At 46.2% G+C, this 144,179-nt stretch overlaps 1 protein-coding gene across 1 annotated transcript; it reads right to left on the reverse strand.

The window, feature by feature from the left end:
- Window positions 1-21,438: 21,438 nt before the first annotated feature.
- Window positions 21,439-73,139, reverse strand: LOC126523525 (pancreatic triacylglycerol lipase-like). Its single transcript, XM_055066894.2, has 11 exons — window positions 72,460-73,139; window positions 58,224-58,413; window positions 50,698-50,914; window positions 49,634-49,862; window positions 48,327-48,551; window positions 46,271-46,507; window positions 44,098-44,212; window positions 39,210-39,386; window positions 32,784-33,122; window positions 29,595-29,713; window positions 21,439-23,915 (listed from the first exon to the last, which is right to left on the reverse strand). The coding sequence occupies exons 1-9, from the start codon at window positions 72,821-72,823 to the stop codon at window positions 32,849-32,851; spliced, it is 2,028 nt and encodes a 675-aa protein (XP_054922869.2). The 5' UTR covers window positions 72,824-73,139; the 3' UTR covers window positions 21,439-23,915; window positions 29,595-29,713; window positions 32,784-32,848.
- Window positions 73,140-144,179: the final 71,040 nt, after the last annotated feature.

The raw sequence follows: 144,179 nt of genomic DNA on the forward strand, positions 1-144,179 counted from the left end.
GAGTGCCTCGTTGGCTTCTTTCAACGTCCTCATCGCCTCGTCTTCCCTCGTCTTGCTGCTGTTGTTGCCATCGACGGTCTTGCTGGGGCTAATGGTCTTGGTCGTTGCGGTGGTCGTTGCGGTATTGGAGGTGGTGGTGGTGGTGGCACCCCCCTGTGCTTTCTTGGCACCGTGCCTTGCTGCATCGGCCCAGCTCACGTGGTCACGTGATTGCGATCGCTTACGCCTAAGGCTACGCTGTCTACTCTCGCTGGCCCTGCGCTTCGAGACGGAATGTGACGTTCGGTAACCAGCTGGGCCGGCAGGTGTTGTGGTTGCTAACATCAGCGATGGAAATTCCTCAGCTCTCAGATATGGTCGTTGTTGCGGCTGCGCTTGTTGTTCGCCCATCTTGCGCTCCCATTGTCTCCTTGTAACTGGTGCAGGTCGAGGCATCTCTCCTTTGTGCCTCTCTCACTTTCTGTCTCCTTGTAACTACGTATGGGACCTTGAATCTATTCTTGCAAACCTTGGCACCGGTCACATGTGGCCCTCCGCACAATCTGCAAGTGGGGGTACATCTATGGTCTTCCTTGGGGTCAACGGCCCCGCAAGCAAAGCAAGCCCTCACGTGAGGGTTTGACACAAACGTCGCGGCGGTGGCCCACCTTTCCGCACTGCTTACACACATCGAATTGTTTTCGATATAGGCTGCACTTGGTGAGAACGGGACCATAGCACACGTAATTCGGGACCTTCAGGCCCTTGAAAGCCACGATGACTGTTGTCGAGCTACCAATTCTGTTCGCGCCAAGTGTCAAGGGATTTCTCAAGTTAACAATGTTCCAGTAAATTGCGGCCGTGGAGTCCTCTATTGGGATACCTCTAATAATGTCTTTAACGGCGCCATATGACGCGGTTTGATATGCGCCAACCACGTGTTCCTTGCCACCAATGCAGATCGATTTTATCTCGGCGTAACGTGAAGCACGTATATCGTCGGGGGTACTCACCACCATGATGTTTTGTTGCAAGTTGGGGCAGGTGTCCGCTGCTCCGTCCTCCCTTGATACGTTCGCCGCCGTCATGATGGCTGATGTCACGGTGGTGGTCTGAGTCCTCGCGATGTTAAGGCCTCCCCGAGACCGCACTATCACCTTGGTCTCCTCCCTCGGTAGGTCGTCCGGCATCCTTGCTGCCCTCGTCACCGAAGCTTTCACGTTCCTGGCAAAGTTCTTCGTCGAAGGTCTTCTCTGGCGAGCGGCTGTCCCCTGGCCGGCCAAGGTCTTTATACGCCGGCCTACGTGCCACCAGTCTGCATCGTCGTTGAATTCCTCGGAAGAAATTTCTTTCCCTTCAATTTCAACACACATCTGGCTAACGCCGGAATTCACCGGGTCCCGAACAATGGACGTCTCCATCTCGGTCGACATGTTTGTATAGCCGCCGCCCAAAGACGACGGCCTTTCCTCGCAGAGGTTGGGCCTGGCTATGGGCAGATCCAAGCTGTTCGATTAGGCTTAGTGGAACGGCGCCGACCTCCAGGGAAAGTCCCAGGAAATTGGCGAAAAATCGTACCTTTTGGTAGCAACCGGTACCGGTTGATGACCCGCACTCTCACAGACACAGTGGTAATAGATATACCGCGGTAAAAAATAATTAGCACTGCAAAATTGGTCATAAAATCCGGAGCCGATGTGAGCACGTCAGCTCATACCATGGCTCATACCCGCTACCTGAATACCGTAGAAGAATTTCTAATTCCCACAGGACACAGATGCTCGCCTACCAAGTCGGAGCTGCCCGTACGCAGATCCACGCCGCAGGCCATACTCGTCACACTTCCATTATAATCAAGAAATCACCGTACGAACCAATTCGGGACACGCCATACCGTGCGTCGACAAAATCAGTCCTGGGTATGATCGTAGAGACTAAAGACGTCAATGCCTCTACGGTTCAGAAGCTTATCACCACGACCAACAACGCTATCGGGCTCATCAGAAGAATTGCTAGTAGACACAGGGGCCTCAAAGAACATAATCTTATAAAACTCATACACGCGTTCGTCACCTGTCACTTCGCATACGTTGCGGCAATGCTCATTTTGTCAGGATCCGAAAGAGACAGACTTAATGCCCAAATCAGAAAGGTCACCAAGCAAGCCCTCGGCATTCCGACCAACACCAGCAACGAGAAGCTGGAGCACCTGGGCATGCACAACACCCTGGAAGAAATTGCCGAAGCCCAGCAGCGCGCCCAGCTTGCGAGGCTTTCGATGACGCTTCCGGAGCGCATGATCCTAGGGAAGCTAGGCTCTGCTCAAGGAGACATAGAAAAAGACTTTGCAGACCTCCTCATGGGACATCCGTGCCAAGATCACGGTACGACCTGTGCCCAGAAATGTACACCCCGAAAACAACAAGGGCAGACGACAAGCGAGAGGACGATTCCTCCTTAACCAAGCCTCGGCGAACCGCGAACGCTCAGCTTTTGTGGACGCGGCTGCATACGCGGGAAACAAAGCTTTCGCAGTGGCGGTTGTGGACGGTCGCGGATCCACAAGACATGCAGCCACGGTAATCGCAAGGAAGCCTGAAGAGGCCGAACAGGTTGCGATCGCTGTTGCGCTCACCGACGACAATCTTTGTCATATCTACAGCGACTCCATAGGCGCTATCAGAGCTTTCCAAAAGGGCACGGTCTGCGCACAGGCTCTCAGAATTGTTACAAAAAAATAGATTAAGAAACACGTCATATACTGGTTCCCGGCACACTTAGGACCAAAGATCGGCGACGTCCCCAACCTTAACGAGGCGGCCCACGAGGCTGCGCGCGCGCTTACAGACCGCGCTGCTTCACCCGACCACTCGGAGAACAAGGACGCCCCACTACATACAATGAAATCACTAAACGCTACTACCTACAACGTAGAGAGTATAGCACGCCATAACGCACTCTCACTCGGGCTCAAGCGGTTACACTCAGAATGCTACAAACAAACACACAGCCCACGCAGAACAGACTACAACATTACATGCCTGAGCTCTACGACAAGTCTTATAGCACCAATTGCAATAGATGCCTTAACGTATATCATTTTCTCTGACCGTGCTCGCAAGCTCACATAAACTACGAACAGGACAAGCGCAAGTTTGAAGAAGCAATGCGGAGCGAAGAACTCGCTCCCCAACTGTGGGCCGTCCAGCAGGTCCACGACACCGCCAGGAAACTCAACCTCCCGGTTCCGTCGTGGGAGACTCCCACTTCAAGGCAGCCCAAAGCTCTTTTGGCCTGCAGGACCTCGAATAAAGTTGATTTCCTTCCTTCCTTACTATACTTTTTCAATAAATTTTACAGTTGGCTGCGCCCTGCACGGCTTCCCTCTAACTTTTGTCTATGAGTGCTGTTGCCGATATATCCTGCTTTGATTGTGGCTTGAGTGTCAGTTTTGCTCGCATAAACAGTGGAAGGGGTTTTAAGGGAAGAAAAGAAAAAAAGGAAGGGAAGGGAAGAAGTAAGAAGGTACTATCCGTGCGAATGCGTGCGAATGTCCATAACCTTACGCCTATAGTCGGTCACGGAGGCCAGTTGCTTTCATAAAACGTAGCAGTACCCGCGTCGCTATGTAAGCCTGCGACGCGTGGGGCCATGCTCCAAGAATGTTAGTCTCTGAAAATGGCCTGTTATCTGATCGGTTTAACAGCTTCCGAAGAACGTCGCGATCATTGTCATAAAAATCACAAAAACACAATACGTATTCAACCGTACTTCACTGTTACCTGAGTCACAGATCGGTGCGTCAGACATTTTAATTAGGAATGAGTAGGCCTTCATAAAAGCCACCCCTAACCAGAGGCGGCACAGTAAAGTTACATCACGACGGGAGAAGTTTGATGAAATCTGCAGCTTCAATGTAGGATCGAACCGGTGAAGACGGCGGATGGAGAAACTCGCTGTGTTCCACAAATCTTCAGTCTTGGTTTGAGCAAGTAAACAAAGACCCCTCGCAGCATCTGTCCTTCATGAGGGTATAGGAAGTTTCAGGGTTTCTTTATGGGCTGACTGGTCGGCATCATCAGCTAGGTCATTTCCGACGATGCCACAGTGCACCGGAAGCAATCGGAAGATGATTTCATGTCCGTTTACGAGGGATTGATAGAGAACCTCTCTGGTCTCAAATATTACTTGTTGATGGGTCTTGCCTCGTAAGGCCGACTGCAGACTCTCAAGGGCTGCCTTGTAGTCACAATACACGACCCACTTTCGAGGTTTCACTTGCGTTCTGTAATTAACAGCGGCACGTCATGCGGCAAGTTCTGTTCCTGCAGATGTTGTTATATGGCACACTTTGAAAGTAATTGTAACTTGTAAGGCCGGAATGATAACAGCGCCTGTGGGATCTGCCTCAGCTGGTGGCTGAGACAGATCCATCGGTGTAAAATGTGCGTTTTTTGTTCATATGCCTCATGATTACGAAAGACTACTTGTTTGCAACGTATATAACGATTGACAGCCTTAGAGCACACATTCCACATCTGTGTCACGTACCCAATCACTGTACTGCTGCTTTGGTAGCACAAGGACACCAAGCCACATTTTCCAAACTTTTGGCGACACATCAAGCCTACCTTCGGTCGGGCTTTACACAAACATCAAGACCACTGTTATTCCTATGATTCCTACGACTACCACAAGTACGCCGGATGATTCCGGGAATAGCGAAGAAGACCCGTCATTCAACAGTACCTCGTACGTCAGTTCACACTGTCATTACTGAGCTTAAGCAGACGACAAAAGTTCATATGGGCATGTCGACTGCGGTTGGCGACACAGCAGCGAAGGGAGCGAGCCAAATATGGTGGCGGGCACCGAGTAATGACAGTCTCCATCTCTACAATAAGATTCTCAAATGCCCCTTCCCGCTTCGAGAAGGAAACGTTGTTATGACGTCAGTCGCCTTGGCTCTATATCTTACTCTGTTGACAAGAATATAAATCTTTATTATTGTTAACGCACCGACAGATGTGGCTGCGATCAGCAATGAGCGCGCTTGCTTTGAGCATTTATGTGTGAGTAAAAAAAAATACAGATTCCCAGCTCCATGGGAATCGACGTCATGCAAAGCATTGTGCGGGGCGCCTACCAAGTAAAAGCGACTGGCAACCGATATTTAAGTACCTCGTTTTTTTAAGGCACAACGCAAAGATGACCCTCGATAATGTTCACATCTTGAGCGGTACTTGCAAAAACGCGTGAATATTTAGTAAGCGGAGTTTTCTGATTTGAGCACTCTCTAAAAAAGTAAGAGTCCCTCCTCCAGCACCCCTGAGAAGTCAGAGCGATGTCGATAGCCTGCCTCGCAGATTGTGAAAACTACCCATCGTTATCCTTTCAAATGGGTGAGTTTAACTTTGCTTAACCACCTACATTTCAAATTTTTCAACCACTTTGGAAAGAAAGAGCTGGTGGAATAAGTTTGAGTTCTTGTACAGATATTTTTTTATATTTGTACCGCATTTTTCCTCAAGCACATATCATGGCTCGCGGGCTCCCGCCGTCGTTCTTCTGTCGATAGACGAGCAGAGTCAACTCATTGAAAAGGACGGCGAACACAGCGAAACTTTTGTGCTCGCTACAAAAGAAGGCTCATCTGCGCATTGTAAGTCGGGAAAAACCTATAATAATAAAAAATACACTGCCTTTAAATACTCACGTAAAAGATCACGTGGTAATTGTAAGGAAGAGAACGAACATGCGCAGAGTCAGCAGCATCGGCAGCATCAAGTGCGCAGCAGAGGCTCGAGCTCGGGAACTGCTCGGTGCATCCTAGAACCGGCGGTCGCTACGAACCCCAATAAATCTCCTTTACAAGTGGTGGAGGTGCGGGCTAACGTTCCGTTCTGCCATCCTGGAACTCCGTTCTCGTATGCTACCCTCCGCCATGGCGCACGCCGACCAGCAGACTCTTCCATCGCCACCCGTCCCTTGCGCTGGCACCGTTCGCCAGCGGGAGCCTCCTATCTTCAGCGTAACCGACTACAACGACGTTGAAGAGTGGCTGTCGTCCTGCGAAGGGGTGAGCGTTCACAACAAATGGAATGACTCGGACACACTGGCTTACGTATCATTCTGCCTCGCGGGCGTGGCCAGTCTCTGGTTCAGAAATTATGAGCGGGATATCCGAACGTGGTCGGCATTCAAGGCGTCGATTACAGAAGTATTTGACCGACCCGCCGTCAGGAAACTCCAAGCCGAGCAGCGTTTGTGTTCACGCGCACAGGACACGGGTGAGACATTCACCAGCTATATAGAAGACGTTCTAGATTTGTGCAGGCGCTTGAACACTGCCATGACGGAAGCGGAAAAGATCAAGCACGTCAAGGGAATCGATGATGACGCATTCCAGATGCTTCTGGCCAAGGACCCGCGCACTGTTGGCGGCGTCATCAGCTTGTGCCAGAGCTATGATGAATTACGCAAGCAGCGAGCTCTGACAAGGCGACATCCCAAACCAAATGCAGTGTCATTCTGCAGCCTGACCACCGGCCCAGAACAAGCCTCCCTGATTACGCAAATCAAGGATTTCTTGCGCGAGGAAGTCGCACGACGGCTTTCTCTAGTGTCCGTCGCTCAGGAGTCTACCAGCACTTTGCCGTCTCATCTCCGTTACGTGATCCATGAAGAGGTCGCGGAAGCGCTGCCGGCTGTTCACCAGCAGGATGTCGTGACTACACCAGTCACTTATGCTACGGTTGCTGCAACGCACCTGCTACGTTCGAAAGAATGATGGATTATGTTCTGCGTGGCCTCAAATGGAAAATCTGTCTTTGCTATCTTGACGACATTGTGGTGTTCGCCCCTGATTTGGCAACGCACCTGCTCCGCCTCTAGCACTTACTCACTTGCTTGACCAAGGCCGGGTTGCAACTTAACCTGAAGAAGTGTCGATTTGCAGTTCGTCAGCTCACAATTTTAGGCCATGTCGTGTCAAAGGAGGGCATTCGCCCGGACCCCGAGAAGCTACGTGCCGTTACTGCGTTCCCAAGACCTACCACTATGAAAGAGCTACGCAGTTTTATGGGCCTCTGCTCTTACTTCCGGCGATTCGTTCGAAACTTTACGTCAATTATATCGCCTCTCACGCAGCTCCTTGGTGGCGCTAGAGATCTCTCATCATGGTTTCCAGCGTGTGACGACACATTCACAACCTTGCGCCGTCTTCTCACGATGCGACCCATTCTTCGCCATTTCGACCCTCAAGCGCCAACCGAAATTCATACCGATGCAAGCGGTATAGGCCTTGGCGCTATGTTGGCACAGCGTCAAGTTAGCCACACAGAATACGTCGTCGCATACGCGAGTCGCACGTTAACCAATGCGGAGACCAATTACAGCGTTACAGAAAAGGAGTGTTTGGCCATTGTGTGGGCGCTTCGCAATTTTCGCCCATATTTATACGGCCGATCGTTTGACGTAGTGACCGACCACCACGCACTATGTTGGCTGTCGACGCTCAAAGATCCAAAGCCTTGCCAGCTGGGCATTGCGAATCCAAGATTATGACATCCGCGTGGTTTACCGTTCCGGGCGAAAGCAATCCGACGCTGACGCGCTATCCCGATCGCCACTTCCCCCGAAAGCCAGTCACGACTCCTCCTGCGAGTGCACATTATGCTCTCTGGATGTTGGCACTATCGCTGCTGCACAGCGTAAAGATCCCTGGACTGCATCTCTGCTCGACCTTCTCTCGGATACGTCGAAAGTTCCGGTGTCACGTACGCTTCTGCCCCAAGTTCCTCATTTTGCGATTCGAGACCAGCTTCTATATTGACGCAACTATGCCCCAGAGGGACGCACCTGGTTACTCGTCATTCCGAGAATCTCGCGGTCAGAGCTCTGCTCCTCGTACCGCGTCGATCCTCAGTGTGGCCAAGCGGGAGTCTTCAAGACCTACGAAAGACTTCGACACCGCTATTACTGGCGGGGAATGTACAATTTCGTTCGAAAGTTCGTCCGCTCTTGTCATGAGTGCCAACGCCGCAAAGCGCCACCGCACAACTCCGCCGGTGAACTCCAGCCTTTACAATGCCCATCCCGACCCTTTGATCGCGTGGGCATAGATCTTTACGGGGCGCTTCCGTTGACTCCTACCGGCAACAGGTGGATAATCGCTGTGGTAGACCACTTAACCCGTTATGCGGAGACTGCTGCTCTACCAAATGCTACAGCGCAGGAGGTCGCCAATTTCATACTTCGTCGTTTTCTCCTTCGTCATGGAGGTCCACGTGAACTTTCAAGCGACAGAGGCCGCGCCTTCTTATCTAAAGTCATCGAACAGCTGCTTGCGGAATGCGCTATTTTTCATCGTAACTGCACTGCTTATAACCCGCAGACTAACGGTACCACAGAACGCTTTATTCGAATTCTTGGTGACATGCTCGCCATGTATGTCTCACCTGATCACTCTAATTGGGACCTAGCTCTTCCGTTTGTCACCTACGCCTACAACACCGCGACTAGGCCACTACCGGATTCTCACTCTTTTACCTTCTTCACGGCCGTCATCCTTCGCACACAATGGACACCATTCTGCCCTTCCGGCCGGACCGATCCGAATGCCTGCCGATCGTGGAAGCCGCCAGACACGCCGAGGAATTTCGACAGCTGGCCCGCCGATTCACCTCGGATGACCAGAATCGTCAAAAAGCCGTGCACAATGCGCAGAACTCGACTCCCACTTTTCTCCCGGGCGCTCTCATCTGGTTGTTAGTGCCACACCGCACGCCTGGGCTCGCTTCGAAACTCCTTCCGAAGTACGACGGGCCAAAGCGCGTTCTAGAGAACATCACCCGTTAATTACCTGGATGAGCCGCTAAAGCCGCCGTCCGGCATGCGACGTCATAACCACGAAGTCGTTCACGTTCAGCGTCTCAAGCCGTATCACCATTCTACAGTCCTTCCAGAAAACTAAGTCGCCAGGATGGCTCGTTTATTCCTGCGGGGCTATTGTAAGGAAGAGAACGAACGTGCCCACAGAGTCGGCAGCATCAGCAGCATCAAGCGCGCAGCAGAGGCTCGAGCTCAGGAACTGCTCGCTGCATCCTAGAACCGGCGGTCGCTACGAACCCCAATCAATCTCCTTTATAATATTTTTGCCGCGTGGGACGCCGAAGGTCATATTGCCCGACTTTTAGTGATGAATCAAAAATATAAATCCGAGTTTATTGAGAAAAACATGACTCGTTTTAGCCACTACGATACGGGATCATTCCATCAGCGGGGTTATCTCGATTCATGTTGTGAGAGCTGGTCTGTCATTTTAACGAAAACGCCATGAGAGTTTCTTGAGTAGGCGGCTGTTTCATTATCTGCATGACATGCATGTCATCACCCATCATTTACGTTCGTGATACACTCTTTTCACACTATGCCAATATTGGTACATATCAACTTAACGAAATGACGATGGGAGCCCCAATAGGTAGGCCGCTGTTTCATGACGTACATGACACACATGTCATAATATTCATGTCATGACCTATCATTCATTTCGTCATACACTTTTCTTATACTAGGCCAATTTTTCTACTTACCAAGTTAACGAAAGGACCATAGAGCATCAAGACTTAGGCGGCTGTTTCATGACCTACATGACGTACGTCTCATATTCATCTCATTACCGATCATTTATTTTCGTCATACACACTTCTCATACTATGCCATTTTTGGTACATACGAAGTTAACGAAACGACCATGACAGCGCAAAGACGTAGGCGACCAGATAGATATTGTCAAAGTGGCAAATGTTCGCCTAGAAATGCCTCATATTGTTAACAAAACATACGGTTTACAAGAAGGAGTGGCAACATCCAAGACAGTTTGAATACAGTAGGCGCGTGTCACGCGGAGCGAAAACAAGATAACATATAGACTACTGTAAAAAAGGCCCATAGTTAATACAATGTGGGCGCTACTAAATGTCATTAAAATAAAAATTAAATTCGAAGGGTTTTACGTGCAAAGCCTCCTTGTGAATAGAAATCAATGTGGCTGCGGATAATTTTGGCCACCTGGGTTTTTTTAATTGCGCCCAATGCAATTCACGCAAGCGTTTTCGCATTCCGCTTCCAATAGAATGCCGCCGCCTCGGCCGGGCTCGAACCTGCGATGTTGAGCTAGCGTTGTGAGATATCCGTACAGCCAAAGGGGACAATGTTTCTGTTGCCCCGACCACCTCCTGGATGCAGAGGCACCAATGCCTAATAGCTGCCAAGTCGTGCATTGTAGAATTGGTTTCATTACTTGCTGTTCACCGTTTGTTTAGTTTGACAGTGCGTGGTAAGAAGTTGATGCTTTCATTTAAGGTTTTAGAACAGACGAGCAAGCTTACATTGGGCATACCGCAAAACGTATTGAGGCACAAAACAAAAGAGCATCGAAACGTGAGAGGAGCAGTGTTCAACAATACGGTTATTTTTCAAGAAATATGAGAATCCTAGCCATCACAGTGGCAAAGAGGACATTTCAACAACACCAACCCTTACCGCCCCCGGTACCTGCAGCACACCTTTACCAGTCATGATTATTTCTTCATGTTGAGGTAACTCTCGTCCTTCGTTGAGAAGCAAGGCCAGCACAAGGTCCTGTCAGATGAGGTTAGGTAGGTGTACTTTTCAGCTGTAGCATGCACAAAGGCGTCTTATGATTTTTCAAAGTGGTTCGAGTGAAATAAGGTCGGTTTGCTGGCCCCATTTGGGTACGTTATCCACGCCTCAACAGCGCACTGTTGTGTGTTGCTTACGTAGCGCATGGGCTCGCCTGTGAATTCCGCAAGTAATTCCTGGAGTTTCCTTGTTTTCGTTGCAGCACGAACGCATCGTGGTCGAAAGCGGCATACGGTCGTTATAAGCCGCGTGGCACCAAGCGCGGTAAATGCGACCGGCGTCGATATTTTTTAACTCCCATCAATTGTGCTTGCTGGGACTATGTACATGGAATATCACTCGGAAAGAATTCCTCAGATAGATGTAGACACCACAGTTTTGCTACGGCATGTGGAAGCGGTTCTGCTTTATTTTTTCTGGCCTTCGCACGGCATTACACCTTGCACGATGAATACCTAGAAACAAGTCTCCGAACAGCTCAGCGAACAACCTCTCATAACTTGAAGACTTTTGAGTAGTGCCCCTCTTTGATGTAGCGCGTGCGTACAGCCAAAGAAGGAGAGGCGTCGTAGACAAAACACTTTCTGTATGTATTTGCATTCACCATTTTAACAGGGTCAGGTAAGGGGGATAATCGTGGAATGGATGCCGCCAAACATATTTGTCAGCAATTACAGACCGCGAGGGAACATGCAACAACATCTCCGTGGCGCGAGCATCAAAATACCAAATCACGCATATAGCATCAAACGAAATTTTTGCACAAGATCACGCCTCTATGTGCGCAGCACGCAGGTGTAGTAAAAAATCTGGAGGACATTTGAGCCTCGACTTTGAGAGTGGAACGCGTTAGCATTCAAAGAGCCCTGACGGCTTCTCGCGCTTCCTGGCAACTGCAGCTTTGGAACCGTAATGTTAACCGGGAAACACTGGCCGCGAACGCTATGCACGAAGGCGAGCTTTCTGGTAGAAACTCGGTCTCTTGTGTGGGCCGATCACGGAGGCAGTATAGAGCCATGCCAAAAATGGCTTGTATACAACCCGATCACAGAGGCAGTACAGAGCCATGCCAAAAACAAATTAAATCGTTTTCTGGTTTCTGTTATCGGTTGGCCCTTTCAATACCTCAGTCTAAGAAAATTTAACATGAAAGGCATACGCTTTCAGTGTTTTGTTTCATGACATTTGTGGGTTGTCATTCTCAAGATTCCGAGAAATAACTTAGTCAAGAATGAATACGACAACGAATGAGCAACTTTAGGGATAGAATTGTGTGCCGATACAACCCGCATACCCCGCATGTCATATAGCAAGGCGTGGCATGCACATACATATTCTCAAATATATAGGGAAATTTTCGCTCACGAGGACGCCGGCGCCAGACGCCGACGCCAACACCGGATTTTCTACGACACGGGGCGCTTAACACTGTCGCAATAATATGTGCCTACCACACTCGAGACAAAGCCGATGACCGGCAGCAACGGCATTCCGATTCACACTCACAATGGCAGCGTCTCGAATCACACTCAGCGTCCACCAGCCATTGTTACCATTTAGCATGCATTAACCAAATGCGACAGACGCGCTTGAGACCAGTCCTGCCTATGCATGATATACCGCATATACTTACTTCACTGTGTCGAGACTTGCAACGAGCAGTCACAGATTATATGCTACTTTCATGTTTATTATGCTTTTGAATTATTAGGTCCCGTGACCTGTTTATGCTTTTATGTGCTGCCTAACTTGGTTTAGTAAATACTTCTTGTGCGGCGTAGAGCGTTTTCTAATCCAAAAATCCAATTATACCTTCTGGTAGAACTTTAAAACAGGCTGAAAGTAAAAGGCGTATATTCCATGCATGACTATGGAAAAAATTGAAGGCCTTTCCGCCCTGCGAACGTGAATTACCAGTGGAGCTGCACACATCGAGGTGCGAAAACACGTGGTAGAGTGTTCATTATATCGCTCATTGTCACTTAGCAACGAGGGTCACTTTCAATTTGGCGACGCTTAGGTTTTCACTTATCGACATACTCGCAACTGCACACACATTCTTTGATAATGTTAGATATATGCACGTACGCCGTGGGTTGTCGGTTGGGCCAGATCGGTGTGGCATCACAAGCGATATGTCAACAACATGAAACGCGTAAACCACTACCTCTTCGGTCTCTACACATCCACATTGATATCACCGACAATGACAACAGGGGTAGTGTCCGCAATTAAGCCACGCGAAATAAGTAGCCATGAACCTTACGGGTCTATGAGCCATTGCATTGCATGCTTGCTTACGAGGGTATGCGCCACTGACGACAGTTTTCGACTTGCTGTTCTTTATGTTTCATGCCTGATTAGAAAGAATGTAAGCACAGTTCGTTTCGCCTTGCTGAGTGCTTGTAGCCTCTGCCTTACGTTGGCCATTGCATATTTTGTTTGCTTGTTTAAGGAGGTATGAGTGGTTGGGGCGTGTGAGCCGTTGATGATGATATCTTTTGCGCACGGACACGAAAATTTTATGGTGCCCTTGCCGTATACAGCTCCGCTGTACAAGGAATAAGCCAGTGGACAACAGCATTCAATCTTAATGGAAGAAACTGCGATTGCATAAAATTGCATAAACTGCGATTGCACCGACACGCCATCACACCACGGCATACAATCAGTGGACACAACCCAAGACGAGCCCCAGGAGGAGAAGACCACTGATCCAACCCCCAAGAAATGAGCACGCACCGAACCAACACCCACCGCTGTCCCCGAGCAGAACTCCGACACGCTATCGCACCAAGTCACAGACTCAAAGGACAAAACCCAAGATGCGCCCCAGGAGGAGAAGATCACTGACCCAACCACCAAGAAACGAACACGCACTTCATCACGACATAACAAGGACCTGACCCAATTGGAAACTCAGCTCGAAGCCAAAATTGAAGCGCTCGCCAACACCTACGCCAGCACGGCTGCCGTGACCGACCAACGACTGGCACGGCTGGAGGAACTGATCACCACGTCCTTCCGCACCATACAAGAGCGTTTCGCATTCATTGAACACACCCTCAAGCCCATAGTCCGCAGCCCCATCTTTTCAGCGGAATTCGCCAAACACCCATACCTCCAAGAACAGACGCAAGCCCCACCCTCGCCACAACTATGTCCCAAAACCAATCCACAATAGCATCGCTACCGGGCCTTACGGTCCGGCAGTGGAACTGCCACAGTTACAACAACAAGAAAGCAGTGCTGCAACAACATATTACCACAGTAAACAAGAAACCCGACATTATCCTGCTGCAAGAAACGGCGACGGTGACCCCCACCCTCCGTGGGTATCGCGCTCACGTTAGCCAGGTGGAGGGACGGGGCGTCTGCACGTTCGTCCGCAAAGGGCTCGCGTTCATCGAGCACCAACTCAAACACGGCCGCAGCAGGGTGGAATACGCCTTCACCGAAATCATCCCAAGCAAACAACGGAAAGGCAGCCTGTTCATCGCCAACATCTACAGTAACCCCAAGCACCAAACACAGAAATTCAAGACCCTACTACACACAGCCAGCACCCAAGCCAGAGACAACACGTTGCTGATCGGAGGGGACTTCAACGCCGCCCATCGAGCGTGGGGTTATGTGAAGGACACGGCCAAGGGACGGCACTTATTACAGGATACCCTGGACCACAAATGTGTCCTAATCACGGACCCCGCGCATCCTACCCGCATCGGCAACTCCGTAGCACGAGACACCACACCAGACCTTACGTTCATAAAAAATGACCACACGGGCAAAGTAACATGGCACAACACGGGCGTCGACCTGGGCAGTGACCACTACATCCTCGAAATTACGATACCCAACCAATCACGGAGAAATACCATTATACATAAGTGGACGGACTGGGACGAATTCCGTAAGGGGCGCCTCACCGCAGCACAAGACATCACAGAGATCGAAACCTGTACGGCGGAACTCCGCGATGCAGTGCGCTCAGCCACAAAGACCATAGAAACAGACGAGGACGTCATCATCATGGACAGCCGCCTGGCCCATCTGATAGAGGCCAAACGTTCGATACAGGCGCGTTGGAAGCAGCACCGGCTGAATCGCAAATTGAGGAAGAAGGTGGCTGACTTAAATAGGGCCATTGAACAACATTGCAGGCTCCTGTGCCGTCAACAGTGGAACGAGATCTGCAACCGAGCTGACAGGGAATTGCATCGCAGTTGTTCATGGAATCTATTTCGGCACCTCCTAGACGAAACAAAGGCCAAGTCAAACCAGCGCGACCGCCTGGCCCGCCTCATGCACACCATCACACAACAACAAGGAAAAGACGCTGTTATCAGGAGCCTGGAGGCCAAGTATCTGCCAGACACGCCAACGGAAACCCACCCGCCGTACGGGGGGCTGCCCAACGCGTGGCTCGACCGAGACATTACCACATCAGAGGTACGGGCAGCGCTGCACGAGCTCAACACCCGCTCAGCAGCCGGCCCAGATCACGTTACAAACAAGATGCTACGCAACCTGGACGACGCTTCGATAGAGGCCCTAACCGATTACTTCAATGAATGCTGGCATTCGGGCAAGCTCCCCCGACAGTGGAAAACGGCAAGAACGATCCTGATCCCGAAACCGGGCAAACCACTGGACATCGGCAACCTGCGTCCCATCTCGCTGACGTCCTGCGTGGGCAAGGTGCTGGAGCACGTGGTTGCCAACCGGTGGCAGGAATACCTAGAGAAGGAAGGCCTCTATCCTGACACGATGATCGGCTTCCGGCGCAGACTCAGCACACAAGATGCCATGTTACAACTCAAACAAGAAATCGTCGACAACAAGACACAAGACAGCAAAGTAATTCTGGGTCTCGATTTACAAAGTGCATTCGACAAAGTCAAACACTCAGCCATAGTAGGACAAGTATCAAGACTCAACATGGGGGTAACGAGCTACAATTATATTCAAGACTTCTTGACCAACCGCACGGTAGAACTGCACGCCGGAGACCTCAAGCTCCCCGAACACAAGCTCGGCAGTACGGGTACTCCACAGGGTTCGGTCATATCGCCGTTGCTCTTTAACCTCGTCATGATCGGGGTAGCGAGGGCAGTAACGGCGACCGGCGTCCGGCATACGATCTACGCCGACGACATTACCCTGTGGGCGGCCGGCGGCACCGACGCCAGTATCGAGCAACAGCTGCAAGCGGCGGTTACCGCCATCGAGCAGCACCTTGATGGCACAGGCCTAATGTGCTCGCCCGCCAAATAAAACACATCTTTGCCTGTGCAGAAATTCTGGACCACAACAGATGAAGCTACAACATAACCTGCCTGTTCGCAAGCGTGACTGCAATATTGGCATCCACTCACGTCTCCACCATAAATATCGAAAGTATTGTGAATTACTGCTCATTCGAATATGTCATAACACTATTGCGCCATGCGGCTATCTTCATTTTGCTATATTTGGATATCTTGCTCCCTGCATCTGAAGACCACAGGACACAGAATAGAGAGAGAGAAACAGAAAGGCTCAGCGAAAAACTGGGCGCTGAACCGCGCTCTTCCTTTTCAGTAATGTCCATCAACGAGGGAAGGATACTGAAAGCTGAAAAGGAAAAGAAAAGCCCACACTTCGCCCGGACACACACTCGATGAGGCGTTCAGTTCATCCCAAGCAGCCATACAGATTGGCCCATCTAAAGAGACCGAGCAGTGCTTCTGTGCCTTCGCCCATCACAGATGCACGAGGCCACGCTCTCAGAATGTTCACTTCTGCGAAAGGCCTCTCATTTAATTTCCCTTAAACTGTCCGAAGTACAAGCCTCCGATCGTCGCACCATGGACATTCACACAGGAGTCGTTTAATGTCTTCTCCTGGGCCAAATGGGCTGTAATTCGCACTCTCCGTCTTTCCTAATAGGAAGAAGGTACTATGCCCTCTGCAAATATATATATTTTTTTTCTACTCACAGCCCATCATCAGCATCATCATCAGCCTGGTTACGCCTACGGCAGGGCAAAGGCCTCTCCCATACTTCTCCAACTACCCCGGTCATGTGCTAATTGTGGCCATGTTGTCCCTGCAAGCTCCTTAATCTCTTCCACCCACCTAACTTTCTGCCGCCCCCTGCTACGCTTCCCTTCTCTTGGAGTCCAGTCCGTAACCCTTAATGACCATCCGTTATCTTCCCTCCTCATTACATATCCTGCCAATGCCCGTTTCTTTTTCTTGATTTCAACTAAGATGTCATTAACTCGCGTTTGTTCCCTCACCCAATCTGCTCTCTTCTGATCCCTTAACGTTACACCCATCCTTTTTTCCATAGCTCGTTGCGTTGTCCTGAATTTAATAGAACCCTTAATAGAAGCCACCAGGTTTCTGCCCCGTAATTACTGCTAAGACACAGCTGTTATACACTTTTCTTTTAAGGGATAATGGCAACCTGCTCTACATGATCTGAGAATGCCTGCTGAACGCACCCCAGCCCACAATGATTTAAAAGGAGCAAAGAGGGCCACTCAGCCTCACGTGCTTCTTGTGCGTCTCACTGCACGCGGTACGAGACACGCGAGTGATAATGGAAGATGATGACTTCTTGCAAAATTTGCTAAGTGTCATCCGCTGTTCTTGCCCAAGGCAAGAACAGCGGATGAAGGACACGCTGGACAGGCTGGATGAAGGACATGCTATCTTTCTGTCACGCGTGGAAGGACAGAAAGATTGCACCAACGTTTCCGAAAACTTGGGCCGAGCCAAAGAACTAAGCCAGCAACGCAATTTTCAAAAAAGTATTTGGTCTCCTTTTTTTCTGAATACCGCGTTGTTTAGCTTTATTAGGGCACACTGTATACAGAAATTTATGTGAAATCTCAGACGGATGGATTGTAGCGCATCGCTTACAGTTGCTTAGTATGGTTTTGAAATCAAACAACAAAGGAAGAGGCGCATCTGAAACGAACGTTTCCTGTCTTTTTGTACCTTCTGTGTAGAAATATTCTGCGCAAGTGTCGCTTTATTTTCGAATGAAAACGACATTTCGTGAAGCCGTTACCGTATGCGGTTTGGGTGCATTGACTTCAGCATAGATTTTGTCCGTGGAAGCTTTTATAGGATCATATCATTCTGCTTTTTCGCCAGTTATTTTACGCCCACCAGCACCAGCTGTGTCATAAATGTCGCAGGAATAGATGGAGTTGAGTGCACTCACGTAAATTATCACGATAGTAGGCGCGCCATAGTTATTACCCTGAAGTTAGACGAAAGTTTAATTTCAGGGTGATATTTTAGGGAAGCCAATGACCACCACCTCGACTACGTCTACAAAGCGCGTTGCCTAATCTTGTCATGTGTATTTCATGCAGAAGATTGCTCTCATTTCAATACGAGCTACAGATGTGTTCACGTTAACACTGCGGAACTTAAAGTCCGTTTTGGATGCACGTTCGCCGCAGTTTTCCGCACAATGGAATGGAAAATCGATCTGTTTCCGCCATGCAAGCCTGCCAGCGGGATCAGCACGCTGAGTGTTTTTTCACTAGTTCGCATTGCTGTACAGGGCTAATTTGTCGCATTGGACTTGTGCTTATAGTCTCTTTAAGTAAACGATTGTACTGTTAAGAGAAAGGCAACTTCGTGCGTTTATGTGTTGTTCGAAATAGAGAGATTATCCTGCCGCACGTATGGTGGCCCGATTCGCTTATGAAATTAGAAGAAATGTCATACAACTGAAAAGTAGCTTATCTAAGTCGGAGCTGAACTGGGTAGCTGTAGAGAAAATTGGTTACATGTATTCTGCGAGACAGCAGCTTCGTGGGATGGCGTTGGCACATGCGTCGTCCTTCAAGCACCTACAGTAGTTTGGTTTCGCGAGGCCGATAACTTGGAAGTTGGAACATAAAACATTTAAGAAAATCAAACGCCATTGCATTTAAAAGGCTGTCTGTTTCATTAATCAATGCGTACAGACTGAATGATGATCCTTGGAACGACAAGCGTCTGCACAAAACTAATAATTCGCACGCATCCCACCGTCGGTCACCATCATCTGAAAGTAGGCGCTGACTTTAGTAAGAAAAAGGTTGTAAGCGAGAAATTGCATTAATGGCTCGGCACCTCACAATATATGCACAGTGGCGAACCAGGGGCACGACATTGTAGCGGTACGACTATCGCCTCCAAAGCAGGCAAAGAGGATGGGCTCACGTAGCGCGATAATCGAACATGTTAGCACGCTGTACCTCAGCGGCCGCGGAGGTGGCCGCTTCCGAGATTTCGCTGCACCATTTACAAATTTACAAACGTAGCAGAAGTCTTTGGATCAGTAGAGCTATAGTACAGACGAAACGGCAAATAAAACGCCTGAGCAAAGAACACAAAAGTTCTACCTCACAGCTCATTGAATTAAAGCGTGATTTAATGAAATAAGTTAAACACTCAAGAAACAATCTCTTCCCCATGACTTTGGCGCAATTTATTACGTCTGACCACCCAAAATATTGGCACCACATGAGTGAAACTAATGAAGAGATACAAAATGTAAATGACCGATCTATGTATGAACCAAGGGAAATCGCAGAAATTGTTAATCGGTATTTTCAGACTGTATTTTTGGAGCTAGACGAATACGATTATCAAGGATCTCTGGCGATAATCGAGAAAACACCAGTAATTACTCGTGAAGGTGTCACTGCTATGCTTCCTAATTTGAATATAAAAAAAGTTGGCAGGCTCTGACGTCATTGCAAACTCATTTCTTAGACCCTACGCTGAGCAGATTTCTGGATTTCTGACCATCATGTTTAACCTGTCTGTAGCTACAAGTGTCATCCCAAGTGATTGGTGCATTGCCCGTGTGACACCCATCAGCAATAAAGGTTACCGGCTTTCTGTAAATAATTACTGCCCTGTCTCGGTCATAAGTACTTGTTGCAAGTAGTTGGAACATGGTGTTGCGTGTTACGTTCAAGAGTTTCTTGCCGAGCGTAAAGTGCTGTCATCACATCAGCATGGCTTGAGAAAAGTGATGTGCACAGTCGCTCAGCTGGTTTCAACTGTGCATGAGCGCTTGGTTGTACTTGATATCGCTGGACAGATCGATATTCTTTTCCTAGAGTTTTCGAAGGCCTTCGACGAAGTGCCACATGGTAAGATATTGCATAAGTTAGAATGCCTCGGCCTTCCTTCCTTCATTGTCCGATGGATAAGTGCATATCTTTCCAATAGAAGACAATCTGTAGAAATAAAAGATACACATATTCTGTGCTCACTGTTATCTCGGGAGTACCACAAGGAAGTGTTTTAGGCCCGTTGTTGCTTTTTTTTTTTACGCGGAAGCTGTACTGGCCGTGAACTTGCGATTTCGCCGTGGCCATGCTCCGAGCAGGCACATGACGTCACACCGCGTTCCTACATCGCGTTCCTCGTCACACGATGTTTCTCGTCGTTGCGCTCACCTCCGCTCGTTTCGCCAGCTGCGTCGCATGCCTGGTAATATTTCGGAAGATATAAAAGGAGAGCTCGCATGCACCGCCACCATAGTTGAGGCGGCAGTATGGACGTCGACAATTCTGATAAGCGGGAGGAGGCCTGGAATCGACACCGAAACGAGATGAAGAGGAAACGAATCGCCCAAGAAACAGACGAACAGCGCGCCCAACGACTCGCTAAACGCCGTAACATAGCAAGACAACCAGACTAACCTGGACTTGCAATTAAGATTAGCCAAGGCTAACCATACTATGCCTTAGCTTTCACTACGTATATCTTGGTATAGCCGAGCTAAACCACTGTCAATTTTTTATGTAAATTATTTAGTTGAGGTAGTTCCCTGTACAGTATCTATGCGGTTGTTTGCCGATTATTGGGTCGTATTCAACAATATATCCTCTCCTAATGATGCCATCTTAAGACATCTAATGCCATCCTAATTATGCCAAAACACTAGCTGGAGGCCCACAGGCAAAAAGCTGTCTGCGATTTTTGCCTGGGGGCCCCCAATTAGTGTGTTGGAAATAAAGTGGATTCTGATTCTGATTCTGATCTTTCTACAAAAGAGTATCTGTGCAATTGGAGATTGGTGCAATCGTTGTGGAATGACTTTAAAGACAGAAAGAGCAGTGCTACTCCGTGTTACAAGAAAAAAGCTAGTTGGCGCATTTACATATTCAATTCTTAACAATCCCATTTGAGAAGTTGACATGTTTAAGTATATTGGCGTTACGCCAATATACAAACAAGTTCGCGTGGTAAGAACATACATCGGATATCTGTGTAGCCGGCCTCAGAAAAGTATGTTTCCTCAAAAGAAAACTTAAAAATGCACGAATTAGTGCTAAACTTCTAGCTTACAATGCTTGCATAAGGTCATAACTGGAGTATGCTTCCGTCGTATTGGATCCGCATTAGAAAAATATAATACGGAAATTGAAAAAAATCGAAGGAAATCAATTAGATTTATTTTTGGAAGGTACAAACGCCTAGATTCTCCTTCAGATTTGCCCGTTTGCCTTCTCCTATTGGTCGTTTCTTCAAGCACTGGTGTCACCATCCCCCTTTTCACAACAGGCAAACAGCTGAGAATAACAGCGAACTGGGCGAGTTGACACCGGTTCAACTGATGAGAGTCGCGTAAGACGAAGGAGAAGGCGAAGAAAGCGACAGGCATAAGTGTCCTTCCATCCTTTCTGGGATTGTTTGCCGTGCTATGTGCCTTTTCTAAAATAAAAAATACGATCAGATAACAGTGATGCATTAGCTCAAAAGTAACACAAGGAAGACTGGTCAAGCTTTTTTCATTGTTTATTTTTTTTTCTCGATAATTTCTCTTAAGATACACGTGCGCACAGTTGCAACACTATACTATAAATAAAACTACCTGCTATTCTTCCACAAGCAGCTCAGGAACACGAAGGCCGGTCTGGGTAACTCGCTCCGAATGATATTTCACCGGATTTTCGGTGCACTGTACACATATTATTTACAAAGCCGCCAGCAGCTTCAACGACGTCGCGTAAATCTTACAACTTTTACCGAACACAAGATCGCGATCAAACAAAAATTGTTGTTCCTCAACACTGAGTTCACGGACGGCACACAAATGGAAACAGAAAAATAATTCATGAACAAGGAGAGCCTATACAGCTAACGAACGTATCAACAACGCACTTTTCTTCATATTCGGAACTTCCAGTTGAAGGCTCCCTTTTTCCACCCACTGTTCTTCAGATCATGTCATCATCTTCCAGTGAATTCGTCTGACTTTCATAAGCGTAAGCTGGAATTTAAAATAAAAGAATGGAGATTTTTCCCTCTAACCAGTAATCCTGGTTATGCACCGTGATGCGCACTTATTATCGATAACATATCGGCGGCTGCGCCTTTCATACCACTGCCTCGATGATTACACGAGGGGCGCTATACCGTAGCGCTATTCTAATTTGTTTCTATTCAATTTATACCACAAGCCCTCCCCGACCAGTGCAAAATATTCGAGTAAAGCCCATTTTGCTTGTCTGTCACGAGACGTCACAGAACCGCGAAAACTTGCCATGTCATAATGGCTTGTGCGCACTAAATATTGTGCTAAACAAAACTGAACGCTCTGCAGAATACCCGGAGGCTGGCCTGTTACAAAAAGAATAAAAGATGATTGCCCGCGGACCGCTCTGGCACTGGCTACTGGGAGCTGCAAGCATAAGTACATTTCTTAGCGAATAACAGACAGGTTTAGCTTGTCCGGTATTCGGGTAAACGCAGGCGGGGCGTTGGGGTGGAGGCGTAAACGAGAGTGCCCTGCATGGTGCCGCCACCTCGTTAAAAGAGACAACCATCTCGCTCAAAGGGACAAAAACAGCTAATATCACCTTAACCAAGTGCATTCGATTTCGCTGCTGGTGTAAATTTCCGCACTTGCGTAATCGTGTTGCTGCGAAAACTTTACACGCGCAGCAAAGTAAAATGCACTTGGTTACTGCAATATTAGCTGTTTTGGTGTGTTTGATCTCGGCGCCACCAGGTGGCTGCACCATTCACGCTGCTCCTGTTTACACTTCCGCCCCAACGCCCCAACCACCCCGTCCGCCTGCGTTTAGCGGAATACCGGAAAGCTAAACCTCTCTAAAAAATAATTTTACGTGGCAGTGTAGCGTTGTCGAGCCGCTATCGTCCGCGCGTACGACATTGCTCTGCAAACACTTCTTCGCTGAGGGCCCGTTTTACCGCCATGTTTAGCTTCCCGTTGCACGCCACCGCGAATGCTAAGCTAAGCAAGGGCAAGTGCAACAAACGCAGATGCCGACACCCTCTCCACTTTTTGCGCACTCCTCCCCTCTTCTCAGCCAATCCGAGCAGAAAAATATGTGAAAGTAGACACTGCTGCTGACTTTCAAAGCAAAGTGACCTCCCATAATCGAGGACAGCGTTTGGTTGGGCTATTCAAGCAACGCTGCGGGTCACCTGGTGCTTGCATCCGCGGTTACGTAAACTTGACGTCAGGCTTGTGGAATAAAATCACACTGATATAGTTTTATGTTACATGACAGTCGTAGGTGCTTCGAGATCTTGATGCTGTAACGGCCTTATTTTTGTCTCAGCGAACGATGAAGTCGAGTGCATAGCAGGAGATTTAGACGACTTCCATTGGCTCGAGCAACTATTCCTCGAGCCAATGGCACGACAAACGTGTACGAGCTCTTCAAAACAAGGTCGTCATACCTTTAACTCCACTGACGGTTCACCACCAGTGTGGCACCCTTGGCTACCAATATCCTTCCTGTGACCACATGCTAAAGGATGTGCATCAGTGCATGTGCGTTTGGTAGGCGATGACAAATTCAAAAAAATTTTTTGCTTCTTTGTTGAGAGGAGAGGGTGAATCAAGATAACACCGAACATGAACTATCCGCACTCACATTAATAGCGAAGTACATCATTGTCCAATGTACAGTGTCAATACAATAAAACAACGTACTGAAACCTACAGTGCTCAATGCTAGTCAGAAATTGAAAAGGAACATGAGTCATGGTAAAGAGCCTAGAAACAAATTGACATGCAAAGAATGGCTTTCGCCGAGACATTCTCTGCGATATTGTAGACAGTGACTGTGAAATAAATATTCAGTTCTTCAAGAATTCGTTACCCTGTTTGCAATAAAATATTAAGTGCGTTGAAACTACGCCTACAGTAATTCTGCTTGTGACGTTCATCTCCGGAATGGTTTTCAAAGCGGAGTCAGCAGTCAGGAGCTCCCAAATGTCAGCTGCAAGAAAAAAAAAACATTTTTTTTTTGTTAAGCCCAAATATAGTAAGCTTATCACAAAACATTTACAGTTCAGTACGCGCTCGGCTACAAAGAATTATCTCACTAGAAATGTTGCAATACATTGACCATGATTAACATTAAACAAACTCGCACCGGGTACATTCCAGGTGGAACGGGGAGAACAAAATGCCAGCCATGCTGATATGGTTCAGTGCTGTGCAATTCAGTGCTGTACGGCGCAGCGCTGTGCAGAACTGTGATCGCAGTGTTTCACGAGTTGACCAATAGTCAGTAGCACATCATTCGAAAACACATTTGGTTAACTCGACGCCAAACGGACCAGCCAAAAGCTTCAATTCCTCCATTTTTTTAGTATTTTGGGCGTTTCATAATTTCAACAGAAATTTCTTCCCAAAATATCATTTTTTTCAGAGAACTTGAATTGTGCCTTTCAAAGCAAAACGTGATAATAATGAAAAAAATTGCGTGTTCATCAAAGAAAGCACAAATCTCGTCTTATTTGCTTAGAAACATTGTGCTTTACTATGAACTCTCCTTTTTAGCCCTCAGCTTTAATTTTGACGGACTCATCATGCGGGGAAAACCCTAATTTGATGCATTTCTGCAATTTTTGAACAAGCTTAATGTTATAACAGCTGTGTTGTTGACTAAACTATTAAAGCTTATTAATTTCCATATTTTGCCATGCAACATCCGCAATATATTGGTAGAAAAATGATGAAAAAGTTGTAGAGATTGATGTTTTTCACATTTTTCAGCTGTAAATCCTTCATAGAGCTCGTCTACCTGAAAATGTGAATGGTTGCGCATTTGATAGAATGACTTCTATAAATTTCTTCCATATATCGTAAGTCATTTTTTTTTTCTTAGACGAGAAAAAAGAGAAATTTGGTCCGAACTCCTTACAGCTTCTCCGATTAGCAAGCAATATTCGCTGCAGTGCATGCCTTGGCGTGGCGGAAGCATTATGTACTGAAAATGTTTTTTTCGCGGGAGAGCGTTGCAGAAGAGCTTGAGACTGCTGTGCCCCCGTTTATTTAGCTACTTTAAACTCCTCTATCGATTAACAGAAAGTCATTCATGTTTTGAAAGTTTATCATCTTACGACCAAACAAGCAAAATAACCTCGGGTGTCTGACGTTATTGTTATGAAAGGCGAGGCCACAGTCTATTTGGATTTTGAATAAAATTATCACTTTGTTGTTCAGGATGCTCCCTATTTTGTTCATTAGAATAAACGAAACGGCCACCGTCCATACAAGAGTTACTCACTTCTGTCGGGATGAACGCAGTGGTGACATCCACGTTAAATCATTTGTCATGACTAAAGACTGTCTAGAACATGTCACACTATGCGTCTCACCGTTCCGAGCTGAAATTCTCAATATTTGCAAGCAACATTTTCCCGGAATCGGAAAACTACGCTACTTTGTTGATGGAAATTAGTTCCCAAAAAACACCATACGAGGCATTTCTGATACCTTTGTTACGATGAATATGACTACAGTATCACTGTAGAATTGTACTCTTTTTGTCACTTTGCACAGTGAGAGTACTTGCTGTAGTATTGGCGGCACTCACAAGAGTTTTGTGGCCAGGGCAAGCTTCTCACTAGACATTCTGACCAACTGTCTAGGTGAAATAATAAAGTTCGATCGATGACGAGCTAGTGCGCCATGAAACAATGCTGAAGAAAAAGATCGAACTAGTGCCACTCTTCCAAAGACCTGTATCAGACACAGGCACATAACTCCACTCCTTTCGTCCACCGTCACTACCGGTCGTTTTGGAAGGATTTGAAAGCGTCCTTAGTTTTCAGACCCTATTTGCAGCACAGAATAGAAAGTAGGACACAACCTTCAGAAATTTTTCAGGCTCAGAACCGATGCACTGTGACCGCAGTATTATCCGACAACGAAGATAGCAATGTTGTTCTTGCTAGCCTGATTTTTCTTCAAATAATTGCGCTAGCCAACTAGCGGAAAGTATTGGTTTTGGAATTGCTCGTTTAGGATGTGGTAGAAGGGGGGGGGGGGGGGAGACGTCAGAAGTTTTTCGCTCGCTTGGTGCGCTTGCATTGTGCAGCAATGTATGTTTTCGAATTGGCAATAGGCAAAACCAGTTTATCTCTCTCAGAAACCCGATATCTCAGTAGACTGAACTTGTCAAATTTATAGCTTAATGGAACTTGGTGATCACAGCTGTTTGGCCGAAAGCTTATGCTAATTTTACTGCGACGGCAATTAGGTGTTCGAAATTTGGTTTGCCTTGTCCGTCCAATCCGTCGCGCTCACGACACACAACAACAATTATTGTTGTCGTTAGGCCACCTCGTCGTCCCCAGCTTCGTCACTGCCACAGCGTGAAGAAAAAGAAAACTAACTTCGTTTTTTTTATTTGAACTCATCCCAGTGAATCAATGTTCCCTTGGATGCCGAGTGCGCTAACAACTAAGCTTTCGGAATTTTTTTGCAGTTCTTGCAGTTTTTTTTTTAACTAGCAGTTCTGAGTAGCTAGTGCAAGACTTTGGTTTCCAAAAAACTGTGGGAGTAGTGGTGTCTGTGCAAGTATTTCGTAGACGAGAACGATCGATACTTTAACGGAACGCGATTACATTGTGTGGGCATCGCTGGTACATAACTATCGAACGTATTCGTGGAGCAATTTGCCCTAGAGAAACCGTATGGCGCTTTCGGCGTCGTGCCTCACGTTGCCTCAGCGAAAGCGCGCGAATACTAAACCATTACCGCTTTTGCCCCGCTTTTGTTCAATAAGCTTTCGGAAAAGCAAATGGCTGTTCGCCGGCGCACTGCGCTCTCTTCATGCTGCAAAATGTGGAACGGTAGATGTAAGACGTGTCCGGTAGTTGCCTGCAAAAGGAATGGAATGATATCTGTGGGACCGATTCCATTGACCACTACTACACAGGAACTGTCTGTGTTCCCCGAGGCTTCCTCCGAGCATTAAAAAAAATGCACACATTCGCCAGACTTCCATCGCTAATTAAAAAAAAAAAATTCGATCCCGTAGTGTCGGCAAGAGTGAGTACTACTCAATAAATAGTGACAAAGCGAGTAGCGCCGCGTCCTGGCATAGTAAGTTTCCCGCACGTTATCTGCACACATCCATCCCAACACACACGCCAAAGACAGGCCCCCTAGAATCAGTACGCGTATCATGTATAACTGTGCCGAAGCATAGGTGGCGGTGACTTCACTGATAACACACGAACGTTCCAAGCTGCACGTTTCGTGATGGTCAACAGAGTAAGCGAGTGTCTAGCGATAATTCGCGTTTGCTACAATCAATCACAAAGCATAGTACGTCTACCTTCCAAGCCTTGTGCGCAGCAAGAGCAACTCTACCGGAACTGAGACCGCCCGTGAGCGATTCAGCTGAAAATAAACTATCAACTAGGGACCGTACTAAGATGGAACGTTACTGAGTCGAAAACGTGACAAGGCGCTGTTTCAAAGTGTTTGCGAAATAACCAACGGAAAGCAAGAAACACTGATCCGTATATAATTCACAAGCGGAGAGTTTGGACAGTTTGTAATACATTTCTAGCTGCGATTTTAGAACAGTCACCATATACTCAGCTCACGCCATTTAGACAAGCCGTAGTGAGCTCTGGGAACGCTTCTATGTCTTCTGAAGCTTCTGAAGCTTCGTGTCGTTCACGCAATCAGCGTCTACGATATTCGCTGAAACAGAGGTATGCTGAGGCGCACCGGCCATCGTGACATTCATTGTAATCACGGAAGCAGCAGAGGCAAGCGATGGACGCGCCAACACGTGATCATTTATGGCGGCGCCCTAGGGATGGCTGTGAAAAAGGTCTATAATATTTTATTGCGTTCACTCGATACGGGAAATTAGACAGGGACCCGTGCACGGTAACCGGGAGCGGTTACAGGGTGGTTTCAAGTGTTTCGTGCTGTCGTGTAAAAAAATGTATCAACAAAATGTAAGAATTAAAAAGAGACATAGTGGACAATAATTACATTACACGCATCGCATTGACATTGTTTTTAACAATATAGCAGTGTCTTTTCGTGTAGTTATTCGTTGTCATGCGCGTGAAACCTACGTCGGCGGCACAAAGGAGGCGTACATGACAACGATGACAATAAACCTCGAACATGGCACGTATGCAAAACGAAGGATGCGCCGAGAATAAAGGCTGCTCGTGAAAAATAACGTCGAAAGCGTCGACAAACCCACGTGACTTACAAAGTAGCTAACAGTATTTATAGCCGCCAAGTGCTCTGCATAGCAGCACTGCAGATGTACTACATAGGAAATGCTTCTACGTGCGCAAAATGCTACGGGGAAATAATTGGAGAAATTAGCGACTCGTGGGGGAACTTAAGCCCGCGGCAAATGGTGCGCTCTCGGTTTTATAAACAATTTGTAGAATTGTGAAGTGACGCACGCAGAAGACAAACAAAACCTTCACTATATTGTTAGAGCGCTCCGTTCCTGCGTCTGTGGCCGAATGGGAACATATGATTCCGTTTTATCAAGCGAATTATTGCTATGCAAAATGGCGCACGCTCAAATAGTCTCAAGGACACAGTCGATGCTATCACAAATAAAGTACGTTTGTTTCTGTGACCATATCAGTAGAGAATTGCAATGTAGTACTGGGCGAACCTATGGTTCAGACACGCCTGAAGGATCAGTAATCAGACACGCCTAAAGGATCGGTAGTCAGACACGCTTGAAGAGTCAATAAATGCGTGTCGTACTCGGTCTTGGGTTCGTAATTTCCCTTGAACCATAAGCGCGACTTTCACCATTGTCAGATTTCCCGTGGGCACTTACAGAGGGTAAAACAAAAGGCGGCTTCAAGCACCATCGTTTTACCGTAAGCTCGTGCTCCCTGGCTCCTCTGATTTCGTGTGCTTTGGACAGAATTTTTTCGGAACTATTTTACTGATAAACGATAATGGCATTGCATTTGAAAGAAATTCAAGAGTTGTGATCTATCGGCATTGTGACAATATCAACTCAAAAATTTGTAGTGACATCGTAATACCATATCGATGCTGCTGCTTGGGCATGAAATTGAAGACAGGAATCTTTGTCCTTCCTTCTCAGAGTTAGTCAACCAACCCTTCTATGTCAAATAAATACAAGTGAAATCTTTGCAACACGAAAATAAGCGCTTATTTTTGCGCGCCAACGTTCATTTATACGTGTTAAAAAACGTTGAACACGTTAAATGCGATGTCGGTCACCGTGCTCAGCATCACAAAGACCAAACATATAAAGAGACGCACATTTTGTACTACAGGCTTTTGAGTAATTAAGTGAGCTTGGCAGTGAATATTATCGGTAAATGAACATTCGTCCTTGATTTGCGCTGCCTTCATTCGACAGTCGGGATTTTTTGCTTTCGTAAAATGCTTGCACTTTCTGCATTGTATCCTGCGTCAATATACGCGAGTGTGATAGCATCGTGGTATTATTTTCTTTTGGTCTGTGTTATTTAGCAAGTCGTCAATACCAGACTGAGAAATGTCGGCAGGAACGTGCCATTACCTGTTGTTTAGCGCTCCGATTTGATTTTTGTACGAGCGCTCGATTGGTTATTTCGAAGCACAAACAATGCTTCGAAGCAACGGGCTGTCAATTAAACAGTGGACTAACCTGAAAAGTTTCTTCAACGGTCTCGCCGTCTGCGGAAATTTCATGACGTTTACATTGCACATATCACCAGGAGACTTTTTTGTTCGAAATTCTGCTCGCTTGTCAGAAAGGTCAGCATTCTGAAAAAATTGCAAGAAGTAGGGTTTCAGGGTTTGTCTGCACTCAGAAGTCAGGGATTCTCTACACTCTACCTATTTGGCGAAGTTATAGTTTCACCGCGCTAACTTCGCTCTCAACTACCTCGTGCCACAACCAAAACATTATCAGTCCTGCAGGCGAGGTTGACCCGAAGGCAGCATGCTGCGAATGCGGTCTGTAGGCCGCATTTGAAAACCGGTTTCTCTATATATATATATATATATATATATATATATATATATATATATATATATATATATATATATATATATATATATATATATATATCGAATTTGTGCGATGCCACACGGTTGACAGAACGAGTATTTAATTTCAAGACGTTCTGCCAGTGGACCAGTGTTCATCAGGGGTTACGAAAAATTGCCACTTCGGCACTGATAGTGGAGAGCGGACATTCGGCTTGGCCTTTCGTAAATAACAAAAGCCATACGAGCAAGACTTCAAACCGAAAGGGGCAGCGGTGAGAGTGATTGAATGCTACTGGGTGCTTTGAGAGAATTACAGCAGCCTTATCGGCAACGATGCATGGCAAGAGGAAGGCGGAGTCCCATATTTGTAGGACAAGGAGAACAGTGCTAGAAGAAACAGAGAGAGACAGATGAATAAGAAGAAATAATAATAACATACATAAGTCGGAGAGGGGCAGATGGGCGGAGAGTAGCGGCAGCTGAGTTCTCGTTCACACACCCGCCGCGGTGGCTTAGCGGCTATGGCATTGCGCTGCTAAGCACGAGAGGTCGCACGATCAAATGCCGGCCGCGGCAGCTGCATTTCGAGGGGGGGGGGGGGGGGGGGGCGAAACATAAAAATTCCCGTGTACCGTGCATTGGATGCACGTTAAAGATCCCAGGGCTGATGCTCAAAATGAACCAGGAGTCCCCCTCAACGGTATGCCTCCTAATCAAATAGTGGTTTTGCACGTAAAACCCCAGAATTAATTTACTTTCAAAATGCCTTCGACATGAGGCAGAGAAGGAGAAAACAGTCGCTGAGCTGCACGAGTGCGCGTGTCACCGCTGTTGTGGTAGAGAGGGCAAGTTGAGTAGGGCAGTGAGGGGCAGAACAAAGAAGGCGCCCGCAAGGGACACGGAAAAGGCAGAAACTTGTGGAAAGGACCACAGTGTCACAATACACATATAATAGACACGGCACAATCAGGCGATCTTGGTGGTCACGTGGAGGTCGGTTCCAAAGTGAGTACATCCTTGGCCTTACAGCTTTAGGGAGCCTAGTTCCGAAGCCTCCGTGTAAGCGCTCTTTTCGAACGTTTGCCGTACAAATGACACCACGTCAGCTCACGTGGACTCCTAGCAGAGGCAATGAGCCACTCAGAATGACTACTGAGCTACATTTATTAGTTTTTCACTGGCCACCTCCAGCATACGTGGAGGCAACTGCAAGCGGTAGCCAGCGCCTCAATTTTCGTAGAGAGAGCAAGTATTCACGCTGACCTCTATCAGTGCATATGCCGGAGGCACGTCAGCAGCCCCGGACTATCATTGTTTCATTTAGCGTACGTTCAAATGTACAGATGGAAAAAATTCTGTCTGCTTGCGCGCACGAGTGTGTTCCAGACCAGATCGCGAAAAACGACGCTCACGCGTTCAAAGGAATAACCGGGCAGTCAAACGTGCGTGGAGAAGGGTAAATTCGGGAGTCCTTTCACATGCGCGCTGTGGTTGTTAAACCGCAGGCTAAAAGGAATCTCTGGTTGTCCAGTTTATTCCTGCTTATACCCCTTGCATCGAATTTTGTACATGCCGTTACTGGAATCCCAATCAAGATTTTCGTTAATTTTATATACAAAGGCGGAATTCGATGCCTTAGCTGTGGCTCTTCTTATATAAGGACAAAACTTGCAGTGATGCTTTCCAGACGCTTTACAGCCCTTGGACACGTTGGGCTTCTGTACCCTCGCTCTGACTTACCAATCTCTCAAATTTCTGTTTAATAAGGCGGATATCTCCAAGTTGGATTCCATTGCATCTCGTGAAGGTCGTGAGTGGAACCCACAACTTTGGGTGTTAATTAAGGAGAAGTTAATTACGCACTCGAACCCACGACCCAACATGGAGATATAGGCGAACTGGCCTCTCGAAGTTGGACTCCAATTGACATCGCGAAGTTCGGGAGTCCAACCAATGACCTTCGGTGTTAATTAAGGCGAAGTAAATTTAGGCAAGGTTAACTAAGATAGAGTTGAAGCCTTTGGCCTATTAGTGCCTACGTGGGCGGAGCCACCGACTTAGCCTGGGGGCTTTTGCCCTCGGGCCTTAGTTTATCTGGACCAAAATAAAGTTCTTGCCATGCCATGCTCGGAGCAGATTCTTCTGTAGCGGATCAGTGAAGCGTCGTGGGAACTGAATGAGGCGTTCAGCCATGTCAATGTCAAGGTTACGTTTTATCCACATCTTCTGCTACTTCATAGCTTGATGCCAATAAATGTTTGAATTACGTAGTAGAATACAATCAAACATAAAGGAAATCAGGAAAAAAAATGAGGCAGGAACGGACAAAGGAATAGGAAGAGTGCTTGGCTGGAAGGTGAATAGGGCTGCGAATCCCAAAGACGCTTCACTGATCTGCCTAGCCTAAAAGCTCACACTGATCAACGTTGATGCGGTAAAACACCTTATAGAGCACCGACACAATCACGCGTCTTGCCAGGTGTGTGGCGGCCAGCCCACCACCCTGCACAGGTCTCGCGCTAAATACACCGTACTTTCTCAAACTCTCCCCTCTGCTGTCATCCCTTGCCTACACATCGGTGAGCTCGACTACTTCCCTCAAACACCTGCACCTCGCGCTTGCGAGACACTTTCAGCACGTTGAACACATCGAGAGAATTTCACAACCTCAAACCGACACATAACTGTGTTGACACCAACGACAGCTTAGACAATAACCCGTCTGCAAAAATAAAGCTTCTCTCTCTCTCTCTCTCTCTCTCTCTCGTTCGCTCGCTCGCTCGCTCGCTCAAGGATACAAACGCGGTAAAACATGTTCACAGCTGCGCGCGCTTTCACGTACCGCGGTTATAATCTCGTCTCCTTTTGCAGACAAGCGTGACTTGAAATCTGACGCTTTGCTGGAGTCTACCGGTTTCTGGCCGGTGCAAGCGCCGCTGGCGGCCGGGGTTCGAGCGGCGCCGCAGCGACGACCGCGGACGCGCTTTCCGCGTCTTCCAGCCTCAGCGTCCAGACGAGCCGCGGAGGCCTCGGCTCACTGCCGGCGACGGGGTCGCTGAGCACTTGCCACACCAGGCGGGCCACGCGCTGTGGTGACGATGGTTGGCAATCCTCGGGTCGCACTCGGAGCTTCAGAGGCCGCCCGTCCACGAGTCGCGTCCGCAGGCCGCAGTACGAGACCCTGGAGGCAATCAACGTCTTCGATATCGAACTATTGCTATAGCAAACGTAGATGCTCTCGGAAATCTGTTTTGCAGGACTTATTTGGGTAGGCCCACAAATTCTGATGTCCTCACCTCATGGGTCAGGACTCTCAAAAGACAGTCCTACTGGCTTATATTCGTGGGGCCTTCTATTGCTGCGCATTTGTTTCATCATCATCAGCCTGGTTACGCCCACTGCAGGGCAAAGGCCTCTCCCATACTTCTCCAACAACCCCGGTCATGTACTAATCGTGGCCATGTCGTCCCTGCAAACTTCTTAATCTCATCCGCCCACCTAACTTTCTGCCGCCCACTGCTACGCTCCCCTTCCCTTGGAATCCAGTCCGTAACCCTTAATGACCATCGGTTATCTTCCCTCCTCATTACATGTCCTGCTCATGCCATTTCTTTTTCTTGATTTCAACTAAGATGTCATTAACTCGCATTTGTTCCCTCACCCAATCTGCTCTTTTCTTATCCCTTAACGTTACGCCCATCATTCCACTTTCCATAGCTCGTTGCGTCGTCCTCAATTTAAGTAGAACCCTTTTGTAAGCCTCCAGGTTTCTGCCCCGTAGGTGAGTACTGGTAAGACATAGCTATTATACACTTTTCTCTTGAGAGATAATGGCAACCTGCTGCTCAGGATCTGAGAATGCCTGCCAAACGCACCCAAGCCCATTCTTAATCTTCTGATTATTTCCGTCTCATGATCCGGATCCACTGTCACAACCTGCCCTAAGTAGATGTATTCCCTTACCACTTCCAGTGCCTCGCTACCTATTATAAATTGCTGTTCTCTTCCCAGACTGTTAAACATTACTTTAGTTTTCTGCAGATTAATTTTTAGACCCACTCTTCTGCTTTGCCTCTCCAGGTCGGTGAGCATGCATTGCAATTGGTCCCCTGAGTTACTAAGCAAGGCAATATCATCAGCGAATCGCAAGTTACTAAGGTATTCTCCATTAACTTTTATCCCCAATTCTTCCCAATCCAGGTCTCTGAATACCTCCTGTAAACACGCTGTGAATAGCATTGGAGAGATCGTATCTCCCTTCCTGACGCCTTTCTTTATTGGGATTTCGTTGCATTTTTTATGGAAGGCTACGGTGGCTGCGGAGCCGCTATAGATATCTTTCAGTATTTTTACATACGGCTCGTCTACACTCTGATTCCGTAATGCCTCCATGACTGCTGAGGTTTCGACAGAATCAAACGCTTTCTCGTAATGAATGAAAGCTATATGAACCTATATGAACCCCCTATATGAACGCATTTGTTTAACTTCTTCAAAATATGAAGTTTCACCCGTATATGTGCCACATCCTGTAGGCTACATCCTGTATAACACCCATGCCACCGTTTCGATGGTCTCTTCACATACACAACCGAAAGGATTTGCCAACGCTGGCTTGTCCGCAACGTACAAAATTTGACTGCCTTCTAATCAAGTCAAGCAGGGATAGGTAATAAAGCCTATTTTTGTTGTATAGTTCGCACAGCCCTTCACCATATGCACAACACGAACACGATAAACGCAGTGCAGCTTGTAAAGAATGGAATCTCACATGCAGACACAAGCATACTGATATTATATTGCGTAGGCATTCTACGACAGCCGCAAAAGAGTATTCTTGAACATAAGATGTTTCTTCATCGCTAGAAGCAAGCAGAAACTAAGAATAAAAAATAACAATAGGAAAATGCAGAATTCGTATACAAAAGACTGCATGTATATGGGAAATGTTCACGCAGGCGTTCAATAAGAACTTGCCCTGACAGCGGAAATCATTAAGCTTAAAAAAAAAACACTAAGCAAACGTAAAACGCTTGTCATCGAACAGGCACCCTGTAAATTCTGATATAAGTACTCAACGGACTGCCACCATCTGTAAAAATTGGCGACCTTCGTCCGCTAAGGAAACTTATGTCTAATCTTCCATGCATTGAATACTGCCGATGACTTAAGAGCCCATCAAGAGTAGTAGAGCCGCAAATTGCAAGTGTAAAAGAAAGATAAAGTGCATGACTACGTGGTAGCGCAGATATGAGTGACAAATTTCTCTAGACTGCACCACTGAGTCGAAGGCAAAGCTTGGGTTGTAAAATGTATGCCGAAAACAGTCAGAGTAAAAGACTGGCTATGCCTTCTCACTCACGAAAATCCACTGGTGAATTTTTCTTTTAGGTCTTTGTAGTCATGGGAAGGCTTCAAACCTGATTTTCGCCAGTGATAATTTAAAAGGCCCCCTTCTCAATAAAGAGAAGAAAGGGGGTTAATCAAGAAGCCCCATTTTTATTAGTCATATCATAAGAAGCCAACGAACACTGACACCAAGGACAACATAGCGGAAATTACTTGTGCTTAACAAACGAAATAAAGAAACGATAAATTATTGCAAATGAAAGTTGATGAAAAAACAACTTGCTGCAGGTGGGGAACGATCCCACAACCTTCGCATTTCGCGTGCGATGCTTTACCAATTGAACTTCCACGGCGCCGTTTTCCCATCCACTTTCTTGGGTATCTATGTTTCCTAGTAGGAGCCTGGGAGTGTTAGCCAGCGCCACCACTCACAGACCTTGGCGGTGGATGTGGAACATCCTTTCTGCCGCAGGCGTCACGAGAACGTGATCTCTTTGGGGGAAGTCAACCGATCAATAAACCCACACATGCTACCTAAAGGCATCCATGTTGCCGGATTCGAGACCTTCGTTAAGTAATAACGAGAAGAAAGAGGGTTAACCGAGGGGCCCGATTTTAACGCGACAGCGTTAAGGAGCTCGTGTCGCAGAATAGCCGGTGTCGGCGTCGGCGGCGTTGGCCGTGAGCGATAAATCCAGGGAAGCACCTCATGAATAAAAAACAACTTGCAAGATGTATTGCAATGTAAACAACTTGCAAGATCGAACGAGGGTCTCCTGAGTGTGAGACGGAGACGCTACCACTGAGCCACGAGTTCGATGCTTCAAAGCGGTACAAAAGCACCTCTAGAGAAAGCGGTGTTGCCTTAGAAACGTGCCGTAGAAATTTATACTATGGTGTATATCGGTAATTATGAGCATGTAACTTACAGAAGTCGCAGTTACACGAGTAGCGAAGTACGTTTTCGCTACATTTATTATGCGCTCTGCGCACACGCAGAGCCATCTTGCGGCAAGCACAGAAGACCCCCTCCTCGCAATGTGCGGCGCTGCCCCGACACGTGGCGCGCCACTCGCCCGCTTCTCCCCTTCGGGCCGTGCGGGGACCGGTGCGAGGATGCCCCACTACCCTTGCGTTTAATAAGTTTTCTCGCTCTCTCCCCTTCTAACTTTACTCGTCACTCGAACCCTCGTGTTTTGGCGACGTGGCTCCTCTTCCCACTCACAGCGCGATTCCTAGGTGCAGCGTCCGATGCGGGACGCCTCTGACGTGATCGCTGCGCCGTAACGCGTCTGGTGGGAAAGCGCCCCCTGCGATGTGTGCCGACCTGCTTCCGAGGAGTCATGCGTCTGCGTGCTGCTCCCAAGAGAGATAGAAGACGGTCCCATCGAGGCGTCAGCCCCATGATCGCGTCGGCCTTCATGGCGCGTCGCGGCCCGGCTTTCCGTGCCGATCACGACGTTTGGCTCCCGTAGATCGTTTCTCCCTCCTAGACACCGAGTTCTTTGGTTCGTTCCGCTTGCTCAGGCGCACGTTTCGTTGCCGCGCCGAACGCTGCGTTGCTCGGCGCTCAAAGCGTGATTGGTGGGTGCAAAGTCCGATGCGGAGCGCCTCATAAGTGATCGCTGCGCCGTAGCGCCATGTCTTACACCCCTTGGCGGGTCGACGGGAACGCTATCGCGTTCCACTCTTGAAGGCGAAGCTTAAGCGCCCTCCAATTTTTTATTAGTCATATCATAAGAAGCCAAAAAACACTGACACCAAGGACAACATAGGTGAAATTACTTGTGCTTAATAAATGAAATAAACAAACTATAAATTAATGGAAACGAAAGTGGATGAAAAGACAACTTGCCGCAGGTGGGGAACGATCCCACAACCTTCACAATTCACGTGCGTTGCTCTACCAGTTGAGCTACCGCGGCGCCGTTTCCCCATCCACTTTCTTGGGTATTTAACTTTCCTAGTTTCCTTTCAATAGGAGCTCTTGTATTTGAGAAACTAACCAAACATGCAGTTCCGGATGTGTGAAAGGCGTCAACACACATTCATGTCTGCCACGCACCCTGTACCTCTACTTCAAATACGCACATCTTTATTACCCCGCGCACCATCCACCTCTACTTCGAACACGCACATTTTTATTGCCCCCGCGCAACTTCCGCCTCAACTTCAAACATGCACATTTTAATTACGCCGCGCACCGTCCACCTCAACTTCGTATACGCATATTTTTATTATCCAGCGCACCCTTCACCTCTACTTCGAACACACACATCTTTATGCCCCGCGCAACTTCCACATCAACTTCAAATATGCACACTTTTAATTACGCCGCGCACCATCCACCTCAACATCGAAGACGCATATTTTTATTATCCAGCGCACCATCCACCTCTACTTCGAACACACACATTTTTATTGCCCCGCGCAACTTCCGCCTCAACTTCAAATATGCACATTTTAATTACGCCGCGCACCGTCCACCTCAACTTCGAATACGCATATTTTTATTATCCAGCGCACCCTCCACCTCTACTTCGAACACACATCTTTATTACCCCGTGCACCCCCCACCTCTCCTTAAGTAGGCGCAATTTTATTACCCCGCCCACCCTCCACCTCTACTTCAAATACGCACATTTTTATTGCCCCTTAAGGCAGCATTCCCTTCCTTGTCTTGTATTCCTTCCTAATGGCCTTTGCGAGAGCTACTTCAAACGAAGTGCAAGCCGGCTACTCCTCTGCATTATTAAACTGAGCCCTCTATGGCGGTAATCTACCTATCAGTGATACCCCCCTCCCAAGCCCGCCGTCTGGCTTAAAGGGGCCAGCAACGGTCGTGCGACTGCTTTCTCTTTATTTTTCTTAGAGTACAGGACCTAACATGGTTATACACAAATAGAAACTACGCCCTGGGCGCACATTTTAACTCGGAATTTCAATTTCAAAAGGTCCTCCTACCGGCAGGAAACGTCATTCTAGTATGGCGACGACATACGGGGTCCCCACTACGTCGTTACTTCGAAACAGTTCGAGACCCCATCAGACGCTTCACTCCGCGCGCTCTAGCAACCAATGGCGAAGCAGGGACGTCGCCGTAGAACTATGCCCGCAGTTCCTTCAATTGTGGAATAAAAAAGCCCCGCTTTTATTGCTTCTTTGCTAGTTCACGCCTTTCTCGTGCGGGTTTTTGTCAAGAAGGCTCAAAAAAGCAGCCGCATACCAACGAGACGAATATGCGAAAACGAAACAACGCATGGCCACCACGACGTATTTTCACGCTCTTGCAATCGCTTCCAGTGCTTGCAGCAAGCATAACAATGGCTTTTAGAGTGTGGTTCCGTTTCTACAGGACAGCCGTTTCTTGGAATTCGAGCTCACGGGAGTTCATGCGAGTTCACTGTCGCCAGACGGCTCTACGGTTCCAAAGGCTGAACGTTTCAAATGGGATATAAAAACATTCAAGTCCGAATTTTCTAACGTGCAAAATGCTCTCAAATTTCGCCAGCTTGCTGTCGCACGTGTACGGCTGCAGCTGTGAAGCAGAATTTAAGCTTAGAACCTTGAAATGCCATGGCTCCTTAGTTTTCGTTTCTTTAATCTCCCGCTTCGCAAAGTTAAGAAGTATTTCGCTATAAAGACGGTATTCGTCATTGTTCGAACAACAGGCCAGAAACTAACAATACAGCCTATGTCTGAGTGTGCGTTATAGCAATTCATAATAATAGAACTCATAATTCATGGACGTGGATACACCACAACAAACGAATGTCCACACTTAAGCTGTAGGCAGAAATCACAAAATAAGCAAAAGAGCGTGGAATTTCTTACAAAAGCTGTGTTCGCTCAAGAAGTGCGGCGAAGCGCAGTAAATTTCTGAATGCTTGAAGGAATGAAAACAATAAGCCGCACTCACGTGTAGCCGAAGCTATCGAGGATGGCGACTTTGTCGATGAACCATGAGTCCTTCCCTCCATAAATCCATCCGCGGTATTTGGTGTATTTGATGACTATTCTCGTGATGTTGACGACAGCAGGGTGAGCGGCGACAAGCACCTTCTCACCTTGGCCACCTCGCAGCTCCTGCGAATCACTGGAACAGAGAAGTTTGCCCCTTCAAGCGCCGCCAAAAGACAGGGACAATACGAGTGAACGCAAACAAGCCTTGACGTCAACGAGTGCCTCCATCTGGCGGCAAGCCATCAGGTGTTTTAGAAAAGACTAAGTGACACAGAAAACCCAAAAAGCAAGAGATTGGGCTCGTTGCTACTCGTTCATCTTGTAATTCGCTGAGTGCAACTGAGTTTATGTAGTAGCCAGGGTAGGGCCATCCACATACGGCGCTCTGTCGTCCTTGTCTTGTGCGTCCTGTCGACTTCGAGTTCGACTGAATATAACTAATACACACAATAGGACACACGAGGCAAGAATGACAGAGCGTCTTGTCTGTTGTGCCCTAACGTGGGTTTTAGTTGTGGTCAGTCGAATTCAGCTTATTAAAACATGAAAAATAGCACACCAGGGTGAAGGCACAAGGTTTCAGGCAACACACTGTGTGCTGTGGCTGATGCAGAGACTTCCGTCATAGTTGCTAATAAATGGATTAATGAAGTGGAATTCACTAATACTCTGTAAACAATAATTTTGGTGGCATTCTATACTTGCTAAATCTGAGCCAGTAAGAAAGCACAGTCTACAAATTTACTAGACATCCTCTGGCTTTCACTAGATACAAGAAATCTCCCCTGAAAATGTACGGTGAAACAAATGAATGTTCTCCCAGTCATTCTTTCCAAACAGCATTTTTCCACAGCATGCCAAATGTCAACTGGAAGTCGACGCTGCAACATCGATGCTGAAGAAAGGCTTCTAGGAAGTACTTACTGCTTGCCACCGAATTTCTGTCAAGTGGACTTGCTTGCTCTACTCTCTGACTGGAATTTCTTATTAACAGCTCGATCCCCTCCACACACGGTAATCAGGAAGCTACTTGTATTTGCATAATGATTCCATCTCGTAAGTAGCGTATGTTACATCGTGACATTTGCTGCCACAAACGTTTCGCTACAACAAAAATTGTGTATTCATGTCTTTTACGCTGCGTGTTCAAATAATATTTACTTGAATCTGATCCTAAACACATAGCACACAAAACAGAAGACACTCCTGAAGAAGCAAGATGTTGTGCGCACTCTGAAACTTATTACAGGAATAACAGTTCTTTATGTATACACAGAGGAACCCAGGACCCGATCTATCTATTACGGAAGTTCAGTTATGTTACATACCTCCACCGCAAAGCACATGAGCGATCGGGAAATCTCTTCGTTCAGGAAAGGCGGGTACAAGGCAGATGACTCTGCTTTTCAGTGTGTAGCCTATACAGATACGTGTACCTTCAAAACTTTAGCATTATTACATCTTCAATAATCACTTTTTATGACTATGTTCGTGCCCCGACACATGAATTATTTCATTTTATTCACTACTGTTTCAAAGCCGGGAGGTTGCTACATTTCATTACAAATTACATTACATTTTGAAATAGAGACAGGCATCCATGCAAGTAATGCAGAGCCAACAAAGCTATTATGGAATTTCTCAATATTGTTAACGTGTTTCCTGTGTGTAACTTACGAAATGTATCATACGGCCTACGTCTTAGAGACACGGCTTGCCTTTACCCCAGTTTTTGTTACTGCGACAATTCCCAGCACGGCGCGCCTACATGTGCGCGTCCGGATACACAGCATAAAGTTAAACTGTTATCTCGAATAACACCGTACTTGTAGGCACTCAGGCGAAAGAAGATAGCTTGAAGAACCGAAAAAAAATATAGAACGCCGAAAATATGGCATGATGCTGTCACACCTTGTCATGGAAAAACAATCAGTGGGCTTAAAGTGCGGGAGATGTTCAGTAAAATATGGAAAGTTAACACATGGTAAAAATACGCACAAAAGTGAATCTGTACGCGTAACTTTTTAAGAAACCATACAAAGAAACAGTGACCATGGTTCTAACAAAGACGGGTCCCTTTGTCGAAACGTTGGTTCCGCATCATTTCTTGTTCAACCACTGCTCAGCGCTTCAAGCTTCTGTCTTTCTATTAAACTCTCTCTTGCTTTAAACAAACACACAAGCCACGCTGACACATTTCTCCAGCACCTATATAGCATCATGTAGAAGCAGTGTTGAAAAAAAAAACTTATTTATTCAAGGTTAAAACCTCCTACCGTCCATTGAACACTATCATTATGAAGCCAGGTTGTCATCTATATGTAAACGCGAACATGAGTTTACACTAATACCCTTCGTATTTAGGATCTTATCCAACAATACAGTCTTCAGGGGAATTGGAAGGAGAGGAGCGAAGGTGGACTACTTTGTACATGATGCTTCGTTGTCCCGTTTCGTGCGACGGTTTCGTTCTTAGCCCTAACTTGTTCTTCAAGCCTTTCATTGACTTATGTTGCTGTCATTTATACATATATATGCCACCTGCAGTAATCAATAAATGGAAAGAGACGCTGTAAATGTACCCTACTGCAAATGTATCCAGGCAGGTGCGCTTACGGCCAGGTAGAAAGTTTTGTGCTTCGACAAAGAAAACTAGTGCTAGAAACAGCAGTCCCTAACACGTCTGCAGCTGGGGAACTCATGTGGCGAGTGGCACGCTTAGATTTAAGAGACGAATTTCTATGGAGCGAAATACCACATAACGACTTCTGGAAAAATATTTGCGGCACCTGAAAGTTAGGTTAATTTTATAAAACCCACATTGACACTTGATGTCACGCGCAAGGTACACCAACTGTGAAAACCAGAATAAAGGGTGTCAACGAATTATCGCCACAATTTCAACAATTCTGTAACTTACAGTCTAAGTTGAGTATTAAATGCGGTAATGCGGTTTCTTGAAAATGATTAAAAAATTCTAAGGTTTTATGATCACAAGTCAATCACTAGTGAATGACTATGCAGTCGCCATGTTAGAAAAACCTACGCATTCCTTGGTTACAGTAGCTCCTCAGGATCAAATAAAGTTCATTGTCTGTCTGTCCGTCTGTCTACCTTGGTTACTATAGAGTAGGTCGTGAATCAGCTATACCTCTCGACTGAAGTAGTCACTGCGCTTGCATGAAGCCCGGCGGACATACTGGAGAAAATTTTTACACACAGCTAATCGTCGCCTCTGCACAAATGTACTGAAGGTGCGTTTCTCAAGGAATACCTAGTGGAAGGCTTATGGGTGTTATCTACAACTTCCGGCTTTGTGCTCCCCTCGGATGGCATGCAGCAAACAGTAGTTTCAAAGGAGGTGTTCATATCATCGTCATCATCATCAGCATCACGGAGTCGAGTTTCATCTGTGAATGTGGGAGTGTTTCACAAGAATCGCAATTGGGGAGTTCTTGCATCGTGATTTCCACCTATAAAGCAAAGTTTATCAGGCACACGTGTAGAGTAAAACTTTTCCGGTGCTTATATATGCCAGTGAAATCATTTCGCATTCCGTAATGCATTCATGCAAACTAGTATTGTTATACCACACAACTACTGATTACTCTTACACCGTACCATGGTGAGAAAATAAACACCAGCTGGGCATGCTCTGTAACCGATGGTATTAGCATTCATCAGGGATGTTCTGGACCAATGGCTAAAACGTAATGAAAACGCAGAATTGTAATCACTGGACTGCAAAAAGAAACGAACTGGACAAGTGCTCTATCGACCACAACCTTTGTCATAATTCTGCATGTTGTCCTAGGAAGAAGAGCAAAGCAATTGCTAAATATCGCAATACCGTCACTTCAATGTTGTTGCTGAAGTAGGCCGGTCAGTGCGAAGTAGATTTTTTTGCAAGGGAAAGGAGCTACACCTTAGCCTTACAGATACTCCTCATCTCTTTGTACACCTTTTCCTGCAAAGAACAAAGAGTAATGACGAGGTAGCATCTCAATAATTTAGGGACCTGTTTCTTGGAGACGTAGCGCTCGGATTGTGTAGCCACCATACCTGGATGATTATAGAATGTTTAGGCAAAGAAATAAATTGTATTCTGGCAGGGCTGGCGGCAGAAAGGATTTGCAATGCCGGCGGACAGGCCACAGTTGACATCGCGACCCTGTGGTGCAAAAGTAGCTGTCCTACTTTCGATGCTTTTCACCAATAAATACTTGTCAAAAATGAAGCTTTTTTGATGCTTTATCAAGAAGTAAGTACCTAAAAAAGAGTTTAAGCGCTCTTTCTCAAAGACGATCGTTCTCGAAGGACCCGGAACTTTCACCGCGCCTGCACTTTCAGCGCACCTGATTTATTGTTGTTGTTTTTCTACGTTTGTGCGATTCACAGAGACAATGAAAGCAGCTAGTTGGTTGGTTCTATTTTCGTTGCTTCTATCTATCTAGGACACTGCGACCAAGAACACGGGAACAGAAACATACAGACAAACGGATTATGCGCAAACTGACAACGTTTTAACAGGCCACTCATAAATATGTAGGGTGCTGAAGGAAATGTTCAGTACGAGAATAGGTTCAAAGAAAAACAAAAAGAACACACTGAAAGTCGATGATGCTCACAAAGGCCAGTCATAAAGATGACAAGCAACCACGACGCATTCTGCGTGATTGAAATTTCTGCCTGACACACTATTCTCTGCCCGTAATAGTAAAAAGCGCTTCATTCAAGAAAAATAAACACAGTAAAGAAGGGCATTCTATTTCACCTTGGCAGATATTCTCTACCAGCTTCAATTCCGGCGCCCGGTGAAAGTATACGTCACAAGCAGTACTCACGTTGTCACGCTGAACGTCTCGTTGGCACCTGATTCGGCGAAGAGTTCCAGCTCAATCTTGCCCCAGGAAGGCTCTTGGCCAGCAGAGCTGTTAACGACCAGTTTGTATTGACTCGCTGAAAAGAAGAGGAAACAACAAAACGTCGCAATACTACTTATTACGCTTTCGACTAGTATTGCTATCTCGCTGGGAGTTGTTACACTGTCGATCAGGCATTTCTAAGGAATTGAGGCCGTTGTACGAATTTATAAGGAGTTCGCTGATTATCTACTTATGAAACGAAATTTGTTGTATTTCAGGCAATCATTGGCATTTGTGATCAGACCTTATGCAAACATGGAAATACTTGAGCGGCCTAACTTGCACTGAGAAAGTGTTGAAAAGCAGTAGAAAACATGAAAAGTTTATTGTGACACCAATACAGCTGGGCATTCATATGATTTATCAACTGTATCTCTTTCCTAAATCAACTGTAGCTTTTCCCTAAAAGTATGCGCTATGATTTCGACATTCTGCTAAATTGCAAGTATTTCGAAGCCTTTCTCCCTTGAACTTTTGTTAATAAATAAATTACTCAAAAAATTACGATGTAGCCGACGTGAGATTACAGAAGCACTGTTATCGTGAAGGAAGATTCAATGTTGATTTTGGCGTTGCGGAAACTTTCATTGTGTATTGTAGTTTCTGTATAGGCAGCCGTACATACATTTTGTTACAACTGTATTGGGTAAAACAGTTTCATGTATACTATGATTTGCTGTACATTTTTTCAGTCTTGCTGTTTAGCATTCATATCTTGCTAAATTACTTTTAGTCTTCATGATGTTCGGCGAGCTTGCTCTCTATGTCCTCGTTGTTGTTTTATGTATCATGGGGGCTCTAATTCTTCTTAAGTGACAGAGGTCACATTTCCAGCGAAGCTTACACTATCATCCTCGATATGAAAACAAATAAACTTCCATAAAAAAATAAGAACAGAAACATCATCCGACAGTGGCCAAAAACGGCATATAGTCCTGAGTTGCACAGCGATACTTATTGCTGTTTTGAATTTACCTTAGCCTTGATTAATTTTTCCAAAGAAGGAATTAGATCAGTATAAACGGGTTTTTGTTTCTCGAAAATTGACAGTCTTGAATTTTATGCACGATATTTTCCGTTCCAAATTATTCTTGTATGTGTGTTACGGTCTTGAATTTAGGAGAATGCCCCACCTTGTGCATTGTTGCGTCGACTGCGCACATGCTAATATTGCATTACTTTTTCAAATGAGTGACGTGCTTAGCGAAAACTGCCAGAATATCAATCAGGATTTTCTTGGTTAGATGAAGAAAGCAGTCTTGTAAGTGGGCCGAGACATTGGAATGACTTTCAATGTACACGATCAGCCAATTATGTCACTGGTACTCCTTATGTCTTTGCTTTCCCGACAAAATCTTCTCACTCAGCCGGAAAGCTTAAAAAAGAGTTTCTGCTTCTCATGTGAATTTCTCTTCCATCCGTAGTCGACAATCGTGTACTCAAGATGCGTAAACACAAACATCACACATAATCAGAGGTATTTTTTCATTTGTTGCATCTGCTGACTTTCCTATTTCCCTTTGTGAGCAGTGGACACATCTTCTGCGACTTCCCTGATTACCGCACATAACGGAACGTCAGACACTTAACGTCACATTTTCAGATTGGGACGACCGACCCCTATCGGAGCAGCAGGTCCTGGTGCCATGAAATAGCAGCCAAAGCACACTTCGAGCAAAAAATGCGCTCTTGACATCGTTAACGAAAAGCGGCCTCACTGCCGGGTTCTAGAACTACATGAGACATATGCGCGTTGTGACGTAGATGACTTCATACTGAATACTGAGGGGGGGGGGGGGGGGGACAGCGCACAAAGACAGAGCACAAACAACCACAAAGAGAGGACACAACGCTGCTTCTTCTACTTAGTGTTCTGCTCTTGCGCCCTTCGATGCTCCTTATTCAGTATGGACGCATACCAACAGTTGCTCAACTATCTGCTTTAGCGACATGTTTGACGCGTGTGCGTAGAACACGTGTGCAAATCGCGGGTGTACGTCGTTCACTGTGCACTGTCATCGTCAAGCGAACTCCCTTTCTCCCTATAACTTCCTTGCCCTTGTTTTCTCGCGTCTCCTTTCCGAGCACTGACCACAGAAGGGCGGCTCCTGGCGGGTCATCAGGAACATGCGCCCGCGGGCCCGGGACCGGTCCGCGAAGTACCCCATGTAGCTGCAGTCCGTCGGTCGCTCGCACGGAAAGCACTCGCCGCGCTGGAAGTGCTCGTAGCTGGCGCACGTGAACGCCGGAAACGGACACTGCGGGTTCGCCGACTCGGTGAACAGTTGAAGCGCGCGACGGTGGTGGCACAGGCTCTGCCAGTGGCCCCCTGCGGGTGGTAACGAGGAGGCAGTGGGAGGGTCGGGATTTCTATGAGCGCCACTTGACATCTTCACAACTAGGTTGCTTAAAATTGTGCCATCACTCTCAACTCGGGCGAAAAATTTTTTTTTTTCATAAACGCCGCTGATACCTGGAAACTCCGTACTTGCGAAACGACAATATTGATGCTTACCACGCGAATTTTTACAACTCCATAATACATCGAGCAAAGTAGGTAATCACGCATCGCGCGTGCACTCAGTCTTCCCGCAGAAGGTTGCATTCTCATGCATGACTAAGCTATAGCTACTGCTGACTTAAGCGCAAACTAGCAGCATTCAAGCGGCCAAGACTGTGTTCACAAAATTGTGATCTTCAGTTCCTTTGTAATGTTCAGCAAACATTCATATTAATCAGGGAGCTCCACAAGGACATGTTTCTGTCAGTATTGTCCCGAGTGAGGGTGCGAAACTCAGAATGACAGCTACCTTATTTCTAGATAGTGCGAGGTCCGTGTAAATTGTGGCTATATTTCAGCGAAGACAAAAGGAATACATGATAATTTTTGCGCCGATTCGTCAAAGCGAAAATAATGTCCTAAAGACTCTCACAGGAATAACCGGTCACCATTTGCTTTCTAGTACTTCTGCTGATGCCTGGCGGGTTTGACTATTTTAAGAGGAATCGTCTGTATAGAATGAGCAGAACTGAAATGTAAATAATGCCTTATAAAATCCTAATTAGACGTATATATGGATAAATTCGTTTACGTGTACAGCACACGTTGTCGCTCCTTAGCACCATTCATTCCGTCCAAATCCCTGGCAGAAATCTGCAGTTCATGCTCTAGTCTTAGGTAATTAAGCACGCATTGCGTCATAATTACACGGTTAACCTTCTTAATTATTTGAAAAAGACCTCTGACGCACTCTATTTTGACGCGTTCCTACGGAAACTCCGACATTAGCGTTTTCACGAACAGGTTCTCGATTAGTTTTTGAAGCATCTTAAGAATGGCCAAGAGGTCTGTTTTGTTCTTATTTGTTGTGTTAATATTTTTTATCAGATCCGTCACAGCTTCTACAGTACTTTCTTTCTGGACCCTACACTAGCAATAAACTAGGGGTTTAAACAGTTTCTGCACATCAGTAAAATGACATATGAATCCACATAAATTGAAACTTAAACATTCAAATTTCCACGATTGTTCTTGTTCTGCCTAAAATATACTTGCCAATTCCGACAGCCCTTCCACAGACTCACATACTTCAAACTTCGCCTACTTCATAAACTTGTAACTTCGTATACCAAATGGAACAGATTTCCAGTAACAAAAGTAAAACAAAACATACCACTGATCAGTCTTGTGCCGGTCAAGGACGTAAAATCTTTTCTGTGAGATTCCCTTGCCCGCAGTCCCGCATAAAGCACGATTATTTCGAGTCACGTTAATTTTTCGTGCAAACAAGGCTTCACCAAGTTGACGCTAGGCTGTAATTACCATTAAAGTGAATGATCAGCAGCGGGCCTCAGCTGTTTAGATTACCACTTACATTACGGGAAAAGCAAGCTTCTCTGCAAAGTATGTTCATTGAAATGACCTAAACTTTGAGCTCATATTTTTGTACTGGATGAACCACAGTGGCTTCAAAGCATTTAACTGTTGTGATATTTTTTTACAGAAATCCGGGGTTTTATCATTTATATTTCTTTGAAAGCCGTCTTGTGATACTATTGGGCGTAGGCTGATTTTGCGCTAAGCGCATGGGCTGATCACGTGCCAGGTTTACAGGAATTTAGGATCCCCAGCGCCCGAGGGTACTTACAGAAGATATCACTCAGGGCGCCCACAAAGACGCTGTTGCAGCCCAGTTGTGCCTTGCCCCCATTAGGATAATAGTCAACGTGTCCCAGAGGTTCAAATGCACCCAGGCCACCTCGCAGAAAGCTGTCGCCATTGGAGTGGATCACGTCTACCAATTTCGCGTCCGTAGGGTCCAGCCTGGAAGTGTGATCGTAGCCTTCGAACAATGGCGCCGCCGGGTCCAGCCCTGTAAAAGGAAATGAAAACACTCATTGGAAACGCCGGTATAAGTGGCGTTTTAGGCTTGATGACAGCGATTAAGTGATCGATACTTCCCAATATGGTGCAGTTATTGTTATTATCGCTTGAAGTCATAAGGTATTTCAGAAATGTCGAATACCTAATTGATTGATTGATTGATTCATTCACTCATTCACTCATTCATTCATTTTACATCATGATCTCATGATCACATTTACATCATTACATCATGGCTTGTTGAGGACTCTACCTCCGATAGAAAGAGGAGTGATTGCAACGGCCTCAGTACAATAGGCCCGAAGGTGCGATGGCTTTCCGTAAATTTTTCGTTAAAAATATCAGTCAAATGTTCTAACAGTATACCACTTACATGAAACTTACACAACTAATATTGCAATACTATAACAATATTACATTATTACATTACGAGGTTTAGAAGTCGGCGATCACAGAAAGGTTGTTTATTAATGTACGAAACATTCACTCACTCACTAACTATTTACGGTGAAAGCGATAAGAAAACTAAATACAAAGGAAAAGGAAACTTTTGATACCTGGCACATTGTACAATGAAAATTTCGATACAGAACCACCGTCAGCAATGAAGTACAAACAAAACATACATAAATTCTACGTACGACCATTCTGGTCATAATACCATACAATTGTTTGATCATTTAGAATAACTAAATCCTTTTGCATTCGATATTAAAATTGCATCAAGCTTGTACGCTAAGCGAAAGGTCATTGAGCATGTAAAACAATGAAATTCAACAACTTTTTACCGCCTGCCATTATCACAAATGGGCAAATTGCGACATATTACATTGTAACATATAGAGCGCAATGCATGATTACACCTAAAACACGTCAACATTTATTTCCATCCATTGGCGAGTACTGCTACCTTCTGATGTTTATTTCCTGCAGCGGCTACCACAGTCTGATAGGATCGTTTTTCTAAAAAAGCGCTCTCGAATGCCGAGTACCCATCCAAGTACCCGAGCTTGCGCCAAGCCTCTCATAGTGCCCGTGCTGCGTTTGGACGTGCGAACCACCAGTACCCACCGGTGATGCGCGAAAGGTTCCTCAGCTCGGCGCCCGCGAAGCCAGCCACGTGAGCCCCAAGAGAGAATCCCACCAGGTGGAAGTCGCGCGGCTGCGCGCCTAGCCGGAGGAGGCGGCGCACCGCCTGCGCCACCTGGCGCCCAACGAGGCGTGCGTTGGCGGCAGCCTGGACGTAGTTGGGCAGTGTGGCGCCTTTCTCCCAGTCCACCACCAGGACGTTCACGTCGCCCTGCGCATGATACGTGCTGCAGCGAGAAAGAATGGGCCCCAAAGGACAGAACGGTCCTGGATACCTTAGCCAGCCACAAACACGACGACACGATGCTAGGGAAAAACGCGATGGTGGAGAGGCGACGACGGCAGCCTGAAGATGACGGTGGCACAACAAATAAGTGGAACATGGCGATAGCAGCATGACGACGACGATGAAACGGCTGTGGCTACTGCGGCACGACGACTACGACGATGTGGACGAGAAGAAGACTATCCATTATACCGAAAATCGCCTAATACTGTCGCCGTATGTCCATGTCTGTCAGCGAGAATCAGGGAGATTTAAGGTACGTTGCGCTACGGCTTTCAAACGCGGGTGAAAAAGAGAAGCATAAGCCTGGAAACTACGTTTCGTCAAGGGCTTTTGGTTTCCGTCAGGGCGAAGACGGAGACAAGTTCCTTTGTCGGACAGATAATTATAGTAGTATGTGTTTTACAAAAAAATGGTTTTCATTTACCTTATTTACAATCCTAACTTTGACTTTACGAATTTTGTACGGGTCATGCTGTCAAACGAATACGACCCGTGAAGGAAACATTCTTAAATCATGATAGAGTGCTCCAGCTCCCTAAGACCAGATCAGATGCTATGATTTGTCGAAAAACTGTGGGTTTTTTTTTTATTTCTTATAACAGCGCTTGTACGTCGTTCACCTTCGACCGTCACGTAAGCCCACAGTTCAGGTAGATGAAAAGGTATTGTAACATCTATAGACAGTGGTTTCTCGGAGTTCTGTTAATTTTCCTTACCTGTAAATGTGAAATAATCGATCGTGCTGAAGCGCACTTACAGCGGCGAGCAACGCGTCCACCATGCGGTGCACCCAGGAGCGCTTGCCGCTGCTGCCGAAACCATGAATGATGAGCTTGACCGGCTTGGAGGCGTTGAAGGCCGAGTCACCCAAAAGCCGCGGCTCGCGACTGCGACGCGAGCTCAGGTAGAAGCGAGTCCCGATGCTGCCGGGTTCCTCGGGCAAGGCATTCGGCTGTCCCGAGGCGCTGTCCTCCCTGCACGAAAAAGAGAGAGAAACAGAGAGACATGGACAAAGATGCGTTGGTAAATGTCGTGCCCTCTCTTTGCCGCATGCACGAATGGGAGAGAGAGAGAGCAGTGAATCTTGCAAGACATGAAAGTTTAGAAATGCACAGTAGGATGGAAGCAATACGAGTTTACATGAAGTGCCACGAAACGGAAAATAGCTGTAGGTACATAATTGATAGGGCAATGCACCATAGTTGGTAACGGCTGAAAGTTATAAGTGCCATCTACATCGATTCGCAGTGCAGGAAGCTAGCCTAATACAAAAAATTTCATTGCGTATTAATTCACCATAGACACTACTCTTTAGAATACGCTTAGGCGGCAGTCACGGTTTAATGCTTCAATTGTCTTAGGTAGCCTACCCTTGGGGCACTATAAGGTAAAGCTAAATTCCAATGTGTTTCTGATTCATTTCTTTCTGTAGCCGTCCGTGATCGGTCAAACATTTTTTTGGGCAACGCCAGCTTCGCAAGCGAGTCACGTTAGGTTACAAAAAAAAACCACGAAATTTCCCCCAGCTCAACACGACGTGGGTACGCTGACTATGCCACGTTAGGCCGAACTGTTCAAAAACGTTTCTTTCCCATTCCGCGCCTTTGTCATCATTAGTCATCAGCGATGGTTACAATGCTTTTCAGGCGACGCCTAGGTCGCCAGCCTGTCATGCGACGTCACAAAACTGCAGAAAGTCACAACGTGAAAGGGACGAGTACCCAGTACAGATGCATTATATGTCGACCAAGACAACTTTATTTCTGTAATAGCCGGAGAATGCCCGTTCCGAAAGAAATAAAAGATGGCTGTCCACTCATCGCTCCAGTGCTTTGTACTAGGATCTGCCGGCGAGAATTTCTTTCCTTTTCTTTGCGCATTTTTTCTTCCGTGGCAGCGTAACGTTGTCGAGCCTTTTCGGCACGCATATGACATTGTTATGCCAAATTTTGTCACTCAGCATCCATTTTGGCTGCATGTTTTACGCCCCAGTAGCACTCCGCCCAATACTATTTGCCGAGCTACCGTAAGCTAAGCAAGGTGAAGTGGGCCAATCAGAGACGCTCGGGCAAAACTCTTCACACCAATTTATCTATTTCACAGCGCGAGATCGGCCCCATCGAAATCCTCGTCTCTTCTGCGCTCTCCTTGCCTCTTCTCAGCCAATTAGTTAAAAAGAACTTATAAATGCTGGCAATGTTACTTGCGTTCAAAGCAAACAAATGGGACCTCCTATAATTGAGAAGATCGTTTGTTTAGGCTATTGAAACAACCTTTTAGGTAACTACCTATGCTTCCATCGGCAGTTACGTAAATTGGACGTCAGGCGAATGTTACAAAGTCCAACTGAAATAAGTCCAAATAAGTCCAAATACCGTTGAAGTTGATAAGCTTGACGAGAAGGCTGGTAACATAAAAGTACGAAATTCTACCTTCACTGAACAAGAACAGCCGATTAGCTATTTGCATGCGCGTGGCCACGCTACTGGCATAACCAATGAAACACAGCGTTTACAACGATTTACCAAAAACAAATCTTGTTTAATGGCGAAAATTGCAGACTGAATGCTAAAACAGAATTGTTGATTTCCTGGAGAAAAATTCACCACGACTAGTATCGCATCTTCAAAACCTTACACTAGATAGAATTAACGAATCAGGTATTATTTACTTGCTTTATGTGCTTTAAATGCAAAACTTCCGAAAAGGAGTCATCATCATCATCATCATCAGCCTGATTACGCCCACTGCAGGGCAAAGGCCTCTCCCATACTTCTCCAACTACCCCGGTCATGTACTAATTGTGGCCATGTTGACCCTCCAAACTTCCTAATCTCATCTGCCCACCTAACTTTCTGTCGCCCCCTGCTACGCTTCCCTTCCCTCGGAATCCAGTCCGTAACCCTTAATGACCATCGGTTATCTTCCCTCCTCATTACATGTCCTGCCCATGCCAATTTCTTTTTCTTGATTTCAACTAAGATGTCATTAACGCGCGTTTGTTCCCTCACCCAATCTGCTCTTTTCTTATCCCTTAACGTTACACCTATCATTCTTCTTTCCATAGCTCGTTGCGTCGTCCTCAATTTAAGTAGAACCCTTTTCGTAAGCCTCCAGGTTTCTGCCCCGTACGTGAGTACTGGTAAGACACAGCTGTTATACACTTTTCTCTTGAGGGATAATGGCAACCTGCTGTTCATGATCTGCGAATGCCTGCCAAACGCACCCCAGCCCATTCTTATTCTTCTGATTATTTCACTCTCATGATCTGGATCAGCAGTCACTACCTGTCCTAAGTAGATGTATTCTCTTACCACTTCCAGTGCCTCGCTACCTATCGTAAACTGCTGTTCCCTTCCGAGACTGTTAAACATTACTTTAGTTTTCTGCAGATTCATTTTTAGTCCCACCCTTCTGCTCTGCCTCTCCAGATCAGTGAGCATGCATTGCAGTTGGTCCCCTGAGTTACTAAGCAAGGCAATATCATCAGCGAAGCGCAAGTTACTAAGGTATTCTCCATTTACTCTTATCCCCAATTCTTCCCAATCCAGGTCTCTGAATACCTCCTGTAAACACGCTGTGAATAGCATTGGAGAGATCGTATCTCCCTGCCTGACGCCTTTCTTTATTGGGATTTTGTTGCTTTCTTTATGGAGGACTATGGTGGCTGTGGAGTCGCTATAGATATCTTTCAGTATTTTTACATACGGCTCGTCTACACCCTGATTCCGCAATGCCTCCATGACTGCTGAGGTTTCGACTGAATCAAACGCTTTCTCGTAATCAATGAAAGCTATATATAATGGTTGGTTATATTCCGCACATTTCTCTATCACCTGATTGATAGTGTGAATATGATCTATTGTTGAGTAGCCTTTACGGAATCCTGCCTGGTCCTTTGGTTGACGGAAGTCTAAGGTGTTCCGGATTCTATTTGCAATTACCTTAGTAAATACTTTGTAGGCAACGGACAGTAAGCTGATCGGTCTATAATTTTTCAAGTCTTTGGCGTCGCCTTTCTTATGGATTAGGATTATGTTAGCGTTCTTCCAAGATTCCGGTACGCTCGAGGTCTTGAGGCATTGTGTATACAGGGTGGCCAGTTTTTCTAGAACAATTTGCCCACCATCCTTCAGCAAATCTGCTGTTACCTGATCCTCCCCAGCTGCCTTCCCCCTTTGTATAGCTCCCAAGGCTTTCTTTACTTCTTCCGGCGTTACTTCTGGGATATCGAATTCCTCTAGATTATTCTCTCTTCCATTATCATCGTGGGTGCCACTCGTACTGTATAAATCTCTATAGAACTCCTCAGCCACTTGAACTATCTCATCCGTATTAGTAATGATATTGCCGGCTTTGTCTCTTAGCGCATACATCTGATTCTTGCCAATTCCTAGTTTCTTCTTCAGTGCTTTTAGGCTTCCTCCGTTCCTGAGAGCTTGTTCAATTCTATCCATGTTATACTTCCTTATGTCAGCTGTCTTACGCTTGTTGATTAACTTCGAAAGTTCTGCCAGTTCTATTCTAGCTGTAGGGTTAGAGGCTTTCATACATTGGCGTTTCTTGATCAGATCTTTCGTCTCCTGCGATAGCTTACTGGTATCCTGTCTAACGGAGTTACCACCGACTTCTATTGCACACTCCTTAATGATGCCCACAAGATTGTCGTTCATTGCTTCAACACTAAGGTCCTCTTCGTGACTTAAAGCCGAATACCTGTTCTGTAGCTTGATCTGGAATTCCTCTATTCCTCCGAAATCCTCCGAAAAGGAGTGTTTGCACATAAACCAAACTCTTGGCAATGCTGCAACCACTAGATTGTAGTGACACACGCATAGCTGCAAAAGTAACGCAATTCACGCTAAACGACAAAAATTACGCTAGAACTCCTCCCACGATGCATGTCTACGGTAATGCGAAGAGCAATCGAGCAATGTAGCGACAGACAGTATTCCTCAAGTCACGTTTATTTAACATGTGCAGTGGTTTTTCTGGGACTCGGTGCTTCAGCTATATGCACATATTTCAATATCGTCCCACCTTGCCATGGCACTAGCCTGCCAAGGCGCCGACGACTGTATGAGGCCGACGTAGTGACGATCGAATGAAGAGAAATGAATGGTATCGATCGAACGTCAGTGGCATGTAACCATGAAGGCATGACGACAAGCAGCAGTTCATTCTTAAACTATGACGATGCTATGAAGACGACAACGTGACGAATACGAGATGAGGACATTGACATTACGGTGTGATGATGGAAGCATGATGTCGTTTGTGTGACGACGACGCAATGACGACGATGACATGACAACAGCTGCACAATTACGATTGAGTGACCACAGCCTGATCACAATAGAATGACGAACAAGAAATGACGTCGATGCAACGACGAAAGTGGTATCACGACGACTGCACGACCACAATGGAATGACGATACTGAAGCGATGACGATAGTCAAACGACAGCGTGACGACGATGGTAGGATGCGCAACGCTTTGACGACGACGCCATGACGAGAGCCGGATGTCGAAGTCACAATGAAGACAATGGAACGACCACGACGACACCTCGACGACGGCACAACAACGAATGGATGATGACGACTGCGTCACGACGATGCAGTAACACTGCAATGACGAAGAGGCGATGATATCGATGGAAGAACCAAGGCGCATGACGGTATGACGACAATAAGATGTTGACTCCTAAATTATCACGATGGTATAATGACGACAACGTCAAGACGAGGGCATGAGAACAATGAGATGGCGGTGTCGCGACGACGACGGTATGACGAAAAGCGGATGACGAGGCGACAATGACGTAAGTGACACGACCAAGACGGCATGACGACGACGAAATGACAGTGAATGTACGACGCGCCTGTGTGACGACGACACAATGACAACGGTGGCATAATCAATCTTGAATGACGACAGCATGATTACGCTAAGTGCCGTACAAGAAATGACTTCATTGGATCGACGAAGGTGATATGACGGCACCGGCATGACGACAATACGATGACGATACTTAATTGATAAAGATGGTGAAACGACAGCATGATGACAACAGAATGACGAAGGCAGTACGAAGATATCGGTATGACAAGTATGATGTCGAAGTTAGAACGATGACAATGAAACGACTGCAACGGCATCCCGCTCGCGAATGCATAACGACGACTATAAGACGATGATGCAGTGACGACAATAGCATGAGGTGATACCAATAGACGATACCAATACCGACGATAGCAATATATCGTGACAATGGAATGACGATGACTGTATCACGTAACCTGTATGACGACAACGGCGTGACGACTGTGGAATGATGAGAGTCAGATGACGAAGTTGCCGTGACGGTGATTGTGCGACCATAATGGCATTTTTATGACGCTCTGAGAACGGAGGCATGATAGCGACTGTCTGACGTTGACGATATTACAAGGGCAGTTTAATGACGCTTGCATAGCGACGACATAATTACAATACGGCGAAAAAATGACACCCTCGCTAGAACGACGAAGGAGCTACGACGAGGACCGCGTGGTTACAACGGGTAAAGCGGCAATGAAGTGATGACATTTATTAAACGACGGCATGACGGCGACTGTGTGACAACGATGGCATGTTACGATGGCATGACGAGAGTTGCATGACAAATCAGAAATGACTACGATGCAGTATACCCGCAGCGGTGGCTTAGCGGCTATGGTGTTGCGCTGCTACTCACGAGGCCGCGGGATCAAATCCTGGCCGCGGTGGCAGCATTTCGATGAAAGCTCAATGCAAAAACGTTCGTCACCAGAGGATTCGGGTGATCCCCTGGGGGTCAAAATTAATCCGGAGTGCCTCATTACGCCGTGTCTCATAATCAAGACGTGGTTTTGGCACGTAAAATCCCAGAATTCAACGATGTAATGACCACGATTGCATCACGACTCCGAACAGATGCCTACTGGACCAAGCTGTTGGACATCTTGGACCACGGTGTCGCAGAGGAAGGCGTGACGATGACAGGATTGAGTCAGATAACGATGCTTTAATGACGACAATGGAACAACCACGACGACATCACGACCAGGAGCACATACCCAGTGGTCCAAGCAGGTAGACAACTTTATAACCCAGCATCTGCCACTGTCTCGGACGTTCACGCAGCCCACAGCCGGTCGGGCCACTATTTACAAAGTGGCAATTCCCGTTGTACGGTGGGCTGTTATTTCTAACCGAAGTTATTTTATTCCTGCGCGAAACCCATGTCCAAGAAACGAGGTAGTTGCAATGTACCTACAGATTGAGCGCTTAGCAATTAAGTAAACAGCAGAACTTATTCAGAAACATACTGGTACCCACACTGTTACGATCGTCGCATATGTATCTTAACTATTCATCTCTGCTAAACGGCAGCATAGAATAACATACAGAACGTTGCAGTAAGGTCCCATCTGTGAAACGAATTTCTCTAAATCACAACTGGTCTTCGAGGCTGATTGGAGGCTCCAACAAGCGTTCACCTATCGCCCTGGCTGTTCTGCCCGCCTCAATGCCAGCATAAATTGCGGTCAAGCTGACCTAAGTCTCTTTATTACGTCTCACAGAACCATTTCCTCCGTAGGCGTTTCCACGTCATACTAAACAGACCAGTGTGAAGACGAAAACAACCACCAGAAACTGGCACCGAGCGTACACCGGGAGTACAACTCGGAGCGCTCACCCAAGCCAGCATGTCGATTGCTTATGCATCGCAATGTCTACGCAATATGGCGGCGCATGAAAATCAAAAGGTTTCGTATTGGTGAACTCATATAGATAATTTATGCCACTGGGTATGTACTGACTTCTTTCCGACCAAGTAAACAAGTTTCCTTCAGTTGTTGTTGGCCACTTGGCGCGTACCCGAACAGAAATTCTCCCACCAGGTATGTGCCACGGGGTATATATTCATTATTGGGAGGTCCCCTACAATGGGTGTGCCACTGTGACGCAAGGGCTACGAAGCCATAAATGCAATTAGATATGTGCGCACACTTCCCATCAACATTCTTCGCTCGATAAGCATGGTACATCGCCTTGGTCCTGGTGACGCAGACGGCAAGCAGCTACAGGTGACGACATTTTGCTGTGCCAATGCTGCTACCTCGCTAACTCGAAGCTTCATGTCATTTGGATTCTGACATTGCACTGGATGCGCGTGATCTTCCAGGAGGAATTGTGAGTGAACTCGCGTTTCTCACGCATACTGTACGCATTGCTATAGTAGCCGGACAAGTACCTGAAGCAGCCGAGTGATCCATAGCACACGCCCCTGTCCACTGTGGCCACGTCGGCGCTTCTGCGGTGGCGTCCACTGTGCGCACGCTGCCATTGCGCGATGGATGTCGCCACCGCGGACCAGATCTCTTGCGTACTCGGCTCATCGTCGAACAGCAACTGAGATGGCTTGGAAACTGCGTCGCTGCTGCCTGCGCAAATCGATACGCCAAGTTTCAGTGGGCTCGAGAATAACGAAAGTAGCGAAAAAGGAAGAGAATCTCACATAGATATTGCGGCACAAGAAAACCTCTACTATTGCATAAGCTTGCTTTTGAATTGTTCTGAATATTCCGTTATCTCTCATCTGCACACTCGAAATGTCTCATTGAAGTCATCCCAGCGTTGCCGGACATCGCAACATACACGCACACCACCCAATTGAAGATATAGTTCCCAATAGTTTCTACACGAAATCAAATACAAGGCGCATAAAATGTCGCCCCGTGTCGCAGCTCCAAGAATGACCGAAAGAAGTGCCATATTAAGGGTTACACATTAGGTATACGTTAAGTCGCACTGTAAATTGCGTGAAGTGAAGGGAACAGCTACACAAAAAAAGAACGTTTTCCCGGCTCTCAAGAAATTCAGAGGCCGCGTTTTCCTTGGGCATGTAGGACGGCGCATAATGTTCCACAGCTACTGCATCAATCTTTTCTTTCCCTTATTGCATGCGAACACCGCCGCCGAAGGTGCGAACAAGAACGACAGAAAGCTGAGCTAGTTGGTAATGATTCATTATGCAAAAAAGAGGTGAGGCGCGCACACAGGACACAAGAGAAGTGGACAACACGAACGCCTTCGTGTTGTGTTCGTGTTGTGCACTTCTCTACTGTTGTGTCCTGTCTGCACGCCTCACCTCTTTTTTGCATGGTGAGAAAAATATTGCACGTTACGAGCGGTCACAAACGAATGTACCCATGTGCAGCATCATTCTTGCGCAACATCAGAACTCCTGCAAGCAAGCACAGGAGTCAATGCTACACGGGACAATCCTTATAACTACAATGCTGATGTCAAACTTCTTTCGGAAACATTAACATTGACAAGTATCGTAACTACCGATCATATGACGTTTGTCCGTTATAGATACTGGAGTCCCAGCAAACTGGACACATTATTCAAGGTGCACATCATTGATGCAGTTTAACTTCCCAAAGTAACACACTGGCTATGATGCTGGCCATGGTAGGAGGTTTGGGATTAAGTTTAAACAAAAGAGATTTCTGAACATGCTCTTAAAAAGCGGTACATAGAAGTTTTTGCATTCCACTCTTGTTACCTCAAATACCTTAATCCGGAGGATTAGGGTTCAATTTCTGCTTAATGCGAAGCATTCTTTGCCTCTTTCTTTGCACTTTGCGGTAAATAGGTAGGTTATTGCCTCGTCTCGCTTTAATAAAAATAAAAAACAAGACAATGGGTGGCTGACGGCTGCATCAAGCATCTGTCATAGGCCACACCAGCCCGGTGCTCTGACCACTACACCACGATGACACCCATACTTCTTTCATTCCAAAGACAACCAGCTCTTTGAAACACCCGGCGCGCGCGCCCCGTGCCACTTTCTCGTCGTCTCTCCTTGTGAGAACTCGCGCTCTTAGGCGAAGAGTTAGACAGCACAATCTTCGAAAGGGGCCCACTTTCCTGGTAGCAGTTTATGCAAAGTAGAAACAGTGCAACATGAGCTGCTTCTTCAGTTCATTTAGAAGACAAGCGCATATCGATCCCACTGCCTAGGGGACATGCTGCAAGGATGTTCCGCCTACTTGCATGCCAATGCACTACATCAAAATGGAATGAACCACATTTTATGCAGGCCTCATTATACACTCTGGATCCAACCGTTGGCCCCCGACTTCCGCCAAGACTTCCCCGAAGAGACGCCACCCTTTTACCAATGCCCACACGTTCCGCATAAAGATGGCCGACACTGCAGCGTGTGGCGATTGCGGTGACGGGGAAACGATTCATCGTGTTCTTTGCCAGTGCCCGCAGTACGGTGGGCATAGACAATCGCTTTCAGTCATGCTGAACCAGTTGGACTACCAGACTTTGTCGGAAGAAAGAATTTTGAAACATCGATGCGACTTAGCATCACGTCAGAAAGCCGTGCAAGCGCTGCTGCGCTTCTTGAGATCGACCGGCCTGTGTGAACGCTTGCGAATATAACGCTTTTCTGTTACCTGTTTTTCTTTTTACAGCCAAGCTGCATACGGATAGGGTTCCGTTTTTTCTGCGTGCGTAGAAGAGGTTCGCGTAGACCGATAAATTGATATAGCTAAGTCATGCACTGCGACGAGCCCGGCGTCGAGCGACGCTCGCCTGAGCGCCGACAACGTCGGACTATAAATGCTGAAGGCTTGTTTATAGCCAAACGTTATGTGTCCGCCTCTTTACTATGACGTCAACATCGCCTAGCGACGTTATCGGCAGTTGCGTTCTGGTTGTGCTATGGATAGGACGCGTATTGTACGCACCGAGAAAAAAACAGCGTGCCCTCCAAGAGCGACGGCGTGAGCAGAAGCGGGACTGGTCGCTAAGGCACCCCAAGCGCGCGTCGGTCGACGGGCCCGGACCGTTGCGTAGTCGCCTTCCGTCGGACGAAGAACGGCAGCGCGTACCCGTGAAGATTGCCTTCGCGAACAGAAACGGGCATGGGCACGGCAGCGGCGGAAGGAGACCACCGACGATGCCAACGCCAACGCCAAGCGTATGCGCGATAACCGTCGGCACCCCGAATACCGCGAGGATGATAGGTTCGGCATTCAACGCTATACACTAGTCAATGTACCAAGTACGCGTCAATGGTCATGTATAGACATGACGTTTGCTCAAAATCTCTCGAGCATCGTCATTCAGCCCACGGCCGTCTACCATAGTGTCCATAAAGCGAAGATCACTATGGTAACAAAATAAAATCAGACAGTAGAATGAAGAAATCACGTGTTTTCACTCAATATAGTAATCACCCTATAATAAATCAATATAGTCATCACTATACACAGCTTCGCTGGTTATCCACCTTCAGAGAGTGGAATAGCACTGAACATTTCTTTCTCTACTTTTTTTTCTTTTTTTCTTCTTTTTGTCTTCTGCACTCTTTCTCTTCTTCACAACCCCTATATCCCCCACTCCAGTGCAGGATAGCAAAGCGGCAACTCGCGTTTGGTTAACCTTCCTGCCTTTCCTCTCTCTCTCTCTCGCGCTCTCTCTCTGTGCGAAGTTGTGCCAACTTAACGATCAACCAAGTTAATCATGTTTCAAGATTTCTTCAACGGAGTTCAAATGTGATCATCGTTATATTATACACCACATGACATGTCCATATATACCTAAGATTGCATAACACGTAGTTGCTGATAACGACACAATTCGTGTTTCTCCCTCCTCGCCACTACTCATGTAGAACCCAACATTCGTCATGTCGTAGACTCGCGCGAAACGGCCGGCATGTTATGCGTTAACTGTCGAGAAGACTTCTTGGCAGCGCCGCTAGGTGACGTACGTACAAGTCCAGAAAGAAGCGTGTGAGGGGATCGCGGTTGCCACATGACGCGTTTCTCAGGGTTCGCACACACAAGCTCGCCATGCAAAACGGAGGACACGCGCAGGCTTTGCGCCGGCGGCACTAGATGGCGCCGATTGTTCTTAGAGAAGCGTGAAAGAGCAGTCCCGCTGTAGTACATGGCTCACACGTAACTCGTTTCGACGGTGCCAATACATTGTGTGGCTATATTGATTAAATGCTAAACGCCTCTGTCGACAGTAATCGTGAGATTGGTTCTGCCTCATTTCTCGACAAACAATGGGCCATTATCACACATCAAAGATGTTTACACAATCGACCCGCCTCTGCATCCGTGCCGATTGTGGTGTTACCGTCGATGAAGCCCCACATCTTAGGTGCGGTGAACGGCTCATTTTGCTAGCTGTCGGATGTGCCTAGCTAGAAAAGCTGTGAGCCGTTATATTTTCGCACGGTTCTGCACGGCGTGTCGCAGAAGATGTGTTTCTAGTTGAAAATAAAAGCTGGGCAATGCTACTGATTTCCATGGGCTTCATTTTATGACAGCGACAGACATGTTGATATGGGTCAGTGTACTAATTAGATCATCAAATGTAGGAATTAGACAACCTTTTGCCCGAAAGAGCGGGAAACACTCGATCCTAATGGTGGACTGGAAGCCCGTCGTCCAAAAAGTTATGACCCCTTCCCGACCTAGAAAATGTGATCCTGCTAATGTGTCCGCAGTAATTAATTACGGCTAATACCAAGCGCAAAAGTAAAGCTGAAAAGTCGAACAACTGTCATTCCTGTATGAGACACTTATTATCGACATCACAGTTTCTGCCTAATCGTCAGGTGATCATTACTGAAAGTCCTTTATGCTTCCCTAACAGTGATGCGGAAGTACTCGGATGACTTTGTGGGAGTATTTTGCCAAACAATTGACAAAGCATGGACAAATACTAATTGTATCTCCTGCCGCCACAGGCCGCTCAAAATGCAAACTTCAGCTTGCTTAGATGCTTGGTTGCTCGCTTGCTTCTCCGCATACTTACTCCATAGATCGACCAGTTGCTTGTTCGCCGGGATAAAATATAAATGAACATCCCCTTTCGGTCGCTTATTCTCACGGCGAAATCAAATGAAAATACTTCATAAAGACTGACCGAAGCACTCAGTTGTCATGCTCTCTAATTTCATTCGCTGACATTGTTTTAGCCACCCATTCGTACCATGTTTTTTGACATAACATTTCTTGCAGCTACATCTTTCTATTGTTAAGCTGCGTGTGTAGAATGTAAATACCGCAGCGAATAGCACAAATATATAAAAAAGCACAATAAGATTTTCGTAGTTTCTGCCTCTTCAGCTCCATGAGCTCAGTCGCCACACGAATTGGTCAAGTCTCCTCCACTTCCTCAATGCATAATGCGCCTTCCAAACAGCGTACTCCACACTACGATGTGTGCAATTTGTCGCCTGCGAAAGCAAACTTCAAAGTTTATTTCGCGTAACCTCTGCGTATCAGGCAAACAAAAGGAGGCACCTCGCCTCGACAACCGGGGAAGCACAGCGGCAGTCCACGCGGTGGCCAACTCGCATTGAGAGCGCGGGCAAGGACGCGTGAAGTAAGACCAGTCGCTGCGCCGCTGCTTAGTAGGCATAAAAAGCGGCATCGTAGCAGCATCTCTCACCCGAGGAAACGGTGCAGAATGAGGCAAAGCTCAAACTGTAGCCTTCTGCGGTGCTCTGTTCTTTTTTTGGAAAGTCATATGGATTGACGTAAGAATTACGACGCGCAACCAGAGCGGGGTACGTTTTCTTCCAGGCGCGCTCGGCAGCTCAGAGGTTCAGTTTTGTTACCGTCAGATTTCACCAAGGGGATGAAAAGCTCAGCTTGTCCTTTTTGTGTGCTAGTGCGAAATGTTCTCTTTCGAGCAGCAGGATTGCCGACAAGTTGCAGACTGACTTTTCCTGGGCACGGATCCAGCTCGTAATTTTTGTGACGTTATAGTTTCCTGTATATTTTTGTATTATTTCTTTTGCGCTACCCAACGCTGTCTGCTGTCTTCTTTCCTCGCCTCTTTGACCTCCTGTCCTGGATTTATGCGAGAGCGTATTGCCGCGCATGTCAGCCAAGGGGCTTGCAACGTGCCAAAACAAGGACGGCTGCGCTTAAAGGGTATAAAAATAGACTCTGGGAGCATCCGCAACAAGACAGTGGTCAGCAACGATGCCGGATAAAGCTGTTTCAGGATGCGACTTAGGTTTCGCGAGGGGCGCAGATGAAGTTCGATAAACCAGCCGTCCGTGGCACTTGCGGTCAGCTCTCGAACGCGTTTCGACTGCCCTGTTTGCCCTGTTTTTACTGCGAATGCAATAGTACGCTGTCGATGCTCAGACAAAGCCGCACCAATTCTAGTCACGGTTCCTAGTTTACGCATTGCACTCAGAAGCCGTAAAGTGCCGCAACCCTTTAGTAGGCGGTCAAGGTGCTCGCGATGGCTCACATGTGACATCAAATACTTTTTACTAAGCCGCTCTATTCTCTCGTATTGCTAATAGAGTTGTTCGAAATAGGTGAGCTGGTTTCGATGTGAACAGTCATCGTTTTAATATATCCCCTCAGAAGAAAAAAAGAAACCAGGCATTGACAACTTTAAGCCGGCTTCGCCATGCCATTTTCTTTAGCCTACTTACAGAAACCGGCATGAGGAATTTTTTTGTCTTAGACATAATTTGATGCGGACATTAGGAAATAAACACTACATACAGTCCTCAGCTAACGCGAACACATAAATATTTAAAAGTTCTCAGTGTTTATATACGTATGCAACAGAACAGCGTTCCCTTGATATCATTTTTCATACAGAATACAAGAAGCCGCCTTCAAAATTGTTTGCGGCGTGAAGAGAAAAGTTCAACAACCTTGCGCTCCGCTGTGAACCGCAATTCTGCGGAAATACGAGCAAGCCCCAATGTCTTGAGTGAAAGCTTTACTGTGTAAGGCTGCTGTTTCCTTCCTGGCTACCCAGGAGTGAAACACTCCATAAAACTTAATCGAAAGACCTGGAACAAATCATCAAAATATTTTTTTACGATGGCGGAGGGAATGAGGATAGAGACGGAATGAAAGATAAGTAAGCTGACAACGTGACGGGATCTTTCGTGTGACGATATCGACTCTTGTGTTCAGAAATAAAATTGTGAGTATCCTACAATGACGGGTTTGTTTGAAACGCTTGTAGTGCTTATTCAGGATGCAAAAGTTCAAGACGCTCAGATTACGACAAATCTTTAAGTTTTCTGTAAGATACTGTAGGAGATGTTAGAAAAGCTTAACGAAACAAATTATACCACGATGGACAGAAACGTAGGTCACGAGAAACATCTTCTGTGATCCCTATAAAAGGGCCACTTATAATGCTCCAATTATATCATTTCACTCTTTTTAGATTGCTTCACCTCATTCTCAAAGCTATGCTTAGAGCTTTTTCTCAGGTCGTTCGTGTTCTTTGTATGCATTAAGCTGGTTCTCTTCATAGCAGTTAAAGGCATGTATCCTATTGGTCGATTTCAGTGAAAATTCAGCGAAAGTTTCCTAACAAAGAAATTATGAAAATTTCTTCTTTCGAATGCCCGGAAGTTATATCAAGCTTTCTGTTAATAAATATCAGCGTCATCCTAAGTCAAAGCGATGCCAACGCTACGGATATTTACAGCTTGTGTAAAGAGTACCGAAGACACTCCATGAGTGAGGCTTGTGCAGTGCCGGTTTCACTGGTGTTCCAGGGCTGTGTACAGCGAGAAGCATTTCTCCCCTTCAACCCCTGCTGCATTCAAGGGACGGAAATGCCGCGGGTGCCTCCGTACTTCACTCAACTAGAGATCTGGCCAAGCAGGAGAGTATCGGCTAATTATCACAAAAACCGCACGTGTCTTCTCTAATAGTCAGCGTAGGTGGTTAGCCTGGCAACACCCATTCCCAGGTACTTCTCTGTCTTAGCGTCACCATAACGACTGAGGTACAGTGAGACTTGTCCTCTCGTACTCATTAGCAGACCACTATTATAATACCTACTCACTTTGCCCTTTCCCTAACTGATCGCTTCTGTTGGGTAGCGATCCGAAGAGAATGCACAATAAAATACAAGCTTACTTAAACAACGAATACACATCACGCGGGCTCTCCCTACCAGTTGCGCCACTGACGTCGAGGACTTTCACTTGCGTGACATTATCCTGCTTCACGGCGCACGGCGACAGCTGCTTACTGACCGTGGTCTAAACTTCCTCTCGAAAGTTATCGCCGACATTGTGCGTTCCTGCTCCATCCAACACAAGCTGACTACCTCATACCATCCTCAGTTGTCAAGGAATTCTGACGAAAAGGCAAACTAGTGCCTGTCGATGGGTCAAAATCCATTCCGACCATGGGAAAGGTTTGAATTACCTTGAAACAGCGATATGTGACTTTTCAAAAATATTCACTGCGTGCCAAATGGCTTTGGTTGAGCTCCCAGTGTCTGTCGCTGGAGTGTCAAACACTTTCGATGTATTACGAATGCCTTTTGAAAAACTACCACCAAAGACGTGAATAAGCATTTTATCTCAAAACTGAATTTGTCTCAGCCTATTGTATCCTCTTCTGTTTAAGCATGTCAGCAAATTAAGTCACTGCCAGAAACTGCCTCGCGCCACCCTTCAGGCGCGGATGAACGGCAGGGCTCAAAACAGTGATTGCGTGTAATCCACGTGGCCTCAAAGGATGGCGGAACGTCTGATTATGTATTCATTTCGGTCGTAGAAAAAAAAAGAAGTAGTACGTTGCTAGCGCTGCGGGAATGAAGCGGATAACTACTGCCTTTCGCTAGCTGGGGGAAGACACTAGAAATGCAGCTCTGAGAACTCCTCGTTCGGCACGCAAGGAGTGCTGGGGAAAGCAGCTCCATAGTCATACGATTCAGCGGGCGAGCAAACGCTGACCTTGAGACAAAACTGCGAGGCCGCGCGAACATTCGTCACGGAACAGTTGGCACGGCCCGCTCCAAAGCACGCACAATTCGAATCGGGCACTTTCCACGCGGGCACCGGTTTAACCTAGACCGCCGACAGGAACGAGAAAACCGAGCTTACGATCCTTCTGCGCATGTCTGAATCGAAAGTATTTCGAAGGCTTTGTGACTAGCCTAATTTGTTAAAACAGCTCATTCTCGCGAGCTGCTACAAAAGCCTATAATATTCTGTAGAATCGAAAGCATGACTCGTTGATTGCCAGCATGGGAACAGTGCGTAGTAGAACAGTGCATAACTGTGCAGTAAGTGACGCGGAGTTATTCAATTGCTTCTGGGCTAATAAAGCGCTTTAAAAAACGCTGATTAGTTCTGAGCTCACACTAGAAGAAGCGTTTTTTTACAAAACAGGCACAATACACTGTGCTCAGTGCGTGAACCTCGTTCGAATGCTATACACCAAATTTTACAGACAACAATTCAGTGTCATAACTGCACACAGGCTCACCTCCCGCCTGCCCTAACAAAACCTGGGTGCTCAGTTCTCCCGGAACGCGTGTTCCCACACAGACAATACCTGCTCATTCCATGTTCTCAGCATCTAGGCGCTAGAAACAAGGAGATGGTACTGTAACTTGCCCGCAGATTTTATTACAGAACATGATCTCTCCCTCTTATAGCAAGAAAAGGAAATGCAGTAGGAACGAAAGCAAATTGCAAATTTAGTTACAAGAATAAGAAGCCCGCGTTTATTTGGAAGCAAACATATACCGTTCGATGCAATGTGAAAAGGGGGAACCGTTGGGATCAATTTTGGTTGGTCACAGTCATATGAAGCCAACAGACATGGCATTTGTCTTTATTGTCTGTTGGCTTCATGTTGCTTAAATGTCCAATTGTCGCAACTTCAGTGACAATGCCGTACTTGTAAAACAAACGTTAACGTGCACAGGTAAGGCTACGTGTACTCTGACACGTCTCTAACAGCCAGGCGCATACTTGCTTCGCTTGGCAAGGAAACACGCTTGTGCATCCGACCGGTGCACGCAATCATTTGAGTGTCTGGTCTTATTCGCGTTCACTCCAAACAGCTCTCACGGCAACCGCACATTAGAACGTCGGTGTTTCCAGTTAAGACGCGGCTATGAGCGTATATTTGGTCTCACGGCCAGCTGCCAGAATTTTTCGAGCTTCATATGAAAGTCGGTCATGTGCGGTAAAATCTTGTCGCGAACGTTATCTTCTAAGCACTTGAAGAGGACGCTCTCGAAGTGCGTCCGTTGGAAAGATTATATATTGTACATACGTGGTAGATATCAACTACTAAATTTTAGTGATTTTAGCCAATGAAACCAAAACTACACTAAGACCAATCGTGGCCTGAGAGGAAAATTACAGTATGTTCAACGGAAAGCATTATGAAGAGCAAGATGTAGAGTATACATGAAGTTAATGAGCAGCCTTCAGTAACGAGCTTACGCATCTAGTTCTAGCACTGCCAAGTAGTTGTAGTACAAGCACGAGTCGCATCGTTGGGTTCCGTCCAAACCTTTGTGCAAGTTTGATATTTTATTGTTTTAAGGGAAGTTTCATTTCAACATTACCATGAACTTTAACATCAGATCGAATGTTAAACCAAAAGTGAGCTTTAAGATACTGATAAACATCCATACGTCTCCTGAGCGAAAGAATTTAAAACAATATTAGGCGAGCTTCTATAAGTAGACTCGATGTGTGCAAAACTTCAATAAAATTTACATTGTTTTCAAAGCTTGTTTTGGCTCTCATTATATACTTAAGCTCTCTGCACAACTGCGTCTGCTCTAACCTCTATGATCAGTGAGCATTGTATTCTTGTTCTCTATCGCATGTCATAGTTCCTAAAGAAGAAAAAGCACTGATTTTGGGCTGAAATACCTGACAATTAAAATTATTATTCAGAATCTTTCTGTACTGTTCGACGTGGCTTGATTCTGTTATCATTTAGCTAAAACTACACACAAAGTTCAGTAGATTGGAACGGGTCCTTCGACAACAATTTCTGCTCTACTTCTTCGGGCAAGCATTGAAGCACCGATCGGCTACGAGAATCGCGAAATCATCTATAGACAAAAGATTATTTTCAGAGTTGGGTTTACCGCAAAAAGAAGTTGTGATGCTGTTGTTGATCCTATGTTAGACGAGTTGTACATTATTCTTATAGTCACAAATAAAATCAGCAGTGCCAAATTTAGAAGCTCAGTTAACAGGACTGTCAGAAATGCAGACCACATAGAAATGCAGACCACATGCCGACCACGTCAGCAGAACCCTCACCCAACATATGGTAGTTGCTAACTTGAGTGCTTGGTAATGAAATGCACATCTGCCAGACGTTCTTTTTGGCAAACACTGCGCAACTAAGAGGTTAATATCGAGACAGCAGTGCTCGTGGCTTTCGCCACCGCAGGTTTAATGTATCATTCCGCGTCTGCAACAGCTTCTCTTCGCACGGAATTAGACAGATTCGATGATTGGCGGGTGAAACCGCAGCGACATTCACAAGAAACACTAAATAACGAAACACTGGCCTCCTCGGCTGAGTAAATAACGCATTCCAGTATTCACAAAGGCATTCCAGCAAAGCAAAGCGCTAGACAAGCTTCATGGTTCAGGAGGCTTACGCATCTTCAGAGTTCAACAACTAACTTTACGGATGACCGCGTGGCCAGGGCGTCTTCAGTTCGGTGAGCACGAGACTTTCCTACAGGCGACAGAGCGTGCATTGACCTTTCACATATCCGAAGAGCCCTTGCATACACGCCACAATGGCTGAGTGGCTATGGCGTTCTGTCTGCTTCATCAAGGCCTCAGCGACCATTTTTGAATAATGATGGAATTCAAAATACACACGTTTAGCTGAATGGCAGAGCACAACCTGTCACCCAAATCATTCTGCAACATATTACTACGCCGTTTCTAATCGCCCATAGCACAGCTTTTGAAAGTAAACGCCATCATTTTTTTAAGCACTCATTGTCATTCTAGAGCTGCGTTCTCACTTGTAAGCTATGAAGCAACTTGCACCACTCCTCCTGTAATCATCATCATCTATTCCCCTACTTTCACTCCCCTTCCCTCTTCCCCAGTGCGCAGTACAGAGTAGACCACACCAGCTCAGGTCGACCTCTCTGTCTTTGCTGTCAATGAAGTATCTCTATCTCGCTCGAATCAAAATCTTTTGTTTTCTTTAAGAGGAAACTTTAGCTCGGGTCGCACTCCAATGCGGCCTATTCAAATACATATAAAACGCAGAAACGCTTTGATGAAATGATCATTAGTCCGATATTAATGAAATTTGTTGCATTTCGAGATAAAGTTTAACTCTAGGGAGTGTTGAAAGCATAATTTCGATTTAGAGCTTGATTTTTTAAGAAATTTATAAAAATGCGTAAGCTTGAAAATAACAGAAGCACAATGTTTACAAATTCGTAGCTCTCCACAAAAAACAGGTGTCGCAGGTTTGTAAACTACGTCCCTTAGAGCATCCAAAGAGGACAAATTTGATATGTCACTTTAAATCTTACGTGAATCTGTTATATGGTCTATAAGGATTTGCAAAAAGCCTACTAGCATATTAGTATTTTATTTGAGAGCCATGTATAATATATCAATTTTGTCGGCTTTAAATGTATTAGGTGCAATTTACAGAATTGTGATATTGTTCTTCATTGCTGAGCTCCAGAGTTGTAAACATAATAGTGTTGTTTTCTAAAAATTTTATTTTTGCTAATTCTTATTTAAGAAATGGCATAGATGAAAAATTTGCTACCTACAATCACCGGATTTTAACTTTTGCGTTTAAATGCAACAAACTTCATCAAATTTGGTGCACTAGTTGCCGAGAAAAACGATTTCTCCTTTTTTATGTATTTGGATAGGAATCCCCGACCTAAAGCTTCCTCTTAAGAAGTTCCGAATGTTCGCGTGGCTTCATGAATTTCATGCATCTGCACAGACTTATACCGAATATCTAAGTTCTCGGGCAGAAAACACACTCCTTAAAGCCCCCAGTTAACCTCTCATAGGCAAATCTGCTTTTAGTACAGCATAAAACAACGGCAGCGATGCGTGGTGATATTGCACCACTGTGGCAGTTCGAGAAGCGAAAGCAAATTAGGACAATTTTTGAAATGGAGAGAAAGCATTCGATGCCGGGCTACCGCATGCCGAGGCAGTTCTGAGAAGATTATTAGCTGTTGTAGCAATAAAAGAAAATCGCTAGAACGACCAAAGCGCGCCACTCTCCATCCGCGGTTGCCATGAAGATACCGCAGTGCATGGCAGATATCACGTGTTAGAAGCGCGTAGCATCCGAAAAACCGGAACACATAAGTGAGGCGAACTCAAAATTTAGAAAGCACATCAAAGACACACTTAGTTGGTTCATCTTGAAGAAGTAATATGCTGCGAAATGAAATGTCGTGGGCGCTGTGTCCTACTTCTTTCTCGGCCTTCTCGATACATTTCACGCAGTTGTTCAGCGAAAGTCAAGTATCTGATCGACGTCCGCATAGATTTGGTGCCCCAGACAAAGATAGCTCCCAGTGCGTTCTACAATAATAATAATAATATTTGGGGTTTTACGTGCCAAAACCACTTTCTGATTATGAGGCACGCCGTAGTGGAGGACTCCGGAAATTTTAACCACCTGGGGTTCTTTAACGTGCACCTAAATCTAAGCACACGGGTGTTTTCGCATTTCGCCCCCATCGAAATGCGGCCGCCGTGGCCGGGATTCGATCCCGCGACCTCGTGCTCAGCAGCCCAACACCATAGCCACTGAGCAACCACGGCGGGTCAGTGCGTTCTACAAGCATCAAAGGTTTGGAACGCACTGTGTACGCTAAAACGCCAAGGATTCTAAACGCGCGCACAAAATTCGCGAAGGCTTTGCTGTTGCAGGCTCATTCATCGCCCTTTAGTGCATGCAAGGAGGCTAAAGGAGAATAATTTCCCCTTCTCTTTACTGTGTTACGAGCGTGTCGCAAATAGGATACTTAACTTGAGAGCAAATGAAGACATAAACAAAACAAAGCAAGAAAGATTATTATGAAAGATGAACAACTTCATTCATTGGTGAACAACTGCTCCGGGAGTTGTGAAGTTGCAGGCAGTCTAATAGCACCAATTAATTGAAGCGGAAGAAGAAGCCACGAGAAGAACAGTACAATATAACAAGCTTCAGCAAAAGCAAGCTTGTCTTCTTTGATCACAAGCACGGAAGTAAACCGGCAGGCATACAAGCTTTCGCCAACAAACGCTGAGAACCTATACAAAATCCACCGGCCTCAACGACGACAAATTACCTGCGTGAACACGCCTTCGAACGCCTTAAAATCCGCCCCCCGCCAAGAACCGTGCGCTAAACTCGGGAGCACCCGGACACTTATCGCGTCATCGCCTGCCTCCGCGAAGACAAATGTTCCCTTCAGTCGCGGCGCGGCCACGTATGCCCGACCGCCCCGAGCAACGACCCCTCGGCCGATGTTATAAGTGGGGGCAGCCGCACTGCGCGACCTTAGACCCCCGAAGTACCTCCACTACCACAGCGCAACCGGTTTCTAGTCACATACAAGGGCGAGGGGTCAAGAGGTGCGCGCATGCGACCACCCCGCCTCCACCACCGACTCACCCGACGCTGCTGGCGCAGCCACCGCCGCCGACGAGACCGCGATCCACCAGCAGCAGGCCAGACCAGCAGCGGCCGCCAGCAGCAGGAGCAGCAAGGGCACGGACGGCCAGCCTCCCGAGCGGAAGGTGGACGAGGCGGTGACCATCGACGGGCGCTCATGGGGCGAGCGGAGTCCGACGGCGGCTCCGGGCCCTGGGCGCGCGCGCTGCTTCTCCGAGGGCCTTCTCGGCGGCGCGTGCCAAGACAGCGCTGGTCGCCGGGCGTCGCGGCGCGAGACCGGACTCGTCTTCGGCCTGGTCGCGAGCGAGCGCGGCAGCCCGGGCAAGGGCAAGGCGAGCGGCGAGGGGAGGTTCTGCCAGAGCATCGACCGAACCGGGCCCCCTTGCTCGCTCTTTTCTCTCTGGGTATTTTCGGGTCAGGCCGCCGCGCTTCGGATGGCTGCCTGCCTGCTTGGCTGGCCGGACGGCTCCCGCTGCGAGGGACGTCGTCTTTGAGGAGTCCCTGTGTCCATACGAGAGAGAGAAGGGTGGACGAGCAGCGGACGAGCGAAGCGTCGCGACGCGGTGCGTGGTCTGCCCAGTGCCCTGCGCGTGCGCGGGCCCCCGAGGCCAGACTCTCGTCATAACCATTAGTGCTGTCGACGGTCGCCGCGGCACCGGAGCAGCAGGCGACGCCGGAAACGTGCGCCCGTTGGCCCCGAACGCTTTTCTTGAGTGTTCAATGAGGAAACCCCTTTACGGGGCCGCGCGGCGAGAGCGTAGCGGTGCATATCGCGCCCCGCGCTCGTTACGGAGGAAAATTCCGCGCCTCCTCATTCGCGAAATTTCGGTTAGTGTCATTCCCTCACCCTTTCATATCCTACCTCCCCCGCCCCCTTCGTGCGTGGAACGTTTCTAGAGAAGCAGGTGATATTGCATAGACAGCACAGTTTCGAGACCGTTTATGTGCGGTTCACTAACAAGAACAGCAAAAGAATGTGGAAAGGATTTTTAAACAGCTCGGTCTGGTACTGGTTCCATTGTTTTCACGACGACATTAGTAAATTGACGCACAAGTCCGCGCTGAAAATGCAGGGCTTCCACGCACACAGACCATTCTAACTCTGTAGATGCACTGGATGTCCCAGATAGTAAGGACTAAAATATTTAAAGAATAAGGTAAACGATACCAAAGTTTGACTACATTGGGCCAGCACACGCTTTCCACAGGCGGGAATATTTCTTCTTATATCCTTAGATGGCCGGTTAGCAGAAATTAGTCAGCCATATTAATAAATACTTATCAAATGGCGTACGTTCACGTGTCAAATTGTGCATTGCGTTTCAAAACACCATGATCACCAACGTCACTTTAAGGTCGGCCCATTTTTTACTAATTTCTTTCTGGTTTTAATAGCTTGGACGCAAAATACAAAATAATTAAGAAGTGAGCCCACGACCTCGCGTCTCACGTCAGGCGACCGCACTGTGGTCAAGATAAAGGTTCTTATCTTTGTACTGACGGTTACGTTTCTTGCCGTGTTAGGTTGTGCTTGTATTATTTTTTTTTTCTTGCACATAACGTAACTGTTATGCAATTCGCATATATTGATATACATAACTCCATAAATTTCATTTCACTCTTGTGACTTGATATATGCTTTTTCCCCATGCTGTTTCATATCATAGTGAATATTTGGTTCAGGGAACTTTCAGTTAAGCGAAAGTTAAGCACACTCGAAAATTATCTGTTTACTTGTTTTTGTGGTATGTACACAAAATAAAATGCTTCTTTAAAACAACTAATCTACTAAAAGCCGTCTAAGGAGGTTGTAGGTTCTTTGTGGCCTACTCTATCAAAGTAACAAGCCGTTCATATAAATTTTGCTTGCTGCTAAGAACAAGCAGCTATGTTACTAGAGTATTATCATGTTCATAGTTCTCTGCTTGCCGGCTAAAACTATGACATCGTTCTTTTTTTTTTTTTGCATGCTAAACAACAAAGTGGCTTGGCCAAATGCCAACTAGTCTTAAAATCTGCTCTGAAAGTTCAAATCCTTTCTTCGAAGAATGTTTGAGAACATCGCTTTGAGAAACCTATTTCTGCCTTTGCAGAGAATCGGCAGCAAGAGACAAGTTTAAAGCAACTGGTGTCAATCAATCAATCAAGATTTATTTACAACATGCGCGAAGTACACTGTTGAAGGCCACCCTGGCAAGAAAGCTGTAAGCATATAGCTTGACGAGGCCAGGAGTCGACCAGCAGGCAACAACAGCAGTGCACACATCCGAAGTAGAGTAAATACTCATTTGTACGAATGCCAGTAGAACGAATATTTCAGAATAACGAACTTTTAGAAAATCCCCGGCGGTTTTTCTGTGCAGTCTACTTCAAAATATTTCACTTGAATGAATTTCTGAATACTGAATATTTCAGTTGAACGAACTTGATCAGTGGACCCTGGCAACACTTCGCTTGAAGACTATGTGCAGTGCTACAGTGAGCTCGTTACCGGTGCTGAACTATCAGATTGCGAAATTGTTTCCAGTGTACATCCCGAATAAGCATAGTGCTGGGAGGCAACTGCAATGACAGAGGCATATTCAAATCCTTTACTCTAGCCGGCACTGTAGGATGCCTTGGAAAGTTGCGACACTTCGCGTCTCAGCAACAAGCTGCGCCAGAGGAAGTACAAAAAAGTATAGAATCTCTGGACAGCTTTGCTACTTGTTGCGCTTTAAGAGCACCAGTGAAAAAGAAAATTGCAGACCTTTTCCCCAAAAAAGAGATAGGCAGCAACCTAACTGTCGTGCACTTCGTATATATCGATGTACATAACCCCATAAATTGCATTTCACTCTTGTGACTTCATATATAATGTTTTCCCATGTTGTTCCATATCATAGTGAATATTTGGTTCACTGAACTTTCAGTTAAGCGAAAGTTAAATCATACTTGGGTCCCTTGAAGTTCACTGTACAGACACTCAACTTTTCGCAATGGTAGCTTCGTTAATACAACACGTGGTATATATGTACTCCTCTGGGCATAAATACATCCACATACATATATATGCATTACGATTGCATTGAAACAACAGAAAATAACATAAGAGCCAGGGAAATATATTCCGTTAGACAGTTAAAATGAACAGTAATAAGAGCAGTAATTAAAATCAATATTAAAGAATGTGTGCTTGCAACCTTCAAGAAATGAATATACATGTGATGAGTACATTCATAGCAGGTATGGATGCAAACAAAATTTTGAAGTTTCAGACAGGCAGGTGAAATTTATCGAACAGAAAGATATCACGCATTCGTGAATGCGATGGAACCGTATCTCTATTTACGTACTTCTGCAGTTTATTTATTCTCGCGGCTATGCTGTAGCTCATGGTTTGTATAAAGTAATAAAGCTGCACGATGTGGCTTTATCATACATCTTTCCGATCCTCGCGTTACACGGGGGCTGAAGCGTGCGATGCAGCTGTGGGATCGTCGTTTTCAACATCGAGAACGTTATATCCACACACCAGGATATTCACTGCAGAAGCATACGCGATACTCACGGCCATAAAATATGTAAAGCGGACAAATTTCACGAGCGCTATTGTGTTCACGGACTTATTGAGCGTCGTTAGAGCCTTAATGATTTTATAAAAACATAAGAACCATATTTTTAACGAACTGTACTCATTGCTATGCGCAGCGTGCGTGTGAAACCAAGTCACTGTTCTTTGCTGAGTACCAGGCCACAGAGGCGTAGAAGGCAATGTATGTAGTTGCTTACGGAAATGCTACGTCAGTAGCATTAAGTGATACAGATATAAACATACACATAGCTGCCGCAGACCTCAAACCCTTCATATGACATCGGTTGAGGAAGTATTGGTAAAGCCAGTGGGATACTGAAGTACCAAATAATCTGCCCATCGTAAAGCCAAAATTAGGGAACTGGATAATCGAAAAGACGGAATGACATAAGTGCTTCTTTGCAGATTAAGTATAGGTCATAGCTAGGGGCACTCACTCTCACTAGCTGACTGGAAGTGATCCTTCAACATGTAGTAGATGTGGCGACAGCCTTACAGTTACCCACGTTCTTCTTCAGTGCCATGAACTAGAAGCATAGAGGAAAAAGTACTTCCTCTCCCTGTATCCTGAGCACGTACCTGTCCACCCAGAATTTTTTCTCCGCAATGAACCACTTTTCAATTTTAGCACAATCTTAAACTTTTTAGCAGGAAATGACACTTTAGAAATCTTTCGGACAGGTTATTTGCAGCACTACCTCCCATTGCAGGTTATAGCTGCAATGCAGGAATATTTGTACAGCGCGCACATGCTTCCGGGCCCTTGAATCCAAGGCCTCTGCTGAGGCACGCGTTCTACCGTATCTCGTACGCCTCGTTTAATCATATTTCATTGCCAAGATTTCATCACTATAGCGCGCATCACTAATGATTGCCATTATTTTAATATATGTATCGTTTAAGAAATTGACAGACCTATTTTAGGCCCCCTTACAACCGTGTTACATCCTTTGTCATCGTTAATGCATAATTATACGATGCGTTTGACGCTCTTTGTCCAGAACTGGCCCTTGCCCCGTTAAAACCGATAAATCAATCAAGATTTGAGGAGTTAACTTTCCCGCTGGAATCATTTTGAGAATGACTTTTTTTTGTACCAGGAGTGCAGACTCAGTCGATGTGCCCTTTTTGAAACTGTGTTGGCACTCAGGCATAATTTCGTGCTTCAAAAAAAATCTATGTAGTCGACATAAAATTATATCTTCAAGGCTCTTGGAAAATACAGGCAAAACAGATAATGGTCTCTAGTTTTGAAGTGGTTTCTGTCCACCTTCCCCCTATGAATATAACCAGTACTTTAGCTAGTTTCATTTTATTAGGAAACGTCCCTGAGAGAGAGAGAGAAAGAGAGGGAAAGAGAAACATTTATTTCAACCATCGAGGTCGCTGCTCTTGAGGTCGATTCGGTGGTGCCCTCATTCCAGGACTCCACTGACTCCACTGCTCGACGAACTTGCTGGACAAGCGCTTCTTGGCCCGCAAGGGTATCGCCGGTCATCTGTACCTCCCATTGCTCAAATGCCGTGCTAGGCGTCTGAGTGTAGACGTTTGCTTCCGCACCCCTACTAGGTGTGGAAGAGCGTAGGGCATGTGTCGCCGCACCTGGAGCAAATGCCGCAATATATTAGTGGATACATTTCGCTGTATCTGTGTAGGCTTGGGAATGTGTTTGTATAAGTCTGACAGCTACTGCCTCTTCAGTACTGAGCTTCTTGTGAAGGGGAGGATAAATCTTGCCGTTGAGCCGCTGGATCTCGAGGCGTTCGCCGTAATGGGATGACAGGGTTACGAAGGTAAAAGGGGGGGATTGATGGGACGATTGCTTTTACCCCGCTCGGTTGGTTAGTGCTCGAGCTAAGGCGTTCGCACTTTCGTTCCCCTCCAGCGCCACGTGTCCCGGCGTCCACGTGATTCGATGGGATTCTTCCAGCCTCGGGCCTAGGATCTGAGCCTCCAGCAGCACTGTTCGTCCGTTGGTAAAGCTAGGGTAGGCCTGTTGCGAGTCGGTAACGACGTGAACTTCCCTACCCACCCTGTCTTGTTGCTTTATTACTAGCACCGCAGCTATGGCCTCAACCGCAGCTGGTGTCTCTTCGCTGACGGAGGCCACGAGGGTCAACGAGTTGTCGCTGCCGCTCACGGCGAGTACCGCGGTGTGCGCCGCGACGTCCACGTACATTTCGTACGTGGCCCCTTGAATTGTCGGCGCTATCGGTCGATGCCAGCCTTGCGTCGTCCTTCGTGGAGTTCATGACTCATGTGCATCGGGATGGGGCTCGCGTTGATCCTGCTTCAGTCCTCAGGCGGGAGTGATCGTTTCCCATCGAGGGCACGTAACTCCGTCGCCGTTTCGGTCCCGTGGAGGATGGCTCTGCCCGCCGCCGTGTTTTGTAGTGTGGCTTTTTGCGAAACCATAACTACACCCCACAGCATGGGGAAGGCGTTCTAGATGCCGAGAGCCCCTAACGTTTCGTTTGAGATGGTGACGTGGAAACCCATGGCCTTTTTGTACGCGCCTCTCATAATTGCATAAACTTGTTCTTGGTCTCGTTTATTTAGTGAGTGGTAGTGATACGGCATGCTATACGTCACTCTGCAGATCATCTGGGCCTGGACGAGGCGAAGCATCTCCCCTTCTCGCATGCCTTGTGCCTTCTTGTTATTCTTTTGGTAATCCGTGAGATGTCGTTCGTAGTGGACTTTAGGCTTTGGATGGTGTGGGAGACTCAGATTGCTGGGGAGCCACAAGCCCTGAATCCTGGTCTTATTGCTCTTCATGATTTCCTGGGCCTCTAAATAGGGGTCGATGGGGCCGGGCGACTTGTGGATTCCTCCTCCGTGCACGTGGATCTCCTCGGCCTTTCCGGGCGCGCAAACGCATACCGCTCGCAGACGCAAATCCCTAGACAGCCGTCGTGGCCTCCTGAAGAGTCGCCTCTTTATGCGCGAGGGAGCCCTTCGTGGCCCAGAGAGTGATGTCGTTGTGTGCAGGGCGTAACCTAGGTCCAGGATCTTCTGCAGCTCTTTGGTCAGCGCTATCACAGCGATGTTGAAGAGAACCGGAGAGACAATCGCCCCATGCGGCTTTCCTTTGTTCGGCACGTCGATTTTATCCGATCGAGTCAGACCTACTCCGATGGTCGCCGTGCTGCCCATCTAGAACGATTTGACGTAATTAAAGATGTGCTTCCCGTAGCTGATGTCTATCAGCCCCTCGAGGATGGCCTCGTAAAAGATGTTATCGAAGCCGCCTTTCAGGTCGAGCGCGAGCAGAAGGTGTTCTCCTACCTTCTGGACGCCCTTGAGGACTTCTTAGGATTAGGAAGGTGTCTTGCGCAGAGAGTCCCGGCCTGAAGCCCATCATGGTGTGTGGGAAGAGGTGGCACTCCTGTATGTAGTGTTGAAGGCGCGCTTCGATGACCCTCTCCTGCAGCTTGCCGAGGCAAGAGGTCAGCGAGATGGGACGCAGGGCATCGATCGTCGGCTTCTTGCCGGCTTGGGAATCGTCACAATTTACGCGTGTTTCCACTCGTTCGGTACGCGGCGCTTGCTCCAGAATTCTTCGTTTAGGTATTCGGTGAAGTCTAGGATGTGCATCGGACTCGGGTTTCTAATCATGGCGTTGGTAATTTTGTTGACCCCGGGAACGGCGTTAGGCTGCAAGGCTCCGGCCACGGCGGATACTTCATCCTCCCTGATCAGAGCGTCCAGTTCTGGTCTGGCTTTCCCTTGGTATCTTAGGAAGCGGGTCGCACGGGGTCGCTACCCAGGTATCTGGTTTTTAAGCTGTCAATCAGGTCCTGGTCGTTCCCGGAGAATTTGTAAGCGAGTTCTTAAAGCGTCTGACTGGTTTGCAATTTGGCCTTGTGGGGCTTGGTCAGATAACGCAGGATGGCCCACGTCTGTGCAGTAATCAGGGTGCCCTCGAGCGAGGTGCAAAACTGAATTAATTGCAAGATTAAACGTATGGACCAAGCACGGGCAGATAATGTCGATCGCATATTTTGCGAGTGTTATCTTGACTATTTTTAAATGAAGCTTTTATATACCTCGGAATAATGTCTTCGTTGAAAAAAATTCATTTCCCGAACATTGCGTTCAAGTATCCACGATATGTATGTGGAGGTATGGCTGATTGCTGCTGGCGCGTAATATACGCTGCAATGTACTGATAGAGCCGTCCCTGACAGTGATTTGTTATTAATGAGAAGTTCTTGTATTTTCTTTGCAAGTGAGCTTGTTCCCAGTGCAGAACTTCTTTCTTTTCACATGCGATCTGGTGGGCAATTTAATCCTGTTTTTAAAAGGTTCTCATAGCTTTTAAACTTTTTTTAGTATAGCATTTAAACGGTTCCGCAGCTTTTCAAAGGTCGCCAAAGTATTGACGTCAAGCATTCTTGTAAAGTAATCATGAAGCTTACGCCTTTCTATGATCATACCTTTCAGTTATAGATTAGTCCAAGGCTTCCGTGTGTGCTTTCTCGCCATAAATTATTCCATCAGAAAGCAGCTGCTGTGATTGTCACTGAAGAGCCTTATGAACGCATGGTATACGCGGCTTCTGCAGTCGTTTCGCTGAAAACAGACTCTCAGTCAGCATCTTCAATGTTGTATCCAAATACATTCACTGATGACTGTGTCCCAGCCTGGTAGACAAATGTTCGGCTGCAAGCAGCTTTCTTTACTTTTACGCAACTTACGTAGGCCAACCATATCGGGCAGTGATCACTTATATCGCAGCTGATTGTACCTGCAGAGGTGACGCGCGTATCTATGTTAGTGATTAAGAGGTCCAATATAGTTGAACTTGTTGCGATACTCTAGCGGGCGTTGTAATTATATTAAAGAAACCACACGAAGCTATTCTATTTGAGAGATTATCCGATGATTTGTTTTCCGGGGAAAAGTTAATATTGAAATCGCCTCCAATAACAAGGCGGTACCTGTTAAACGATGCATATTCCAAAAGTGCACCAATTAAACCTAAAATCTTTGCGACATTTGCCGATGGAAAGTGACAAATTATAGAAAAAAGAAGCAGTACCATCTCCTTGAAAGCTCAGAACCACATAATCTAATGTGAATATTGTGAACTCGTTTAATGTCGCGTAGCTATCTGTATTGCGAACATCTATGGCCACTCCTCCGCCGCGTATATCTGTTCTGCTAAGTGAACGTTGTCTACTATCATTTAATGTGGTTGCGCTGTTAAGTGCATAGCACTACCTCTCAGTCACCATTATTACACTGAATCTAAAATGAAAACTTACAAGCGATGACGTGAATTCCTCATGTTTCCGCTTCAGTGAACGTGCATTTGAGTGTACCTTCGTAATAGTGTTCTGAGCGTATGGGCTGCAGATCTTGATGCGTTCAGGCTTGACGAATTCCTGGCAAATCATGTTGTTTGCAAAAGAAAACTACGCAATTTTCCCATAATAAAAAGTTATTTTAGGGAGGACATCGTCAGATGATATCCGAACGGCGCCAGTACCATCAGCCTTACGTGCAATATTCGACCATTACGCGCCCTGACAAACCTCCACTTGGACTGACGTTTCCTATATAGATACGACAGTAGAAAGTAGACGCTTCAAACTAGAACATAGATGCTCACTGAAAAATATTAGCAGTTTGCCTTGACTGTTAGAAGCGCTGTCCGCAGCTTCAACATCCGTGCAGAGCATGGCTAGGCAACTATTGCTTATGCGTTTCTTCTTCGCCTTTTCAAGGACATGGTCCCGCTTTTGACGACTCTTGAAACGAACAATTATGCTGTTTTTACTTTCATTCCGTGCACGCACACGATAACACGCTTTAATATCTGAGGGTGATACAGGTTCTGACAAAGCGTCACCCAACCTGGACATGAGTGCGACAACATCCTCATTTTTGTTTTGTACCACCCCTTTGCTTTCCAGGTTGAAGCGGCGCGAATATTGCTCACAATGAGTCTGTTGTCAAGGTCATTGTTGTTGTTTTCGTGCTCTAGGCATCTGTACCGCACAAATTCGTTTTCTTTCATCAACTCTCTATTATCTGAAGGAACAGGCTCGAGGCCACGCTTGAATTATTCAAATTTCTGATTTATAAACTCTATTCAACCTCTAAAATGCCGAGTTTCTGTCCGGAAGTCTCGATTTTCACTGCGGTTATCTCGTTGCATACCCCCATTGTTTTTGACATAGCGTACAAGCAGTCGACATAAGTAAAGCATCAAAAAGTGGTGGCAATGAAATCACGCCGTAAGTAAAGCACTCAGGCGCCAGCAACAGTGTTACGTGAAAAATGGCAACGCACAATAGTATCTTCCGAAACTTACCAGCAGAACAGGACAACAGAAGATTGGGCGGATGGCCTTCCAACACTGCCGCTGCTGCCAAATGGAGGCCACTGCTAATGCTTTGTGCAGTACTGTGTACAATGTACCAGAGAATGAATTTGTTCGCCTCGTGTTCATAAAAACTTAATTAGAATGAACTAGCATGACCGAGGGTAGCAGTAACTGAAGTATGCACTTGTAGGCTCGCGATGCAGACGTTTTGCTTATGAGAGCAGAGAATTGGGCTAGTTGGTTATGATTTATTTTGGGGAGAATGTGCGAGGGATGAAGGCGCGAAAAGGGAGACAAACCGGGCGCTGAACTCCAAAGTTCGGGGACAACAAGAGGTAAGGCCGGCAAGATTTACGCAAACCAGGCACACTGTAATGACAATTGCAGGTTAGTAGGTACACCACCCGATTAAAACTAACTAAACACGTGCGTGCCATCAACCAAAATCAAGCAAAGATACTTCACACTTAAGCATCGAGAATGATGGCTGGCTGACGCTAGTGCAACCCTTATTTCTGATATGGGAAATCTCCATGACTTTCCTCGATACCTTATCTTATGTTTGAACAATACCATGGTGTTTTCAAAAACCAGCCTACAGCACCAATCACGCCTGGTAACTAATGGTTGGCAACTTGTAAATACCTTCAGAGAACTTTGGGGATCTCTTAACCAACTATTGAGGAAATGTCCAGTAGGGCTAATAAATTGCGTTTTTTTGTCTTCGTCCGTTTTACTGCCTCCCATCAACGAGCGTGCGAGTCCTTGTGGCAAAGGCAGACTGCTCAGCTTTTTGTTACGGAGCATCAACACAGCTCCAAACTTTGGCCATTGTAAAGAATGGGAAATCATCCGTTACATGATCCACTGCCATAAATGCGGCGTCAAATTTCAGAACCCAAAGAACCGTCATCTGTTCATACAAACATTAGTGAAATTATTTGCACTGAAGAATCAAAACGTTCATAAAAAGACAAGGAGGTATAATGTGGCGTGCAGTGTAATGCATGTACATGATGAAAGCCGTAGAAGTCTTGGTGAGTTATGCGCGCGAAATTCTGGCAAAGGCCTCGACTACAATCCTCACAGTTGCTACTGCATTTTTTTTTTTTTTTTGTCTGATGACATGATTCACTCTGATTTGTGGTCACCCACCCAAAAACCATGAAGCATTTCCTTCTGGTGCTATTTATCAAATATTTGGCAAAGTTATACCTTTGTTTTGGAGTGATTGTGTAATTGAAAAAGGATGTGAAAAGATAGTTAGTGTTTAACATATATGTTCGGCAATCGGATGGGCATATCGTTGCATCCCCGGTATTGTCAAGACCTCTTGCGCACCTGCTGGGTACTGTTCCTCCTTGTATCCACTGTCTCTCAATAAGTTCCAGCGTTAAAAAATTGAAATGAAATGCTGCAGTTTTACGTCTCAAAGCCACAATCTGATTATGAGGAGTGACATTGTCAGCGATTCCGAAATAATTTTGATTACCTGGGGTTCATTAAAGCGAAAGTAAAGCGAGCCAGCAAATCTGTTGAGACTAGTAAACTATCGTTAGAACTGTATTTTCATTAACTTCGTGATAATACGTTGAATATCAAAACAGAAAATGAAAGTCAAGTTCCATTTTTTTTTAAGTTTGCGCCACCTCAAAGCCTAGAACGACAGAAAGCTGAGCTAGTTGGTAAGGATTCATTATGCAAAAAAGAGGTGAGGCGTGCAGACAGGACACAAGAGTAGAGAAGTGGACAACACGAACGCCGACTATCAACCTCAAAGATGTCAATGTGACGTCATGGATATCAAAATATTCTTTCGTATTTGGACTGCGTTGCCTCAGTAAAATTCCCGAAATATGGCATGTTCAGTGCTTGGCTTCTTTAGGAAGCAATGTACTTCGTTTTTACCCATAAAAAATAAACTAGAACCTAGCAGACGACCTCAAAATCTATAACCTGACGCCGATCTAGTGCGGGAGCTTCAAAGTGGCGTCGCCACCTGTCTTATGCGCTTGACAACTTTCTCCTGGCTTACCAAGCGCCTTGTTCCAGTAACAGTGGTGTTCTTGGTATTTCAGATAGGTAATTTACCAATACAAGTGAAATCAGTCTCCCCTTCAGTGCATGAATGCACTGAAGCAGTGCATTCATGCACCGTACTGTCGCCGCCGAAATATATAAGGAGCGTACGCAGCCCGGAATATATAAGGAGCGTACGCAGCCGGGCTGCTCTGTCACGCTTCCCGCTGGCCACGCTGAGCCATATAGCACCGCCGCGGCGATGTCTCCGCGTGGCGCATGTGCGAAAAGATATGGTCAGACGAGATTACTAGAAAATATACGACGCAGGTTTTACTCCACCCTGCATCAGAGAAACTTTAAATATTTTTTGTCATTGAAGAGCGGCACGTGCCCAGGACCCAAGTCGGCGTCAAAGGTTATCTTCGAGGAGTGGCACATATCAAATTACACATAGCTAGTGAAAGTTAACGTGAAAGATGTTTATTGGAGATTGGCACCACACCCAGTTGCACATACCCAGTGAACGAAACTGAGATCACAGAGGTCCACTGAAGCGGGGCAAACTACCTACTTTCACATACCCAATGATCCAAGTTCCGGTGAAAGCGTTTTATGAAGAGCGACGCAAAAGGAGTACCACTTACCCAGTAACAGCGGCTATAAAAAAGTGTAAATTGCTTTGAAATTGAGGCCAGTTTAAGCCCGCATAAAACGTAATAAACGAAGCCACAAAACATATGAGCCATTTCACTCTGTGAAGGTAGATGACCAGCGAAGCTATGCGCTGCAAGACTCGTGTATGCAAACCAGTGTTGCATCATCACAGAACGCATGTCACAATCCACTGATGCGCGAGTTCATGAGGCTGATGCCATTTTAAAACGCGTTATGCTGTGCGCGGGTATACCCTCCTTATCGTTATAAGGCAACGAACTTGACTTTCTTAGACGGCCGGCACGGGTTCTATGAACTGCAGTCGTGTGCGTCTTGTAAGGTTGTTGATTCCATTGTTTTCTCACGTGCGCTATGAGCGGGTATATGAAGCGCAACAGAGTCGTGGAAAAAAACCAGTCGGAAGTTAGAGATCCTCCTGTCGCCTGTCTGTCCTTTTTCCTCCATACCCAAGCTTTGCGACCCTAAAGGCAAGCCAAGAATACCCTGAATATGTTTGGTATAATGCTAATTGTTGTGCTGCAAACATGAATATTCCTCTTTCTCGAATTATTATTTATACGGAAAGCTCAGTTTTCGGATCTGTGAATTGCCAGAGAAGACAAAGTATTTGCACTCCAAAATTTTGTTTGGAAATAGACGTTATTGTGTGCCTTAATCACAATATTTCGTTCCTTGGCCTCTCCCTTGCAGTGGGTTTGTGTCATACTTAAGATATTGTCGTCGTCGTCATCGTTCAAGTCATGCTTCCATGAAAGAAGTGGCATCATCGCTGTCACGACTGAATTATGAGGACGCATCCGAAGCCGAGTAGGGCGAACAGCGTACCTGCCGCTTTTATCGCGCGCGCCACGCCATTCGCTGCACTGGCGGCGACTGTAGGTGCCTTCTGCGTGCTGCTCTACTTCGTGCTGGCCGACCACCGCCAGAAGAGGTCGTTGTGCTGCTCGGACGTCGCGAGGACGTTACTGTCCTTCTGCAACCGAAGCGTCGACCCGTGCTCGGACTTCGCGGCCTTCGCTTGCTACCACCGGAAAACACTTGACGAACGGCCGCTGGGCCGGAACGCGGTCAAGCTCTCGGTCATCTACCCGACAATGCAGGGCCGTCTCCGTAATCCCGCTGCCGATTCCTTGCGCACTCACCACAGGTATGACGCCTCGAGGCATCGCAGTGCTTTTGTTGCAGTAGTGATATCGATTGATCAGCAGGATGACGTGGAGCCCCGAAAACTTAGGCCAAAGCAATTTCTGGTGGGCCTGATCCGGGCTGAGATCTGCAGCTGCGGGCACGATACCGTTCACAGAAGGCCCGAAGCCGGGCATTAGAGCACAGGTGGGCACTATGAACAGCTGCAAGGCATTATATGTCAAGCTCAAGTGGCACGTTGTAAGCACTGACTCCTACTTATCTTAGCAAACAAAACAAAAAAACGGTTCTAATTATATTTTGTTTGAAAATCTTCAAGTCCTCAAAAATAAAATCCTAATTCTTTTTGTTTGAACAAAAACGAACTTTATTACCACCGAAGAAAGAATATACTAAAAACTGCTCTTGATACGCTCCGATTGTGACCGCTTTCGCGATTTCACTAGTTCATCGCCCTCGATACGATTATTGCTTTCAAATTTCGTCCTTCTACGGATCTTTAGTTATTGCCCAAATTAAAAATCGCATTATGGTTGCTGCAGCACATGAATAACTTCCACCTTAACCGTATTCGCAGTGTTGTTCGTAGCTCTAAAGTTCATACATGAGAAGTGATTCGACGTGCACGCAACAGAGTTGGTGGGGCAATGCGTTTTCCATACTTGTTTATCTCTCCCAAATCTTTCGCGAATTTCGCAAATTTCGCCTCATTCTACGTTTTTGCTAGTGCCGCATCAAGTTTTACACAACTAAGTTTTATTCGTTTTCAAACTGTCTCATGCTGCACTGGCTCGCAAAAAAACCTAGTGCGCAGCAGAAGACGAGCCATAGAAAACAGCGTCTCTCTCTCTCTCTCTCACACACACACACACACACACACACACACACACACACACACACACACACACACACCCACACGCACACGCACGCGCACACACACACACACGCACACACACACACACACACAGACGCACACAGGCGGCCGTGTAGAGCGCTTTTGCGTTGTGTGTCACCTCGTCCTTGTCTCGATGTACTTGCGCTCTAGGATGTTGCCGAAAATGCAATACCAGCCGGCTCGACTATCCATTCTTCTGCGATAGGGCGGCGCAAGCTTGCTGAAGAAACATGCACGAAAATGGCAGTTTCGCTTGAATAGCGAAGCAGTGAGAGCAAGAGCAACGTTTTTTCGTTGCGCCTAAACTTCTCCCAATTTGTCCTTGATGTGCGTAGGTGCGCCTAAAAAAAGTCACAGGCCTGCGCGACACACGCGGCACATCACAGCGTAAGCGCGAGGAGCGGCTCGATAAGAGCTCCATTTTCGACACCACACACTACCGGGTCTTCACGGCGAAGTCTCTTCGCGTCGTTTTCACGCGAACCATTGTAACTTTCCGCCCGGCGTCAACAGCGAGTTGCGGCTTGTGCTGCTCTCTGCACAGCGGTCTGCTGAGCTCGACCTTGCCTGGTTGCAAGAACAATGAATGTCGGTACCTCGAAATCTTCTTTTTTTATCTAGTAGCCTTACCTTATACGACGCTCGAGCAAGCCACCCACCGAAATGGGTAGAGCTCCTGCGCTCGCGCTTCTATAGAGACCGACACGTTCCACGGTGATCAAAATGTGTTAGATATTCCTCTGTCTTGGAGCTAAGGTTTTTCACGTCATTTCTGGACAGTACCTTTCCAACGCAGGGGGCCATGAGCGAGCAGGTCTGAAATTTCTGGAAAAAGAAGCATACGTGTAGAACTCATAACTCCTAATTAGGACTAGTTTGAGTTTGGTGGATTACGTCTACTATGAGTGAACGAGCTCTCTCGACGCCACCACCCTCGCTCCTGCCGAGAAATGTACTGCCGAGCTATGCCTGTGTGAAGGCCGAGCTAGAGGCTCAATTTAGCACCCGTTGCGTCATGCGTGGTGTGACAAAGGTGCCGTCTGTGCGCGAGACACATGCTGTTCCCCGTGCAATGACTTTTTTACTCTATACAACGATACCGAGGGGCGGTTCCGGGTGCCTACTTTGGGGAAGGGGGGGGGGGAGGGGTCAGTTCCTTAATGCTATAGGGAGGAGGGGGTTGCGCAACTATAACCACACGTCTGTAACCACGTTGTCATGATTTGTTCTCAATTGCATCCCTTAGTCCCTTTTTCATCGACACCTTGCAGACGACCATGTTACCTGTTTGAAAAGTTATTCACACCGGTTGGCATGGTCAAACCTTGTAACAGTGCTCAAAAACTGAGAACTGTAAGGAAACAGATAAGGAAGGTACAACTCGCACTTAGACTCCTCATTACTGAAAAGAATGTAGGCAAGAAAACAAACATTTTCGACATTTCATTTGAGGTGGTTTCATAAATATAGAAAAAAAATTGCAAGAATTTTTTTTTTCATACGATACGAATGGGTGTCCACAAACATGGACATTAGTAGGCAGCATGGTAAAAATAAAATCAACAATTTTACCCTTGCAGGCCCAATAAAGCATTGCATTCCATGCCCAAAACTCTGAACTTTGTTTTGCAATCTTTGTCCGTGCATCGCAATGCATTTTCAATTTTGCAAAATTCTGGGAAGTGGTCGAAACCACTTTCTCGCGTCGCCGTCGACAGCTAGGTTGGTCCAGTCTCTGGAGCTGCTGGTCTACTTTTGTACCTTTATTCCCTGATACCACTTCGATTTCGGTTAGATCCGGTTAATGTTTTGGCTACGCGTCTTGCTTGAAAGACAGGAGAGAACACACCTGTTTTTGTTGTAAGTGTAAAGCTGCTGCGTCGCGACGGTATTCGACCGACGCATTGCAGACAGCAATGATGACAAAATGTGTGAGCATCCTAATGGTCTCTTTCCTAGAGTTGGCTTTCATATCAGCATATAAAATATACATGTCGACGAGTTCTACTCCCGACATCAATTGCTTATATTGCAATACACTTCCCAGGTGTGGTACAATTTCTTTTTCGTTTCATCCTTCGACCATGGACTTGCATGAAGACATAGACTCTATCCCGACAACATTAGAAAAGGAATTTACGCCTTTGTTATCTTTCCATTTGACCAGACACATTTCTGTTCTCACACACGAGGGAGGTCTATTCTCCACGGCTTACTTTGCTGTTCATGGCGAATTAAGATTTACAGCAGCGCCCTCCCCCCCCCCCCCCCCCCCCCCAATGCGGTTCCTATTTACTCTTCCAGGCATGAACATTTTCTATTTAAGTAAGCAATAAAAAATTATGCAATGCGTTAAAATGTCGATTCATGAAGATATGTGTCTGCTGCGCAGTTGTCTCCACAAGCTGTATTAAGACAGCTCCACCCAGGCCACTGGCTTTCATGTCATACGCGAGGTGTGTACATTTCCCAGTGTCTATAAAAAATCAAGCACTAGCACACCTGAGGAGGTTGAAACAAAATCCGTGAGATAACGCACTGCGAAACACGGAAATAGACACAATAAATATACCCACCCACAACTTATGTCCACAAATGAGGCACCGAGTGCTCGACGTTCGCAACTTCTGCCCGCGAGCGTGGACGCGCGTTGAACACGTCTGATAAATGTGAGCTTTGGCTTTCAGTGCGTTGGAACATTGTTAAATGATTCACGAGTGACAGTGCCATCAATTTTACCCGCTGTATTTCATATACAAGAAATATAAATTGCCAAAACTTGAAAAACGCATGCCTTGGTCGCTGCGCGAGTTGGTCGCCGCCACTTTGTTTAAGTCAGCCGCGGGAGGTGACTTGTGCTGTCATCTTTTGGAGCGTAAGTGAAGCGCACTCTGTGCGACGAAAGGCGCTACTTTGAATGACACTAAACGATTTACAGATCTATTGTTACTGAAAGGTGACTGGTACCAGTACGAATTCCTAACATACGAGTAAGGGAGCATGTGTCTCTAAGTAAAGGAGAGAGAGAGAGAAATGAAGGCTCCCTCCTTGCTGCCGCGCTGATGGCCCGCATATTTAAACAACCTTCTACTGTGACATAATAGCTCCGCGGAAACCCGCAAGGTGGAACTGTGGCAGAATTGGTGTTGGGAAGGAAGCCATTGGCTCGCTTCCATAAAGGCGGTGGTTGCATTAGCCAGTTTCGCGCCTAACAAAAGGTAGAAGTGAGGGGCGCTCTGCTCGCCGCGGACAGCGATGGTCACCGTGGCGGCTGAAAAATTCCACGTGCCGAAAAATAGCTTTCGAGGGTGGTGGAAGGGGAGGGGGGCATAAGTTAAGACTGTTTCACATGATGCGATTTTCGTCGCACCGGAACTGCGATTTCCGTCGTTTGCGATGAAAATCGCAGTCGCAGTGCCGACCCCCCGATTTTCGGCTGCGACCAACCGGTTGGTCGCACAATCGCACCATTCGCTGCGATTTCCCGTCGAAATTGCGCGGAGAGCTGTCAACGGAGCTATTTCGCCGGTTTGTTTTGGAAAATGGCGTCTCGCACGACAAGTGCAATGCGCGGAGACGTGGATCGTCGAATTCGGTACGTACGCGAAGGGAGAATAAAAAAAACTTGTACCGCAGATTGCATTCTCCGATTGCTATGCGTTTGTTGACACGCTACACAGCAAATTAAGTGCATTTTCACGTTTGCTTCGTACGCCTTTGCGAGTTGTCAGTGCTAACAGGTGTTCGATTCCCAGCAGACGACGAGGTCGTCACAATTTTCTTTTGTTGAGTAGCATGCAAAAATCGCGCTTACGGAGCAGCTTGTATTATTTCAACCTCGGCAAGGGCAAATGACAAGACAGCAAAGTACCCGAAGTTTCAACGTTGCGCTGAACGCGGTACCGTTCAGTTGCCTTTTCTTGTCGGTTTTCAAGCGTGAATTACCCGATGCATCTTGAAAGCTTATCTTACCTCTTATTAAATTTGACAGAGCAAAAGTGTAGGCTATGGTAATGAATTTGCTACGATAGCATTAAATCCGTGGCTTGAATAAAATATTACATGCACGTTAAGTTCTCTTCTCCGGAGAATTTTTTTTTCTTGCACAGAAACCAATAAACATCGACTATGTTGCGGACTTTGTATCCTTACTGCATCTGTATTAACACTTGCTTTGAAAGGTAATTAACTCTAGAGCTAGTAGATTAAGTAAATTGCTTGCTATAGTAGCACAGTGACAACGTACCCTCCTGCACAGTCATGTAGAACTCGTGCAACATTGCGAAAAGCGGGCAAACGGCCTGTTCTTATGGGGATAAAACAGTATAAAACGACACGCTGAAGAAAAGTAAATCAAAACTGTGCAGTGAAGTCAGCCAGTACAAGTAGTTCTTGCACGTTCACAGCTGATCAAGTGTGCAGAAACATTCATGCCGTACTTGTTTCTGGTAAGTTTCTAATAAGTTTGTGATCACATATATTAGTGTGTAAACCCATATAACGATATCCGCTGCGATTACTATCTTTATAAGTAATGAAATGCCATGCTACTTGCAATAACATGTATCACCCGAGGATTTTAGAACAAATTTCTGCATTTCAACTATACACAATATGTGGTTTATTCAATAAAGGACCACAAACTGGGCTTTTTTGCAATGACACACTTATTCCAAATTTTACTTACATACAGGCAAGAAAGGAAATCTATAGGCAAAAATATTGTTCCTCACTTTATTCACCTGCCACTGTGGCTATAGCATTCTGCTGCTAACACAAGGTGAGGGGTTGATTTGCCAGCCATGGAAGTTGCATTTCGATGGGAGTCATAGGTAAAAGAAAAGCTCTTGCACTTAGATTTAGTTCATCACCTTTTATTGAACCCTTAAACTTCAAAATACTATTGCATAGGGGGGCATGCTTATGCAGTATCTAACACCAATTGAAAGCAAATGGCAGAATTGAAAAACAACCACCTTTCATGCTAATTTGAGCGTGTAAATATTCATTGCATCAATATGTATTGTTCAACAGCACTGCACAAATAAGCATGATCAGGTATAGCAAGTACTCTGTCAGGAAGCTGGTTCTACAGATGTATAAATGTCAAGGCATGAATGCTCATACTACGTTGCACACATAGCACAAAGAAAACCTTTTTCAAGAGTTGTCCCTTCTGGCAGATATGAGGTGGCCATAAGCAGCAGAAACTTTATTGCAGGACATTGTGTAATACCGCTTATGAAAGAATGAAGAGCCTTTTAACAGCAGTACCTCATGCTACTCTAATAAGAGGAACGATGAGCACAAATATTTCTGGTAGAGCACTTAAACAGTAACTTTCTGAAAGACAGAAAATTCCAGGTGAGAGTTGGAGGTACATTTGGCCCACACACACCGACAACACGGGCATACTACAAGAAATACTACAGCCTATGGTGTATTACAGTCTATGGGAAAGCTATCTTATACAGAAATCAAGAATGATGCAACAAGCCCTCGACAACACTGCAGACTTTCTTGGCCAATCTGGCCTCTCGCTTTTTGATAAGTCAGCTCATATCGACGTCGGAAAAAAAAGAAAGACTAGAATCAAGAACTACCCTAGATTGCACATTGTGATCCACATAGCTGGACAAATATGCCCGCAAGTCAACAACCACAAATCCTCAGGTAGTGTAAGCCCATGACGGCAGAGCCAGCACGTGGGTGAAACAATTATGCAATGCCTGGACGCAACTTCCACACCTGGTGAAAGAATAATCTCGAAATCATGGAGGTGGACGAGTGGATACTATGGTAAATCGCAGATGCTGTGCTTGTGTCCAAGGTATGGTACGGTATGAATTACCAGCAGCACACAAAGAAGACAACTCATCGAATACAGGCATCGGGTAGTAATAACAAGTCTTTCCAACTTTACCATGCTTGAAGATCTCTATGAGAAAGAGCAAACAAGCAAGCACCTAGACAGAGTAGAGTTGCAGCCTGCAGCACGAATTCTTTGTCTCAAGAGCTCAGAACCTCGTCCCAAGATACTATGCCAGCTAGCATACGAGATGCAAATACGACTACCCCTCCCTATAGAAACACAACCTCAGGAGTACCTGAACTTGAAACCCAACAGGCCCATACCGTGAAATATGGGGGCAAACAATTAGGCCAGGAGACTATATGCAACTGCCAAACACACAGAGGAGGTTGCTAATCATGAAGATGCAAGCAAACATAAGGCACATATAGTACACTGATCTGGCAATAGCAGTGTAACAGTAGTATGACACTACATAAAACTAAACCCCATATAAGTGAGTACCATTCCAGGTCATCCTACACCTAGAAAAACTGAACTGAAAGCAATCAAAGCAGCACTTGTGCAGATTACACCCTGCACAACACCCTGCTTGGATTCACCAGAAACTGTCTGGGCCTGCACATCACACAAGATTGTCAGGAAAATCAGGAGATTGACACGCGACTTGTGAGCACATGGCTAGAAATTAAATTACAGGATACATAACCATGCAGATATTCCAGGACACAAGCGGGCTTATACGCCCGACATAATAACTGAAAACTAGATGAGTTTGTGTGTATTCATTATTAACTGAAGTGCAACAGATAGACAACAGACAAGAACGAAGTGCTCTGTGTGTTCACTTCGTTCTTGTCCATCGTATTTCTGTTGCAATATAGTTAATGAATTCACGAGGCTGCACAGGAGAAGAATGATACCTCTGCCCAAGGGCCCGATTTCACATCCAAATCCACGCGTGTGCGCGCGCGCTCACACACATACACACACACACACACACACAAATGTTGCAAGAGTGCAAGAATGCATAGCATGAAGCAGTATCAACAGGATGGCACTAGATATGGATGAGGACTAACTTTCAACTGAGGTTCATTAAAAATGTGGCGAGTTATACAAATTACCAGAAAAAAAAAGGATGATGAGCAAAACGAGAACAAGGTGAAAGCAGGAGCCAACGTTTCCACAAGTGGACTTGTCTTCTTCAAGGTCCACTTGTGGAAACGTTGGCTCCTACTTTCACCTTGTTCTCGTGTTGCTCATCGTCTTGAATTTCTATCTCCCACCTTCCCCGAGTTTTCCCCAGAAAAAGAAAGACATCTTTGAAGGCTAGATAAAAATTGGTGCTTGATGCAGCCAAACAGAAATAAAAATGCTACAGAAAGAAAATACAGAAAAATTCCAAGTGCAGGAAGAAATCAGTACAATTGCCAATCCTGCATGCCAGCACCTTTCAAGAAACGCTGTTGTTATTCCAATAGACAGACTGACAGCTTGCTTATGCAAGCACATTCTTCCAGTTCCATGCCATTGGGAAAAAAATGAGTTTCCTGGAAGGTAGCCATATGCACACTAGGTGATCACAATGTTTTTTTCCTGGACTTGTGTGTATATATATATATATATATATATATATATATATATATATATATATATATATCTTTTTTTTCTCCCTTTCCTGCTTTTATGTTTGGTTTCATCAAGCACTAGTCTTTATCAGGTTTTATTGCTGTACTACTTTCTGGTAACCTTTATAGATCACTGCTTTTTCACAAATCCTTTAATTAGAAGATAGCGTACCCCGTTCTTACTGCTTCACACTATACATTCTTGCTACATTGGCCAAATAAAAAATTTTATAAGGTACACAGAAGCATCATAAGGGCTATTAAAGTGACTTGTTGCAGTCTAAAAAAAATGAATAGCCTGGCTGCAAATGGCACCAGAGAACACATAGGACGAACAAGGAAACCGAGATGATCTAACTACCAAAAGTTTAATGCACACACCGAGTAAATGCTCGTTGACAAGCAATAGACTGAACACACACAAAAAGGAGAAGCAAAAATTCATGTGCGTTCCCCGACAGGAAATGCAACCATTTCTAACGGAGGCCGTGCTGACAAGATTAACCCAGCATTTTTAGATCTACAGCTTCCGTAATCTCTCTAGGCAGCCGATCTGCACAGAATGCTAGCTTCTTCCTCTACATGTACGCTCAGATGTGGAGAGTGCATTGTAGAGGAAGCTAGCATTCTGTGGAGATCGGCTGCCTAGAGAAATTATGGAAGCTGTAGATGCAAAGACACTGGGAGAATCTTGTGTCAGCATGGCCTCTGTTACACTTTCAGAGATGGATGCGTTTCTTGTTGGGATCTGTATGGACACACATCAGATCTTGCTTCTGCTTTTTGCGTAAATTTGATTTATTGCTTGTCGACCAGCAGTTACTCGGCATGTTCAATAAACTTTCATTTGTTAATACACCTCATGATTGTCTTGGTCTCTAGCAGAAAGGCGTTCATTCTTTTTACAGTGAAGCTGTATATGCCTAGGCGAAACACTCATGGTCCGATCCCAAAAACCCTAGTGTAGGGGTATGAGCCATTGCATTCGTCTTGCATGATGGATGGAGACATTTCTTGTTGGGTAGACATAGAAATGCTTATGCATTTCAAACATACATTATATCTGCGTATTATTGCAGGGAAGGGACACAGAGGGGGATGGGGTAAAGACAAGATCATGATGTCATTATTATCACAGCAAAGGTGTGGTGGGCCATTGGCTAGACAGATAGTGGCGTCGTTTCTTTCTAGCAGCAGAGCGCGCGTGCAGAAGTCTCTCCGACTTCCCAATAGGTTCGAAAATGTGTCCCTGTATTTAATTAAATGAAATGTGCAGCCCCGGTGTGTCACTTGGTAACTACAGAGCATAACTGAGTCATAAACATTATGATTAACGCATTGCAAAACACAAGTGCGTAACATATTTCAGAAAGACTTTCATGGACCCGCTGGATTAACACAATGAACCACTCATTGCACTTTCCATGATGGTGATCTTGGAAAGTGCGATGTGTGGCATTCCAAATAAACAATGTGATAAACCCAAGCCAAATATGTGCATAACCTTATTAAGAAACATAGACATAACCAACAATATAGAAAGACGTGAATAAACCATTGGAATTAACCCAGTGATAAACACCGGGGCCGCACATTACAGCTTCACTGGTTTACCGTCTGTACAGGGTGCATGGGCAGTAACTTTTTCTGTTATTGTTTGTTAAGTATTGTATAATGTTGTGCCAGTAAAACACGTTGGGCTAGTTGGTGCAATGTATTGGTACTGCTTTTTTTGCTCGTTTCTTTCTTAATGTTGTGCCCTTCTTCCTTTTGTAACAACTTTTTTATTCCCTCTTGCATAATACTCTAACCTTGCAGCCTGCGAGGTATGTAAATAAATAAGTACGTAAGAACGTCATTCATTCATCTGCATACACCTCGCACCATTCCTTGCTCAACAAACGTCACTGTGTTGATGTCTCGCAGCGTGCATCTACATTAACTGCCATTTGCGTTTCGGTACGGTTTGTGAACAGTGTAATGCATAAAGATTACATGACATTGAGGTTGTGACCTATGCGGTGCATAAGCAAACCTTGCAAAAGATCACATGTTGGATTGTTGAAAATAAGACAAATTGTATATATTGCAGTTACAGTTACAGATTTAATTGACCACTTGACAAAAGCTTCACTTCGCATAGATTTGAACACGTACACTGAATCTGCAGTTTTTTTTTTTTTTCTTATTAATGTAGTCGTTACTGCATGGCCACATAGTAGATTTGAAAACAAAGTTAAATAAATTTGTTTGTTGCAATATAACAATGTGTAGATCACTGCGATTGTAACACCAGAACTTGATACAAACATGCACAGTATAGGATGCAGACAAATGCTCAGGACAAACTCCAGAATGTTTGCATCCTGATACTTATGAAAGTGAACGGTTTCATTCCATGGCTGTCAATGAGAGGGAGAGAGAAAACTTAATTGTGTTCGTGGAACAAAAACGCATGGATAAGCTTAGACATATAGTTATTGCTTAATACTTTCGAAATGAATAATTATAGCTTGCTATCGACATTGAAGCAGCCTTTCGACAGCAAGAAAAGGAATCAGTTTTTCCAGCTCTGAACATTGAACTGCAGGAAATGCTAGCAGGCATAAAATTCTGCCAATATAATCTGTTTAGGAATACCAAATTGGAATAAACATTGAGACTTGCATTTGTACTTTCTTTTGCTGAGCAATCTAGTTTGAAATGACTCCCATAAGCATGTCGTAACAATGTTGATATAATACAGGTTAAATGCATGACTAGCTTAAGAAATCTGGATGATTGTTATAAAAACAGTGAAGAAACTATAATATTTAATAACATTAATAATATAATAATAATATTTATTTCCACAAAACAGGCTAACCGTGAGCGGCGTGCGAGGCTGAGCACAAAGCTGAAATATTCTACGGCAAGTGCGCCTGCCGTGCGCCTACGATCCTGCAATATGGATAGCGCGTATTGATATGGTCTTCCTGTTAGAAGTTCCGAGTATACTACCAGCGCGAGACACGGGACAGCAAAGTGGACGAGAAGCGTATCTTTTAGAATGCTATGTTACAACGTACAGGTTTCTACAAAAGTGACGGTAACTGCTCGAAACATTTGATGCGTCGGCTTTTGCGCCTTTAGAAATATTTAGAGAGGACCCCCATATATATATTCGCCGCGCAAGCACGGCGATGGATGAACCAGGCTAGGGCTAAGGTTGAATTTCACAACACAATTTTCATTCCACGTCGTAATCACACATCGTTTGAGGCTTCATTCAGGGGCACACGCGGGCATTCGGGTTGGTGCTTCTTGTTGCGTTTGGCGTAAGAATATGGCTAGGAGCAGGTACCACATATGCGCAATTACGGGCAATATACACGCATTTCTCCAGAAGCTAACGCCGAGCACGGGTAGCGCGGGGATCTTGTTGGGCTGACACGACAACTTCGTGGCAGCCGAATTCCGAATACTGCATATGCGGTGAGGGTAGCTATATGAACTTGTCGATAGGTCATCTTGTAGATTGCTGTAGCGCAGGCAGAACGAAACGGCCATAGAAGGCAGATGAGACAACACACAGCGCTGAACCACCTGCGAACAGCTGTTTACGTGCGCGATGTCGCACTGAACTACAGAAAACACCGTCGCGCACTCCAAGACAAATCTTAACTAACGTATTTTAATTAGTACACGTACATATTATTTGCTCCTAATCAAGAGAAGTCAATAATATTATAGTCTAAACATTTTATTCATTACAATAAAAGAATTATGCAGCGTGTGCTACGAAACCTGGCAGTAAGCAACCCTGGGCGTCGCACCAGTCGCATTGTTGAAATCGCAATCATGTGAAATGAGCCCTCTAAAAATCGCATTGCGACGCGTGCGACAGCACCGATTTTCGTCGTTGCAGTCGCAGCGTGTGAAACAGCCTTTAGGCGGGTTTGAGGGCGCGGCGATTGTCCAATCTCCCCCCCCCCCCCCTCCGCCACTCTTGGATCCGCCACTGACCATACCAAAGAAAGGCGTGTGGGTCGTACCGTTGCAAATCTATAAGCGATAACGCCATAACATGATTTCGTACATGCTGTTTGAGCAAGCTGCCTCATATGGACCACATAAAACACCTTTCGATAAACAAAAAATGAATACGGTGCCGGCCTCGAACATCGGCCTCCCAGCACACCAACCCGATGCTTTTAAACAACAGGCGACGATCACAAGCATACTTAAATCCTACCAACGCCAACCAGCTATTTGAGATGGTCACCACGTGTTCTGATGATTTCCATATTATTTCAGACACGCACAGCGGGAGGTGGGCCAAGTAGGGGATGATTCGTTTGAAATAAAATAGGAGGCTTATCAAGGTTAAGCCCAGTGGATGCGAAGCATGTTAAGCAACACCCTCGGAGCGTTGTCGTCGAGCCGCATATTGAGCGCGCCGCTTGGCTAGGCGTTCTTCGCGTTCTTCATCGGTTTCCGTAGCACGCTGCAGCCTTCGTTTTGCATTCCTATTATTAACGTCCTTAGCGTTTGGAGGCATGTTGACCGCATACACGCCCGGCGCAAAGACGCTGGCGCGGTTGCGGGCACAGAGACTGACGCGACGGCGGGCGCGCGCCGCTTCATCCCTCGCGTGACGTCACATATCACGTGATGCAGCGATGGTGGCGCCGCCGCCGCGTCGCGCGCGACGGCGCGAACCGAAGCGTGGAGGCCTCCGCCAGGCGACGTCCGACGGCGCGATATGAGGCCCCATCTGCAGCCGGTGTGACGTCATCACGTGACGTCACATCATGTGATCTCACTTCAGGGTGAATGGTGGCCACCGCCGGGAGGCGACCGACGGCGCGATATGAGGCCCCATCTGCAGCCGGTGTGACGTCATCACGTGACGTCATGTCACGTGACCCCACTTCAGGGTCAATGGTGGCCACCGCCGGGCGTCGCGCGAAGGCCCGAAACCTACGTTATATGCTTCGCATAAAATAAGAAATACGCGCCAGTATAAGAGTTATCCCATTGCGTAGCACGAGAGCGCGTGCGACCGCGCCAGTTTCCTTCACGCCAAGGAGGCAGGAAAGAAGCGGCCAAATTTTTACCGTTCAATTAACCACTTCACAAAAGCTTCGCTTCACATAGATTCGAATATGTGCATTGCATCTGCGTAACTTTTAGGAATTGGAATGTTTGTCAATTAATTTTTAATTACATGTTAATAATATAATAATTTATTTCTTATTTACTAATTTATTTACTTTTAAACTACGCGCACACGACGTTCAAGCATAGAGACCATTGCCAAATACACGTGACAGGTAGGTATAAAAGAAAGCACTACACAAAAGATGGATAGAACTTTGTTATAGGTCCTGCTATGCTTGTTCACTCAGCCAATTCCCATCCGCTATTGCTCACGGGAGAAAAGACAGCTTCCATGCATGTATTCTTGTAAAAGAGAGAGAGGAGGAAGGAAAGGCATCGAGGTTATAACCAGACTGAGTCTTACGAAAAGAGACCTAAGAGGAGTACAGGTTGATCATTTCTTAAGTTTTCCCTAATGTCTTTAAAAATCGCCTGTGGAAGATTGCATAATTTTTGTCCAAGAGCATGGATTATCCGAGTAGGCGGACACTAATAGCGGAAGAATTAGAAACACATATTCAACTAACTTAGAAACATTAATAATCAACTTTTTAATTCTTTTCGGGCTCATATTGCAATATACCAATTGTGGCCGGCGAGTTTGCAAGACGTGGAATGAATCTTTAGGATTACATGACCTTTCGGATTGTTGCTAGGTCTTTATGCTTGTATTTAAAATAAGGGTCCCGCACTTTGGAGGCACACTAGAGCTTAGGCCTAATGAATGTAAAATGGAAAAGCTGTTTAATATTGCTACGGAATAGTATTACCGATGACGAAGAGGCGAGCAGTAAGAAGACGACGACGACGATTGGAGGCTAGCGCGGGCTGTTGCCTCTTGGCCAAGTGCGGCGTATTACGTTGTAAATAAACTTGTATATAGCTTTTCATCTGCGTCTTCTTACGTAACATATCTGGTGGAGGTGGACGTTCCCTGTACCTCGTCACGGAGCTTCGCAGTGGACGGTATGTCGAGCCTAGCTTCATGGCTCCCGGCGATGACAACTCGACTCAGCCGCCTCCGACACCTGCTGCCACTTCGACGACCTACATCACTCTCCCTGCTCCTCGTGATCCTGGCGTATGCTCGGGCAAAGATGGGGAAGACGTCGACGACTGGATCAGCCTGTACGAACACGTCAGCCGCGATAACCGGTGGGACCCTACTATCATGCTCGCCAACGTAGTCTTTTACCTCGGTGGCACACCTCCAGTTTGGTTTCGGTCGCACGAAGAGGAGCTCACCAGTTGGGATTCGCTCAAGCAAAAGCTCCGAGACTTGTTCGGCAACCCCTACGGTCACAAACTTGCCGCGCAGAAGGCGCTTTCCGGCCGTGTGCAGACGTCAACAGAGCCCTATGTCACGTACATTCAGGACGTCTTGGCTCTGTGCCGCAAAGTTGATGCACACATGACTGAGTCAGACAAGGTATCCCACAACCTCAAAGGCATTGCCGATGAAGCCTTCAACTTGCTCGTATTCAACAACGTCGCGACGGTGGATGCTGTTATAAAAGAGTGCCGCCGCCTGGAACTCGCTAAAAGCCGACGTATCGATCAGCAGTTTGCCCGTTTGCCCAACACCCCAGCGACATCTTCCTGTGCCGACACTCCTCGTCCCAACAACACTGGCGATATTACCAAGATCGTCCGGCGTGAGATTGAGGCCGCCTATCCGGCTGCCTTCGACTCCAGCCATCACCAACGCACCTGCAGTCACGGTTTCCCTTATCCAGGCAGTTGTCCGCCAGGAGTTCGAAAACATGGGCCTTCACACCATCTGCTGGGCCCATCGCCCTGATACGCATCCGGCTTCTTCGATTCCGCCCCGTCCCGCATCTTCTTACCCACCACGTTTCCGCAACCCAGCTGAATGGCGCACTGCTGACGACAAGCCCATTTGTTTTCACTGCCGTCGCATCGGGCACATTTCTCGGCACTGTCGAAGTCGCTGGACTTCCCCGACCCGGTCTGCTTATACTGCCTACTCTCGCCCCTCAGGTGGCCCTTCTCGTCCCTATGCCGCACGCTCCGATAATGCCGCCACTGACTCTCCTGCGCCGAACCACCCCTATTCTCGTTCACCTTCGCCCCAACGACGACAATCTCGCTCTCCCCAGCCCCGTCGCTCCTTTTCGCCGACTCCCTTCGGACGCTGCTCCCAGCCGGAAAACTATATGATGCAGCGCCTCCAGGTGACGCTGCATTGCTCCCTACGCCGGCAAATCTCCACTGACGTTGCCCACTCATCTGAACCTTCTTGATGTGCAAGTCGACGGTGTTCCTGTATCTGCTCTTATAGACACTGGGGCGCATTTGTCGGTAACGAGCGCGGACTTTCGTACCCGCCTGAAAAAAATAATCACGCCCGCCACGACGCACGTTGTCCGTGTCGCCGATGGCGGAACAGCCCCCGTAATTTGTATGTGTGCCGCCCGTGTCTCCTTCGCCGACCGCTCCACAATTGTGCTATTCACAGTCATCGCCCACTGTCCCCACGACATCATCCTCAGCTTAGACTTCCTCTCCGCACATTCTGCTCTCATTGGTTGTTCCGCCAGTACTCTCCACCTTGACCTGCCTGTTCTGGATCCCGCTGAACCACACCCCAGTCGCCTCAGTTCCGTCGACTTCGTTCGCTTGCCACCTACAGCACTGACTTACGTTGACCTAGTGTCATCCCCACCAGTGCCCGACGGTCACTATATCGCGGCTCCTATACAAGACGTCCTCCTTACACACGGGATCACGGTACCTCATACCGTTTTATCTATTACGGCTCATTGCGTCTGCCTGCCAGTGGTCAATTTTGGCTTGACGACACAAGTGCTGCCACGCGGGATGTCTCTGGCCCAGCTTTGCTCATTCGAGGATCACTCAATAGCAGCTATTGACGTAGACGGCAATTCAGCCGATCCTCCTCTACCATCTCTGTCGATAACTTGTACCATCGCCGACTTACATAAAATGATTGCGCCCGACATGCCGTCCGAGCACGCTCGTGAGCTCTACCGCGTTCTGTTTTCCTACAACGATATTTTTGACTTTAACGATCGTCCTTTGGCCCAAACTATAACTGTTAAACATCGCATTAATACCGGCGATGCCCTCCTATTCATCGCCGCCCGTATCGAGTGTCACCGGCTGAGCGTCAAGTTATTCACGCAGAAGTTCGCAAAATGCTTGCCAAGTACATCATAGAACCGTCATGTAGTCCATGGGCGTCACCTGTTGTACTGGTAAAAAAGAAGGATGGCTCATGGCGCTTTTGCGTGGATTATCGGCACCTTAACAGGGTTACCAAAAAGGACGTGTATCCCCTACCTCGGATCGATGACGCCCTTGACTGCCTCCATGGTGCTCGCTACTTCTCTTCTATTGACCTCCGCTCCGGCTACTGGCAGATTGCCGTGGACGATCTCGACCGCGAGAAGACTGCTTTTGTAACTCCGGACGGTCTTTATCAATTCAAAGTGATGCCGTTCGGTCTATGTAACGCTCCTGCCACTTTTGAACGCATGATGGACTCCCTTCTTCACGGTTTCAAATGGTCCACATGCCTGTGCTACTTGGACGACGTCATAGTATTCTCCCCAACGTTCGCTACGCACCTCGAGCGCCTCTCGGCAGTCCTGGACGTTTTTCGTCGCGCCGGTCTGCATTCGGCCGTCGTCAGATTACCGTCCTTGGGCATCTCGTTGACGCGAACGGAGTGCAACCGTACCCAGGCAAGATCCATGCTGTTACGCACTTCCCTGTTCCGAAGTGTGTCAAGGATGTGCGCAGCTTCATCGGCCTTTGTTCCTAGTTCCGCCGTTTCGTGAAAAATTTCGCGGCCATAGCACGACCACTAACCGAGCCTTTGAAAAAAGACGCCCCTTTCCAGTGGGGCGATAACGAGGCCTCTGGTTTCTCGCATCTAATCGACGTTCTCACAACGCCTCCCGTTCTGGCCCATTTCGATCCTTCTGCGCCTACCGAAGTCCGTACTGATGCCAGCGGTCACGGAATTGGCGCAATACTGGCACAACGCCAGCGCGGCAACGACCGTGTTATCGCTTACGCCAGCAGGCTCCTCTCACCCGCGGAGCGCAACTATTCCATCACTGAGCTGTGAGTGTCTGGCCCTAGTTTGGGCGGTTGCGAAGTTCCGCCCATACTTATATGGCCGACCCTTTTCCGTTGTCACAGACCATCACGCGCTTTGCTGGTTATGCTCACTGAAAGATCCTACAGGAAGACTTGGTCGCTGGGCATTACGTCTCCAAGAATATTCATATACTGTCACCTACAAATCTGGCCGACTACACAAGGACGCTGACTGCCTGTCTCGTTACCCGGTAGACGAGCCTGACGACGCAGACAGTAGTAGCGCCAACGGCATTTTTTCCATGTCTGCCTTCGCTAACATCGCCGATGAGCAGTACCGAGACCTACCGCTGCGAGCACTCATCGAGCGTCTGCGCTCTACACCTACCGACGCGTCCGTTCGCCGCTATGTTCTCCAGGGCGGCATTCTGTACCGAAAGAACTTCCTCCCTGACGGATCTGATCTTCTTCTTGTCGTGCCAAAACATCTACGACAGACTGTGCTCTTTGAGATGCATGACGCACCTACTGCAGGACATCTTGGCGTAACCCGCACGTACGACCGCGTCCGCCGCCGCTTCTATTGGCCTGGTCTCGCTCGCTCCGTCCGGCGCTATGTTGCTGCCTGTGATACCTGCCAGCGTCGGAAAACACCTCAGGTGCTACCTGCCGGTCATCTCCAGCCGATCACTGTCCCTGTGGAACCGTTCTTTCGTGTTGGATTAGACCTCCTCGGTCCCTTTCCCACGTCATCCTCTGGGAACAAATGGGTAGCCGTCGCAACTGATTACGCCACCCGATACGCTATCACGCGGGCTCTCCCTTCCAGTTGCGCCACTGACGTCGCGGACTTTCTCTTGCGTGGCATTATCTTACTTCATGGCGCCCCGCGACAGCTGCTCACTGACCGTGGTCGTAACTTCCTCTCGAAAGTTATCGCCGACATTGTACGTTCCTGCTCCACTCAACACAAGCTGACTACCTCATACCATCCTCAAACCAATGGCCTGACAGAGCGGTTAAACCGTACTCTTACCGATATGCTGTCCAAGTATGTTTCCAAGGACCACCACGACTGGGACATTGCTCTTCCTTGCGTCACATTTGCTTATAATTCTTCCCGGCACGACACCGCCGGATTTTCTCCCTTTTATCTACTCTACGGTCGCGAACCGACCTTGCCCCTTGACACGGCACTTCCTCCTGCTTCGATCTCAACAAGCGAGAATGCGCGCGACGCCATCGCCCTCGCCGACCATGCACGCCAGCTTGCCCGTGCTCGACTGACGGCCTCGCAAACCACTCAGCAGCGTCAGTACAACGCCCGCCACCGTGACGTACAGTTTTCGCCTGGTGCGCTCGTGCTCTTGTGGTCGCCCTCTCGTCACGTCGGACTTTCACAAAAGCTCCTTTCGCGATACACAGGGCCCTACCGCGTGCTGCGCCAGGTGACGCCTGTGACCTACGAAATTGCCCCTGTGAGCTCAACCTCGTCATCTACTGGGGCATCTAATGATGTCGTGCACGTCAGTAGGCTCAAGGCCTATTACACTGCTTCCGAGTCCGGCCTTTAGTCGCTCCGGGACGGCGCTTTTGCCGCCGGGGGTAGTGCTACGGAATAGTATTACCGATGACAAAGAGGCGAGCAGTAAGAAGAGGACGACGACGATTGGAGGCTAGCGCGGGCTGTTGCCTCTTGGCCAAGTGCGGCGTATTACGTTGTAAATATACTTGTATATAGCTTTTCATCTGAGTCTTCTTACGTAACAATATTAACGGGAACGTTTTTCAGCTTGTCACGTAAAAATTCTGCTTTACTGAAAGCGAAGGAGCATTTCTTGCTCATATGCACGTTCCAAGGCATGTTATACAGGTTACTGAATCAAACAAATATTTGTAGCTCAGTACTTTGTATACGATAACATAAAATTGTTTTACGTGTTATGTGAAGGTTAGCGCCCATGTCAACATTGATAAGGCATACCCAATTGCTCACGCCATGCTTACTCATTATTCTTGTTAGCATCAAAGTCGCGCTGGTCCCTGCAGCCGGAAATGTGACACAAAAACACAATTATCAGCGAACAGCCAGAGCCGTGCTGACGATCAAACGGCATTGACAGTGTCATTAATATAGGCAAGACAAAAGCAACGGGCCAGCAGGCTCACTGCATGCCTTGCGGAGTACCAGAAGTCACTGGAAGGTATCCCTAATTGGTTTAATTTATTATTGCGAGAGCAACTATAGGGATGCTGTAGTCGCATTTCCGCCGTCGTCGCAGCCGCCGCCGCCGTCGTGGTGCCGAGATATCGACGGCGCATGCGCCGACCGCGCGGTAATTCAGAAAGTCTCGGTAGACAGCGAACTGCAATTGGCTGCAAAAGCGACGAAACGACGCGGACACTGCTCGATCGGGTCTGTGGAGGAGCCAGGCTAACGTTCTGTCTTCCGCTGCTGGCATGAGCGATGTGCGCGTGAGTAAGCGCACAGGCGTCCTTGTCGACTCGCTGGGCCTCTTCGATTTTCGAAGTTATGGCAGCCCGCTGGCAGCCAGCTAGTTCCGGTTCTGATAGGAAGTCACGTGGGCTGGGATACCAAGACAACCGGAACTTGCCCGAAGTTTGCAAAATCGAACTCCGGGACAGCTGGCCAAATGCAAACATGCTACCAGCATTTCTTTATTCTATGACCAGCATGGCAGCGCCCGGCGAGGCTGGCGAGCGCTCGGCGTAGTCGGTCCATTTATGCGTTGCCAGCTTGAAAATATATAGTTGCATTCAGCGATGCGATCACTTTCTCGTAATTTCGCGTGACTCGGTGCAAGACGCGCACTGGGGCAACCTCACCTTGCGCAGCGCAACAGATGGCCTCCGACGCGGCGGATGACAACACGCGAATCGTGCGTAAGTGATTGTATACTCGAAAGCGATATCTCGAGGATCCCTGCTCGCAGCGATCACGTCGCCCACCGGCGACATTGATGAGTTGGCGTTGTGTCATCGCAAGACATGAAAAAGCAGGTTATGGGTACGCCTCATACGCATAAAACTTCGTGCCGGCCTGCTTGGGCTTCAATTTCAGAAAGTTTCTTGTGGCTGATTGTGCTTCTCATTTTGACCCTAAGGAGCTGGAGACGCGGCTGGCGCCTGAAAATGCACGCTGCCTGTGACCAGCGAAACGTTTCATACACTGGTCGCGATCATGAGAGCAATAAGCCAATGTACGTGTGTCTGATGTACCGAGCGCAATCAGTGCATTCTTAGATCAACGGCCTGCAGTCGAACACATATCGGTTTAGAGCTGCCACCTAAGCATACGACGGAGAAACGGAGCGAACATGGGCTAGCTGCAAAGCCTTCGCTAACAGCAGAAAAAGGAGATATATACATACGCCAGACATGTGAAAAGGAAGGCCATTAGAGAAAGACGAACCCAAAATTTACCGCAATGTGGGAATGAGCGTCTACAACTTGCGTGGAACACGATGCATATAACATGCACGCATAAGAGTGCAGCGCGCTGATCACCGCCGCGAAGAAGCATTCAGGGGACACACACACATACACACACGAAAGCTACAAACGGTTCACCACTGCTCGTATCACACCGCTTCGCAATGCGGAACGGAGCGTAAGCACCTAAAAAAAAGATAATGCCAGAAGTAAGGAAATCCGAAGATGACCGTAGACAGTTGGCTAAGCGAGGTAAATTATGACCTCAAGCTCCCGCATTACAATGCGTGAAGTCCCAGCAAACATGGCGGCGAGCACCCAACGCCTCTTTTAGTCGTCTGCTAGCCAGAGAACTTCCAGAGAGCAGCCAGACCAAAATCGCCCTGGCAGGTTCTGGCAGCCCGCGGGTAGCCAGAACCTGCGAAAATCGATGAAGCCCACTGTGTGCGTACACTCGTTTTTACGCTCCGCTCAGCAGCTGAGCGGAGCGGAAGCGCGCATGCGCCTTCGCCCTGCGCAAGCGGGTTAGCGGTACGATAAATATACGGTCCGCTTAAACGAGCTGTCTGAGTGGAGCGCGCTGCGCAGCGCATTGGCTAGCGTTGGCATCAGAAAGGCTTGCATTGGATGCAGAAGCAAGCTCGCTGGATATCATGTGGCGTTCCCCAAGACGGCGCTTTATTCTCAACTGGATAAAATGAACGGGTAATGCATTACAAGCGCGCGTCTAGGTACTTCATGGACAAATAAGTTATCTTATATATATATATATATATATATATATATATATATATATATATATATATATATATATATATATATATATATATATATATATATATATATATATATATTGGTTCAACTTTATAAAAGTGATCAATGGGTGTTTTTATTTTCTTTCATTACCCTGAATTTGGCCAGAGTCCGCTGCACCTACAAAAGTCCTGAAAAGAAGAGCATGAAAGAGAACCAAATGGAAAAGGAGCTGGTGCTGACAAACATGAACTGGAAGAAAGCCGGAGACAATTCCTAAGCGCACAGCCATGGGGCTAGACGAGGTCCCCGTTAGGCTGATTAATGAACTAGGACCAAAAAGTAAGAAAGCTCTTGTGAAAGCAGTGGACTAAACTTGAAAAGATAGAAGAATACCTGACAGTTGGCGACAAAGTAGAATGAATTTAATTTATGAAAGTAAGGGGAAGAAAGCTGGAATTCACTCGTGTAGACTGTGGACCATTACATCGTTAATATACAGATTAGCAATGCAGGCAATCAAATTAAATCTGCATGGCCAGAGAATAATGGCATTTTCGGAGAACTTCAGAATGGCTTCAGAATAGGTGAGCGTTTGGATGATAACTTATTTGTTCTTACTCAGTGTATCGAAATATCAAGCGTAGAATGTAGACCATTATATGTGGCCTTTTTAGACATTAGAGGAGCCTACAACAACGTAGACCGCAACATATTGTGCGATATCCTGGAAGGAGAAGGCTTAGGCGACAATTGTCTACAGCTCCTGTGCGAGATTTACCTATAGGATACCATTTGCGTTGAATGGGACGGGATGAGAAGCGTGGAGAAAGTCGATATCAACAAAGGACTGAGGCAGGGGTTCCCTTTATACCCACTGCTGTTTATGACGTACATGGTGAGGATAGAGAGGGCGCTAGAAAGAACTAATATGGGGTTTAATTACTCATAAAAACAGGCGGGTACAGCAATAGAGCAGCAGCTTCCAGCTTTATTTTATGCGGACGACATTGTGTTCCTAGCTAACAAGAAAATTGATTTGCAACGTCTGGCTAATATCTTTGGGCAGGAAGGCGAGAACTGAGGTTTGAAATTTAGCGTTAGAAAATCAGGTGTTACGGTATTCAATGAAAACAGTGAACAGAAAGTGGCAATACAAGGCCAGAAAATGCCTCCGGTAAAAGAATATAAATGCCTTGTTATATGTATAAACTAAGGCAATAGATCTGTGGAAATAGGGAAAAACAATAACAGTGAAGTGGAAGAGAAATGCAGCCTTAATGAAGCAAACAGCGCTATGGGGATACAATAGGTACGAGGTGCTCCGAGGTATGTAGAAAGGTGTAATGATTCCAGGAATTACTTTTTTAAATGCGGTTGTTTGCTTGAAATAAGGGGTACAATTAGGACTCGATGGCAACCAAAGGTCAGTGGGGCGCCTCGCATTGGGCGCTCACGGGAAGACTACAAATGAAGTTGTGCAGGGTGAGACGGGCTGGACAAATTTGGAAGTGAGGGAAGGTCACAGTAAAATTGATTATGAAGAACGACTGAGGAATATGGAAAAAAGTAAATGGGCTGGGGGAGTGCTGAGGTATTTGTACAGGAAAAGCATTGATTCACAGTGGAGCAAGAGAACTAGGAAGCTTACCAGCAAGTATGCGGCCTGTAGGGTGAGCAAGACAGCAACCAAGAACGTGAAGCGGAAAGTCAGAGACGCTGAAATAATCTCATGGGTGGCGGCAATGTAAAAGAAACTTGCCATGAGTAACTACTTAAGACGAAAAAACTAAATCAGGAAAGAAACAATGTATGATAACTCAATGTGAAGCGCGTTACTTTTCAAAGCGAGATCAGGATGCCTTAGAACACACACCTATAAAGTGAGATATAAGGAGGAAGAAGAAGCATGTGCTTGCTGCGGTAAAGCTAGGGAAACGATGGAGCACGTTTTATTAGAACGTGAAGACATCTGCCCAGCTGTCGACTCAGGCACCACTGGCCTCCTTGAAACCCTTAGGTTCAGCGAGAGCAGGGGGAAAGTAAACATATCCGCAATAGAGATTAGTAAGAGGCGGTTGGAAGATTTTTGGAAGAGAAGTAGGGAAACGACAAAAACGGAGACGTACAAAAACAAAGTTCCCAATAGAGGGTCGGAATATTTGGTTATGGGAATTGATCGCGTTTTCTTTTTCTTTTTTTAATCTATATAGGGCATTAGGCAGTATAATAGCAAAAGCTTGGTGGCGCGAACCACCACCCCGTTTCAAAGAGGACGCTCATAACATCCATCCATCCGTGCGCTACGCTACGCTAAACGTACATCTGAAACGGGAAAATCTCCCGCCGCTCTGCTGTGGCGCAGCGGGGAAATTCGGAGCGGAGCGGACCGTAAGGACGCTTAACCAAAAAACACTCTGGTGACGCGACTATCAAGACGTTTAACGTGAGAAAAGTTTAGAGTATAGGTAAAAAAAAAATTAGCAGGGAAAAGGTTGATATGGCCGGATCCATTACAAGCATAGGCAGCTGTACAAGGTAGATGCAGAAGTTTTCAGGAATAGAAAAAAATGCTGGATAAAAAGCATGTTTAGCATACCTGATTAACTCAATCAGGCTAGGTTACCAGTTCTTGCCGCCATGTTTCAAAGGGAATGCCAATAAACCATCATCATCATCATCATCATCATCATCCTAACACTGGTCTCAGCGGAACGAACAGTAAATGTTATTTCTTGTCGCAGCGTTTATTTTTATGAACAAATGAACACGAAATAAAGAGTGATTGATTTATTGCTCGCTTGCTTGCTTGCTTGATTGATTGGTTGATTCGTTGACTGATTCATTCATTTATTGGTTCATTCATTCATTTATTCATTGATTGATTGAATGATATCCCACTACGCGCTGAGCAATGCTGACGGTTTCTCATCGGTCTCCTGTACTATCGACTTACGACCCTTGCAACACAATTGATTGGCAGCGCGCCTCGTCACTCCAGCGTTGTGAGACGCCTGGTAGATGTAGGGGCGCTGTTTCTTCTTCCAACGGACAAGTATACCCTGCATGCTAATTCGCGCCATTATGGCGCACCACGCGCGGTTAAAACACCGTCCGGTGAGTACAAGTGCCGCGCTAAACCTTACCATTGCTGAAAGCCATTTCATGCGAAAGAAATGACGTGAATTCAGCGAAAAGTAGCTTACGCACGCATGTACGCAAGGCCGTCCTGTAGCGTAGTTCCCCGCTTCAACGAATTATTCGTTCTTTTCGTAAGTCACTATAGCTCACGACTGGAAGTGGTGCCCTGCCTACACAAAATTTCGCACAACCTGAAAAAGGTTGTAGGCAGGTTTGGGGTACCGCTCGTTTTTTCCGCTCCAGAAAAGCTGTCCAAGCTATGCCCTCGTATCTCCGGTAAGGAATCCGTAAAAGTGGATGTGGAAGAAAGCATGCCCGGCCATAGGTGCGGTGCCAATAAGGAGCGGTATGCGAGATACCGCTTTCGTGCGGTAAAGCCTATATGTAGGCCAAACTCGCAGATCCCTGAACGATCGGCTGAGGGAGCACCAACGAAAGTTAGGGAACAGCGAAGACATGCGCTTAGTACAGCACTGCAGCTCCTGCAAGAAGTGTTCGCTGCATTTTGAGAGTGCGAAGATATTAGATAGGGGCAAAGACCAGACCGCACTACAGCTACTGGAAGCCTTTCACATAAAGAGAAAGGGCAGTGATTGCATTAGTGATACGTCAATTGTGTTATATAGTTCGGAATGTGGCCTTTTCTCAGCAAGAAGATAAAATCTACTTTGTGGGGTGTTGTGGTGGCACGCGTTCTTTATCTCCGAACGCGCATGCGCGAAGCAGCCTTTATGTTCAACTTCTTTGCACGGAATAAAATCAGTTCTGAGTGCAGCGATTGTCCGTGTCTGTCGGTCTTGCTTTCTATTGTGTGTGTGTGTTTTTGGCGCTGCTGTTATACCTGCAATAAGTGACCAACTCGCCCAAGAACTCGTTTTACTCACTATACACAATGCCAACATTTCTGAAACGCCAAATAACCTAAGCTTTAAATATAGTCTATACTGAGGAATGGTGTCGAACACCTTACTGAAGTCGAGGAATATTGGATGATCTGGTCAGTTAGCGCCAAGCTAGAAACGAAAAAAAAACACGGTAATTACTCTTGCAATACATGCAACGCTATTCCACGTATCCTATGATTTTATGCGTTTTGTGTAAAACGCGTTACATTTAGGTGAGCGATAAAATATCTGCGAAAAACTCACACTTACTCCTTCAAAGGGAATGGCATTTAGAATCTGCATCTGTGCCTGGGTCTCGTTGTTGTGCCATGTAATGACTCTAGTGACTCTAGTACCATATAATGACTCTAATGTGGTAGTTGAAGTGTCGCGGAAAAATTGTCGTCTTGAGTGAAGCCAATGCAACGTATCCCCGTCTCGCGTGCAGAAGAGCCCATACTTCCACCAGAACGTTACGTGCACAAATAAACGGGAATAAAACACATTTACTGGGTAGCATTTACAACAGGTTCTATGCATACAAGTAGGTGGGTAGGCAGACCGCGCAATTCAGTCGGCGTCCTTGCTTTCCAGCAACGCACTGTCACAACGCGTCAGATTTTACTATGCGTATAAATGGTTGTTCTTCGTAGGAGCTGCCTGGTAGCCTTCATGGAACAAGAGCTGACTCCCGAGAAGGCTGCGATCGGCGTGCTTTCCGTGTTTCAAGCGTGGGCGCCTGGCAGCCGCCAGCTGGACTTGCTCAAGGTTGGTCTAACACAGCAACAGATATGTATGCTCAGCTTGCGTCCAGTGCGGTATAGTACGCGCAATGTAAACACACAGAGCGGTCGCCCCAGTAAACGTGCACTTTCAAAATTCCCGCCCAAGCACTGCGCAACGTATCCCGACCTTGTCGCAACTATTTTGCGTACGATGCGCGGTGAGCGCGTTGTCAAACCGGTCATTTTGGGCTTGTGAAAACGGCTACATGTCATTAGCCATATTGTTGGTGATAACAACGCCATTATCGCACCACGTGAAAGGGATGTGGTGTCGCCACGCCGAAAATATGCCTGAAAACACTCTCGGTGGTGCAGGAAAAGTGAAAAAAAAAATCTGGGCAGCCAAGAAATGTCATCTGGTCTGGAAGTCAAACCAAGGAAAACTGTTTTACCACTTTAGTCGTTATACCCGATGAGCAAAGCAAGAAGCCTACAATGGCAGTGATCTCCAAATAATTTTTTTAGCGAATGACTATACCGCAGAAACATACCGCAGAAACAAACATACCGCAGAAACAAACAGCAGGTTATAGATTTCCTCTGTCTGTTGACACTGTGTACATGGGCCAAACTGGCCGGTACCTAAATAAGTGGTGGAAAGGGTATGTGTATTTGCTGAACGCTTCAGCAAGTCTACACTTGCCCGCGCATTTACGTGAACGCAGGTTCAGTCCTATCACGAATTAGAAGCGAACTGATGGAACCTGTCTCACGATGACTGTAGACGGTAATGTCTTTAGCATTGAATCAGTGCAGCGACACGACTCACGGCCATCGTCTAAATGAGTTATGTATCAGGCGTGTACTGCAGTGCCTACTCCTCTTTATCGCTTTTCTAATGATACTCAGCGCCATCCAGCAGTGCCACCGGAAAGCCTGTGCGTTGCCTCCGAAATGCATGGCGCGCCGATGCGTGCGAGCGCTGAGAAACGCGTCATGTGGCAACCGGGCCCATCTCTGGCTCTTCTTTCTGCACCCGCTGCGCCATCTAGTGGTGCTGCCGAGAATTAGGCGCGTAGCCTCCGAGACCAGAAGCATAACGCGCCGGCGCCTGAGCACGCAGAAAATTGTTCCCTCGCTTGCCCGCCATTGGGCCAACCTGAGTCACTGAGTCTGTGGCAATGTGTACGTACACGCCGCTCTTCGGCGAATGTATTTCCCACCGGGTCACTGTAGATGCAGGACAAGGTAGGTACCGCTATTCGAAGAAACTTTTCGACGCCGATTTGGAGCACTGGACAAGCGCCACCCTCTGTGCTGATCTTCACTGAATCTTTTTGATGTCGACACGGATCACTGGATATGTGCCCGTAGGGTTGTACCGTTCATCAATGAACTTCTTTGATGCCAACTTTGATAACTAGGCATGTCCCACTGGGAATGTGCCGCTCTGCAATGACCAAAAGATCCTTTAGCTTTATCCGCTGCTGAGCGAAAGTGAACTCACATCACAAGTGTTCCTCAAGAACAGTAACCAGCCGCATTATCAGGCTGCGCTACAAATGCACTGGGCTTGTGCCACCATTCAATGAACTTCTCACCCGCTTGGCTCACTGAGTATGTGTCACTGAGTGTGCGACAAGCGACGAAACAATTCTCAGCATGAGCAGGCACCGGCGTGCCACGCTTCTCGTCTCGGAGGCCACGCGCAGATTTCTCCGCAGTGCCACTAGTTGGCGCAGCGCGTCCACGAAGAGCGAGAGAGGAGTCCAGTTGCCGCATGACGCGTTTCTCAGTGAACCTGTGCGCCATATATTTCTGAGGCGACGCGCAGGCTTTCCGGCGGCGGGGTTGGATGACGCCGAGTGTCGTTAAAAAAGTGCGAAATAGGAGCGCCGCTGCAGCACGCGCCTCATACATAACTAGTTTCGACTGTGGCAATAGCTTGCGTCGTTATATTGATGCAGTGCTAAATGCATTGCCGTCGAGTCATCGTAACATGGGTTCTGCCTGGTTTTTGCCAACCAATGCTTCCTCTTTCCTTTTTCTCCAACACTTTTGTGACTATGAAGTGCATACATCCCTCCCCCTCCCACCCCCGCTTCCTATTTTCTGACCTGTCGCTTTCTTTGCAAGTAAGATGGACTCACACAAGAGACAGCGTAATAATAAAGCTGGCCTATCACGGAATTGGTGCAAACAAAAGTAGGCATATTCTAGAAATAATGTAGACGAAAACAGATTAAAATTAATTCCGCCGATTGTGAAATCATAGATGGAGAGTTACAGAAGAGTACTCGTGTGCCCTCGTGTGTAGTTCAGTTTGTAATGCGACCTGTTTTTGCAGACAGTGTACTCCTGATAATCCTGATAATGCTATCACATTCAGACGCTCAGTAGTAGAGAATCGGGGCCAAGCTTAGTTTATTCCTCATGGCCAAAACTCACTCAATCCGCCCGTCCGTTCCGCCCTCGTTATGCCCACGCAAGCTAATGGTAGTGCGTACGACCGCAAGGTGGATTGTGCTGCCAAATTTGGTGTTCGCTAAATCTGCACGAGAGGATTACACGCGCACTCCGATTAAACGACGCAAAGCCTACTGACAGCTGGCACCTAATGCCAACAGCAGACGACACTGGCATATTTTTTGTCGATGTGAGTTCATATCTGCGGCACTGTGATGACGCGGCTTATGCTGTCGCATTCGGTTCTGTGGTCGCATGTGTTACACTGTGCAGTCAACTTGTCAGCGCCACCTTTTAAAAACATGTTGCAATTGCATTATGTCGCAACAGGGGATGTATTCTCGGAGGATCACTTTCATCATTATCATCATCCTAAGTATGTATTTATGTCCACTGCGGGACGAAGGCCTCTCCCTGCGATCTCCAATTACCCTTGTCCTGCGCCAACTTATTCCAAATTGCGCCTGCGAATTCCTTAATTTTATCACCCCACCTAGTCATGTGCTCTCCTCGACTGCACTTCCCTTCTCTTTACACTCATTCTCTAACCCTAATGGTCCACCGGTTATTTTTTCCTCTTAATATCAATTAGAATATCGGCTATTACCGTTTGCTCCCTGATCAAAACCACTCTCTGTCTCTTAACGTTACGCCTAACATTCGCCGTTTCATCGCTCTTCGCGCGGTCCTTAACTTGTTCTCATGCTTCTTTGTCAATCTCCATGTTTCTGCCCCATATTCTGAATTGGCTGGTTGATCAAACCTCTCGAATCATCCAAAGTGCTGCCTACTACGTCACGCGAATAGCATAGTACAGCTGAAAGTGATTCGTCCGAGAATGCCCATAGATCGCTATGTATAGTCGGTTGTGTTCGGCGCAATTTCGCATATTCTGTAGTTATGCTATTCACAGCTTGCAAGAACACGCGCATGCACGCGCAAATGTTGCGGAATACAGCTGCGTAGGTCGACAAGTCACGCTTCTTTACCACTCAGCGCGCGTGTGATGATATTAAAATACAGCTTGCTGATTTGCTTGATTTTGCTAGTTCATGTTTTTGTTTATTCTGCCAATTTTTAGTGTGCTTAAAATACTGATGAATGAAATGCATTTTCCTTTTTATATACATATAACAGCACCAAAGAAGAAGTGCGGCATAAAACAGGCCTTGGAATTTTAATGTTGGCTGCGTGTAAAATTTAGAAACAAAATAAGACCTTAACTCAAGCAGAAAAATTAAAGCTGTGTTCAGCCATGGATGAAGATCTTACTATGTGTCAAACTGTTTTGCATAAGTGGCTAACTTGAAGCAGCAAGGAAATGAAGGTTAAGCTGTGTGAGTGTACAATTTATTATGACTGGCATAAAAGCAATGCTCACGTATAATGATAACCATATGCAAGGCCACTCATCAAATTATTTCAAGAATACTTATATGAAAGCAAATAATAATTTATATTGCTTACAAGACAACTTATTTCGAGTGAAATCATATAATTGCATTCCTTCTTGCCGGCTTTGGTGGTCAATCTGCTGCCTCTCTACTGCTTAGACATACCTCATTCGGCACTTGACCAAATTACGACACATTTCCAAAGTACACAGAAATGAAGCAGTATTATGACAGGCATGCTCCTTCTCTCATCCATAGCGACAAACAAGGATGGCAGACTTCAGACTGTTTGATGTTGTCAGAATCATCCATGTGCGTTTTCTCTTGATTTCTTTACCCAATATAAAAAATGAGCGTGCGTAGGATGCACATAATCAGTGACCTATTGTAGGCTGTACTCAGGTTATATGACTGAGCTAGGCATGGGCCAAGTGTTTTTTTACGCAGCAGCAACCTATCTACCTAATGCACAGCCCGATTTTTGGAAAATAGTAGTGTGCATAGCATAACATAAACACGCGGCAAGTATCTGTATTTTATCTGAAAGCAAACCAAGATTATTAAGCGACTAACCTTCGCAGTCAGCTCAGTGGTCTCCCCTTGTGTGAAAACGTTGATGTAGCCATTGGGATTGTGTTTGGTTTTCTTTACAAGTAGCTGCTTTAACAGGCACAGGACAACGAAATGAAGTGCAGGCTCATTGGCGCAAGAAAGTAACGAAATGTTTGTCGCCAATGTTTCTTTATTCTCATAGCAAACCAACAGACATTTCCTTTGGTGCAGCTTTGCGAGCAATGGGCAATATGTTCTGCGTAAATGTGCAAGACTGGTGTGTTCTATTATCATCTAGTCACTACTCGAGTTACCAAATAAGTGACAGCCCCATGAGCACTGTGAAAGAGAGCACAGAAATTTGCAGTCAAGAGGCCACAGTGGCTCAGCCTCTGTGCCAAGGGTAAAATTGTTCCACAAGAAAGCATGCATAATGGCAAATTGGGTATGCATTCATATATATGTGCTATTCAAATACGTACATCACAACTAATCTTTCATTCCTTCCTGCATTGCTCACCACTGTAGTTGATATTGCAGCGCTGTGCGTGCGTGGAGTAAAATAACCTGACAAATTAACTGTGGTAATTCAGTACATTGAAAGCAACTTTCCCTGTGACTTAGATAATATAATGCTCCTACAAATGGTTCACCTTAATATCAGCCGCTTTCTTAACTACTTGTTCACTCTGTTACACCTGAACTATACGCCACCAGGCATTTCTATATTCCTGCAGGCACGCTTGAAAAGCATGACTATTCAAAAGTATCCCTTTCCATCACTCTGAAATGAAGTTGGGGCACATTCGTTGTCAAAAGAAGCTTAAAAGCATCACGGTCTAGCATTCTTACAGCCTCTGAAAGGTAAGGGTTCACACTCAGCTTTGCCGGTGTGACGTTTAACATTTATAAAGCAAGACCATATATATATATATATATATATATATATATGGACAGAAAGGACACAACACAAATGCAAGCATTGTGACCTCCAAGTCATAATACGATTAATTTTCTCTGGTTTTCTGTGTAGATATTTTCAGCTATCAACATGTAAAAAAATTCGTTCAGTTCGAACTGTTATAAGTAAACTGAGATACCATAAAAAGCGACACAATACTAAGGTGTACACTCTTTTTTTGTCACATCAACTCTTCTCTTTATGAGGCAGCTCAAATAGATACATGCCCTATTCGTAACTGCAAACAGTATCCATTTATCATTTAGAGCTCGAAATGAACAATGCAAAAGATTCCTAATGTGTCAGACATTCAAGATAGCGGAAATTTGGGCTTGGTTGACTGTACCTATATGAATGTGTGCGCTATAGAACCAGATGTCATACATTCATGTGCTTACTGGTCCAGTGCTTCGCAGACTGATGGCCATGTTTGGTACAACTTGAGTAGCACATCCATAATGAACTACTACATACAAAACCCCTTTTTCACCTCTGCTTTGATATTTTACCCTCCGACATAGAAGGCAAACGTCCACACTGGAATATTTGTTTACGTCGATATTCAAAGCGCAAGCAGGCTTCCGGCTTCACACGACTCCATTTTCCACACATGGTGTTCATTGTATTTTCTGATTGTGCATTTATTGCCTGTCGTATATCTTTTAATGTGAAAATACTTTCTACCACATATTTTTACTTTAGATCTTTTTAACTTGTTCATAAGCTCTATCTGCTCTACATGTACAGATACCTCCTGCAGTGAACGCATGTGTGCTGTCCCTTCATTAGTGCAGTAAATGTTACGAAAGCTGTGAATTCATACAATAGAAGGCCTATTAAATATAAACAAGAAGCCTACAGAAAAGAGCATCATGACAAATAGGCTGGGATGGTGACACTACTCTAAAGTTTATTTTCCATTACTGCTGCCGCATGGTTATGACCGATATACTCACGAAGGTTTGGGTCATTAACATTTGGAGTGATGAGTGATCGTTGCATGCTGGCAACATCTTCGTCGGCCTCTGTCGGCCACTTAACTACATGTAGCGTGCTTAGATGTGTGATTATTGGTTTAGCTGAAGCAATGTATCATACACAGCTTCCGCAGACAATCTGATCGGCCAACACCATGCAGGAATTAGTCTTCAGCTATCGGTTCAGTGGTAGCTTTCCACTAAATTTACTGTTGAAGTGGGAGGTTCCGCTCCCTAGAAAGGCATAAGTGAAAATGAGGTTAGAACTCATGACAAGAAATGCAGTCGCCATGTATGACTGGAAAACAACACGTAACTGAATGATGAGCAGTGTAATTCGTCTCACCAGCGTTGAAAGTAGTGTAGCTGCATTCTCTATTTCAATGCTGGTATACTAAACACAAATCCTTGAGTTGTTATTATGACATAATCAACACGACCACTCTAGTAAGCTATTGCAAAGGCTAAATAAAAGCTACTGCCTCAGGTAATGTCATTGGTCTGAAATATACATTTTCACATGCAGCGGTTACAGTCCATAAATTGGTTTACATACAGGTAGAACATGTAACTATACCACGTGATAAAATTTAAGTAGGACCAGGTGAATACTGTAGAAAGCATCTTTGATGGAGGCTTGTTCGTAGGACGTCTTGATAAGATAACTTGTGTTGTTTGACTTACACACGCTTTCACATAAACGCGATGACTGCATGCATTTTGTGTTTACTTGTTACTGTGTATGTCAAATTAACAGCACAACACAACGTATACAATCAAAACATAATTAGATATTATAAGTCGTACAGAACTCATTCCTATTAGTTACGCAATAATTCATTTTCCTCACGTGCAGTTAGTCAACTGGATCCATAAGTCAAGCTAACGTTGTTAATCTAGCTGGGCTTCGGTGTCATTTCCAGAATATGACAAAATAAAGAAGTGTCCGTGTGTATGGCTCTAAACCTGATGGCTTGACAATACGTCAATTGATGACATGACAATATGACTATATGTCAAAGTTACGTCAAAAGAAAAATGTAGCACACTGACCAAAACAGCACGGCTAATATAATAAAGGGAGCAAATATGCTGCCGGCAGCGTCACTTGAAAATTTTACCAGTAGTTCGTTCTCATTCACTGGCTTCGATCACAAAACTAATAGTGACATATATATGAGCACTTGGGTTCGCACTATATTCATGGCAGCCAATAGTCACCCTTTATATTGTGATAGCAGCTGAACTCTCAGGCGCAATGCACCGTGACGATGAACATATTAACGAATCAAAAGAGGCGAGGCGCCTCTTTCCATAATCGGGCAGTACAGCTGAATACGGTTTGCATATTGAGTAGAACCTGTGCAAAATGAAGATCGACGGGATGGCCCCTTAAAGCGTACAGTATTCTACACCCACAAACGACTGCTAGCAGTACGCTTACAGCTAAATGAAAGAGAACTGGAAAAGCACTTTATGGGCATACTTTGCAGACACAAGTCAGTTTAAGGCACTATTCGGCGCTGACGGTTGGCAGGCTCAGTGAAGACAGAACGTAAACCACTTCCTAGGTGAATTATGCTGGTACTTGCTATAAAATGTGTTCTACCAAGTGCCAGGTGCCATGTGCAATGTGTTGTGCCAAGTACCAAGACAAGTGAGACGAACCACAGAATGAACTGAAGTTAGAGTAGATCTACAAAGTGTCGGCAAACTTTCCTTTAGCTTGCTCTATCTGCATTAGTAACGTGACCATGGCTTACCAGTGAGGAAGAACTGTGGGCAAAGCTTCTCTCATGCTATACTCCTGGCTGCTTGCAGAATATGATATATCAATATAGCTTTGTCCGAAACGTAAAGCTGTACAAAATCAAAATGTCCTTACATAGATAATGTATTCATTTACCATGCCACTGTACTTGGTCAGCAGCAAAAACCAAGCAGTTAGGATTCTTGCGTATGCAAGCCACTTGTATTGCAAAATATAGAGCTATTTACTTAGTACAATCTAGAAATTCCTGCTCTTCCCACGAACGTCCACATGATAAAGGTCAAAGCTGCCCGAGCTTTGCATTCATGGCAGTTCTCTCAGACGTGTCCACATTTCACGACCACTCTATATGTCTTGATGTATGTAGCATTTAAGATGTTCCCTAATTCTCCTCACCGATAGAAGCATGTTGCCAAACGCAGCAACAACTTTTGGAACACATGATACCTGTAGGAAGCAGGAAAGGCTGGTGTGTGGGGCTTCTCTATCGGGGTACATAAGAGAACGTGATCGGCAACACTTATACAGAGTTCACTTCTGAGCACACAGACATCGCACAAAACAAGTACTTTTACGCCTAGCAACACTGCGACACATTGCACACATGTGACAACTTGTATCTTGCGAATACACTTTGTGAAACCAAGAACCCAGCTCGAACGTCGCGGATGCCACGGCACTCACAGCCGGCAAAACGGCTCATACGTAGTATATCACATGACGAATGACAGCGGTAATGAGCCCATAAACCTCATCACTACTGATCGTGTCATCCCTTCTGAAAGCTGTAAAGGACTGGCGTTCGCGGCAACGGGCTCAATACACAGAACACATTCAAGTTGCGTGCGCTGGGTGCACTAATCGGACACTTGTCATTTCGCCACGTCCTGAACACGTGTCCTACTTAGACTGCACGTGTATGTGATGGATTTCTAGTTAGCAATTCACGCGTGAAGCACGCACAATAAATCAAGATGTCGACGGCTCCAAACATTTCTTCCGACATCCGCGTAAACGTCGAATGTGTTCCGTCTGTTTCTGTCGGTGATCGCACGCGCCGATGAGGTCTGGAAGAGTACATCGGCTTGCTGCCTTCGATGACTGTCTCCGCGGGTGTTGGATAACTCTAGTAAATATCACAAGAACGAGAAGAATATACTTTTTTTTACTCAGCTGTAGTTTAGGTTTAGCGTGACCGCTTCGCTTTGAGCAAACCGAACTTTGATTAAGACAGCCGGACAGCTATCCGCAAGGCAAAGCGGAGCATCAATACGGAGTGCGGAACGGAGGGCGGATTGCGCGAGCTTGGGTCATCAGGTCATGGCTTACATTGTCTCGTGAAGTTTTGGGATACCTACCACACAGCTGTGGCCCGTAGCGAACATTTATGAAGGCCTTTCCAAAAAGATACCGTCTCGCCGTATATAGACTCAGCTGGAGGTCTCCGCGGCCATGCGGTGTTGTTTATTCATCCCGTATTCGTCAGGTGTGTTGAACTTTTAAACATGCATCGCTAGTTTTCATATCTTTCTGTGCGTACTCGTCTCCTCGCAGTGCTTCCTTCACTACTCAAATATTTGCGTGCTAGTCATCGCTGCACTACGTCTCATACCTTTAACGACATGTGGACTTCGGTTAGCATTTAGGTAGAAGGTGCGAAGAACAATTAGATATGAGATGGAAATAAAATACAATTCCACCCGTCGTGTGCTTTTCCACAGCATTTATTTGCAACCATTCAGGAAGAGTTCGATTAACGTAGATTCCAACTAGTTAACATTGTGTATGACAAGCAGTAGAGATGGCGCTTGAGATTATAATTGCTCCAGACGCCTTCATCGCCGCTTTTGATTAGCTTTAGAAGGAGAAGCGATAGAGGGAGGAGAAAGTAGGAGGGTCCAGTAGGAGAAAGCAGACTGCCGAAAGGTGATAGCGGCTTCGTTGTGCATGTTGCTGGACCTTAGAGGAGGTCATGTTTATGGCTGAAGGAGCTGCCATTTTTTTAGACGAGTCTGGCCAGGTTTGTGGAGTCGATAAACTGCACGAATCGGTGTAGGGGTAGGAGGTTACCCGGAGAAGAAATCTTCGTAGCGTGCAGCAAGGCCGGTGTGGTGGTGTTGCTGCAGCAGCGTTGTGCGTTGCGCGGTGAATGCAGTTCAAGAGACAAGGGTGTGGCCCAAGGTTTCGCGATCTGCACAGGAGTCGCAGGCTTCAGTGGATGCTCGGCCTTCTCTGCAGAAGCGAGGAGCGGTTCTGACGAAAGCTACGAAGAACCCGATGATCAGGGATCTGTCGCGGCTTTTGAGACCTTTCGCCAGTAGGGGCTTCGGGGCTCTTCGAGCCGTGACCCTGGGGTCAAGGTGTAGGCGGCCGGCCAATGACAAGTACCACTTAACAACAAAACTATTCCTTGTTTCAGCCCCGCGATTGGTTAAAATTTTCTCTAATGAAAAATTGTACGATAAGAGCTTTTTGTGACTATGACCCAGATTCTTATAGAACTGTATGTACTATTACTATTTTGCCTCTTATTATATTTCTGTTGCTGCGCTCTTTCGTGAAGGTACTCGGGCTGCTATTCCTGCGGTACGACGTGGCCGTGGTACTGTCGGCGCGTTTCTCGTTCGAAGACACCACGCAAAGAGGCGCCACCGGTCACTACAGCCTCAGGATCTCTCCCACCGTCGCGCCACGGCTGCTGGCTTCTTCCAGCTCCGAGCACGTGGAGACCAGAATGCTCGCGTCCATCCAATCACACTTGCAGCAACGAACACCGGCTGCAGGCAAACCAACCGTCGCAGTGGACCTCCGCGGCGACGTCCTAAAGGCGAGCATTCGGCTTCGGGACTCTGTGCAGAGCTCAGACGACACTGTACTCGAGGAAGACGCAAGCCTCCTTCAACAGCGGTTTCCGCACTTCGACCTGAGCTCGTGGCGTGAGATAATCCTCGAGTGCTGCGGTTCGTGCAAACTGAAAATCCAAAGCCTCTCCTCCATGCGGAATGTGCTAAATGTCCTGACAGATGGCGCGACGAGGCATGAGGCACTCGTCGCCTATTTTGTGGTATCGGCGGCTATTTCTACGTTCTCCGAGGAGATTGCGCGCGCCGACACCGCCAGAGGATTGACTTGGCGCGCCGCCTTCTGCGACGAGGCGGTGCTCAGAGCTGCGCCCCTGTGGCTCGTGTCTTCAACGAGCGTCCTCACTTCCGACGAAAAGGACACGGTGGTACGAACGATGTACGCCGCCACATTGGATGCCGTTGCCTCTGACGCAGATGCTCTGTTCGGCGACGCTTCGGACGCAAGAAAGGCGCGCCAAGTACTTGCCGAACATAAACTGCTACTGCCGCAAGACATCGCCCGAGAGTACGCTCCGTTTGCGCCCAACCTGAGCGGTCGCTATGTCGAGAACAAGTTCGCGCTCCGCGGATTCCTGCACAGGGTGAGCACTGCATTCTCGTGCAAATTCGCAATCCAACGATAATTGTGGCCGCTTTTTTTCCTGTCCTTTCGACATTGTCCACCCACTCTCCTCTGTAATGCTCCAGCCCTCAGTGTAAATAAGTAATTCATATATTCGGTACTACGAGCTTTCTACGAGTTTAAAACCGCTATCACTTTGCCTGCATGTAACTCCAAAGTTTATATAGTCGCTCTTCAATCCAACTGTTGGAAAGTTGCATACGCTTAACCTATCTTCATGTACCATTCTTTGTTGACCTAAGGAAGTTCTTTCATAACTACAATGCTGATTCCACGTTCCAGGAAAGAGAAAGCAACAGTTACCGCTTTCTATACCTCAGCTGCTCACTTTATAGCTGTATGTGCTAAAAGATGCTAAGAGCTGTCGATAGAAATTAAGCATTTCTTAAAATTCTCCTCAGCAACCATCGTCAGAAAGTTTGGATATAAGGTCCAACTCGTAAAGCGCCGTCCAGGAAGTCTTCCACCTCACGAGCTTACAACTGCGTTTAGTAGCCGAAATAGAAGCAAATGAAATCTGACGAGACTATCGTGCGAGAAGGCGAGCTGCCCTCACTTCAGCAGAGATTCTCCCCAATCTTTCGCCAGCAGCCCCGGCAATCGACCTTAGTCTCCAACCTACTCCCACATCAGAACCAGTGCCCCACATGTTGGCACACGTGACATTTGTGTCGTGATCTACGCCTCTTCGTTTTCTGTTTCTCAGGATTTTTTTTCTTGCTGCGTGGTGCCTCTTCAGAGGCTGTTTTGTAAGCTGTGTGGTTTAACTAAAATCCCCAAGTTCGAAATGCTAACTGTGCACAGCAGGGTCCATATATCATCGCTCCAACTGAAGTGGCAGCCGCAATATTATCCGGACGGCCCATTCCGATAGTGGTGCCTGTTGAACAGGGCGTCGACGGAGAGCACACTTTTGCGGTTAGGGTGGCGTTCAGGGCATGGAATTCACCAAGCCCATCGACTACTAAGTCAAGTTGTAGAAAATGAATGAAAAAGGGTTTATCTTAGTTACACGGCTCCAGTTACGGAGGCCCACTCCATGCAGGAGCAAGTTCAACGTCTCAGTTCACATCAAGACCCTCTGTCCTCACTCTCGAAAAGTTTCTGCATTCAATACAGTCCTCTTCCCTAGGCGAGTCGACTAGGAAATTTCAAGACTGTCCAGCAGCAAATCACCATCGTCGACTTTGTTGCGATACCACGCCCATGCTCGCAATAACCTGCAGTCACTCTGGCTTCGAAGAGACCGGTTTGCAATATGTGGTAAGAAAGCAACCTGCGCCTCTCAAGTCTTCGGGGTTGTCCCTCCCCCCTTTTTTTTCAATCGTTCAGGCAGCCAGGTAAAGGGCGGGGTGAAAGCCTTTCGTCGAACCCTTTAAGTCGGTGTCCACGCTGCGTTGACGTCTGTATAGTAGGGGCGGTGGTTGGACTCGTCATAAACGTCTAATTAACTACTCCGCTCAATTCATTGTCGTGGTTCCCTCCCTTTCATCCTTTCATCATCATCATCAGCCTGGTTACGCCTACTGCAGGACAAAGGCCTCTCCCATACTTCTCCACCAACCCCAGTCATGTACTAATTGTGGCCATGTCGTCCCTGCAAACTTCTTTATCTCATCCGCCCACCTAACTTTCTGCCGCCCCCGGCTACGCTTCCCTTCCCTTGGAATCCAGTCCGTAACCCTTAATGACCATCGGTTATCTTCCCTCCTCATTACATGTCCTGCCCATGCCCATTTCTTTTTCTTGATTTCAACTAAGATGTCATTAACTCGCGTTTGTTTCCTCACCCAATCTGCTCTTTTCTTATCCCTTAACGTTACACCTATCATTCTTTTTTCCATAGCTCGTTGCGTCATCCTCAATTTGAGTAGAACCCTTTTCGTAAGCCTCCGGGTTTCTTCCCCGTAGGTGAGTAATGGTAAGACACAGCTATTATACACTTTTCTCTTGAGGGATAATGGCAACCTGCTGTTCATAATCTGAGAATGCCTGCCAAACGCACCCCTGCCCATTCTTATTCTTCTGATTATTTCCGTCTCATGATCCGGATCCGCCGTCAATACTTGCCCTAAGTAGATGTATTCCCTTGCCACTTCCAGTGCCTCGCTATCTATTGTAAACTGCTGTTCTCTTCCGAGACTGCTAAACATTGCTTTAGTTTTCTGCAGATTAATTTTTAGACCCACCCTTCTGCTTCGCCTCTCCAGGTCAGTGACCATGCATCGCAATTGGCCCCTGAGTTACTAAGCAAGGCAATATCATCAGCGAATCGCAAGTTACTAAGGTATTCTCCATTAACTTTTATCCCCAATTCTTCCCAATCCAGGTCTCTGAATACCTCCTGTAAACACGATGTGAATAGCACTGGAGAGATCGTACCTCCCTGCCTGACGCCTTTCTTTATTGGGATTTTGTTGCTTTCTTTATGGAAGGCTACGGTGGCTGTGGAGCCGCTATAAATATCTTTCAGTATTTTTACATACGGATCGTCTACACCCTGATTGCGTAATGCCTCCAAGACTGCTGAGGTTTCGACAGAATCAAACGCTTTCTCGTTTTAGATAACGTTTTTAGATAATGGTTGGGTGAGCGCCCTTCGTAGGACCTTTCAACGGTCGGTGTCCCCACTACGTTGACGTCTGGATAGGAAGGGTGGTGGTTTTGACACGTGGTAATTGTCCAATTAACGCCTTTGTGGCGTCGAGACGTAGCAAACACCTCCGCCACCAAGAGATCCGACCTGAGGGCGACCACATGCCAGGTTTCCCGAAGCGTCGATGTTCGGTCGCGGCCTCAGGGATCGTTCTAGTTGTGATTGCTAAAGTCACACGGCAGCTCGAGGGCGCAGCCCTCGCTTCGTAGTGTCCACCTCGCTGGGAATACACAGGCACACAAATGCAAACTTGTTGGCGTGCCAGAGCGACACGCCTACCAGACGCTATGATCCCTATATTTATTTATTTATTTATTTATTTATTTATTTATTTACTTATTTATTTATTTATTTATTTATTTATTTATTTATTTATTTATTTATTCATTCATTCATTCATTCATACCTCAAATACCCCATTTGGGGTTTTACATGAGGAGTGGGCATATTTAGGTCATATTTTCAATGAATGCCTTGAACGATGAATGACTGGAGTGGTGCACCGTTTCAGCAGGTAGATGATTCCGGTCTTTCGCTGTTTGTACGAAGAGTTAAGATGAGCGGTGGTGCGAGCTGGGTGGGGATGAACAGCCTTTGAATGGCTATGGCGGGGTGAGGTGCGATGCGCAGGCGTGATGTCGGTCTGGTAAAGCAGCGAGTGATAAAATTTGTAAAAGAGACACAGTCTTGCTGTTTTGCTGCGGTGCTCGAGGGTTCGAAGGTTCAGAGAAGACTTAATTTTAGTGACGCTAGTGTGGCAAGAGTGATCAGAATGAATGAACCTTGCTGTGCGATTCAGTATGGATTCCAGTGCTGTGGCCAGGTTTAATTGGCATGGGTCCCACACTGAGCATGCGCATTCCAGTTTGGCTCGAACAAGTGTTAAATATGCGAGTAGATTTACTGAGGGGGGGACAAGACGTAGATTATGGCGCAGGTAGCATAGTACACGATTGGCATCGTTGCTAATGCAGCAGATGTGTGAGGACCAACTGAGGTTAGTGGACAAGTTAATGCCGAAGTACTTACAAGTCACAGCACATATTTCAGAGCCGGTGATAACGTAATTACCTTAAATGTATGATTGGCGACGGTGGAAAGTAAGTAGCGACGTTTTTTGACTTTGAGGGACATTAGCCAATTATTGCACCAAGTTCTAATGACGTTAAGGTCGAACTGGAGAGCATGAGAATCAGCGTCGTTAGTAATAGGACGATAGATTAACGCAATCGTCAGCGAATAAACGAATTTTGGAAGAACAACCTCTCGGTAAGTTGTTAATGTATATTAAGAAGAGTAATGGCCCCAGGACTGTGCCTTGCGGCACGCCGGAGATAACGGGTGATAAATTAGATGAGCATTGGTTAGCGTAAACGAACTGTTGACGGTTAGCCAGAAAGTTGCGTATCCATTGGAGAACACAAGGGTTAAGATTAGGACGAGATAGTTTTAGGAAGAGCCGCTCATGAGGAGCTTTGTCGAAAGCCTTCTGGAAATCTAGGAAGCGGGCATCTATGGGTACGTTTTGATCAAGGTGTGAGCTGATGTCATTACCGGAGAGAGCTAGTTGAGTCTCGCAGGACATGCCTTTCTGAAAACCATGTTGATTAGGATTAAATAAATTAGCGGATGTTAGATAGTTTACAACATGAGAATAAATCATATGCTCCATCAGTTTGGAAAAAAACACTGGTGACGAAAATTGGACGGTAATTGTGGCACGATGATGGTGACCCTTTTTTGGTACTGAAATTATCTTACCTATATTCCAGCCTTGCAGCAACACTGGATATGGTAATGATTGGTGAAAGATATGGCACAAAAATACACTAGATATGTGCGCAGTGTTCTTGAACATTTTGGAATCGATTCCATTGATGCCGGCCGAGGATGTTAATTTGAGGGATTCTGTTAGCTTGGTTATACCGTATGCCTGAAGTGTTATGTCTCGCATGGTTGGGTGGTTGAGGTAAGGACAGTCCGGGAGGTCAGTGTTAGATTCAGAAGTGAACACGGAAGAGAAGACAGAGTGCAGTACTTCAGCTACTTTATGGTCGGGAACACGGTTATTGTCGTTATCATATAATAATAATGGTTTACGATTATTTGGGCTAATGTATTTCCAATATTGCTTTGGATTGTTTTGCAGCATGTTAGGGAGTGTTGTTGATTAGAAGGTTCGTCTAGCTGTTGAGGCCAAAGAATCAAACGCCTTTTCACTGGCGTAATATTTTTCCCAGGCAGGAACGGTATTGGAATGCATGGCTTTCTGAAATAATCTTTTTTTTTTATTGTTTAGTCGTTTCAATGTGTTGTTGAACCATGGGGATGAAGGTCACTCGGTTAAATTGATAATTAGTATGTAAGTCTCAGTGAGTTCGATAATTATATTTTTGAAAAGCGTCCACTTAGTGTCTGCTATGCGCTTATAGAAATCTATAATATACCAGCTGTAGAATTCAGTTAGTGCATTCTTAATACTTATGTAATCACCTTTATCTTTAGGTGTTATTTTCTTTTTTTTGCTTTTTTCCTGGTTTTTTTTTTGCTCAGAGGTCGCTGCCAGGATAATTCTGCATGCAGTGCCGCGTGATCACTTAGTTCTGGTAGACGTGTTACAGAAGAAACACTGTCGGGATGGGATGTTAAGATAAGGTCGAGTATGTTAGAGCATGGTTCGTTTTTTCGCATTGCAGTAGATACTAGCTTCGCTAAACAGAAGGTGAGGTATGTGTTACGAAAAACACATTGGAGGTTATTCTTAGACAGTGTTATGGCTGGTTCGAACCATTTTATATCGGGAAAGTTAAAGTCACTTACGAGGAGTAGTTGCGCATGACTAAATGACGTCGTAACGGTTTGCGGTGCCCAGTGCGAGTGAATAGTGAAGGAATCATTTGCGTCGGAGGGTCGATAGCATACACCGATGATAATTTGTAGGTACGAAGAACTGCACAATACGAATAAAATTTCTAGAGGTGGAGTGATATTGACAATGGAGCAACAAAGGCGGCGATGGGCTGCTATCAGAACACCTTGTCCACGTTTGCCTACACGATCTCGCCTAAAGAAGTCAAAATTAGAAAGGAATGAACTAATATCTGTTATTGACGGTGGAATTCAGCCACGTTTCTGTTAGTACGACAAGCTTACAATAAGGAGAATCGATAAGGCGACAGAGCGCTTCGCGTTTGGGCAACAAGCTTCTAATGTTAGTATAAACAAGTGATACAGGGATGCCATCTGGTTTTGCGGTAGTGCGTGATGGTAGCTATGAAGTTGCTATAACGTTATTTGTAGTGTTATCATACTTGTAAGTTCTGTTCTCCATGAATAGTTTATCGCACCGAAGTTTAAAAGGCTTCTGTTGCGACTTGCCGAACGCGATTAGTTGTTTACGTGCATGCCGAGTGTTAGCTCAGTAATGTTCTGACATGCTTTGGCTGGACCCTCTTCGTTGGTTATCATTTTAAAGAATACGTTCTTTCACTTTCAGATGTGCGAATTTGACAATTATAGGTCTGCTTCTATTTGAGCTGTATTTGCCAATTCTATGAGCGCGCTAGATATCTAAAGGGTCTAAATTGATGTTAAGCTTAGAAGTACAAAATTCCGCAATGTTGTTCTTTGTTTCTTTCCACGTTTCCCGCTCAGTATCAGCTACCCCAAAAAACACAAGGTTGGAATGACGAGCCCTATCTTCTGAATTGCTTAGTCGTGATGATATGTCGGAAATGGATTTTGTGTTTTTACTGACCCCTGTCCTAATGCAACTAACTTCGCTCTTCAGTGCAGTTACGGAGGAAACATCTTCCATTTTTGTTAGTTGCCTCTTAATGTCGTCAAAAATTTCATGGTTATGTGATAGTTAAGTTCGAATTGATTTTATTTCGCTTAGAAGAGACGCCTGACGCGAGCTTATTCCCTCCAATGCTGCAATTATGTCACAGGATGCCTGCGTAGAACTGGAACGGGTGTTAGGGCCGGGATTCGATCCTATGTCGCCAGAGAGAGCAAGACGTTGTAGGATGGCGTGCGTGCAGTCACGAACAATGGTAATGCAGCAGCCTGGGCTTGGCAGCACTAGCAAAGCGCCATATCAGGAACGCCGTGCATGAATAGTGCAATTGGTTGTTACCTGTAACGCGAAAAGGCGTCGGGCGTCAGTGAACCGTATTTGTCGGAGTGCTGTCAAGCCCACTGATGAGAGCGAGGGGGTGACGTGTTTTATGCGTGAAGGTTGATGTCTGTGTCCATGTGTCGGCTGAAGTAGGGTAGCATGACGACGATAAATGCTGTGAATTTTCGTTCAAGGGCGGTGGGGCACAGTAGTCAACTGCGCTTGCGTCGATTTCAGAGCACTGGAGGGTAGACGAGGTTGGCCCATCTGTAGTACAAGCGCGCCGAGGGTAGGGCCTAAATCTCGCACGACGGCATACAGCAGGCTGTAGATGTGGGGCGGCGCAGAGTATTGGTCCAGGTTGGCATTCCCTGGCCAACGACTGAGGATGCCCCTCCAGGTGGGTGCATCCCGCAAGCCAGCGCACCGTAAGCCGGGGGTGCCCTCAGGCTTTGTGGTGACTGCGGGAGAACAACAGGTGCCAACGGAAAAGCAGAAAATTGTGGACACCTGTAATGCGAAAAGGCGTCGGGCTTCAGTGAACCGCATTTTCGGAGTGCTGTCAAGCCCACCTTATTGTTTGCAATGTTTTACCCCTCTCTCAGTCTCTCTCTTCTTTAGTCGTGGTCAATTCTCGACAAGACAGAATTACGTGGCTAACTTCATAACTTCACTAGCGATACGTACAAAACACGTTTCTACAAAAAATGTCTGAGCTCGTGGCCCCGGCCCAGCTCGTCTGCATTCTGATTCCGGCCAAATTTCATTTCGTGCCGCTCGTCTCTAGTTTTTTTCCGACATTTGCTTCAGCCATGTAAGAGGGCCATGGTCTCGTGGTGTCAGTTTTCGACTGAGGTACCACACAGAATGCGCTTCACCACTTTCGTTAATTTTGGCAAGGTCGACACCTTGACCACGGTTGCTGGCGTCACACCAGAGAATGCATTCTCTGCAGAAGTCTGGCGAGGCAAGTAGAAGTCGTGGAGACAGAGCTTACTTCTCGAGCAATCCCCTTTTTCGAATAAGCTCCGCTAATCTTCAACTTCCGTGCGATTCACGCACTAACATTTTCTTTCTCTTGTCCACTAACGACCCGCACTAATGAAATAACCAAAATTTGTTCCGTAACTTACGCACTTGAATTTACACGAAGATTTGAGCTTCATTCTAACTGCTAGCTACGCACGCTCTAAGCGATTCTAAAACACTGCTGTCTGATGAATACAGGTGCGAGATACGCACCGACACTTTGCTTCTTTGTGTCCGAGCATGACACGCCTCAAAGGGACAGTACTAACACTATCTAAATTATGCGGTTAAACAACGTCTCCGCTAGAATACACATCTTTCTCGCAGAGAAAAAAATCTCGCGACCAGGGGTGCTATGCAGGATGCGCCGAATTTGGCGAAACTCGGTATCTTCACGAGCTCTGGCGACACCCCAAGATGAAAGCACAAATGGTACCGAGACAGTTTATCTTTCGAGAAGCCTCCAGTTTCATTGGTTTATCTAGATTCACTCTGGGTGGCTATCATTCCTTGGGCGTTGCCTTCTGGGCGGTCGACAAACTGGGGCTCACGTGATCATACCGTCGGTGCATGGTCGCGCCTTCTTTCACTTGTTTGTCGTTCCACCGAGTGCATTATACCCGTGCCACACGGGCACATAAAATGGCATTCAGGAGTTAAGGCCTTAAGTTCCCGAATGACATTTTTTTCAGCAGAGCTGCCACACGACCAAATTTAATGACATTTGACCCGATGATGTCGATGACAGCGTCTTCTGAAGTGCGCAATATTAGGGTATAAATTTAAAAAATAGATATGCATTTACAAGGTTAAACTGCCGTAATAAACAGTGAAATATAAAACTAAGCATACTATGGCACAGTTAGTTTGAGTTTCTTGCTGTCTTTTAGAATCGGCCGTAGCAACTGTGGCCAATGTATGTCAAATCCGAAGCCCATAGACAAAATGGCGCCTGCCGTAGTGAGACCGTTGGAACGCCGAACTGAGGAAGTTCGTCGAGCACAACTTCTGACAGCTGCGTTGATATGCCTCCGCGCGAAAGATCGCGCAGAACATCGCAGGCTCCAAGAGCAAAGAGAAGCTCTAAGACGTCAGATCCGCGACGTAGAGCTTCAGATGTTTTCGAACACCTTCAACGTGGTTGCCGTCGCTACCATTTTGAGCGCAACAGCCAGAGCTCGATGGCGCTTTCCTCGCAGCCAGCGGTGGTTTGAGGACACCTTGCCTAATTTGGGAGAAGCGCACTTCAAGAAGTGTTTTCAAGGTTCTCCAGCCACGTTCAGGTACATCGTGGAGTCTTGTCGCAGTGACCTGCAACGTGTAGATACTGTAATGACCGAGGCCATTTCTGTGGAAAAGAGTCGCCGTCGCGCTCTACCGCTTGTGTTCAACTGCGGAAGACAGAACGATTTCAGAGTTATTTTCTCTTGGCCGTTCTACAGTGAACAAAATATATAAGAAATTTTGTGCAGCTGTTCTGCGAAACCTCGAGGAAGCCTGGATCAAGATGCCTGCACCCGCAGATATTGAAGACCACATGAGGGAGTTTTTTGCTATGACTGAGTTCCCACAAGGCGTTGGTGCGCTTGACGGATGTCATTTCCCGGTGTCACCACCTTAAGAACATGCTTCAGATTACCACAACTACAAGGGGTGGTGAGTTGAGATTTTTTCGACTATGCCCTCATACTTTCAATGCAATAACTTCTCTCAGCGGTTGTTTACTATTGCATAGTTTCTTGACTATGTAGAATTTGGTTTCTTTGAAGTGCGAACATATTTTCGAATGCTTGGAATTTTTTTGCATTTGATCGCTGTTTGAACATTCATTTTGTTCTTCCTGCAGGTACAGTATGATCCTGCTGGCAGTGGTCGACCACCGTTACCGATTTTGCTATACCAATGTCGGCTCTCCTGGGCGGTGCCATGATGCATTTGTTTATGGCAGGTCGGCGCTTCGGAAGCTAGTTGAAAGTGATTTGTTTCAACATCCGACAGCTGCCATCGAAGGTGTTCATGTACCTCCAATTATTTTATGCGATCAAGCGTTTTCCCTGACGTGTAACCTTCAGAAGCCATACGCAAATGCATTGCCCAACACACCTGAATATGCATTTAATTACAACTTGTCAAAATCAAGAAGAATTGTAGAAAATGCTTTTGGCCGAATGAAAGCCAGATTTCGCTTTGTTATGAAGCGCATGGAGTGCAGTCTCGACACTGCCAGATTGGTTATTAGGGCGTGTTGTGTTTTGCACAATGTATGTGAGAAATTTAAAGAACGAGTAGAACAGCAGTGGGAGCAAGAAGTAGCTATGTGGGATGCCACCCATGAACAGCCTTCTCACAGCTGGAATCATGTGCCAGTAATGGCCAAGCTGTAAGGGTGGCACTGGCAAAGCACTTTTTTTCAAAAAGCCAGCAGCCCGCCCGTCTAGGCTAGACCGGCTTTTAGGACACTTGACTTGTATCTACATAGGCAATTATTTCTAGCACATCTTCATTGCTTTTTTTAAGTTTCCTTAGATGTACAAACACACATTTGAAACAGAACTGCTTGTTGGCCTAGTTGGTGCTTGCTAAAAGACGTTTTTTGCCGCAGTTGAACACACACGCATTGGTTCATGTATTGCGCCGCTGCGGTGCAACATATTCTTATCTAGTGTTGACCGCCTGCTCGAAGAGGCTTTGAAACGGGACAGCACTTTAAACATCTTAAAAGTTTTTAGATACATGGACGACTTTTTAATCCTTTTTAACAGACAAGGCTCATTGAAGCGCTGCGATGATATTTTAAACAATTTTATGGACAATGGTAAAAGGCTTTCGTTTACGCATAAAGTGCCACAGCGTAACACCCTGCAATTTTTAGATTTAAGATTAACCTTTCATGACGGACAAGCTTGTTGGCAATATTTCCCACATGCCAAGAAAGGGTTGCTGCTGTATAATTCATGCCATTCCAAAATTGTCAAGCGTGGAATTGCTATGCTCTGCCTGGAGTCTGCCCTCGAAAAATCGTGTACTCACACGATGCAGGCCTCTTTCAATAATCAGATTAAGTGACTGAAAGAGGCACGGTTCCCTGACTCGTTGGTGACCTCAGTCACCGAAAGCCTTTTACGGAAGGTTAAAGGTACCAGCGCCACAAAGGAGAAAGAGCCAGAGCCGCAAGACCTGCAGTGATTCCTTATGTTCCTTAGTTATGTCATGTTCCTTAGATTCCTTAGTTATGTTATGTTGAGGTTATAACCTCAAGAAGGTGGCAGGCAGGTATGGTGTACCCATTGCCTTTTCTGCCCCCGTCAAACTAGGTCGACTCTGTTCGAAAACCACACACGAGGAGACCGGTTTGCAAGGCTGTGGCAAGAAGCATAGCACGTCCTACGGGAGATGCGCTACAGGCGTGGTGTATGAAATTCCCCTTGAGTGCGGCTAGTCCTATATAGGACAGACTGGACGCTGCACAAATGAACGAGCCAGGGAACACGAACTAAATCTAATGAAAGATGGCGTGGCACATTTGCCATCAGCTCACATGCTGTTTGAAATCTACTTCTGCCAAGAATTCTAATCTCAAAAAACCGTGGTTTGCACATTTGCCTGCACACTGCAAGGCCTGCATGTGCAAACCACGGTTTCCTGAGATTAGGATTCCTGGCGGAAGTAGAGTTCAAACAGCATGTGAGCTGATGGAAGCTTACTATATAAAAAAGAAAGGTACAAATTGCATTAGTAATGCATCTATTGTGCTTTTTAAATCGGAAACTAGATTGTTTGACCACTGGGTAACGTAGGTCTCTGAACAGCCAGCGCATGCGTGTATGTATATATATATTCTTGGGTCACAGCCCAAAATAAATCAGTTGGAAGTGCCGCCCGTGTTGTCTTTATGTGTCTTCCTTTTATGCGTGTTCAATTGCTGCAAAAAAGATGTCTTTTAACAGATTTAAATGTCTGTGCCCGACTGGTTCTATTTCAACTAAGTGGTCAGGTCATACCATTGCTTCCGCTAGGTTGTACATGGACACAGTATCTTGTTGTGGCCTCCTTTGTTGTAAAAGCAAATAAAGCATTTCCCGTTTTGTGCAGAATACTTTGGCAAGGCTGTCGGGCAAACTTCCATTTCTTTTTGGCTGTAATTAGATTTCAGCCACCGCTGTGCATACCTCGCAATTGCAGAACTTGTATGCACAAGAGCTTGTTGTAGGCAATTATGAAACCACATATTCTTATAGGAAGGTGTGAACTCCTGTACTGATGTTTTATTTTTGAACATGTCAATTTCATTGCATGTAACATTTGCATTGTCTTTCATTCTGGGTCATGCGACTATTGAATGTACTGCTTCATTGTGAGAGGTCATGACTGACAAGTGAAATAAACAAAATTCAGTGGCTTTAACTATGAACTTTATTGACCTTCTAATAATGAACATTTTCTGCAACACCTTCGGGCCGTGGAGGTATCGAAATAAAAAACAAAGCACACACACAGAGAATATTTTAACGGGAAAAAAAATCCCTCAACACATCAATTAGTTGCGTGTCCCGCTTTGCTGCTTCTTCTTGCAACTTGAGCTGCTTTTTATAAAGTTCAAGCTCCTGCATTTTCAAGTCGTACCAGCTTGTCCGAAACTTCTTTTGTTCCTGGACAACTTCCCCCAGCACGCCGTCCCTGCATCTTTTTTTTTTGGCCTGCAGCAGATCTGGGAGGGGTACAGCGGCTGGGGGTGGGCTGGTTGGAGCATGTCTGGTCTGTGGACAGCTGGCCAACCCTATCATCCATCTCTGTTGGCACTGCCTCATAGAGAATGCATGATGGTGGGCTGTTTTCGTCATTCCCTGGCGGTTCCAGGCTGTCTGATGGAGTGTTGTATGTCCATAACTCGCATGGCTCCTCACATGGCTCCCCTGTTTCCATGCTTCGAACAATCTGTAAAAGGTTGCAAAAGCATTGCTGACATGAAGAGATCCAATCACAGATACTGAATGTATACTTTATGGTCGTAAGAACCCAGCTGACACTTTGTACAGTTCGATAAAATTCAACCTAGGGTGTTGAAAGATCCGTGCATGCTTACTTCGGAGACTGTGAGCTCTCCACAGCTGCTTTCCACTGCAAGACTGGCATCATTAGCAGGCAATGTTCCCAAGAACTTGTGAATTTTCCAGTAAAACTTCCATGGAACGGTTCCGGAACCTGTTGTTCGGTTCTTCGTGTGCCATCTAGTATGTAAAAAAATGAAAAAGACATTTATAAAAAATGACAGAAGCCATAAAACATGCATGTGCACACTGACATTGCAAAATTTTAGCTCTCATGGGGCATTATATGGGCGCTGACGCTTTCGAACTATTTATTGAAAACAGCGGACGCACACGACAAAAGTATCGTGACTAGGTCGCTTGCATTACATGCGCATTACCGAAACCCATTGCGCTGACGGGAACATAACTGCACTACTGTTGCCCACATAATAGACGAGCACTGTTTTCATTTCGCTGCTTCAGAACACTCCGAACACAAGTCCGAATTCGTTGCTGCTCTAAGAACATTTTTGGTAGTATTTCATATCCGCCGTGTAGGCGTGTACGGGCTTTCAGAAATATTTACTGTGTTTCCCTGAATGCACCACATTTCAGCGAACATCCCCTGAACAGGCTACATCCTCCTCGCATAGACGCACACACACCTGTGCCTCGTGCACTACGCAACTCCCATTGCTACATAAGCGTGGAAGAACAAGACACATACCTCTATTTGTTCCGCCGGTTTTCCATCTTAGAATGGACTTGCGCTCGCGTCTTCACAATTCCGCAGCTCGCCAATGCAGTTGTAATTGCTTGATATATTTTTCCATTTCTCTTTTGGCCGCGAAAACCGCCCAGGTTCTCCTCCCAGAGCCTTATTAGTACATCTGTCTCCTCGTCAGTCCAAGCGGCGCGGGAAACGGGACGTTCCATTTTATTTTAACACGTGGAGTCCGTGAACACAGACTGCACAGAGGACTGCACGTGAACGGCGTGCGAACGACGAAAGGCCACCGTGCCACAACAAAAACAAACCATCCTCACGTGACTTTCGTCTGCTTCACAGGTTGCCAACCCTTTATGCAGCTTCGCTAGCTGCAACGATCCTTGTGTTCTCAAAGATTGCTTACAATAAATCAAAAGGTTTCTTCTCGTAAAAGTGCTGATTGTACTTGAAAGCTATGTATAAATGTTTTCTTACAGGTTTGAACGTTTCAAATACGTTACTTACACTAAGAAATGCGTACTCTCGACGCCGTGGCTTGCGAAGCTATGGCGTGGAGAGTACGCATTTTTCAGTCGAATGAGTTCTGGCGAATGCATTAAATAACAAATGGCATTGAGGCGAATGACATTTGATTTGCTCGTGTGACACCACGCAAATGGCATTAAATATTAAGGCATTAGGAAGTTAATGTCATTTTCTGTGCCCGTGTGGCAGGGGTATTACACGCAGAAGTGAGTTATAAAACAAATGCATTTAATACAATATTATTAGTTAGTTTAACGTGGTTTAAAAGCATTTTAAAGCTTACAAGATGTACACTGAATGTGTATTCGACTAATTTGTAAGTTAGTACGCTTCACATTATACCACGAGGGAACGCTGTGGTGGCGTCATCACATACATTCATCGGGCGAGCATGGCGGCTAAACATCGAAGAGGCCCAGTGTAAACAGACTCGTACAACGAGCTTGCAGTGCGCGACGTTGTGATCAGGCTCGACGATGACCATTATTTCTTGGATAGTTCTGTTCCTCTGTGAGCAATCTTTTCGTGCACCCCGAAATACTGCGAATAGCTTAGACGATTTTACAGATCGCAACGCGTACTTACTGTTCACGGCACAATCCTGAACAAACAACTTATCCGGTGCTGCTTCTGTGAGTGCGATGAGTTCCTCCACTCTGCGTGACTGCGAGTGTCACGAATATTGCATAGTGTGTGCAAAAGGGAGACAGCCGATATAGCTACGATGCGACAAGGAGGTGGTGCCGACGATGGATCTCGCAACCTACACAGTGACGGAGGCATCGACAAACTGCAGATAGGTATATTTCTACTGTTTCATATTTAGCATAATAATAGTGCACGGATTAAGTCACTTTCGTAGTAACGAACTGAATGTCCTGCAGTTTGAAAAAGGCATTGAGAGCCAATGAGTGTTCGTGCTTTTTACATGTACGTGGGCCCGCGAAAATATGGAAAAGATAAAGGTAACCTTCACTAACTTAATGATATAAGAGAAGTTCACCAGTGACATTCTGCCCGCAGAATCTATGGAAGAGTATCTTTATCCAGGTGAAATATCAATAGCAGGTACTGATATAAAGCAGGAAACTTATACAAAAATTTCATGGGTTGAACAGCACATGGGAGGCATTACCGAATCGTGATCGCCACGTTACCGATATCCTTGAAAAATGTTTAGAATCGTTGCATTCTACCGGTTATGCAATATGGGACATAAACGTGGAGGTTAACAAGGAAACTTGAGAAGTCGAGGACTGTGCAGAAAGCGAAGTAACAAAAATTGTTGGAGATAGCATTAAGGCAGGAAGACAGTGGCGTAGTAAACCGTAGCAACTGATATGCTAGTTGAGATTAAGAAAAAAAATGGAATCGGTGGGCAGGCCATGCACATCTTCAATCACTTTTTGCCAATTTATAACAGGTGATTACATAAGCGTGACAGAATGGATGTCAAGGAGAGAGAACTGCAGCCGAGGATGGTAGAAAATTGCGTAATGGGACAAAAATATGATGTTTGTAGGCATAGGATGCAATCAGCTCGCATAAGACGGGATTGTAGGGAGCGCCATTGATTTTGCAGTGAACAAAAATAGGTTTGTGGTGCTGACAGTAGAGACTCGTGAAGGTTCGAGGACACGTCAGCTGTTGGCACACTAATAAACATTACAATTGGCTCTGAAAAATACAACCCGTTATGAAAAATAAAGCAATGTTGTCCCGACAAATTGTTATATTATGCATACACTAAAGGCTTCCACAGTCAAGGGCAGTTAGTACCAATAGTGCAATGAGCATTTTTATTTGTAAATAATGATTTATATGCGGTTGATTCATTCCAACAATCCACTTTTTTTGCAGTAAACATTCTGCTGCTGGAGGCACTCAACCGCCTGGTGGCAGTAGGCGAGCGCCAGGCACATGCTCTTGAGAGTGTGGCAAGGTCCAGAGGGCTGCTCTGCAACAGTAGGATCAGTGCACTCACTGCTTTCCAGTCGAGCCCCCAGAAAACACCTTATAAAGGAGCTTTCACTTTATTATTTTGTTTATTATTCAAGAGCATGAATAAAATTACTGCAGTAAGCATTGTGCTGTGCATATTGGGACACTTGTAACATGCACTTGATGTCTCTTCAAAATGGGCAAACACATAAGACAACCTGGACCGTGTAAATGAAAAAGACACTAATGCAGCATATACGTCATTGTGCTGTTTGTTCTTTCTATGTGCAAGAATACAGTGGGTATGATTAGCCACAAGATGAACGGTGTGTGTGTTTCACAATGAGAAGACAGGAAACGGCATGACCTTAATAATGCTATCACCTATAGACTGTGCACATGAATGCAACACTCCCCGATTTAAACGTGCCATTACATGCGCGTTCGATACCACATATTCTTTAACAATGTCATATATTTGCATGTACTAATTTTCACACAGCTTAAGCGCATGCATAGCTCACTTGTGATGTATCCATTTCATAGGCCAAATAATTGTACACTTTGTCCTTTTGTGTTGTATGAAAAGCGGCATCCTCTAGTCGGATACAACTTAACAAGACAGGAAAGGCCCCGCCCAGATGACCAAAGTACAGCAGCCGATTGCCTCCACGTCTAAAGAAATAGTCCCTCTCCAATGAGCGGGTATTAGTGCGTCCAGCGGTACGACGTCAGTGTAGTGTGTGTGCCCATTGGTGCAGGCTTGTGTTCACCTGCCGTAGAAGTGCAGATTCTGCGGCCTCCTAAAGTTGTATTCGACTATAGAATCACGTAATGCCTCGCACTGGTTGCATAGACTTTAGCAACTTGATAGCCCACAATGATCAGGCACAGATATCTATAAAGGCACCCAAGCAAAGCTGGCTGGCCACACTTCCATTATGAGGGGCTGTAAACAGTTCTCACCAAATATTCCCATGACATCCTTGAAAAAGAGGTGGTGTTTGGCACTTCAGAATCAAAAACGGGTTACAGTGAATGTTGTGTACCACGTTAAAACAAATTCAGCTTGGTTACCTGCGCAGCATGTAATGAAAGCTTGTGCTTCACATAGGAAACAAAGTACTCTGTCCAGTACAACTGTCGAGTTTGCTGTGGCACCTATTGTCATTAGTGTCAACATACAAATTTTCAAAGGCCATTCATTTCACCATTATTTTTGTATGATGGTTCTTTCAATCAGTGCTTGTATTACATGAGCAGGTGGATTTGAAAGCAAAGCTTTGTTTGCAAACCTTCAGACTTCCATAATTGTGTGGCAAGGCACTGGCATGGTGTCGAATAGCTCACACTTCCTCGGTCCTACACCAAAGAGGCCCAATGCTCTACTTGAAGTTGGACCGCGCAACAATTCGACGGCACACAAAGAAGAGTACGACACACAGCAGAGCGTTCGGCTGTGTATTTCTCTTCTTTGTGTCCCGTCGAATTGTGGTGCAATTCAGCTTCAAGCTTCTATACCGATACAACGAGTCTTCAACCTCACCAATGATCTAGTTATTAAGCCACAATGGCGCACATCTTTGAAATGTCCCAACACGAATTAGCTCTCCAACAAATCACCACAAGCATAAAATTTTGCTGCACAGGTGTATGCACGTGCCATATTCTGTACCACTCAACTCGCAGGAATCAAAGGGGCAAGCATTAACCAGCCTTACTGCTGCCGTTACCATCATCATCATGACACCAATAGAAAGACAGTGCTGCGTTTCAGTAAAGGGAGTGCCGGAGGGAAAGGCGTGACAGCGAGGCTTGAGGCTTACAATAAAAATAGCATTTACAAGACATGTTCAATGCCAAAATATGCTGCATATTGCTCATCCTACTTTCGCATTGCGGCAAGCTTTTACACGTTTGAGCATGTCACAGTTAGTGTAATCATTGCTCTAAAGCTGTACAAATGGTCTATTCGCTCTGCAATCTTTATTTTTATCATGGCGGGTTAAAGACCCACTTTTCATTGGCATCTGCACATTTTTCCCGATATGTAATTTTGCCTTGGTGGTTCACAACATCTTCACGCACACCGAGTTCTGCAGAGCATTGGATCTGCATTGTTCTACTGCTGAAGAATTAGAGCCCTATTATGAGACGAAAATATACGATTTGTCCATACAGAATAACGCTGCCCCCCCCCCCCAAAAGAAATACACTGAACCACTGGCACATGCACCAACAGTGAACACAGCAAACACTCTGAAGTATTTTCTTCATGCAAGGCAGCACACTAAAATTCTCAATGCATTTTCATTTTGCCATAAATGCATAGGCACAACCGGATCGGCGCGACATCCGCATCTCGCACTGCAACAAATTGTGCAATGCCTTGCTGTTTCATAGCGTGGCCGATAGATGACGCATGACCAAAATTCAGCATTATGCATACTAAGTAACTTGTACTAAGTACTAAGTAATCTCATAAAAAAACCAAGTTCTTTATGAGATTAGCATTCACAGGGTACTTCACACAATTTGTGATATCCATTTATCTATTTATACTTCATTAACCTCTTTCCCCAAAAAATTGAGCCATTTGGAAGGCACCCTGATAGACAAGTAGAACAATCGGTAAAAAGTCAGCAACCAGCGAAAAGTCAGTATCATAGGCTGCCGCATGTGTGACGTCGGAAACACAAACTTTAAGTCGGCTACAGAGAAGTGGCAAATTTGGCAATATGGTGCGTCTAGACATTGCTTCAATGCTAATCACAGTAACGCTGACATCGAAGGCACCTTAATTCCTACGTACGTTGCGTCGACACACCCGACTACGTTCGTAATGTTTCCGCGAAGAAGCGTTTTTTTTATAAATGCCCGCTCAGCCGCAGTCTTCGGGAAAGCCAGCCACCGCTTCCGCACAGCCGCATCAATAAGCGCATCAGACATCTCTGACACAGAGGCTCACAATAGTTTGATGACGTCCAATGTAACGCTCGGCGCCGACGCTTCCCTGAAAACTCCCAGTCCCGTAGAAACGGAGGGCGCAGAGGACTTGCTCTTCAACGGTGAGCGAATGAAGCCCGCCACGCTGTCTCCACAGACGAGAGTCTTCGCCTAGCTCGTCACACAGCCAGCGCACTGATGTCTTCGACAGGCCAAAATGACGCTGAAACTCCACGGCGGTCATGTACGCGAACGGGTCCAGACGGTCATACTGACGCTTGCTGCCGCTGGCTGCAATAACACAGGCTGCTGCTGCCGCCGCCATGTTCCCGAGTTGAACTCGGAGGGGGTTTCGCGACGTACGAGTTTAGCACGAGTTCGCCTGTCAATCAAAGCCAGAGGTCACGCGCCGCGCGAGGCATGTAACTCTTGTGCGCGCACCCACCACGGTTGCGCCACGCCCAACTTATCTTTCGGCATCAACAACATTCACCACCGACATAAAACACGCACAACACACTGTCATCGGTGATGTACTGCGCACTACTATCAAAAACAAAGCGTTGACTGTCGCTGGCTTCTCGGGCTGAGATGGCCCCACAGCACGGTTTCATTGCCTGCATTGTGGCGACGTAGCGCACAGTAAATAATTATCGGCACGTCACTGTAGCCGCTTGCAGAGCGTCGATGCGCCGAGTGTGACGACGATGCTGAGGAGTGCGTATCGCAGCAGTCGTTTGAGATGGCTGCTCTGTCATCGGTGATATATCGGAGCCACAACGTCGTAAACACGATCAGCGTCCGAGAATCGCTCGCTCTTCTAGACCCAGTGCAATGGCATTTCTTCATCACAAGCAGTG

Source organism: Dermacentor andersoni, chromosome 6 (assembly GCF_023375885.2).
Source record: "Dermacentor andersoni chromosome 6, qqDerAnde1_hic_scaffold, whole genome shotgun sequence".
Classification (NCBI taxonomy): Eukaryota; Metazoa; Arthropoda; class Arachnida; order Ixodida; family Ixodidae; genus Dermacentor; species Dermacentor andersoni.

Coding starts and splice junctions, on each gene's coding strand:
- LOC126523525 (XM_055066894.2), bottom strand. CDS start 72,823: ATGCTCTGGCAGAACCTCCCCTCGCCGCTCGCCTTGCCCTTGCCCGGG. Junction 58,414..72,459: donor GGCTGCGCCAGCAGCGTCGG/GTGAGTCGGTGG, acceptor CGATTTGCGCAG/GCAGCAGCGACGCAGTTTCC. Junction 39,387..44,097: donor GAGACGTTCAGCGTGACAAC/GTGAGTACTGCT, acceptor TCTCTGTTCCAG/TGATTCGCAGGAGCTGCGAG.